The 143,297-nt window shown below is 46.5% G+C and overlaps 4 protein-coding genes and 1 pseudogene across 17 annotated transcripts; 3 read left to right on the top strand and 2 right to left on the bottom strand.

Annotated features, from left to right (window-relative positions):
• Positions 1-11,043: 11,043 nt before the first annotated feature.
• Positions 11,044-11,629, top strand: LOC118660287 (annotated as a pseudogene).
• A 19,971-nt stretch (positions 11,630-31,600) lies between these two features.
• LOC118675777 lies at positions 31,601-53,556 on the top strand. Of its 6 annotated transcripts, XR_004973935.1 has the most exons (5): positions 31,842-31,978; positions 35,801-35,911; positions 44,535-44,611; positions 47,272-47,377; positions 53,203-53,556. XR_004973935.1 is itself a non-coding variant. In XM_036348575.1 (3 exons), the coding sequence occupies exons 1-3, from the start codon at positions 31,609-31,611 to the stop codon at positions 38,827-38,829; spliced, it is 807 nt and encodes a 268-aa protein (XP_036204468.1). In that variant the 5' UTR covers positions 31,601-31,608; the 3' UTR covers positions 38,830-38,857. The 6 variants fall into 6 exon arrangements, 4 of the variants coding, with proteins under 4 accessions (XP_036204468.1, XP_036204472.1, XP_036204476.1 ...); XR_004973934.1 differs by lacking the exon at positions 44,535-44,611; XM_036348575.1 differs by lacking the exons at positions 44,535-44,611; positions 47,272-47,377; positions 53,203-53,556 and adding an exon at positions 38,474-38,857 and having other exon boundaries at positions 31,601-31,978; positions 35,831-35,911.
• On the bottom strand, positions 31,972-38,875 carry ISLR2 (immunoglobulin superfamily containing leucine rich repeat 2). 2 transcript variants are annotated; one of them, XM_036348570.1, is made up of 4 exons: positions 38,749-38,875; positions 36,414-36,503; positions 35,778-35,885; positions 31,972-34,379 (listed from the first exon to the last, which is right to left on the bottom strand). In XM_036348570.1, exons 3-4 carry the CDS (start codon positions 35,782-35,784, stop codon positions 32,128-32,130), a joined length of 2,259 nt encoding a protein of 752 aa, XP_036204463.1. In that variant the 5' UTR covers positions 35,785-35,885; positions 36,414-36,503; positions 38,749-38,875; the 3' UTR covers positions 31,972-32,127. The 2 variants fall into 2 exon arrangements, with proteins under 2 accessions (XP_036204463.1, XP_036204458.1); XM_036348565.1 differs by lacking the exon at positions 38,749-38,875 and having other exon boundaries at positions 36,414-36,631.
• A 12,116-nt stretch (positions 53,557-65,672) lies between the features above and the next one.
• PML (PML nuclear body scaffold) lies at positions 65,673-112,809 on the bottom strand. Of its 8 annotated transcripts, none has more exons than XM_036348529.1 (9): positions 112,579-112,809; positions 110,400-110,866; positions 87,897-88,477; positions 86,344-86,414; positions 80,437-80,574; positions 79,833-80,085; positions 78,754-78,806; positions 69,419-69,569; positions 65,673-68,181 (listed from the first exon to the last, which is right to left on the bottom strand). In XM_036348529.1, the coding sequence occupies exons 1-9, from the start codon at positions 112,711-112,713 to the stop codon at positions 67,403-67,405; spliced, it is 2,628 nt and encodes an 875-aa protein (XP_036204422.1). In that variant the 5' UTR covers positions 112,714-112,809; the 3' UTR covers positions 65,673-67,402. The 8 variants fall into 8 exon arrangements, with proteins under 8 accessions (XP_036204422.1, XP_036204434.1, XP_036204430.1 ...); XM_036348537.1 differs by having other exon boundaries at positions 68,034-68,176; XM_036348541.1 differs by lacking the exon at positions 69,419-69,569 and having other exon boundaries at positions 68,024-68,181.
• A 1,373-nt stretch (positions 112,810-114,182) lies between these two features.
• Positions 114,183-131,331, top strand: STOML1 (stomatin like 1). Its single transcript, XM_036333858.1, is given in 13 exon segments — positions 114,183-114,205; positions 114,806-114,909; positions 114,912-114,938; positions 116,220-116,329; positions 117,336-117,420; positions 117,423-117,491; positions 117,806-117,981; positions 119,377-119,384; positions 129,746-129,840; positions 129,843-129,911; positions 130,352-130,424; positions 130,426-130,549; positions 131,272-131,331. Coding segments are annotated over 13 exon segments (1,023 nt in total).
• The last annotated feature ends 11,966 nt before the right edge of the window (positions 131,332-143,297 follow it).

The following is a 143,297-nucleotide window of genomic DNA, read 5'->3' as shown; positions in this document are numbered from 1 at the left end:
CTTTTTCTATTCTGGGCCAGCTTTAGCTCTGGCTCCAGCTCTGAGGCCTCTGCTGCTGAAAGCAGGTATCTGGTTTGTTTGGGTTCTATTATCGAAACACTGTATCAACTCCAGCTCTGAGATCCAGGCGGGCTGAAAGCAGGTTTCTGGGGTTTTGTTTAGCTTTTATATTTATAAGAATGTTTCAAACTGCAAGTTCAGAGGCCGGCAAGGCAGGCGGGGAACGTTGGAGTCCTCCGTCACTGAAGCAAGCAAGCCTCATGTTCGCTTCAAGCTGCCTGGCTGCCGGCCGCCATCTTGGCTGGCAGTTAATTTGTATATCTTGCTATTAGCCAATGGGAAGGGTAGCGGACGTACACTAATTACCATCTTTCTCTTTTATTAGATAGGATTATATAGGATTATTCACAATCACCCAAAACTAGAAACAACATAAATGTCCATCCAGCTAGTGAGTGAATGGATTTAAAAAAAACCAAAACAATGTTATATCCATACTGTGGAACTTGGCAAAAAAAAAAGAACTGAACTACTGAGACACACAACATGGATGAATCTCAAAAGCATTATACTGAGTGACAGGTAAGGTAATCTACTTTTTAAAAAGATAACCTAAAACAGCCATGCCATGCCCCCTAAATCCACACTAATCTATATATATAAAAGCCTAAGTGACCGCTTTACCATTCCACCATTAGCTATGACACACACTGACCACCAGGGGCAGACGCTCAAGGCACAAGCATGGAAACATGGAACAGACTGATTAATCTCAGCGGGAAGGTGGGAGGGGGAGGGTGGGAAGAGATTAACCAAAGATCTTATATGCATACTAGAGGCCTGGTGCACGGATTTGTGCACCAGTGGGGTCCCTCCACCTGGCCTGCGGGGATCAGGTCGAATCTGTGCACCAGGCCTCCGACATCCCCCGGGGGGTCCCGGATTACAAGAGGGCACAGGCCAGGCTGAGTGACCCCACCGGTGCATGAATCCGTGCACTGGGCCTCTAGTATAAAATAAGTAATTATACCCATACATACATGCTATTACTTTTAAATATATATATATATTTTAATGATTTCAGAGATGAAGGGAGAGGGAGATAGAAACATCAATGATGAGAAAGAATCATCAATTGGCTGCCTCTGCATGTCCCCTACTGGGGATCGAGCCAGAAACCTGGGTATGTGCCCTGACTGGGAATCAAACCGTGACCTCCTGGTTCATGGGTCAACACTCAATCACTGAGCCACACCAGCCAGGCCACATAATTACTTTTAAAATATTATTGCAAAAATATGAAAAATAAGTGTTTATATGAAATTGTATATTATTCTGTACTATTTACTTTCTGTTACATAAATTCCATTATTTAAACTAAACAACATTTAACAGTGGAAATTAGTACTAATGGTAGGACTAATAAAAAAATATCTACACGAATAAAAGAGAAATATGTAAATTGACCATCACCTTACAACACCCACCAGCCAATCAGGAGTGAGCATGCGAATTAGCGGGAAAAGATGGTGGCAGCCACAGAGCCAGCTGGAGCGGGCAGGAGGCTTGGGTTGCCCCTGGCAACAGAGGAAGCCAAGCTTCCCACCTGCCTTCGCTGGCCGCTGAAGGAAGGGCCTGTGGGCAGCGGTCACAGAGCTAGCCTGAGCGCAGGAGGCTTGGGTCACCCGGGCCGGCCCCTGAGGGGAGGGCCTGCAAACAGCCCTCAGCCCCTCATCCAAGCTGGCCATGCCCCCCAGTGAGGACCCCCACCCTGAAGGGGGTGTGGCCAGCCTGAAAACAGCCCTCAGCCCCTCACCCAGGCTGTCCACGCCCCCCCCCAGCAGGGACCCTCATCCCATGGGGGTGTGGCTGGCCTGTAAACTGCCTCAGCCCCTTGCCCAAGCCAGCACCATCCCCAGTGAGGACCCCCACTCCAATGGGGCATGGCCGGCCTGCAAACCACCACAGGCCCCTTGCCCAGGCCAGCTGGTCCCCCAAAGGAACCCCCACCCTGATCCGGGACACCCTTCAGGGAAAACCAGCTGGCCCTCACCCATGCACCAAGTCTCTAGCTATACTAATAAAAGGGTAATATGCTAATTAGACTAGGAGATCTTCCAGGAGACCTTCTGGACATTCTTCTGGACAAAGCCATGGTGGCAGGGCAGAGGTAGAAGTGGTTAGGGGCCAAGAGGGGAGGGCAGTTGTGGGTGATCAGGTTAGCGGGGGGGGGGGCAGTTGTGGGTGAGCAGGCTGGTGGGGGGGGGCGATTGGGGGTGAGCAGGCCGGCCGGGGGACAGTTGGGGGCGAGCAGGCCAGCAGGCAGTGTGGTTAGGGGCAATTAGTCAGGCAGGCAGGTGAGTGGTTAGGAGCCAGCAGTCCTGGAATGCGAGAGGGATATCCCAGATTGGAGAGGGCGCAGGCCGGGCTGAGGGACACCCCCCCCCCCCCGCACGAATTTTGTGCATCGGGCCACTAGTACTATGTATAAGAAAAATATAACAATATTTTAATACTCTTTCTATCCTTCAATATGGCAATTTATTTGAACTTTTTTTTAGCTCTATTGGATATTTAAATCCCATAGATTAATTATTGTATACTCTCAAGATACATAAATGTAAGACTTCTAAAAATGAAAAATATAAACATAATAGTATTCATTGAACAGATATAACCTATATTTAACAAAAAAGATGGCATGTTTCCTTCTGTCCCTTGTTGCATAGAGTATTTTTACTCTTCCAGCTTCCTTTCCCATTAAGACTTCTCCTGACTGCCTGCAGCCTTTATAACATCCTTCTTTTCTTTGCTGGTAAAACTGAGTAGAGACCAATGTAAAATTTAGTTTGACTTTCAGCTCTGCTCTTTTCAGGCCCCCATTACACAGTTCCTAGAGTCAGTTCGATGTGATGGCAGCGCGCTAAATACCTTCTCAGCAAAAGTGTTTGAGCATGAAACACTTTGGTTTTCACTTACTAACATCAGCAGATTTTTAGACTTACGGAAATTAATTTCCACCTCTCCAAAAATGTCCATTCTCTCTATCCAAAGCCTTGTTTCCATAGTCCAGCTGTTTGAAGTCAGATTCTTTGCATCCATAAATTCATCACAGAAGCTCTCCATGTCTAAATGTCCATAAGTTAAAAACATTTCAAAGTGCATCAAAGGTCATCACACATTTAACCTCTTTTCTCAAGAAAAATGACTTTGAAGCACAGAGGTCATCTGAACTTGTGAAATTAAAGTTGGAGTTCAAATAAGTTTCCATTTTAGTAACAAAATTCAGAAAGTCCTTTTAACTTGATTCTCTTTAACTGGGGATAACTTTTTGTTTCCAAAGCAGTCTTATTTCCAATAAATTAGTCATTTTTCCACTGGGTGACTTTTTGCACAGCCCATATACCTAATGGAACTAGTCCGGTGAACAGAGTTTACCTTTTTCTATGGTCTCTTCAAAGATCATTAAAAAGTTTTGGGGAAACATTATAAAATTTTCCATTTTGCAGTAACCCCTTTCTCCCTTCTCATTCCCAATATACTTCCAAATTCAGAAAGTTTTCACACTTTGAAAATATCATTTTACAACAGGCCAATGCATTCACATCTTTTATACAAGACATGTGTAGACTTGTGTCTAATGAGGCTACCTCCTTCCACGCCTATCAGTCAATAAGAAACTCATTAACTGCTTCTGCATGCTTTGAGAAAACGGAAAAGTGACCCAAAATTTCATTAAGAATGTTTCAACAGCACCGGTAAATCTCACCTCTTTTTAATAGTGTTATGTAACAGGTGTGCAGGACAGTTAGCAGATAAGACTTAAAAAATTTTTCTTTGATAAGAAGTTCATAGACTGAATGGAATTTTCAAAAATTTACATTTTCACCATTTGCCAAATATGCAGATAGATGAGCAAAGTCTAGTTTGCATTTGGACAAGATATTAACAATCTTTTGCTTTATATGTTCTTCAATTTTATGGAGATCTTCATAGGAATAAGGACAACAATTTGCAACTCCATCTTTCAAATCAAAATACCTGAGTTGGGGAGAACAGGTTTTCATTGCCATGTTCAACCCTGCTTGATACATTGCAGGATTTATGCCTGCTGGAATAGCGGCCCGGGTTCGTGCTGCACTGTATAGGATTCCACATGTGCTAGCAAAATGCCTCCCATTTCTTTCTCAGCAGAACATTTTACAGTAGTTGCAACCTCTGAATCAGGACACATAACTTTACTTAGTTTCATAAAGCAATCAAAGAAACAATATAATAACAAATGTGTTTGTGTGATATGCCCAGGCTAATTCAGTGGCTGCTATGTTCAACTCATCATTAGTTTCTTTTTGGAGGATAAAAAACTCTGATTGATTTAGAAATACCTGTCTCATTCTGGACCTGTGAGATTTAGCCTCCATATGTGATGAACAAGATCCCTCCCTCCCCAGCGAGGTTGCTGCTCACAGCCCAGCAGGCTCCCAGCCCAGCATGCTCCCCGCCACTGTGAGAACTGAAGCACAGCTCATGGAACAAACTAAGAGTGTGTCACCTCCCCAAACAGAGATGGTTTTCAGGGCGACTTTTCTGACTGATGCACAGCTTATCCTCTGTGTAGATGAAAAGGCAGGAGGTGATGCTATAATCATCACTGCTGCTTCTCAGCCTTACTGAGAGAAGTGGGGGCATGTTTGGTAATGTGAGTGATGGGAGGATTTTGTTAACATAATATCCTCAATTCTCTGTGTTGAGGGGGGCAGGAATATGAGCAGGTTCAGCTCCTGGGGTGTAGCCTGCATTCCCAGATCAGGGAGCAAGTTGGGTGCACAGATAGGATATGACTCTGCTCCATTCAGCCCCCTGGGAGCAGAAGGTGCTCTGTTAGATTGGGACGTACTAAGGAGAGGTCAGCTGGTTGGAAAGATTCCTGGGAAATACAGAGGGCTAGGCCACCTGACCACAGGTTAGCTACAGGTTCGGCCAGTGGGAGGAGAAAAGTGAACCTCTGCCCACACATGAGCACCAGATAGCACCCACCAAGTGGGGGGAAATGTCTCTTACTGTTGGATGATTACATTTTTCTAGCTTGTGGCCATACCAGATAGCCCAGAGAAGGAATAACCATCTAAAAATAATTTTTTAAGTAAAAGGAATAAAGAAAAAAACCTATCAATATTAAAATCAAACCATAAAAGTGCTTAATGATGAATAAGTGTTTGTAAAACTCTCCATGGAAAAACCAGTGATTGAGATGGTCAGTGACTGGGACATTCATGTGTGCTCAAATTGCTTTTGACGAGTCAATTTTTTGCCACAGTGGGATGCTAATTCTGTTGGACAATGTCGTTTTCTATGCCTCCAGGAAGTCATAGACTCCAGGAAGCTGGCAGAAATGTGGGGACAGATATAGGATCCAGAAATAGTCCAGAGCCAGTCAAGAGTGATGAAAAGATAAATGAGCCCAGCCAAGCCGCCAGGGGGTGGGACTCGCCTTAGCAGCAGCTTGGGGAAGGTGAACAGATTTTAATTGACCTGCTTTGTCAAGAGCAGCTGACTAACAGACCTACATCCTCCCTTAGTCACAGGTGGGCCAGGCCACTGCGGAGACATGTGTACACATCCAGCTGCAAGAAGTTGGAGAAGGTGAACATGAAGAAAGCAAGGCAAGGGCTGCCAGAAAACTAAAAAAAACCTGGAAATAATTTTTTCATCTCCAACCAGCTGTTTTAACTTCATGTGAGACCATGTTAACCATGTCAAGTCCATTACTGTTGCCCAGTCACTGACTCCACCAGGAGTGAGGACATTCAGAGATCTGCTTCTACGTGGTGTAGCTCTCTCTGAAAAGTAACATTAAGCTCTGGCTGGGTAGCTCAGTTGGTTAGAGCACCGTCCTGATACACCAAGGTTGCACCAAGGCTGTGTGTTCAATCCCCAGTCAGGGCACATACAAGAAGCAAGCAATGAATGCATACATGAGTGGAACAACACATTGATGTTTCTCTCTCGCTCCGTAAAATCAGTAAACTAATATTTTAAAAAAGAAAAGTTACTTAAAATTTCCCACTCTGTGACTACACATATTTCCAAGGATGAAGGATGTATTTCTAGAATTTCTGGTAGCTACAGCTGTGAGCAGGGAAAACCTCATTTCTAAGGCAGGCTTCCTTCTCTGTTTCCTGAGTTGAGCAACTGTTACTTCATTCATTCATCTACCCATCCATCCATCCATCATCTAACCATCCAGAAAACACATATTCAGTAGCACCTGTGCTTCAATTGAAGTCTAAGCGCTAGGAAAGAGCAGCGAGTCAGGTACCACTTACTCCTCCTGCTGCAGGAGTACACTTTCAGGTTGCTGATGTTATCCAAGTTTTTATTCCCAGCAAACAATGTCTATAACTTATCAAACAAACACAAATCCAGACTCAGGGAGAAACTTCAATTAGAAAGAAAGACTATTGCAATAGGGAGAACACACCCACTTCAGAGATCTGTGAGTGTGTTAATGTCAAATAGAAAATGTTCTTTTGTCCGGCCAGTGTGGCTCAGTGATTGAGCCTTGACCTATGAACCAGGAGGTCACAGTTGGATTTGAGGTCAGTGCACATGCCCAGATTGTGGGGCATGCAGGAGGCAGCTGATCAATGATTTTCATCACTGATGTTTCTCTCTCTCTCCTTCTCCCTTCCTCTCTGATATCAATAAAATTTTTTTTTTTTTTAAGAAAAGGCTCTTTTTCATAGGGTACAGGGAAGGAGAGCAGCAGACATAGGCAGTGTCTTTGGAGGGGAAGCTGAACAAGCAAGCAAAATACCAGTGAGGTCTGATAGGAAGGTGTCGCTATGATCAGCTAGTTCTCAGGAGAGGCTGAGCAGGGGGACGTGTGCCACCTTTTTGTGCTTGCTCAAACTTGGGAGAAAGCTGAGTTCAGGGACCTGTAGGAGAAGGTAACTCCTGATTAAGTGTGGTCAAGGCAAAGCAGAGGGTTAGCCATGGGCAACTGTGGACACTTGTCAGTTGCCAGCCCCTATCTCCCCTCAGGAGCAGGGGGAGTTGAAGAAGCCCTGAGGGGCGATTGGGACTGGCAGCCACTACTCGCACCCACTGACGGCACCCAGAGATTGGGGCGGCACTGGGCGCCTGCATTGGGTGTGAACAGTGGCTCCAGTGCCAGCAGCGGTTGTGAGCGGGACTGGTGTCGGCAGCAGGTGCAAGTGCCAGGCGGGACCGTGGCATGCTGGAGCAAAGAATTTTCAGTAACCACCAGAGGCTTGTCCCAATGACAGTGACCGGCACCCTGCCTTGGTCTGGCCCCTCGCCACCCCCCCCTCCACCATCCTGCCGAGGCCGACGCCCACCATGTTCCGCCTGCGCTCCCTGGTGGTCATCATACATCATAGCGACCGATTATTTGGTTGTTCTGCCATTTGGTCTATTTATATATTAGCCTTTTATTATATAGGATGTATTATATAAGTCTCCTTCCTCCCCACGCCCCCCATTGACCTCTCCCCAGCTTTCCCCAACCCCCAGCACATGCCCTCACCCCCACCCCCAGCTGTGTCCATTGTTTATGCTCATATGCATGCATACAAGTCCTTTGGTTGATCTCTTACCCCCTCACCCCCTGCCTTCCCTCATAGGTTGGACCAGGGGTCCTCAAACTTTTTAAACAGGGGGCCAGTTCACTGTCCCTCAGACCATTGGAGGGCCGGACTATAGTTTAAAAAAAACTATGAACAAATTCCTATGCACACTGCACATATCTTATTTTGAAGTAAAAAAACAAAACGGGAACAAATACAATATTTGTGTTTGCATGTGGCCCGCGGGCCATAGTTTGAGGACCCCTGGGTTGGACAGTCTGTTCGATGCTTCTATGACTCTGGTTCTATTTTTGTTCATCAGTTTATGTTGTTCATTGTATTCCACAAATGAGTGAGTTCATGTGATATTTATCTTTCTCTGACTGGCTTATTTCACTTAGCATAATGCTCTCCAGTTCCATACATGCTGTTGCAAATGGTAAGAATTCCTTCTTTTTCACAGCAGCACGGTATTCCATTGTGTAGATGTACCACAGTTTTCTAATCCACTCATTTGCTGATGGGCACTTAGGCTGTTCCCAAATCTTAGCTACTGTAGATTGCGCCACTATGAACAATGGGGTGCATATATCCTTTCTGATTGGTGTTTCTGATTTCTTGGGATATATTCCTAGAAGTGGGATTACTGGGTCAAATTTTTAATTTTTTGAGGAAACTCCATACTGTTTTTCACAGTGGTTGCATCAGTCTGCTTTGCCACCAGCAGTGCAAGAGGGTTCCTTTTTCTCATCAGCACTTGTCATTTGTTGATTTGTTGATGATAGCCATTCTGACAGGTGTGAGATGATACCTCATTGTTGTTTTGATTTGCATCTCTCAGGTGATTAGTGACTTTAAGCATGTTTTCATATGTCTCTTGGCCTTCTGTATGTCCTCTTTCGAAAAGTGTCTATTTAGGTCCTTTGCCCATTTTTTGATTGGATTGTTTATCTTCCTTTTGTTAAGTTGTATTAGTTCCCTGTAAATTTTGAAGATTAAACCCTTATCAGAGACAACATTGGCAAATAAGTTCTCCCATGCAATGGACTTTCTTGTTGTTTTGTTGATGGTTTCTTTTGCTGTGCAGAAGCTTTTTATTTTGATGTAGTCCCACTTGTTTGTATTCTCCTTAGTTTCCATTGCCCTAGGAGCTGTATTGGTAAAGATATTGCTACGACATCTCCTTTCATTTCTAATTCTATTTGGGTCCTCTCTCTTTTTTCAACTTTGTTTATCTTTTCAAAGGACCAACAGATCTTGGTTTCATTGATTTGTTATATTGGTGTTTTTAAGATTCTATTTTGTTTATTTCCACTCTGATATTTATTATTTCTTTTCCTCTACTCCCTTTGGGCTTTGTTTGTTGTTTTTTTTCCAATTCCTTTAGGTGTAAGATTAGATTGTTTATTTGAGATTTTTTCTTGCTTCTTCAGGTAGGCTTGTCTTACTATGAATTTACCTCCTAAGACTGCTTTGGCTATGTCTCAGAGATTTGGGATAATTGTGTTTTCATTTGTATTTGTCTCCAGGTATCTCTTGATTTTTTCATTAGTCTCTTTGTAAACCCATTAATTGTTTAGTATCATGTTTTTTAGCCTCCATGGGTTAGTGTGCTTTTTAGTTTTCATTATGTAATTGATTTCTAGTTTCATTCCATTGTGTTCAGAGAAGATGCTTGATATAATTTTAGTCTTCTTGTTTTGTGGCCTAACGTGTTGTTTATCCTGAGAAATCCTCCACATAATCTTGAAAAGAATGTGTATTCTGCTTTTGGGGGTTGGAATATCCTAAAAATATCAATTAGATTTATCTGGTCTAGATGGAAGATGGTGGCATAGGTGAATGCAATACTCATCCTTCCACAACCACATCAAAATTATAACTAAACCACAGAATAACCATCATTTGAACCACCTGAAATCTGGTTGAATGGAAGTCCTACAACTAGAGAATTAAAGAAGAAGCTATACTAAGACTGGTAGAAGGGACAGAGGCACAGAACAGGCTGGTCTGACACCCACATGTAGTATTTTTTTAATCGGGAGGGATATCTCAACTGTGGTACTCCCTCTCTCCTCATAAGGAGCAAGGGGTTCCAGGCCCACACCAGACCCCTAAGCCCAGGGTTCCAGTGCTGGGAAAAGAAGTCTACAGATTTTCAATCTGTAAAAACCAGCGGGGATTGTGGCTGAGTGATAAGGAGGTTACTGGAGGCCCAGGCAGTTCTGTTTAAAGGGCTGTTGCAGGGACTTACTCAGATTCATTCCCTCTGAGCTCCAGCATTGGGGCAGCAGCCTGAAAGGATCCAGGGACATAAGGGAGGAACTAAATTGTCTGGCATCAGGGCAAGAACTGGGGGCAGCTTTCTATCAGACAAAAAGTTGACAGAGGTCTTTGTTCCTTTACTGAGACCTCCCTGCCACAGTGCTGACAGGCAGTCACCATATGTGAATCCCCATCAACCTGGCTCACACTGTTCACGCTCACCCTGGTGACTCCCTGAGACCCTACCCCATTCAATCTGCAGCCTAACCCAAGCTGTTTACTTTCAGTCTGTGTCTTTCAATCTGAAGTGGATCTCAGGTAGACAGCATATGAATGAGTCTTGTTTTCTTATCCATTCAGCCACCCTACATCTTTTGATTGGAGCATTTAATCCATTTACATTTAAAGTGATTATTGAGAGAAATGTAGTTATTGTCACTTTATTATTCACTAGAGGCCCGATGCACAATATTTGTGCACAGGTAGGGTTTCTATGCCTGGCCAGTGATCAGGGCCAATCTCTGGGGCAACCAGCAGACTGATGGGCGGGGGGGGGGGGGGGGGGCGGGGAGGAAGCCCACTGGCACCTGCCTTGGCCAGCCTGGTGCCACCCGCTCACTGGCCCCACCCCCTGCCACTGCCACCAGTTGCCTCCCTCTGCAGGGTGACTGGCAGGGCAATCGGGGGTCCCCACCTAGAATCCGCCCTGGCTGGCCTGGGGCCTGCAGGCTGGGGGCAGCTCCTGCATTGAGCGTCTGCCCCCTGGTGGTCAGTGTGTGTCATAGAAACCTGTCGTTTCACCGGTCATTCTGCTGTTCAGCCGATTTGCATATTAGGCTTTTATTATATAGGATATTTATGTTATGTTTCACCCTTCTTCTTACTGCAGTCCCTTGAACATTTCTTGTAACACTGGTTTGGTGGTGAACTCCTTTAGCTTTTTCTTGTCTGGGAAACTCTTAATTTGTCCTTCAGTTCCAAATGATAGCTTCGTTGGGTAAATAATCTTGGTTGTAGGTCCTTGCTTTTCATCACTTTGAATATTTCAAGCCAATCCCTTCAGGCCTGCATAGTTTCTGATGAGAAATCAGTTGACAGTCTAATGGGAGTTCCTTGTAGGTAACTAACTGCCTTTCTCTCACTGCTTTTAAGATTATCTCTTTGGCTTGCTCCCAGCTAAGGCTCCACCATGGCTCCGAAAGGCAGCTCCAAGTAGAAGTCCGAGGATGACCTGACCCTTCAGGATTTCAGTTGCAACTTCTCAGCCAAGTCCTCTGCACTCTTCTTTGGGAACACCTTCATTGTGTCTGCCATCCCCATCTGGTTATACTGGCAGATATGGCATATGGATCTTATTCAGTCTGCTGTTCTGTACAGCGTGATGACACTCATAAGCACTTATTTGGTAGCCTTTGCCTACAAAAATGTGAAATTTGTACTCAAGCACAAAGTAGCACAGAAGAGGGAAGATGCTGTTTCCAAAGAAGTGACTCAAAAACTTTCTGAAGCTGATAATAGAAAGATGTCTCAGAAGGAAAAAAAATCAAAGAATCTTGTGGAAGAAGAATGAAGTTGCTGATTATGAAGCTGCAACATTTTCCATCTTCTATAACAACACTCTATTCCTGGTCTTGGACATTGTTGCATCCTTCTTTATATTGAAGAACTTCAACCCCACAGTGAACTATATTCTGTCCATAAGTGCTTCATCAGGTCTCATCGCCTTCCTGTCTACTGGCTCCAAATAGACCATGTCAGCTTCACCCTTGGCTTTGTATCTATGGGTGGTCTTTGGTATATGGAAAAGTAGCTGGGTGGTCAGGGTGGGAGACACATAAGATGTTTTTATAGTCTGGAGCTTGAGGGTTTGAAAGACCCAACAAAATGTAATTCAATATTTGTTTAATGGCTCTTTTTTTTGACAAACTGTTGAAATTACATGAATTGAAAGGGAAACTCAGAGTACCAAGACATTTATTAAAAAGGCAAATGTGTCTGGCAATGTGCTATAATCACAAGAGGAGAAAATAACTTGTTTCCTTGATCTGTCAGAGATCACAGTAACCTGGACTGAACTGTAAGTATTTGCTATAGTAGCAAGAAGTTAATAGCTGGTTCTGTGTGTTCCAAGTACAATATTACAACTTTTTGGGAACCATAAATATCAGAGTGAATCCTCTTTTCTCCTCTTACCTCTGCCTGGGGGGTGGGATTGAACTGCATGCTTACAAATCTCTGAATTTGTGATTTGAAATAACTCAATTAAAGTTAAAACATGGTTTCTCCAATTTGGGGAAAGGAAACTTAAAAAGAAAAGATTATCTCTTTGTCCTTAACCCTTAGCATTTTAATTATGATGTGTCTTAGTGTAGACCTCTTTGGGTTCATCTCTTTAGAGACTCTGCACTTTCCTGACTTGTGTGTCTATTTCCTTTGCCAGGTTAGGGAAGTTTTCCATCATTATTTTTTCAAATAGGTTTTTTAATCCTTTGCTGTCTCTCTTCTCCTTCTGGTACCACTATATTCTGAATGTTGGTAAGCTTGTTGTCTCAGAGTACCACAGTCTTTTTGCAGCAAGGGTTCAGGAATCTGGAGAAGGGACTGTGACATAAATGGATACTAGACAAGAAATATAAATTTGGAAGGCATTTTTGGGGAGCCAGGAGGAAACCAGCTCTCTGGTGGAGTGGCTTTCTGAATGTCTGGACCCACGGCTTTTTATTCACACATTTTGCCCTTTAGCAAAGCAGATATACATATCAAAGGTAAGGTTTGGTAAACAATAAAGGATTATCATGTTAGGGGAATTGCCCTCAGCTGTTTGGCAGCAGGTAATAATATGCAGATCTTCAGCCCTGCTGAAGATGTCCATCAGCCTTCTGAGGAATTTCTCTCATTTATTATGCTAACTACTGTTCTTAGCCTCCAGCATCAGAGGTCCCTTAAACTATCCTCCTTTAAAAAATTTTTTTTTTTTTGGCGTTCTGATTGGGTGTTTTCAGCTACCTTATATTTGAAATTGCTGTTGAATCATCTGCTTCATGTAATCTCCTGATGATTCCTTCTAGTGTAGGCTTCTTTTAGGTTATTGCATTCTTCATTTCTGACGGTGTTATGTTTTCTATGTCCTTTTTACTGTTTTCTCTCTCTTTGCTAAAGTTCTCACTGAATTGACCTTTTTCCCCCTAAGTTTATCAAGCATCCTTATAACCAGTGTTTTGAACTCTGTATCTGATAGGTTGCTTACCTCCATTTCATTTAGTTATATTTCTGGATTTTTCTCTTGTTCTTTCATTTGATATATGTTTCTTTTTCTTATCATTTTGGCTGCCTCTCTGTGTTTGTTTCTGTGTATTAAGTAGATGTGCTACATTTCCCAGTCTTGGCAAGGTAGCCTTAGGTAGTAGGTGTCCTATAGGGCCCCTAGGTGCAGTCTCCCTGGTCACCTGAGCTGGGTGCTCCAGGAATATCCCTTTTGTGGTTTGTATATGTCCTCCTGTTTTAGTTGAGTCTTAATTGCTCTTTCCATACTAATGTGTTGGGTAGATCCTCAAAGAGGGGATGACCACATGGAGCAGGCACCCACCCCAGCAGGGCTCTGGTGCCTGCCAAGATCAACCTTTGGATATGTTGTTTGTGGAACTAATCAGATGATGCCTTGTTGTGGTCTGAAGAAGGTCACCAGGTGTGTTAGTTCTGGGGCCTATTGGGAAGGGCCCTGGTGCAGGCTGATGTCATCCACTGCCTATGCCCATCGTGGGGCCATCTCTTAGGAGCTACAAAGCCATCTGCAGTTGGTAGCTCCCTGTGCTAGGCCTCGAGGTGCTTGTGAGAGGATACACTGTGACCAGAGACTGGCTGCCACCCACACTGGGCCTAAGGCCTCTTAGCAAGAGGTACAAGGTATGCCAAGGCCAGCCACTGCGTGCCTGGGGCCAGCAGAACTTAAAGAGTTTTTTTGTTTTTGTTCATTCTCACCAAGGATATTTTTTCCATTAATTTTTTTAGAGAAGAGTGGAAGGCAGGTAGGGAGGGGGAGAGAGAGATAAAGATAGATTGATGATAGAAGATAGATAGATAGATAGATAGATAGATAGATAGATAGATAGATAGATAAAAATCAATGTGAGAGAGACACATCTATTTTTTGCCTCCTGCACATGCTCTGCCCAGGGCCAGGGATTGAACCTGCAACCCAGGTACATGTCGTTGACTGGAAATCTAACCTATGACCCTTCGGTGTGCAAGCCAACACTCTAACCACTGAACCACTGGCCAAGGCAAGGAGAGTTTTTAAGAAAGTTTGTGGCATAGGCAATGGCTGGCCTGTGTGTCACAGACACTGAAATAGCCAATGGCAGGGCATGAGTTGGGTGCCTGTGTCTCAGGGAGTCACCAGGATGAGGTGAGTGGTATTCACTAGGTTAATGCAAATTCAGATGTGGCACTGGTCTGCTGGGTGTGTGGGTGGAAGGCTGAACACATGAACAATGATGTTCCACATCCTGAAGCCACACAATTCAGCTTCTCTTCATATGTCTCTTGTGCCTTTAAAGCTGCTTTTCCTTTGCTGGAACTTAGGGTGAGTGTTTGTAAGTCCGCGTGGGCCTTTTAAGAGGATGTCTGACCCACCAGCAGCCCTCTGTCTCACCCAGATAGAATCCCTGCTGAATTTCAAAGCTACCTGTTATGGTGACTCCTCTTCCCAAACTGGAGCCCTGGGCTGGAGAGTCCACTGTGGGGCTGGGAACCCTCTGTCCCCAGAGGGGAGCCTCTGTAGCTGAGACATCCCTCCCAATTCTCAACTGCCACATGTGGGGGAAAACCTTTTCATGTCTCCACTCCTACCAGTCTCAACGTGGCTTCTTTTTTATCCTTAGTTATAGTGTTACAGGATTCCAGGGCAGGAGGAATAGGGAAACTGAGACAGAAAAGTTAAAACAAGACCAAACAGTGTGGGCAATTTGCAGCCAGTTTGTAAATAACAAGCCATTATCTTCCACAACCAAGGACACTTGAGAACAAATGGTTAAAAGCCTCCCTAATGAGAGAATGCAGGAAAGGAGAGGGGAAGGAGAAAGGGAAAAAAGCCTTGGCAAGTTAAAGTTGCTAGGTGCTTCTCATGAATTCTGGAAGGGCCACAGCAAAGTAAAATGGGACCTGGAGAATTATTCAGCAGAGGAATTTTAAGATCTATAGACAGGAGGGTATATAATGCCTCAGACCCCATCACCCAAAGGGCTCTTCAGATTAGCTGAGAGCCCGTCTGTGCTTCATAAGCCAGATATAGAGATTTGCTCACCTTGCTTCTTTAATAAATTTGCTTGCTTTAATTGTTTTAATAAGTTGGCTTAATCACAACACAATCAAGGTCTCTTGTATAAATTCATTTATATGAAAAGACACAATCAAGGTTGTGGACAGCCCTCTCCCTCAAAGTCAGGGGGCTGTCCTATAATAACTTTATGATGTCTGTGAGAGGTGCCTCTAACAATGGGACATCTGTTTCACTAGTCGTCAGGTTCTCAGGTTGACTGTTCTATAATCTAGTTGTAATTTTTCTGTGCTCATGGGAGGAAGTGAGCTCAGTGTTTACTTACTTTGCCATCTGACTGGAACCCATCTCACCATAAACTTGACCTATCTAACAAACCGGCAAGAAATAGGAGGAAACAGAAAAGTATGGTAGATAGGAAACTCAAAATAAGGCGTTAGGAAGAGATCCAAACATAGTATAATATATTGTGAATAAGTTGTTACCAATGGCAACTGAGCTTAAATCCAGTTGTGTGTGATTTACAAGTTTGTTATTTATTGCTCCATGACAAACCACTCCAAAACTTAGTGGTTAAAGACAAAAATAGGAAAAAACTAAGATGGCGGCATAGGTAAACACCGGGAAATTGTCGCCTCACACAACAATTGAAAATTACCGCAAAGGACTGAGCAAATATCATCCAGAACAACAGGAAGGCTGGCTGAGTGTAAATTCTACAACTAGAAGGAAAGAAAAGCACGCTGAGAGCCAGAGGCACTGCGGAGGTGAAGTGCAGAGGTACGGCGGCTCGCGCGCGAGGAAAGGGGGTGGCGCCTGAGGACGCGGCTGTCTTTTTGAATCACAAGCTCCCGATTGCTCTGAACTCCGGTTCCGGGAAGTCTCTGGGGACCCAGGACTCATACGGGGAGAGGCTGGTCTGTCCGGCAGCGGGCGAACTTGAGGGCGGCTTTCCCTCAGAGGTGCTTGCAGCTGTTACCGGGACACTGAGACGTGCAACTCCGGGCGGAGAATCGGCCATAGCTGCTTTCTCCGCCCTTTGACTCCCTGAGACCCCGCCCCACCCAGGCTGCGGCAGAGGCTTTTGCATGTGAATGTACCTAACTGCAGCCGAACCAGGCAGGCCCGGAACTTCCAAGAGAAGGCCCAAGGCCCCGCAGCGGCTTGCATTGCTTCACAGCTGAGCCTCTTCGTGGCTCCTGCTGTGTGGCCTCAGGCAGAGGCTGAATTAGCACCTCCTTAGATCCAGGAGCCACTGTACCCAGTGGTCAGAGGGGGACCACCCAGATTGCAACTCCTCAGATCCATAAGGGACACACTCAGGGAGCAGACTCAGTGAGCGCCAAAGCCCCACTGAAGCAAGTCTTGCCCCAGAAGGGTGTCTTCAGCACAGAAGTTCTCCCACTTTAGACACAGCTGATTCTCACAGCCAATTGGCCTGGAGGTCAATTCCTCCCAGTGATTCTACAACAACCAAGGCACCAAGAGTGCACCAAGAGTGTCCACCCCAGGTAACTGGGGAGGCTGAGCTACTGGGCCCTACAGGACACCTGGCGCACAGGGCCACTCTATCAACACAGGGAAGCTGCCAAAATGCGGAGACAAAGAAACAGGTCACAAATGGCAGAAATGGAGGAAAGCAAACGATTGGATATAGAGTTCAAGGCCACGTTTATAAGGTTTTTCAAGAATTTTATGGAAACCGCCGATAAATTTAATGAATCCCTCAATAAGTATAGTGAGACCATGGAGGACATGAAAAAGGACCAACTAGAAATTAAGCATACACTGACTGAAATAAAGAATAATTTACAGAGATCCAGCAGCAGACAAGAGGATCCCAAGAATCAAGTCAAAGATTTGAAATACAAAGAAACAAAAAATACCCAACCGAAAAAGAAAAAAGAAAAGAGATTCCAAAAATATGAAGATAGTGTAAGGAACCTCTGGGACAACTTCAAGCGTACCAACATCAGAATTATAGGGGTACCAGAAGGAGAGAGAGGGCAAGACATTGAAAACCTTTTTGAAGAAATAATGACAGAAAACTTCCCCTACCTGGTGAAAGAAATGGACTTACAAGTCCAGGAAGCGCAGAGAACCCCAAACAAAAGAAATCCAAGGAGGACCACACCAAGACACATCATAATTAAAATGCCAAGAGCAAAAGATAAAGAGAGAATCTTAAAAGCAGCAAGAGAAAGACAGTCAGTTACCTACAAGGGAGTACCCATACGACTGTCAGCTGATTTCTCAACAGAAACCATGCAGGCCAGAAGAGACTGGCAAGAAATATTCAAAGTAATGAATAGCAAGAACCTGCAACCAAGATTACTTTATCCAGCAAAGCTATCATTCAGAATAGAAGGTCAGAGAAAGAGCTTCATGGATAAGAAAAAGCTAAAGGAGTTCATCACCACCAAACCAGCATTATATGAAATGCTGAAAGGTATTCTTTAAGAAGAGGAAGAAGAAAAAGGAACTCTTACCATTTGCCACAGCATGGATGGAACTGGAGAGCGGATAAATACCACATGATCTCACTCATTTGTGGAATATAATGAACAACATAAGCTGATGAACAAGGACTGATCCAGAGACGGAGAGGCATTGATTGGACTGTCGGGACTTGGAGGGAAGGTAGGGGAGGGTGGGGGTAAGGGGGAAAGATCAACCAAAGGACTTATATGCAAGCATATAGGCCTAATCAATGGACATGGACAAAGGGGGGGTGAGGGCATGAGCAGGGGGGGGGGGGTAGAGGGTAACGTGGGGACAAGGACACATATGTAATATCTTAATCAATAAAAAATATATTAAGAAAAAAAAAAAAAGACAAAAATAATTGGCCCTGGCCAGGTAGCTCAGTTGGTTAGACCTTCATTCTGATACACTAAGGGTGTGGGTTCAATCTCCAGTCAGGGCACATACAAGAATCAACCAATGAATGCATACATAAATGGAACTCTCTCTCCCTTCCTCTCCCAATCATGTGGTTAGCAATCTAGGGAGTTCTGCTGATCTTGCCTGGGATCACTCATGGGGCTGCTGTCAGCTGATGGCTCAACTGGGGCTGGAAAGTCCAGGATGTCCTCAAAACTACATGGCAGTGGGTCATGTTGGCTGGGTCTCCTATATTCTCTTCTATGTGACCTCTTGTCCTGCAGGAGGTTAGATAGGACTTCTTCATAGCATGGTGGTCAGGGGGTTCCAAAAGAATGAAAGAGGAAGCTGCAAAGCCTCTTAAGACCCAATATCAGAAGTCACATGCTCCTTCTGCCACATTTGATTAGTCAAAACAGTCACATTTCTAGCTCATGTCCGCTGGTGTAAGAGGAACTGCAGGCATTATTTGAGATCAGATAAGAATATAGTCAATAACATTCCAATATCTATGCATGGTGTCAGATGGGTACAAGATTTATTGGAATGATCACTTTGAAAGTTATATAATGTCTAATCACTGGGGTGTACACCTGAAACTAATATAACATTGTAATTGAAAAATAAAAAAATGATCTTAAAAAACTGAACTTGCACTGCCTATGATTTAGTTTTCTTTTCTGTAATAAAAGGATGAGAGGAGAATATAGTACTCCTAATTTATCAGATTACTTAGAGAGTTATTGTAATGAATAAATTATATAATTCACACACACAGACACACACAAAGAATATATTGAGCTGGGGATACATTTAGTTTGGGTTTAGTGACAAATGTGTATGTGGTTTTCAGTCACTTCCTTATATAGTCATGTGATTGTACAAATAATGTTTAGGAATACTCCCCTCACCCACTGGGTTGACCCACTTGACACTGTGACTTGAAGAGGCAAGGCCAAACATTGTGTCATACTATGAATTTGTCTTATGGTATTTGGCAATTATGTACATGAATAGTGGAGAAAAAACAAAGTTTGAAATGTATGGAGCCCAAAGCTAGTCTGTGGAACATTCTTCCCATCATCAGATGTACAAAATTGTAAGGAGAGGGTTCAGTTCTCATTGAAGATTGGTCAATGCCAATAGACTCTCCTGAGAGGAACATACCAGATATTATAAAATAGACCTTTCAAATTCTAAGGGAAAATGGTCTCAAATCCAGAACTTTATACTCAGAAAAATTACTGATTAAATGTGTGGACACTTTTTAAAAAAATTATCCTTATTATTGAAAGTATTACAGATGCCCTCTATGTTTCTTTGTTTGCTTTTTTCCCATTGACCCCCTCCACCCTGCACCTCCCCACCCCCAGGCCTTCACCACTCTATTGTGAGTGTCCATGGGCTATGCTTATATGCATCATAAGCTCCCAGTTAATCACTCCCCACCCATCCCAACCTTCCCTCTGAAATTCATCAGGCTGTTCCATGATTCTATGTCTCTGGATCTATTTTGTTCATTAGGTTTCACATATGAGTGAGATCATGTGATGCCCATCTTTCTCTGACTGGCTTACTTTCCTTAGCATAATGCTCTCCAGTTCCATCCATGCTGTTGCAAATGGTAAAAGTTCTTTCTTTTTTACAGCTGTGTAGTATTCCATTGTGTAGATGTACCACAGTTTTTTAATCCACTCATCTGCTGATGGGCACTTGGCTGTTTCCAAATCTTAGCTATTATAAATTGTGCTGCTATGAACATAGGGGTGCATGTATTCTTTCTGACTAGTGTTTCTGGAATATATCTTAGGATATATTCCTAGAAGTGGGACCACTGGGTCAAATGGCAGTTCCATTTTTAACTTTTTGAGGAAACTCCATACTGTTTTCCACAGCGGCTACAGCTGTATGCATTCCCACCAGCAGTGTTCTAAGGTTCCCTTTTCTCCACATCCTCACCAACACTTGTCATTATTGATTTGTTGATGATAGCCAGTCTGATAGTGTGAGGAGATATCTCATTGTCATTTTAATTTGCATCTCTCAGATGATTAGTGACTCTGAGCACTTTTTCATGTCTCTTGGCATTCCGTATGTACACTTTGAAGAAGTGTCTATTTAGGCCCTTTGCCCATTTTTAAATTGGATTGTTTGTCTTCCTTTTGTTAAGTTGTATAAGTTCCTTATATATTTTGGAAATTAAACCCTTATCAGATGTATCATTGGCAAATATGTTTTCCATGCAATAGGCTCTCTTTTCATTTTGTTGATGGTTTCTTTTGCTGTGCAGAAGCTTTTTATTTTGATGTGGTCTCTTTTGTTTATTTTCTCCTTAGTTTCCTTTACCCTAGCAGATGTATCAGTAAACATTTTGCTATGAGAGATGTCTGAGATTTTACTGCCTATGGTTTCTACTCAGATTTCACTACTTACATTTAAATCTTTTATCCATTTTGAGTTTATTCTTGTGTATGGTGTAAGTTGGTGGTCTAGTTGCACTTTCTTGCATGTGCCTGTTCAGTTTTCCCAACACCATTTATTGAAGAGACTATCTTTACTTTGTTGTATGCTCTTGCCTCCTTTGTCAAATATTAATTGATCATAATGGCTTAAATCAATTTCTGGGGTCTCTGTTCTGTTCCATTGATCTATATGCCTGTTCTTGTGCCAGTACTAGGCTGTTTTGATTACAGTGGCTTTGTAGTATAACTTGATATGTGGTATTGTGATTCCTCCAACTTTGTGTTTCTTTCTCAACATTGCTGCAGCTATTTGGGGCCTTTTTTGGTTTCATATAAATTTTTGTAGTGTTTGTTCTAGATCTGTAATATATGTTGTTGGTATTTTAATGGGGATTGCACTGAATCTGTTGATTGCTTTAGGTAGTATGCATATTTTAATGATGTTGATTCTACTAATCCATGAACATGACATATTCTTCCACTCGTTTATATCTTCCTCAATCTCTTTTTTCAACGTCCTTTAGTTTTCCGAGTACAGGTCTTTTACCTCCTTGGATAAGTTTATTCCTAAGCATCTTAATTTTTTTGTTGCAATGGTAAAGGGGATTGTTTTTTTAATTTCTCTTTCTGAGAATTTATTATTGGTGTATAAAAGTGCCAATGATTTCTGGGTGTTGATTTTGTATCCTGCTATGTTGCCATATTGGTTTATTAAATTTAGTAGTGTTTTGGTGGAATCTTTAGGGTTTTCTATGTTCAGTATCATGTCACCTGTGAATAATGACAGTTTTACTTTTTCCTTTCCAATTTGGATGCCTTTTATTTCTTCTTCTTGTCTGATTTCTGTGGCTAGGACTTCCAGTACTATGTTGAATAAGAGTGGGGAAAGTGGACATCCCTGTCTTGTTCTTGTTCTTGTTCCTAGGGAAAATGGTTTTAGTTTTTGCCCATTAAGTATGATGTTGGCTGTAGGTCTGTCACATATGGCCTTTATTATGTTGAGGTATAATCTCTCTATTGTCACTTTGCTGAGAATTTTTATCAAAAAAGGTTGTTGAATTTTGTTAAATGCTCTTTCTGTGTCAATTGATATGATCATGTGATTTTTGTCTTCCAATCTGTTTATATGATGTACCACACTTATTGCTTTGCAAATATTGTATCGGCCTTGCATTCCTGGAATAAATCCCACTTGGTCATGGTGTATGATCTTTTAAATGTGTTGCTGGATCCAATTTGCTAGAATGTTGGTGAGGATTTTAGCATATATGTTCATCAATGATATTGGCCTGTAGTTCTCTTTCTTTGTAGTGTCTTTGTCTGGTTTTGGAATCTGTCTGTGTGGGTCTCAGCTCAGGCTTTTGTGTTCCAGCTGGTCCTTCCTCTTCCCCATTTTACATTCATCTTCCTTTCCACCCTGCCTGTCCTCTTGACTTCAAGCTCCAGCTGCAGATGTAAAGTCAACAGCCTTATAAAGCATGCTTAACCAGTTTCCACCATGTGTAAGAGCAAAGCCCTGTAACAAATCCATAGATGATAGATAGATAGATAGATAGATAGATAGATAGATAGATAGATAGACAGACAGACAGAAATTTTTCCTTCTGGTGGGATGTGCTTCTGATTGAATCTCAACTAATACAGAAATCATCAAAGATACAACTAAACTTTCAGGAGGAAATTATTATAGAGTTGTGTCACAGTTTAATGATAGACTGATTTCCTGGATTTGTGATGTTTATGGTATTTGTAACATTTTAAACATTGCAATTTGTTGTGATTTCTTTTCTCATTCTAAGTAAGTGTGTGCTATCACTTGTAATTTGGACAATTACTGCATTTTAGGCCCTACAAAACCAAGATCCTCTCCTGCTTCTCTAGAGAATATGCTCCATCAAAAAGAGAGGATACCTGACTGGGTGGCTGGGTCACTGTCTTGTAAACCAAAAAAGAGGGGATAAAGCGCCCTGGCCGGTATGCTCAGTGGTTAGATAATTGGCCATTGAACCCAAGCATCTCAGGTTTGATTCCCAGGCAAGGGATCAAACTTCAGTTGCAGGTTCCCTGGTCTCGGTAGGGGCACATTAGGGAGGCAACCAATCATTGTGTCTCTCTCACTTGGATGTTTCTCTCTCTCTGCCCACCTCCTCTCTCCCTGTCACTTCCTCTAAAAATCAATGAAAAACATATCCTCAGGAGAAGATTAAAAAAAAAAAGAATAGGGGATAAAGCAAGAAGCAGAAAGACAGAAATCCAGGAAACAGTAGGTTCAACATGGGACAGGGCAAAGGTAATTTTCAGGATGATGATACATAGAAGTGCCAGGTTGGCAATAATGTATCAGAGCTACTGAATAGCCAGCCAGGTGGGAACAGAAAGATAGAGAACTTCAGGGGAGTATCTCCAAGAAATTGATCAAACATCTCATTTAAAAAAATATATTGAGCACTGGCTGGTGTTGCTCAGTGGTTAGAGAGTCAGCCCCCTGGGTTGCAGGTTTGATCCCTGCCCCAGTCGGGGTGGTGCAGGAGGCAGCCCATTGATGTATTTCTCTCACATCTCTCTCTCTCCTTCTCTCTCCCTCTCTCTCTCTCCCTCCCTCCTTCCCTCCCATTCTCTCTAAAAATAAAAATATATATATATTCTTGTATGAGGATTAACAAATATATCCTATATAATAAAGAGGTAATATGCAAATTAACCCTCACAAGATGGCTGCCTACAACCGGGCCAGCAGGGGGGTTAGTGAGGGACGACCAAATGACTGAACAAGCAGGCTGCATGGGGTGACCAGGCCAGCGGAGGGGCCATCAGGGGTGACCAGGTCGGCAGGGGGAGCAGTTAGGGGCGATCAGGCCGGCACGCAGAGGCAGTGAGGGGTGATCAGGCTGGTGGGGGGGGGCATTAGGGATGACCAGGACATCAGGGGAGGTCAGTTGGGGGTGACCAGGCCTACAGGGGAGGGAGGGCAATTGGAGGGGGACCAGGCCTGCAGGGGAGGGAGGGCAGTTGGGGGCAACTGGGCTGGCAGGGGAGCAGTTAAGTGTCGATCAGGCTGGTGAGGGAGTGGTTAGGGGATGATCAGGCTGGCAGGCAGAAGCACTTAGGGGCAATCAGGCAGGCAGGCGAGCAGTTGGGAGCCAGTGGTCCATGATTGTGAGAGGGATGTCTGACTGCTGGTTTAGGCCCGATTCCTGTGGGATCAGGCCTAAACCGGCAGTCAGACATCCCCTGAAGGGTCCCAGATTGGAGAGGGTGCAGGCTGGGCTGAGGGACACCCTCCCCAGTGCATGAATTTCATGCACCGGGCCTCTAGTTTTATATATATATATATATATATATATACACACACACACACACACACACACACATAATGAGTGGCCGGATTATTATGACCACCTGACATTTGTTAGCAAATTAGCTATAATTTCACACTGAAGTTGCTAGAGGGCCAGCCCATTATAAATAGGGAAGCAGGTTGTTTACCACAACAGTAGAAGTGATTTTTTTCTGAAGATATGGGTAAACAATGCGATTTAACAGCCTTTGAACATGGGATATATTTGAACATGAGTGGCCAGATTATTATGACCACCCCATCAGTACTTCATTGGGCCACCTTTTGCCTTCAATACTGCGGAGATTCTTCTTGGCATTGACTCCACGAGATGTTGAAAGGTGATGTGAGGAATCTGACACCATGCCTGATGAATAGCACTGTCCAGTTCTGTGAGATTTGATGGTTGTGGAACCAGCTGCCTGATGGCTCTTTTAACTTCGTCCAACAAATGCTCAATTGGATTGAGATCTGGTGGTTGTGGGGGCCACCTAAGCAAGGTAAAGTCTTCCTCATGTTCTTGAAACCACTCCTGCACAATACGAGCACCGTGGCATGGCGCATTGTCTTGTTGGAAGAAGCCATCTCCATTGGGATACACCATCAACATGATAGGATGAACTTGACCAGCAACGATACTTAGGTATGTTGTGCTATTCAGACATTGTTCCACACGAATTAAAGGGCCCAAATCATGCCAGGAAAACATGCCCCAAACCATAACACTGCCCCCACCGGCTTGAAGGGTTGTACTCATGCATGTGGGGTGCATGCTTTCATGCTGTTTCCACCAAAATCTCACTCTGCCATCTGCATGATGCAACTGGAAATGTGATTCATCGGACCACATGACTTTTTTCCAATGCTCGACTGTTCAATCCTTGTGTTCCTGTACAAATTGGAGCCATTTTATCTTGGTAACTGCAGACAGCAAATGTGTTCAAACAGGCCTTTGGCTTCCATATCCCATGCGATGCAGTGTATGGCTAATTTGCCTACAAACGTCAGGTGGTCATAATAATCTGGCCACTCATATAATAATATATATTCCACATTCAAAGGCTGTTAAATCGCGTAGTTTACCCATATCTTCAGAAAAAAATCACTTCTACTGTCATGGTAAACAACCTGCTTCCCTATTTATAATGGTCTGGCCCTCAAGCAACTTCAGCGCAAAATTATAGCTAATTTGCCTACAAACATCAGGTGGTCATAATAATCTGGCCACTCAGTATATATATATATATATATATATATATATATATATATATATATTCACTTTTATTCTCCTTATTCCATGTGGACTTAAACTTAATTATTAAGCTTACATTCACATGTCCAAAGCACACACAATTAGCACAATTCAACCAAAGGGTGACACAAAGTCTTTCCAACTAATTTAACCCAACAAAGTTGGTTTTATTTTCTACCCATCATGGGTGTTTGGATGACTTTAAAAAAAAAACTATATCAATTCTCTCTAGTATTACTGGCCATATTTTGAACTAAATGCAAGACATTGTATTATTCTGCCAGAAGCTAATTCCAGCATGTCATAAATGCAAGAAGTCTCATCAAAATGTTGATGGAACCTTGAGGATTACCTGCTGGAAATGACTAAGGGCATTTCCCCACACCTAAAGATTTCCATAGATCAGTGGTCGGCAAACTCATTAGTCAACAGAGCCAAATATCAACAGTACAATGATTGAAATTTCTTTTGAGAGCCAAATTTTTTAAACTTAAACTATATAGGTAGGTACATTGTTATTAACTTAATTAGGGTACTCTTAAACTAGCCTTTGCTAAAAACGACCTCAATCTGATTGAGGTACGTTCGCTGAGGTTGGCCCCTTCCAACTCTCCCATCCACACTCCTCTTGTATACTTGTTTCAGATAGACGAGTGTGGATGGGAGAGTTGGAAGGGGTCGACCTCAGCGAACCGTACCTCAAAACAATGTACCTCCCCCGTGAGGCGTATCCTGCAGCCTGCCTGCACCACGTCTCCTGTCGCCCGATGGACCAACACCCCCCACTTCTTCTAATGCCACTTCTTCAAAATAGACTCGCCCAGGCCGAAAACTGACTTCTGCGCATGGGCCACGAAGTTTCAATCGCACTGTACGTGCATGCCCGCATGTAGTATTTTGTGGAAGAGCCACACTCGAGGGGCCAAAGAGTCGCATGTGGCTAGCCAGCCTCGGTTTGCCGGCCACTGGCATAGATGATTGCTTGCTGCCAGACAGCTGAGGGCATTTTAATCTACATGTTATTGCCTCCTACTGACCAAACACCTGAACAGCCATAGGCAGTTCCCCCAATCTGACAATGGATTCTGTATACTAAACCTTGCCTTTGATATGTATATCTACCTTGCTTTAGGACAATTTGTGTTAATTAAAGCAGTGGTTCTCAACCTTCCTAATGCCTTTAATACAGTCCCTCATGTTGTGGTGACTCCCAATTTCATTGTTACAAATTGAACATAATTAAGCACAGTGACTAATCACAAAAACAATATGTAATTATATATGTGTTTTCTGATGGTCTTAGGCGACCCCTGTGAAAGGGTCGTTCCACCCCCAAAGGAGTCACGACCCACAGGTTGAGAACCGCTGTATTAATAAAAAGCAAGGATTCCAGAGATACAGGAGGACTTGGTTTCTTTAGCTAAGTCTCCTCTGGCTCCCCAAAATGCCTTCCAAAATTATGTTTCGTCTCTAGACTCTAATAATTTTCTGCAGCCCCTTCTCCAGATACCTGAACCCTTCTAGCCGGGATGCTGGACAAGACTCCCAGCATTATTCAATCTTTTTTATATGCCAGTCACAGCAGATCTTTCATTTTCAATATAATGTTATTTCTATTAAGTCCTAATGCAAAATCTTGTCATTGAACATATGTGGTGTGGATGGGTGTGTTGCAAATGCAATCAGTTAATTGGCATAGTACAGCTGAAATGGCTCTGCTTTCTCCATCCCCAATTTTCCCGCAGAATTGCTCTTGTCAAACATCTTTATGCTGGAGATTTACAAGGTAAAGGTACTATTTGTTAGGTCAGACTTGGCAACTTATGGCCTCTACATGAGGCCTAGATCCCTGTGCCTGGACTTGGCTTCTTCAGTGAAGAACACACCTCATTTCTGAAAGGGAAAGGCCCTCCAGTTTCGCTTGCTCAGTGTTCATGCAGCGTGGTTTTTTCTCTGCTGATGGTGCCTCTGGTTGTGCAGACTACAGGTCCCCCTTCCCCTGTGGAGAGCCTCATAACTGAGGCTCTGATGTTAAGTCTAAGGTGAGGCAGTCACCTCCTTTCCTTTACCTGCCGAAATGCATGGCCCTCAGACTGAGGTTACCATCACCACGAGGGAGTAACAGTCCAAACACTTACTCATTCAAGTAATCTTAGAGATGTTAGCTTTAGCTGTGGTTGTTATTCGGAGGTCATGGGTGGAGAGTTGCATTCCAGGCACCAGATTAGGAAGCAGAGGACCCCACACAGCTGCTTCTTCCTCAGTGAAGCAGTATCTCCCTTTGTCCTTTTATATTAATGGGCGTTCTCAAATGATCTTGGATGCTCTTTATTCCTGCTGATCTTTTAGGAGACACTGGAGTGGGAGGCACTCCTTTCATGTCACCTTTCTGCAGGCAGGTTTCCGATATGATTCAAGGCCACTTCCTAGGCAGGGCATCTGGTTTCTACAGCTCAGAGAATGACTGCCCCTGCTAAATTGTTCTGAGTACCAAGGCTGTTGCTGTCTTATTGCATTCTCTATTTTCCAATTACCCCCTCCCCCCACATACACACACATAGTCTTCAACCCATTAGACTCCATTCCCATGTTGCACCCAATCAGTTTTCTGACAAAACACATTGGAGAAAGCTAAGCCAGCACAGCACCTGATGCACTAGATGCTCAAAAAATTTCTGTGAATGGAAAGCTTGGGAGCTCTGGAATGAGGGATGGAGGTGGGGATTACACCTCCAAACCTCTGCAGGTTCTCACAGGGCACATGCTAGTGACAGAGTCAGGCTTAGGGGTTACTTGAGGAAGAGACACACGTTACACTGCTCAACAATTGGCTCCTTGAAGGGAGGGCATGAATAGTGAGCTCCCAACTCTGTGAGTACAACTGCCTAATGGGGATAATGTAGAAAAAGAATGAACCCCAAGTGGGTAAATAGATTAGCAAGTCTTCAGGGTCCCTTTCTGTTACAGAATTTACCAGATGACCGGAAAATACACACACAGGAGTACTTGGAGACACAGGAGAAAAACCATTTATTTCCGGATGTACTAGTACCATGACTCAGGGAAGCCTGTTTCCAAATCCTGAGTAAACCAATATGGAGGAAACTTTCTCTTTATACTCTTTCGCCTCTTTGTTCCCCAAATAAGGATCAGACTTCCGGATCTTTCAAGGACTTTGCAAAAATGCCTGTGTGTTGGGATGGGGGACCTAAAGGCCTGGCCTGGAGCCAGCGCTGATAACCCCCTCTGGGGGTTGTGTATGGTTCATGGTTTATGGCCTCTGTAAAATGTGAGTATTTAGGTAAATAGGTCTTGCAAGACCAGACAATTAAGGAAGGGGCAGCGACTCGACCATAGGCTAACCAGAATGTGCACTGGGGACACTGATTAACTAACAGAGTCGGGTCGGGCTGCTAACCGGCCCGCCCCCCCCCCCCAACCCCCGTCTTATTTTCCTCATCATTTCAACCCTAGGATTTTATGAAATTCTTGAGGGAGGGAAAAAAGGAGAGGCAGAAAGAAAAAGAGACCAAAGAGGAGAGAGGGGAAGGAAATGAAAGAATACAATTTAAAAGGAGACAAGAAGGAAGGCCAGAGGCTGGGGACCATTTTGTGCCAAACGTTGAGACAGAAATGGGAGAGTTCTGAGAGGACTGGTATCTCAATGGGCAGTCAGTGGAGTGTCATGGCACGCTGGTCTTTTACCTCCAGCACCCACCCATTCCTGTCTTATGGGCAAAGCCTTTGGGCCTGACCTTGCTCAGGGAGCATGAGGCCTAGATGAGCAGTGTGTGTCCATCCTTAGGAAGCTTGGCCCAAAACAAAGAAGTGACAGACCCTTCAGCATCTCTGCACATTTCCCTGGGGGGTACTCAGAATCCTAGAGGGGACAGGAAGGATCTCTTCTTCCCTTCCCCCCATTCCCTTGGACAGACGATTGGGTGGGACCAAAACAATAAGCACCTGGGGCTTGTGCCCAAATAAAATCCTGTGGGTGGATTCCTAAACCAATCATATGAACTGGGCCAGTCCCTGTCCCAGCTCAAAGGCAGCATTTTCAGATGGAATAAATCAGTCCTTTCCTAAAAGATTATATTCCTGAGCTGTGTCCCTGACAGGGGGGTAGGCTCCAGAGGCAAGGCTTGGGCTGTGGCTCTCAGAAGGGAATTTTCCCCTAGGAAAGCTTTGCTGGTCTGCACAGGGAACCTGGGCCCAGTCCTAGGGAGTGTCAGTCACCACCTCTGCCAGGACACAAACTTAAATAGCTGCTGGGTGTCTGGACTTGGGCCTGGTCCCCAGCCTGGACTGGTCCTATTAGGAAGACCTAGCACCCACAGAGGGAGTAGGATGGAAGCTTCATTTGCTCCCTTCATTTCTATTCTTTTCCTCTTCCATCTCCGTTCCTGGCCACTCCCTGTCCTACAGGGAGATTTAGCTGAAACACACAGCCAGTCAAACCACAGCACTTTAGGCTGATCTTGATCCAGAGCACAGCACCCACTGTGGACCCCTCTGTCTCTCCTGTGCCCCACCCAAGAAGCCCCCTTTCTGAGTCTATTAAATCAGTGTGCTTTCAACCTGATTCCACCTTAGCCCACCTGGCAGCCTCGCACACCCTTACAGTTGTCTATGAACCATTCACTAAGCAATCCCCTCCCCTCCCCCCACAACAGTCCTGCACAGGCACTAGGCTCCTGGGCTAAAGGTACCAACTTGTTCTGTGGAATCAACTTGCCAGGTTGCCCCTTCTCTGCTCTCTATCATTTGCCTGCTCTGTAGCTAGTTATTTGTGACTTCTTTTGTGCAAGCCACAGAAGTCTTTCCTGTGAATCTCTCCATTGGCTTTTCAGAGACTTTAAGAGGCTAGTGTTGAGACAGAAACTAGGCAGTCCTCTCTCTCTCTCTCTCTCTCTCTCTCTCTCTCTCTCTCTCTCTCTCTCTCTTTCTCTTTCTCTCTCTCTCTCACACACACACACACACACACAGCCACACCCCAAGACAGTGACAGGATCAACCCAAGGAGAATTGTGCAGACACACATCTACTCACACACCCCAGGCAGTGGTTCTCAACCTTCTGGCCCTTTAAATACAGTTCCTCATGTTGTGACCCAACCATAAAATTATTTTCGTTGCTACTTCATAACTGTAATGTTGTTACTGTTATGAATCGTAATGTAAATATCTGATATGCAGGATGGTCTTAGGCGACCCCTGTGAAAGGGTCGTTCTACCGCCAAAGGGGTCGCGACCCACAGGTTGAGAACCGCTGCCCCAGAGTTTCTTCTGTTCAATCTGCAGAGACACCCCCCCACCCCCCCACCCCCGTCCTTGCGAGCCCATCTCACTCACTCCGCCTTCCCCCAGCTCCCCCGTCCCCCACACACTGGAGGCACAGGGAGCAGGCGCCGGCTGTAAACACTGACAAAATCCCGGGACAAACAAACACGCAATTTCACAAAGGATCCCAACGGGAGGGGCCTCCGGGCGCCTTCCTTCTGCGGTTTCCTCGGGCACCCTCCCCCAGGCTTCCTCCCTCAGTCCGCTGACAAAGAGTCACCGAGCCCAGTTCAAATCGATTGTTTTATTGACTGTGTACACACAGACACGCCTCTAGAAAAGGGCGCGCCCCGGGGGTACTCCGCCCTGGGCCGCACTTGTGCTACATTTCGCGGACCCTGATGGTCCTGACGCCCGAAACCCCCACCCCTACCCCGACTCTTTCCTTCAAGAACTAAAAAGGAGCCCAGCCAGAGTCGCCGCAACGCTTCTGCCCTCTCCTCTCCTTCCCTCCCTCCCTCCCTGCCCGCCCGCCCCCTACACTGCACGGTCACACTTTACAGGACACAGACTTCTACGGAGCGCGCTCTTCTAGGACTACGCGCCAGGCAAATACTATAGTCGTGGAGGGGGGGCGGGGCGGGGAGGACCGAGGGTCCTGCTGCGGGTCACCCCAGGCTTTGCGGGAACCGGGGCGGACGCCCTACGAGGGACCAGGCCCGGGAGGCCAGTTACTTCCTATGGGCCCGGAGCTTCTTGAGCTGAGCCTGGGCCCCGAGCAGCAGCGGAAGCGAAGTTGTCCAGTGCACTGATCTCTGGAAAACCCAACTCATCCACAACGAAATTGGCTCGGGACCAAGCCCGTACCCTCGGTGGAAAACAGGCTCGCGGTTCCGAGGCGCTTTAAGTTAGGTGAGAGGGCGCGGGGGTGGGGAGAAACGGTCCCTCGCCCCACAGCGCGCGCGCGCGCGCGCGCGCGCGAACACACACACACACACACACACACACACACACACACACACACACACACACAATTTCCCAGAGGCTGGGAAAAGTGTTAGCACCGGACCGAGTGTCGCTGTCTTTGAAAACAACGAGAATATGAAAATCCGAACGCGAAGCCGAAAGGCGCCCCAGGCACCAGGCTCGGCTCCAGCTGGTCAGAAGCACAGGGGGGCGGGGGAGCAGAAGGGTTTGGTTCCCAGTCGCAAGGGGGCTTTGAAACTAAAAACTAGGGAGTTGTCACCGAACCCTGGCTTCTAGGATATGCACCCCGGAAAGGGCAGGGTAGGGGTGAGGTGGAACCTCAGGGCGCTCCACAGTAGGGACGTCCGTTGGGAGCACCGGGCCAAACCCGGCGCCATAGTGTTAACTTTCAGTTGTTTCCAGCGCCTTCTCCCATTTACTCTGGCTGCACGGCTCACAGTGGGCGGGCTGCGGGGCAGATTTCCGAGAATGTTGCGTAGGAGTGGAGAGGCCTGGATTTCGCCTCACGGTCAGCGATGGTGTCTTATACGAGGAGAGAGGAGCAGAAAACTGTGCTTGCCAGAGGGAATTCAGCCCGCAAGGTCAATGACGATCGTGGGTGCGTGGGGACTGGTGAAATGGTTCCACTCCCCACTAGAAGTCGCCAAGAGTAAGATTGGGGTGGTGGTGGTGGTGAAAGGGCAGAGGAAGTGTGTGTGTGTGTGTGTGGGGGGGGGGGGTAAATCCTGCCAGCCCTAGGCTTCCGCTCCCAGGCACCCAAGGTGGAGGTGAGACTGGGAGGGCAGGGCGGGCAGAAGTTCAGCCCGCCGTCTGCCTGTAGTTGCCGTTAATCTCCTGGGCAATGTTGACCGCCTCGGCACCCAGGGGCAGCCGGTCACTGTACTCGGAGCCCACCTCGAACTCCTCTTGGTTGGCCTTGGACTGGGACTCCACCAGCGAGCAGGCGGCCAGGCTCTCCTCCCTCTGCAAGTCCCCACCCGAGTCCCCCTCCTCCGCCTCTTCGTCAAGGCCCTCCCCGGGAGCCTCCTCTGGCTCCTCACAGCCTGCTTCGCCGCCTGGTGGGTAGCTTTTCTCGGACTCAAGGTAGGAGACACGCGGGTCAAAGTCGGCGGCGATGCGCTTCTCCATGGGGTCGGGAACCTGCGGCCGCAGGATCAGACGATAGGGCTTCCCCGGGTGTTTGGCCAGCAGATGGCAGCAGGCGGCGCCCAGCAAGGGCACAGTGGCCAGCACCAGAAGGAACACGCTTACCACCACGATAACCAGCAGGGAGGGCAACTCCTTCTTGGTAGCGAACACCACTTGCACGTGGCAGGCCTCGCCTGCCTGCGCCAGGCACACGGAGTAGTTGGTGCCAGGCCGCAGGCCGCGGAACCAGTAGGCGTTGACGCCCTCCTCCACCTGAGACCACTGAACTGCTGCACCGCCCCCCGCCGGGCACAGATAGAGCCGGCGCAGGGGTCGCTGCCCAAGCCGCCCAACTCCCGCAGCCCCACCAGGCCTAGGGCCCCAGCGCGCCGCCAGCGGCGTCAGCTGCACCCGAGCCTCGCGCTCCGCCACGTCCAGCGCGATGACACCCAGCTCAAAGACGTGCGGCTTCAGATCGGCGCTCTGGTTGAACGCGTGATTGGACACGTACCGTGAGGGGTCCCCGTGGCCACAGCGCTGCTCCACCACCGGGTCCGCAGAGACCTGGTCTTCCACCTCCTCTCCCTCCCTTGCCTCCTCCTCCGGCCCCGCCTCAGTCTCCCCAGGGATGCTACCCCGGGCTGGGCCTTGGCCTTTGATTTTGCCCTCGGGCTTGGAGGGTAGGACGCTGTTGCCCCGGCCTTTAGCTGTGGACTTGCGCTCAGAGGTTGGGGCCTGCACAGCCGGGTCCCCACTGGCGCTAGGAGCGTGCTTTGGGGGCCCAGCTGCCGACACCACCACGCTTACCGACGTGGAGTTGGCGCCCAGCTCGTTGTGGGCACGGCATGTGTAGATGCCTGCCTCCTTGGCACTCAGGAGGGGCACCAACAGGGAGCCGTTTGTGAGTGCCAGGAAGCGTGGGGTTGCTGGAGGCGCGGGCCAAGCTGGTGCCGGAGACGGAGTTGGAGCCTCCGTCTGCGATGGCCCCTCCCCATCTCCTCCCTCCTCTCCGTCTTCTACCCCGTCCCCGACCCCGTAGTCCTCCCAGCTCGAGACCGGCGGCTCTAAGACTACGGTGCCACCCGGGATCTGAAGTTGCCATTGCAGGCGGGGCGTAGGGTGTCCTTCGGCGACGCAGTGTAGCATGAGAGCCATGCCAGCACGCAAGGGGCTGCCGGACGCCTCGATAGGCTGGTCGGCACTCAGACGCACACTGGGTGGTGCACAGGACAGGACGGGCAATCGGTGCACAGGAACGCCCTGCAGCGCGGTTGGTGTGGCGCACGCAATGGAATCAATCTCAGGTAGCGAGACTCGAGTGCTCTTGGCCCAGACCTGCAGCCACACAAGGCTGCAACCGCAATGGAAAGGGTTGTGATAGAGCTGCAGATGTGACAGTGCGCTTAACGCGTCGAAGGTGCCGGGAGCCAGCGTACGCAGCCGGTTGTTGTTGATGCGCAGGGAGCGCAAGTCGGGCAGAGCACCGAGTGCGTCCCGAGGAAGCGAGCCCAAGCGGTTATGGTTCATTTTGAGCAGCTGCAGCGCGCTCAGGTTACGCAGGTCGCTCCAGGGGAAGCTGGATATAAGGTTGTGGCTCAGGTCGAGGTTCTTGAGCTGGCTCAGCACGGCCAGCGCGCCCGGTTCCACAGTGCGCACCTCATTGTGCGCCAGCCACAGCGACGTGACCTGCGTGACGTTGGCAAAGGCACCGCGCCGAAGCACGGTGATCTTGTTGGCCGACAGACTAAGCGTGGTCACGTTGGCCGGCAATCCTTCAGGCACCTCGTGAAGCTCCTTGTAGGCGCAGTCAGCGAACTGGTGCGAGTATTTGTCCACGCAAGCGCACGGCTCCGGGCACGCTCCCGCCACTCCTAGCAGCGCCCACACTAGCCATACTGCTCCAAAGGGCAGCACTGCGGATCCTGCAGGTGGAAGCGGGGGAAGAGGGGAGAAGGTGACTCCTGAGCCCCAGCTCCTTTCTCCTATCAAGCTCTGCCTCACAGAAGCAGCCTAGAGTAGCTCCCCGCCCCCCAACCTCCTTTATGCCCAGGGGCGTTTCTTGGGCATGGGTGGAGCTCAATAAAAACCTCAGGATTCAATGCTTGCTCCCTCTCGGAGCCCCGACTTCCTTTTCCAGCGGCCTTCTACCTGGCTCTATTTTCTCTGTCTACCCCTAACCCTAGTCCCTCTGCACAGGCTCGGCTGGTCGCCTTGGGCTCTGCACTGAATTTCGAAGCTTTTGTTTAATCCCCTGAAAGGGATACACAGAAAGGGTATTTTTGTCCTTGACCGGTGTCCTCCCTCGTACTCTTTGTCCCATGTACAGCACTTGCACACACGCCCATACAGGCGAACCACAATACAAATACGCTGGGCACTACCATCAAACCACCAACTTCTGCAGGGATTTAGAGGTACACAACACATTTTGTAGACACACAAACAGAGGCACTCAGACATTAACACAATATACACTTGAGACCTCATTGTTCTCTCAGCCCAACCTAGCATTTGTATAGCGTTCTCCACAACGGTGCAAAACGCTTTCCTATTCATTGTAGGAATTAAATAGGACACACGGACACAAGCCCTCATGCAAACCTACCCCCACACAGGGACACAAGGGTGCACCCGCGCTTGTATATAGCCCTCCACTGAGACTGAAATCCCAGTGGATCAGCAATGTGGAGAACTTGTAAGGAAGCCTGCTGGCAGGCCCCTCAGCTGCTGCGACCTAAGCTGCCTGACCTAAGTTGCCTGCTCTGGGTTGCAGCTCCGTCAGGGGAGAACTGGGGGTGCTCAGTCAGCCTTCCATCTGAGGAAGGAGGTCCTGTATGCATGGATCAGGAGCATTGTAGGAACATTACTAACCCTCCTGTGCCCCTACAGCAGAGCCCAGGCAGCTCCAAGGGAGCAGAGGGGTCCCTAGCCTAGCCCATGGGTCCTGGGGACTGCCACACACATTTTTGGTCACACACATTTTCAAAGGCACACAACTTCACCCAGGACACTAGTTAAGTAGGAGAAGGTTCAAGATTCTGCTCCTTTTCTGCAGCTCTAGAATGCCCCAGAGCCCCCTCTCCAATAAAACCTTCTTATCCTCAGCCACATACATGCACTTACACACAGACCCCCATTTCCGCCTAGGGCTCCAGGCAGGTTTGCTGAGACGCCCTATCTTTGGGAACCCTTGCCCCTCACTCCACCTTTCCTCCCAGGGGAAAGCTCCTCCCCCTCTCTCCCTTGTCTCACTGGGTGCAGCAAGTTAGGCCGGGTCTACCCCCACCTGGAGGGAGGTTGTGGGGCAGTCTGAGGCTTACCCGCCATTTGTTGTCTCCCCAAGCACTGCCTGGGGCTTCAACCCCTTCTCCAGACTTGACTTCTCAGAGACGACAGCCCAAGGGCGCTTCCCACATCTGTTGCTGCGACTGTGGGGAAGACGGAAGAGGGACGGGTAAGTTTGGGGTCTCCCCTGGCCCTGCAGCCCCACTTCAGTTTTTCCTTTCGTGTCCGTTCCCTCCACCTCTCCCTGGCTGCAGATTGAAGAGTCCTTCTGCGCGCTCCCGGCTTGGCGGGGACGCGCACAGCCTCTCCCACCTCCAGCATTCTCTACGTTTGTTAACGCCACAGAGGCTCTACCCTGGCAGAGACACTTTTGGCCCCCACACCCACAGCCCTCGGCTGGGCCCTTTCCAGTCCACCGCACCCCATAATCCATGTCCCCCCACACTTACACATCTGCAGACATTACCGCTAGTCCTTATCACATCGCCCCCCCCCACACACACATTAGCACATACCCTCATTCCCTCGTGTTATAATTATCTATCATGTAGTAATCGCATCGATGTGTTGAGCTCTCACTACGGTCACACACATTTTCAAAGGCACACACCTTCACCCAGGACACTCACCATTTCCCCATCTCGCACACACACACATTCATGCGTACTCACCCGAACAGCGGGGCCGCCAGGGCCCGTGAGCTTCGCCGCTAATTGAATCCGAGCCGCTTACACACCCCGCAATACGTGAGACAAACCATCCTGGAGGAATTTGGGGGAAGGCAAGGAGCACAACGAAAGAGGGTCGTGTTTTGCATTTAAACTCTTTTTGCAAATGTAGGTAGGGAGGCAGACAGACCTCGAGTGGGATGGGCCGGGCTTGCGTGTACCCTTCCTTCCCATACCCCACCACCATCCCCACCCCCGCTAGCCGCCTCCTCCCTGAAGCCACATTCAACACGATGCATAATTGATAGTGTTAGCAGAGCATCTCACCCTCCCTACCTTTTTTGCTAGGATCTGGGCGATTCAAGCCTAGGTCTCTCTCCCCCGTCCCCAGCCCCGCCCCTCCACGGCCCCGCCCGTCCAACCCGGCTACTCGAACGCCTGGCCCTGCAGTGCGTACTGGGGAAGCAAAGCCTCCTCCCCACATCCCCCCGCCCACCCCCGCAGTCCACAGCCTACCCTGCCCAGCCTTTCAAGCCGACCGTACGTTTGGTCTTTTGTGGCTACACTAGCGCTGAAACTCACTGCCCAGCCCTCAGACTTGTGCGCGCCGCCAAGAGGGGCCAGACGGGGCGCGTGGGTGTCAGACTCCGCTCCCAGGAAGCTTGCCTGAGCGCATCCAACGCCTCACCCTCAGGTCTTGACAGCTAGAGGCGAAGGGTGCGTGGGGCAGCAGCACCAAAAGGGATGGCTACAAAACGTCTGCTCTTCTTGAGCACAGTGGACTGGGAATACCGATATCTTGATATCTTCTTCACAGCCTCACAAGCAAACACACCGCCAACCCCACCCAGGGTTTCCAGTCTGTACCGCTCTCCACCTTCCAGTGTCTCACACAACAGCCAGCCTCGACATACAATACTCTCTGTTTCCGACTCTCACTCGTTGTCTCTGGCTAAACCCCGACATTTATTTTAGCGCCCAGGAAGCAGAGGGGCGGAGGTAACAGGAATTTGGCTAAAAATTGATTCTTGCCCCCCTGCACTGCCCACTACGACCCTGGAGACAGCGTTGCTGGCCCGAATTAGAAAATGGGTACAGGCTCCCGGACACACACAAAGCTCTCGAACTCCCCAGTCCTTTCGTGGACACTGAGCTTTCGGGTCGTCCTAGGCCCCCAGTCCTCACCCCGGGCTGGGGGGCGGGTGGTCTCTGGCGGTGGGTGTTAGGGCCCTCTGAGAAGCTCAATTTTCAGATTTAAATGTGGGGCATTTTAATGAGCTAGGAGGTGGGGGAGAGAGCCGAGCGGTGAGTGCTGCATCTAAAGAGATCACCGGATCCGGGATCCGAGGATCCTTTGTAAATTAAATATGGACCGACTGGCGCACCCACACTCCGCGTTCCTCCCTTTCTCCACCTCCTACAGCCGCTACAGGAGGCCAAGAGGGCTGGGACCAGCGCTTTCGCTCAGCCCAGACTCAGAGCCAGAACTTCATTCCTCCTACTACTGTAGTCCCCACAGCCGACCCAGAGGGGGGTGTTGAAGGGGTGAGAGCCCCTCGAGCCAGTGGTGGGATGTGGGGAAGGGTCCATAGTTCGGAAGTGCGTCCCTGCGGTTTGGGCCTGGCTGGGTTGGGGAGTGGAGCAGCCGGCGGACCTGGGCAAAGTCTCTTTGTCTGCGGAGTAAGGGGGTCTCCCTAGGAGTGTTGTCTGCGTCTTGGGAGCCCTGAAGAGGCGATTCAAAAATCCTTGGCCCGGGAAGAGGGGTCTGGGGGAGGCAGAGCCCAGCTTCGAAAATGGAGAGTCAGGTCGGGATGGCGAGTTCTGGAGCCTTTCCTGGGTGGGGGCGGGGCGCCTGGCGCGGAGGTAGGGATCCAGGCTCCGCGTGTACACGCCTGGCTTGTGGGCCCCCCCTCCCCCCCCGCAGTTTCCTCCTCTCTCCTAGTTCTTTTTGCGAGGAGGTGGACGCAGAGGCGGGAGAGCAGGGGACATCTTGGAAGGGTTGAGGGACTGTAAGACAGAGGCTGGGGAGTGGAAGTGAGAATGGTTTCGCTTACTCTCCGCAGAGTGTTTCCCTGGACCGCAGGGACTTGCCCCGCCAGCGACCCGGAACCTTCGGGACCCGCGGGCCAAGAAAAAACCTTTCCCTTGCTTTCCTGCCGGGGCTGCAGAAGCCGGGCGAATTCAGCAGGAGGTAGGGCTCCAGGCGCCAGGACCTCGGCTAAGGGCGCAGTGGCCACCCAGAGAGGGCGCGGACTCCCACGGGCTCCTGTGGTTCCCGCCCACTCTCCAGCGAGCGCTTTTGTTCCCTGAGCGTGCCCTCGGGATAGACAACCCTTACCCCAGCCATCGACGACGGAGAGCCCAGTGCCTGACCCGGCAGCCTGAAGCCCGAGTTGCTCCTGGCAAGGTCCGCCAATAACGGGTAGGAGCCACGACTCCGGGTTCAGCCTCCGAGCTCAGCCAGAAGATTGAGCGCTGGTCGTCTAGCGCCACCAGGCGCGCAGTAGCAGTCTAATGACTATAATGTTAATGGTACAGTTACAGAGGGGCTGGAGAATCGGAACTAAGATACCACCCCCACCGCTGCCCACGTCTTTGATCGTTAAAGAAACAGGCCCCTAATCAGGTGGGTGGAAGTAGGTGTGAGAAGAAAGAGATAAGGTTTCAAGGACTCAGCGCGGGGTCCCCAAATGCAGAATCTGTAGAATCCGGGCTGAGGATTTTTGGCGAAGTTGGAGTATGGACCCTAGACAGACCCAGAGCCGACAGCTGAAGCTCCGGGCAGTTTTTTGCAGAACTATCTCTAACTTCGACGTTGCGGACCCTGACGGTCCCAAGGGTGGCGTGGGTCGAAATCCAGTAGATCCGGGCATGGGCTTCTCTGGCTCACTTCAATTAAGGTGTCTGACCGAGTCCTGGTTCGCGCCCGCCCCCTGCTGGACACTGATTGCCGGGTGCCGAGGACGGGACGGGGGAGGTGGAGGCGGAGGTGAGGGGGTTGGGGGGATGGGGGGGATGGGGAGCCGGGCCAGAAGGGCTTCCGCTGAAATCCCCGCGCCAAGGCCTACGCGGCCCCCCGCGGGGCAATGCTCCGAAGTGGGGGACTCTTAACTAAGGCACCAAAGCTTTGTTTCTCATGTCCATCCAGCAAAAGTTCGTCCCAGGAATCTGCAGCCTCCTTACCTGACTAACAGCACAGCCTCCGCTGTGCACCCTACTATTTCCAGGGCCCAGACACAATATAGGCACCATCTGAACATCCGTGAACGCATAGTCCCTGGCACAAATCAATGCACTTAGTCCTCCTGGGACAGAACCTTCCTGTGCCTTCCCCAGCCTCCCCCTGGCGTGAGCTCTTTCTCTCTGAGCCCTGTTTGAAGCCCTAGAAGACTGTCCCTAAGTCTCATGACTTTGTCAGGGACTATAAATTGTCTGAGATCTGAAAAATAAAGTCTTTGGGCTCTAAGAGAGGAAAAGAAACCTGCAGTTGGAAGTAATGGATATTTGATTAAGGCTCAGCTGCAACCATTGCACGCAGAATTGTACATGCCTTGCATTTAATGCAGCATATGGGTGGTTTAATGGATGTGTCTAAAAGAGCCAGGAGGGCATCAAATATGCCCAGCATGGCAGCCTGCTCAGAAGACCCTCCCCATAGCTGCCCTATAACCAGAATCTCCACTCAGTGCTTCCCACCTTTCAGCTTCTGTAGTCCTGTCCCCTGGCCCCGCCCCCCCCCCCCATACAAATTCACAGTGTTCCCTTTCAAAAGCTGCTTTCTTTTTCTAACTTCCAGTGGAAAGCCCACTCCTTTGGGAAGCCAGCCTCTGTTTATAACCTCCCTCCTACCTTCCATTTCATCTTTCCCTTATATACACTTTACATACTGATTAGGAGGAAAAGTTCTATCATCAGACTTCACCATATACTAGCTGCGTGACCTTGACCAAGTTACTTAACCTCTCTGTGCCTTAGGAAAAAAAGGGTGTACATAAGAATAACAATGTTATTGGGTTGCTATGGAGAATAAATGAATCCATGCATGCAAAGCTCCTAGTACCTAGCACTCAGAGAGTGCTCAGAAATGAGCTATTATTTTTTTCCTTTTCCTTTTTTTAAATATATTTTTATTGATTTCAGAGAGGAAGGGAGGGAGATATATAAATATTAATGAGGAGAGAGAATCATTGATCAGGTGCCTGCTGCACACTCCACACTGGAGATTGAGCCCCTAAACCGGGCAAGTGCCCTGACCAGGAATAGAACCATGACCTCCTGGTTTATAGGTCGATGCTCAACCGGCTGGGCTGAGCTATTATTTTTTCAACAATAGTTATAATTTGCCATCATTATTGCCTTGCAGAGTTGAGTCCAGATAGGATGAGATGTTCTGCTGCAGATGCCTCCACATGCTTCTGTCCTGACTCCCCCACAGGGGAAGGACCTTGGCCCTGCCCTCAAATGTCTCTCTTCACTCCCCAACCCTCTCCCCCCACCATGGTATAGATAGCAATCAGAAATTACTATTAAGATTTATAAAGGTTTCTAGTCTGAGATACTTCAAACTAGATTCTGATGCTGTGGCTGTCTCCAGTGCCCCTATATGTGAAGGGAAGCTTGGTGGAAGGTTTTTAATTAAAACCACAATCTGTTTAAGTATTTATTGGGTTCTGTGATTTTAATTATTTTCTAGGGGGGGGAAATCCACATCTGCATATGGGAAGACTGTTGATTCAGAGGAAAGTAACAACCTGTGGCAGTTTGCTGGAGGCAACTGGGAAGAATTTCCTGAATTGTTCAAATGAAGCTTGACATTATTAATAATCTGGATCCAGTCTATGACCTTCCTCCTAGTGCTTTCAAGAAATTAGCTTAACATGCTGGCAAGGCCCATTATTGCCATCACAATTAACGACAGCTCTTCTAGTGGCATCTCCTGTAGGTGTAATTATCTCACTGAGATGAGGAACTCCTGCCTGGAAAGGCAGCACTCCTGCCTGTGAGGGGCAACAGGCTTAGCTGTTCTTCCCAGTGCAGGCGCCCACTGGCTCTCTCTCCAGAGGCGAGTCCCCTCCATAGAAGGGTGAAGGGAAGGGAGGGCAGGGAATCATTTCAGATGCTTTGTCTGCAGCAAACAAAATTCCCATCTTAAACAGCGAGAAGCAGGGCTGGTAGACTGAATGATATCAGCAGGCTCAGATTCTCTGTGTCTCTCCTCTGCCACCCTTAACAGGGTTTGCAACCTGAGACTGTGTTCTTTGGTGCCATTGGAGGGCTCAGCGGCAGCTGGGTCACATGCTTATTGGTTACAGACTGGTGGATAGAGAGACTGGATTCGTTCCAGAAGCCATAGCCTCTTCTTAGGTCGTATCAACACATTGACTTAGGTCTCCCCATCTCTGAGCCAGTCACTGGTAAAAGGGATGAATTTATTGGTTAAGAGTAATGATCATCTAGTCCTGAAATGGATGTTGAGTAGTCAATTTTAATAGTCACTATAAGTAAGAAATCCCCTTTAAAAAGAAGTGTTGGGAAATTGCATGATTAGAGTAATCTAATATTGTGTCAAAATGAATTTAAATGAGACTGGCCATAATTATAATGAACCATATTAGACACCTCCTTATCTGGAGATAGACCAGTCTATGTCCACAATGTGTGAACAGGATCAGTGCTCAAGGCATGAGCAGAAGCAGGGCTCAGTGCATAACCAGGGTTGGGGTTCAGTGTGTGAGCAGGATCAGAGGGCTCTCTTGGATAGACATACATACAAACAAACTAGAGGATTCTCTGCTTTCACAGAATTCTTGAAAGGGTAAAAATGTGTTCTTGGAAATGCCCATGCTGGGATCCAAAGCTATATTCAGAGCAATAAAAGCTTCAGTCTTCAGTTGAGTATTTATGAACAGGAGACATTTATGAACTCAAAGATGTTCGTTCCTACCTGACTTCACATCCTGAAGATGTTACCTGGTCCAAGCACTTTACTGTCCAGATGGAAAACAGAAGGGAGAATTTCTCCCTGGTCTATAGCAAGTGGGGAGGCAGCACAAGGCTGCCGGCTCCACAGACTCACTGTGTGGTCTTCGGCAGCTCCTAAGAATGGGTTGGATGTGCTCTGAGGGCCTTTCCCTTTCAGTGCTGTTCCCTGACACCCTGGTCCTTGGGCGCTTCGGCTTTAGGAGAAGCCAATTTGAGGACGAGTTGGGGCTTCTGGAGGCCTCCACCTGGGCTTCCCGCAGGAAGATGTCTTTATCCCCTGGCAGTTTCCTTGTTTTCCATTCCATCATACTTCATCTGCCTCATCTAGTGAGGTCATCGCACACCTGGGCCCAGGAGCTAACCCTCCCCCTAAAACTATGGGCTGGGTTGGGTGGGGGTCCTCCTGCTACAAAACAGTTCCTGCAGGCCCTTCATATAGCAGGATTCGGCAGGGGGGGTAGAAGGGGGACATCATCAGAGATAAAATCTGATTACTGAATAGGTATATGGGCCCAGGAAGGAAGGTCAAGTCTGCCAGGAGCTCCCAATGCAGAAGGAAGATAGACTTTCTGCTCTGCCACCTCAATTCTCTGTTGCCTGGTGCCATCAGGGGACACAATAAACACAGATTCTGAGACTCATCCAAGGCAACGGACAAGTTCAGGAGTTCTCTGCCTGTCGTGTCCCAGGATGCTCTGTGGGGAAATCACACCTCAAAGTTTGTCCTGATTTAGGCAAGGTAGTGATTTCAATGAACTCACAGCAATCAGACACTGACCAGGGAGTGCCCTGGGGAGGGAAACTTCCAGGCATTTCCCTCTCTGTGCCTGTAGGCAATGAGCTCCAGTAGCCCAAGGGCAGGCCTGGAAAGGAAGTTGCAGGTGTGAGTTGTCAGAAGCAAAGCACACAGAAGCCAAGGGATGGGCATGCAGAAATGGGTCAGCTACGTCATTCATTGCACAAGTAGTGATTGAGCCTCCCCATGTTGCCAGGCATGGGTGCAGCTATGAACCAGGCAGACGGCAACTCTGCTCTAAGAGACATTACAGGCTCCTGCACCTCTCAGCATGTTCAGGCCTCCTTTGTGTGAACCTTGGGGATTCTGGAAGGCTAGCATCCCCAGGACAGGCTCCATCTGCTTCAGTAGGTGACCTACCTGGAAAGACATCCTGCACCGACTGTAGTGAATAGGGAGCTGTCCAGAGTCACAGAGCATCAGAGCTTGGAGCCTGGAGGTTCTCTACCCCTACTCCTTCACTTTATTGGAGAAACTGAAGCCAAGATGGAGGTCACAAGTAGGTAGGACTGTGAAATGTCCCCAGTGCGCAGCTTCTCTGGTCCAAGACAGGCCAATCTTGGTGGCCATCACTGACCTTGGTTTAAAGGCCCTTGAGACTCTCCAATGAGGCCTCTCTGATGTTTTTTTTCTGGATGGGACAGGTGGTCCACTTCAGGTCTGTATTATCCCCCTGTACTCCCTGAGAGACTAAAGTTGTGCCTCAATTGCAGCAGCTCTAGTAATAGCATGTTGGCCCCCAGCCAGGCCCCACAGAGAGAACCGCCAGCCAAGCAGCTGGTTGGGGTAGAAATCTAGAGGAAGGAGAACACTTCCTGAGGTGGCATGTTGCAGAGGTGCCTCTAATGCGACACCCAGGCAAGGTCAGTGCTAATGGCCAGGTCTTGGGAACAACCGGGTACAATTCAGTGTAAGGGAGTCTGGAGCAGGAGATCAGAGGTCAGGGGGTTGTATTTGCGTTTCCACTGACTTTCTGTGAGACTCTGGAAAGGTGTCTCTTTTCCGGACCTGTTTCACCTCCTGTGCTCTGGGGCTAAATGTCCCTCCCCACCCACCTAGGGCAGTAGTTTGGATTTGTCATATTTTCACTCCTTAGATCTGTTCTTACCCATTCCAAAATGCAGAAGGCTCTCTTCATGCAGTGACCACCCAGGAGGGACAGCCCCCAGGCATAGCTCTCTGCAACCTATCTGAAGGGCCCCAAATAGGTTTTACTGGGAAAGCCAGTGTGGAGGGGCCAGGGAGGGTGAGCCCATGCAGCGCCTGTGAGTGCTTCAGCCTCCTCTCCCGGAGCCCTTATCTCCAGACCCAGCTGGAAACTTGATGTATTTATTTGCTTCTGCCAGGACCTCCTCTGTCTAACCCACATCTCTGCCTCTGCCAGCACTGAAAGAAAGTGACCTTCCTGCAGATGCTGTGTCTGGTGAGCCAGGTGGGGGATGAAGGAGGGCATGCTGTAAATCCTTCCAGCCTGCAGGGTGATCCCATCAGGGTAGAGGAGACAGTCCAGCAGGCTTAGAGAGATGGGAACAGAGGTACCAGGAGAAGTAGTTGGGAACAGAGTCACTGGGATCCTAAATGAACCAGAACCAAGAGAAAGAGGAGAGGGAGAGAAGGGAAGAAAGAAGAGGGAGAGGCGGGGAGTGGAGGGAGCGGTGGGGTGGGAGTGAAGGTGAAAGAGAGGGGGGGGGGGAAGGAGAAGGGGGAGGGTCAGCACAATGCCTTCTCTCTAAGGTGTTGGATGTAAAGTTATGTTTCACTGACCATTGCCAGTTCACAAAGTTTAGTGCTTTATGTGTTTTTTCATTTAATCCTCACAATTTTCTTTTTTAAATTAAATTTTTATTGTTGAAAGTATTACATATGTCCCCTTTCCCCACACTGACCCCTTCTAGCCCGCCCCCACTGCCTGCCTCAGACCTTCATCACCTTATTGTCTGTGTCCATGGATTATGCATATATGCATTCAAGTTCTTTGATCTCTTCCTACCCACCTACCCTCCCCCACCTTCCCTCTGAGGTTCCACAGTCTGCTCTATGCTTCTATGTCTCTGGACCTATTTTGTTCATCAGTTCATTTTGTTGATGAAATTCTACATATGAGTGCGAGCATGTGATACTTGTCTTTCTCTGACTGACTTATTTCACTTAGCACAATACTCTTCAGGTTCCTGCATGCTGTCTCAAAGGCTAAGAGAGACTTCTTTTTTACTGCTGCATAGTATTCCATGGTGTAAATGTACCACAGCTTTTTAATCTACTTGTCTTCTGATGGGCACATACGCTGTTTCCAGGTCTTAGATCCTCACAATTTTCAAAGTATGTATTATCATCCCCAGTTTTGCATATAAGACCACAGAGGCTAAACAGTTTATCCAAGGTCACACAACAGAGCTGGCATTGGAGCTACCACATGGCACCCTTCCCCGCTCCCAAGCAGACGTGAAAAAGGGCACCACTTGGACACTTTTCCCTTGGTTGGTCAGGTATACTGTAGGGTCGTGGTCCACACTGGTGTCAGCCAAGTCTTTATGGCTGTAGACCTCCAGGAGAGAGTCAGCCCTTTGGTAAATTCTGCCCGCAGACACTCTGCACTCAGTCTGGGCAACAAACACAGTTTTAGACAATCAGACAAGTGACACTGAATTTCACAGTAACTCCTATCACACTTGTTTAGCTGGCTAGCTTTGCGGAAAATCTGTGGTTAGCTTTTGCAATCTGCTTGGCTATCAAGTTTGGGGTATTTATATTTATAAACTGACTTCAGCATAGGTCAGTCTTCAAAGAATTCCTCTGGGCTGAGTTGAAGGAAGTTCCTTGAGCCAAGAATGAAGGAATTTCCCCCCTCGTTTGTTAGCAAATGCATTTTGTAAGGGAGGGCAGAGACTTCCAAATTTTCTGTGTTTTTTTGTTTGTTTGTTTGTTTGTTTGTTTGTTTTTCGGCAGGGAGTCAGTTAAAATTCTAAGCCCTTCTCTCAATAGAGTCACCACAGGCGTCTCTTGACTCAAGTCCAAAGAGTCTGGAGCTCACACCTGAATTCGGACACAAAAGTAAATGATGGTGCTGTCCTCCTCCCTCCCTCCCCCAGCCTCATGTTCCACCACCTGCCACCCACCTCAGTCTAGGACAGTGATGGCGAACCTATGACACGCGTGTCAGAGGTGACATGCGAACTTATTTTTTTGGTTGATTTTTCTTTGTTAAATGGCATTTAGATATATAAAATAAATATCAAAAATATGTCTTTGTTTTACTATGGTTGCAAATATCAAAAAAAATTCTATATGTGACACGGCACCAGAGTTAAGTTAGGGTTTTTCAAAATGCTGATACGCTGAGCTCAAAAGGTTCGCCATCACTGGTCTAGGACCAAGGCCACTCCAGGGAAGCGTGTCCTCAGAGAACTTCGCCCATGTTCCCTCCCACCTCCCTGCAGCCTGCCTCCCCCCTCCTCCCCTTCTATGAACTGAGCCAAATGGAGGGGTTGGTCCCAGCAGACACTTCTGACTTGCATCGTGACTGGGGATATGGCCTTCCCCGAAATCATGCATTCTCAACAGGAGCAATGTTATGCCACAGAGAATAAAAACTGATTCAGGGGGCCACTAACAATCTTAGATATTCCAGTGGTTTCTGACCCTCCGAAGGACCAGAGTATATAAGCAGATATACAGTACATCTGTGTAAGGAAGAAGTCAAATGTTCTTTATTTGCAGGTGACATGATCTTGCATATAAAAAATCCTAAAAGAATCTGTAGTATATAGTATATTTATGGTATTAAAATTATTTTCTATACTTTATTTTTATTTTTTAAAATCTTGATCTTGATTGCTGAGAGTGCCCCCTCCCCCCCATTACCCCCCTCCTCTCAGTTCCTGCCCCGCCCCAGGCCTTCACCACCCTATTGTCTGTGTCCATAGGTAATGCATAGATGCATATAAGATCTTTGGTTAATCTCTTCCCACACCCACCTCACCCCTTCCCTCTGAGATTCATCAGTCTGTTCCATGTTTCCATGCTTCTGATTCTATTTTATTCATCAGTTTATTTTTTTCATTTGGTATTAAAATTTCATTGCAGGGAGTCATGACTAGGGAAAAAATGTCAAAAGAAGTCTACTTATGGGAGCAAAAATGGAGAAAAAGATTTGAGAAGCACTAGTCTAAAAGAAAAAAATAGAATTAAGGTAAGTTTAAGTGCTGGTATTGGCAGGATGGGGTGTGAGCTTTCTGGGGTCTGGATTTTGCATCTTATGAGACCAGCAGACCAGAGGGCACAGGAAGGAGAGAGCAGAAAACTGACTCCCCCAACACACAGCGATGCACCCGGCAGTGTGGGCCCCAGATGGCTCGTCTAGACACAGGCTCCCTGGGGGGCAAAGCCCAACTCTGGCACATACAAGCTTAATGACCTTGAGCAAGGTGCATAACCTTCCACCCTATGTTCATCTGTAACGTGAGGATGAGAATGTAAGCGCACAGGGTTTGGGGGAAACTAAATGAGGTCACCTGTGCTAAATGAGAAAACACCTCGTGTCAGGCACATAATTATCTTTCAGTTGTGTTATCTGGGAGCATTAGTCACCTGGTTTTTCTAGAGGCTCTCACTGGATGTTTGCCCCCCCCCCCCCCCCCCCCCCCGCAGTGAGTCAGGCAGAACCCCTGCTGGGTGCTTCTAGAAGAGGCTGCTGGACCGGGCACTGCCCTTGGGGTGGCATATTAGGGGGTCTTCCTCAGAAGCTCCTGCCCATCTGTCTACAGCTGCTAAAGTGACAAATACCTGTGGCCCTAAAAGTGACCCTAACTCCATTCCTAATTAAGTTCCTAACTTCATTCCTAACCTTAATCATCCAATAATGACCCTAAATTTATTATAGCCCCAAATCCTAACTTTAGGCCTCACTCCAACTCCTAACCCACCTCATCCTTACCCCAATTCTAACCTGGGCCTTCACCTTTGCTCCAATTCTCATCCATAATCCTCATTCTTTTTGTGGTGGGGGGGAAGAACCTTTGGAAAGACCCCCTGCGTACCCCCCCCCCCAATCTTCCCAGGCCCAGGCCTCATTTCTGCCTGCCCCTAGCCCTCTTCTGAGCCCGCAGACTCCCCTCCTTCTTACTCCCCACCCCTCCAAACCATAATCCTCATTCTAATTTCAATGGTAACCCAGGGTTTTCCAAAATTAAGTCACTCACTCCTAGTCACAAGTTTTACTATACCTTTGGTTCCTTCTGATTTTGTAGCTACTTAATATTTGTCCTTAAATTAGACCTTCAAAGAATCTCACTGTAGAGTCATTCTGAGCAAGTATATTCCAGAAATGATTAACATGTTAAAAATGTTTCTCCAAGCACCATCCACCTAATGGCCTCCTGTGCCACCGGAAGTAGGAGTGGCACTGTAAAGCCCATGCGCCACTACTTCCCACCCAGGAGAGCAGCGGCCTCCACACCAGGCCCGGTGGGGCTGCTGCGCCCTCTGCTGGCGGAGTTTGGGAAAAGCTCTAGCTCAGTTCTGATAGATCCTCCCTTCCCCCAACTGGTGGGCAGAGTATGACGTAACCTGCAGCCTGGAAATACCTGAGTGATTAACTATGTACCTTATATGGACTATACATTGGACCACCAATCCACACCTGCCAAATACCTTAAGCCCTTGTCCTATATGGACCATACAGTAAGCCACCAATCAGTGTACGCGAGGTACACTAAGCACCCACCCCTTCCCATTCCGCCCCTTAAAAGGCGTGCTCACCCTGCACGTGCTGCTGTTCTCCCCTTGCAAGACAGCCCGGCAGGTCCTTCTCCTCTAATAAAGCCTGTAGTCCTGGTTTTCGGCCTCTGTCTGATTTTTCATTTTTGGTGTCGAAACCTGGGAGAGGTGAACGGGAGCGTGGACGATCCTTGAACCTAGGCCCGAACTTCTGATTCCTGCTCTGGCTCTGCTCGGTGGTATGGTTCTGAGTTGATTGGCCCGCTCCGGACACCTCTTGAACCCTGCCGCACCAGGACACATGGGGATCTCGTCGCTTCCCTTCCACCGGTAGGCTTCAGGGACTTTCCCAACACTCTCTCTCTTTTTTTCTCTCGCTCCCTGTGACCTGGAGGGGCATTAGGGTCTACAGAGTTTCCTGTCTACTCGGCTACACGTTCTACGTTCTACGAAAGCCCAGGTACCTGGCCTTTCTCTTCTATTCCATAGGAAAGGTCTCGGGGTGATGACCTTGGAACCTTTTCTCGTCTCTCTCTCTCGCTACAGGTTGGCTGAGGGAACAGGAGGACGCTCCTTGTTCCTTCCCCAACTTCCGATCACCCTTCCCTCCAGTCATGGGGACCTCTCAGTTCAAACCCCCTCGAAACACACCCTTAGGGTGTCTCCTCGCCAATCTCTCGACCCTTGGCCTTTCTGGCTAAGTCAAACCAAAGAAGCTTGTTTTTTTCTGTAACACTGCCTGGCCACAATATAAACTCGACAATGGCTCTCAGTGGCCTGAAAACGGGACTTTCGATTCCAGTATCCTCCGAGACCTAGATAATTTTGCCACCGGACAGGGAAAGCTTTCGAAATCCCTACGAACAGGCTTCCTTTTCCCTCCACTCCCACCCCTCACTTTACTCCTCATGTTCCACTCATCAGATCCTCCTCGAAAAGTCCTCTTTGCCTCTCAAACTGGTCCTCAGCTCCTTTCCTCTGTCTTCTGACTCTTTGGACCCAGCTGATCATTCATCTCCACCTCTCCTGCTCCCGCCGCCCCTCTTACAACCCTGCCGTAGAACCCAAACCCCACGCTCTACCCTCTGAGAATTCTAACCGCTCTGCCCCCATGACCGCCAGCAATCAAATTCACAGGTGGCTGGCCAGTTCCCTTTGCTCGAGGTTGCAGGGGAGAGGGTATTATCCAGGTAGCCATTCCCTTCTCACTCTCTGATCTTTCTCAAATCAAAAAACATCTCGGCTCTTTCTCTTCAGACCCTCTTAACCAGAAGCCGCCTTTCCCCCAGTCCCTGAGAGCCCAAATCCTGAGAATGTGACCTCCAAAACAGCCTTTCTAACACTCATTCTCAGGCCACCCAAAGACTGCCTTCCTCAACAGCCTCTTCTATTCCCGCATCCATTCTACCCCCGAGGGAGGCAGCAGGAACTGAGGGCATAGTCTGAGTCCATGCCCCACTCTCTGTGTCCAGCCTCACAGATTGAGAGGCATCTCAGGTCTTTTTCCACTGACCTGACCACCTTTACTTCCCCGACATATGCCACAAACTTCCACAAACCCCTCAAAGAGACCTTGTTAACCTGACCTTTAAGGTCTTTAATAATAGAGATGAGGAGACCCAAATCCAAAAACAAAGGTGAGATCAGGCCAAGGCTGAGGCCCAGTAGGAGGCCTTCCAGCTCCCAGCCACCGCTTTCAAACCCCAAATGAAGTGCCGGTCCTCCGACTGTGGGTAAGTCAGGGGCTAAGCCTCCTCCGGGCCCATGCTTCAAATGCAGCAAGGAGACACTGGGCCAGGTCCTGCTCAAACCCAAGACCCCTGCCTGGACCCTGCCCAAGGTGTGGAAGGGAAGGCCACTGGAAATCAGACTGTAGTCTGGCCCTCCGGTCCAGGCCTCAGCCAGTCCAGCATGGCTGCCCTCTGGATCCGGTTTGGAGCTCCCAGACCTCCTGGGACTGGCCACTGAAGAAGCTGCCCAGGCCCCAACAGGGCCCCACAGACTTACATCACCAGGACAGAGCCTCAGGTAACAACTGTGTTGGCAGGTAAGCCGATCTCCTTTTAATGGACACTGGGGCCACTTATTCTGCTCTCTCCAAATTCGCTGGGACCCTTGTCCACTCCTCAGTCTCTATTATGGGGGTTGATGGATTAGTCTCACAGCCATTAGCCACCTCACCTCTACACTGCATCTTACTAAATTCCCCCATTCGCTCTTTTCTCATTCTACCTCGGTGCTCAGCCAGGGCTACCACGCATCCCCTCATAAAGCCCAGTTGTCCCAAACCACAGTCACCTACCCAAGTTTTATTCTCTCACCCCACAAGGCCAAGCCATTCCTGGGACTGTAAATGCCTCATCTCCTTATCTCCTCTGTGACTGTCCCCTTCTCTGAACAAGAAATGTTCTCCTTTCTCAGGCTCACTGGGTACTCTCGCCTCTGGGTTCACAACTGTAGTCTTCTTGCAAAGCTCCTCTATGACAGGACATGGTGAAGGGACCCCCTCACTGAGCCTTCAGATCCCAAGGCCAACATTATCACCCCTTTAATGCTCTGAAAATTGCTCTGACCTCAGCACCTACTCACCCTGTCCCCCTCCCCAACTCTACCCTTCCCAAAGAATAACTTCCTTGACTGCACAGGCTTACTTAACAGTCTGGCAACTATCAGAAACTGAGATCATTATCTCTAGGAAAAATGCGGCAGTTTTGAAATCCACGCGGCTAGAGGCCTGGGAGCAGGCTGCGGGGCCTACTCCGTCCTCCCCCTGCCTTTTCTCCAGCCTCATCTTCCACTGCTCCTTCCCTTCCCTTTCTCTATTTCCTGGGATAACAGCCCATTCTAACATTCCCTCCCACTTTCACTGCAATACCTACCTCTCTCAGGCTCACCAAATGCCTCCCACCATCCAGGACCTGATGACCCATCATTCCTTACAGGCTAAATTCTACTATTCCCTGCAGTACATCCTGGAGGACTGGTCCTGGTAGCGACCATGATCTGCTTCCCCAGAAGACTTACACTCATGGATAGTAGATCTTACCTGGCAAGGGACCCTCCAATTTTTTACTCCAGAAGAAGCTCAGGTTTTCGAATTCCTTTTATATGTCTCGTCTCCTCACCATAATCCTCCTACAGGCAGCTAACAATGAATGCACCAATGAAGGTTTTTGGTCTTTTCAGGTGAAACGGACTTGGGATGATGAGGGAGTCATCAATTCTACTATAATTGTCTTTATCAAAATCTATATTAATCCCTGACCTATCCCTCCCCCACTAAAGGACATTCTCTCTCGCCCTGCAGACCCCGGACCTACTCCTTTGCCCACCCTCATCAACACAACTTTCCATCTACTCTCTAACATCAATCCCTCCTTCTCTACATTCTGCTGGATTTGTCTGTCACTGGCTCGAACCCTCATCATAGCCACTCCAATCCCAACCTATTGGACCACTAACTTAACTCTTACCTATACCAGACCTCAACGCATCCTATACAACATCTCTCTCTTCAATACGGAAAACACTACCTGTTTAACAAATACCTCTCAAACCACTACCTCAACTACTCCTACACCTTACTACTGTGCAAAATCTATAAATTTACCCCCTCCCTTAGCCTGCCCTCCACTGGGTATTTTTCTTCTCTGTGGGACTACAGCCTACACTTGTGTTCCCCAGGACCTGTCACACTCGCTCTGCCTTTATGTCTTCCTAACCCCCAATCTTTCTATCAGAACAGAGGGAGAACTCGAATCCTCGCTTGGTCTTCTCAGGTCTCGCCACAAAAGGGCAGCCCTTGTTCCCCTCTTAGTGGTACGGGAGTCCTCACTGCAGTAGGGACAGGCGTAGGAGGCATTTTCTCCTCTGTTCATTTCTACCACAAATTGCTGAATTTTCAGAGGATATTTTGGTGTCGAAACCCGGGAGAGGTGAACGGGAGCATGGACGATTCATCATTAGCAATTCCCTTGAATCTCTTCAAAGGCAGGTAGACTCCTTAGCAGCAGTAGCCCTACAGAACCGGTGTGCTTTAGATCTCTTGACAGCAGAAAAAGCGGGTACCTGTGTCTTTCTTGGGGAAGAATGCTGCTACTTTGTAAATGAATCAGGAATTGTCAAAGATCACATTAAATCCCTCTGGGACAGGATTGACCAAAGACGCCGTAACCAGCTAGAAGGGGGGTATGCCATCTTTGGCTCACTTACTCCATGGCTCTTCCCACTATTACGCCCACTGGTATTTATTCTTTTAATTTTGCTCTTTGGCCCCTGTCTCATGTGCTGTTTCACTAGTTTTTTGCAGAACAGAATGTAGGCGTACACCAACCAGAAGGTGGGAGAGATCTATCTGACCTTGAATTCAGAACCTAGAGACACCTATGTCACCGGAATCTTTGAGACCCCGGGTAGATGCCCCTGACGACGCCCCCTTTCAGCAGGAAGTAGCTACAGAAGACGGACCCTTGCCCCCTGAGCTTCTGCGGACTCTCAATTTTTTTACTATTACCAAAAGCCTGGAATGATAGATCCTCCCTTCCCCCAACTGGTGGGCAGAGTATGACGTAACCTGCAGCCCGGAAATACCTGAGTGATTAACTATGTACCTTATATGGACTATACATTGGACCACCAATCCACACCTGCCAAATACCCTAAGCCATTGTCCTATATGGACCATACAGTAAGCCACCAATCAGTGTGCGCCGAGTACACTAAGCCCCCCACCCCTTCCCATTCTGCCCCTCAAAAGGCGTGCTCACCCCTGCACATGCTGCTGTCCTCCCCTTCCTTGCAAGACAGCCCGGCAGGTCCTTCTCCTCTAATAAAGCCTGTAGTCCTGATTTTCGGCCTCTGATTTTTCAAGTTCCACTCCCTTCTGAGTGGGGTCCACAGTGTACTCTCTCTGATTTGGTGTTACTAGTTGTGGGGTCCCCTTAATTGTGAGTTAAGAAAGGTGAGAGAGAGGAGATCATGGCACCATATTGGCAGACCTTTCTTTCACCTTCTCCCAGGGCCAGACTGGTGTGGATGCAAGGAGCCACATGCTAACCTGACAGGCTCAGGGAAGGCCTGCATAGCAGTCTTGCAGACTCAAAGACCTAAAGTAACCACAAAGTATGGTCTGAAATTAAACTTTAACTAAAAGCAGTTATGATGGGTAGTTACATCCTAGGCTGGTATCTACACTGACAAGGTCAACCTTTACCTTAACTGAGCCTGTCTTTTTGCATCTATAATAGCACACCCTTGAAATGTCTGGGTAACTTGTAACTTCCCTTTTTCCGGACCCCTTGGGGCACAACCTAATGTGCTGGGAACCAGGACAGATACCACAAATTCCTTCATTGTTATTATGTTAATTGTTCCTGCACCCATCTAAGTATGTGTCCATCATTTTACTTTTTATCCATTCCCAGGGGTCCCCCCACCCCCAGCCTTTGCTTTCTCCTGCCTCTCTAGTCTATCACCAATGGATTTCATGTAATCCACCTACGTCCCTCCTTTGATTGCAATGTATAAATACAAATGTAACCTGCCATTCTCCGGAGCATTATCTCAATTCGTTGAGGTTCTGCTTCCCGGCATATGTCGACAGTTTGGCTCAAATAAACTCACAGAGATTATTTACAGGTTTCAATGGTTTTTACGTTAACACCGGAAATAAAACTAAAGCAAGGAACATACACCCAGAATTACCAGCTGAGGTCCAACTGAGGAGGAGACTTATATCAAGGAAGGACAGAAAACACTTGGAGACTGGAAGGAAGGGTAAGGTTGTAAGAGGAGCTGACCCACTTCCAGGGGTGGCAGCCCGAGAGTGAGGAGGAAGCTCTTGGCTATAGGAGGGTCTGTTCCTTCAGAAGATAGAGGCCTAGAACCCAGGCTCAGAACCAGAGCGGAGACAGGTCGCCAGTGAAACATCCAGTGCAAAAGGCAGCAGAGCTGCTGGCTGCCAGAGTCTGGAGCTGGCCGGCTGGAGCTGGTGGGAGAGAAAGCCTGTTTCGTTTTCTTTTCTTTTTTTCTTTTTTTAAACCCAGAGCACAGGAGTTTTTATTTGCAGCTCACCTGAGGCTTTGATGCAGGGAGGGCAGTGTGGACGAAGTGCCTAAGGAGAGGCTGGGGTGGGAAGTATTGCAGGGAGACGTGGAAAAGCAGCAGCCAGAAATGCATGTGGTCAAACCTAAACGGCCATTTTTCCTGAGAGGAGCTAGCTGCTCCCAGTAGCCAGCAGGGCAGGAAAAGAAAAAACCCACTCTACAATCTACAGCCTGCCCCACCTTCAGGAGCCCTGCTGACCACACCTTGCATTTTTACCTTTTCAGAGAAAACAAAAGCAGAGGCCAAGCCTATGGGTTGAATAGTCTCAGGGAGCACCTGTGATTAGATTGGGGGAGGGGTTGTACACCCCACTATTCCAGAATCCTGACTGGTACTTTTCCCTCACAGGAGAGCTGATAGAAACTCCAGGTTTCCAGCTGACCCCACTGACTGCATACGAGGATCTTCACCCAGCCCAGGGCAAACTAATATTTTGGGCAACTTGCAGAGGAGCTCTGGAACAGGAATACACACACACTACATTCCCTGAAATCTGAACAGTACCTCCCCATCACAGGAGACCCAGATATCTAGACTCCCAATTCCACCTAAAGACCTTTCAGAAACAGGCTTTTGAGTGATTAAGATTGACAGCTGGCCAGCAGGCAAAGGCGAGCAGAGGTGGATCCCAGAGAACCTGGAGAAGTTTGCTGACCGCTCAGCCCTGGACCCCATGCTGCTAACAAAGCTGCTTTACAGGGGAGCTTGGCCTCTTCTACATGCAGCCAAGTCCTGTGGAGAAAGACACAAACTGAAGATCGCTGAAAGCCAAATGATGACAGTTTCTGACAGTGGTTAGCACCCACGTACCTCACAGGAAGCCCAGAATTGGCAGACAGAGCAGTCAGCCAGTCATCAGAGGAGCAGGATCCAAAGGAAGGTCCCATGGGGCACTAAACTCTGCTGAAAGGAATGCCACTTCAGTTTCTTCTTCATTTTTTCTTTTTCTTCCCCTTTTCTCTTTTCTTTCTCTTTTTTACTTTTTAAAAAATGTATCTTTTTTACTTATCTTCTTTATTGACTTGTTATTATTCTAGACTCTATTGTTCTGTTCATATATGTAACTTTCCTCTTCCCTTTTCCTACTCAAAATGTTTTCTTTCTTTTCTTTTCCACCTGGTTTCTCATCTTTTTTCCTTTTCTTATGTTGGGTTTATTTGCTTTCTCCTCTATTTTCCTTTCCTTTTTTCTTCTTTTCTTTTCTTCCTCCTTTACTTTAAACTGTTTTCCTCTCCTTATTCCCCTAACCCAGTATTCTTATTTTATTTCAGCTCTGCACCTACATATTCCTTTTTCTCCCCTCCTCCCTTTTTTGTTGGTTTTGTTTTCTCTTATTTGTTCTTTTTTTCTTTTCTTCTGTCTTTTCTGCTCTGCTTTTTCTTTCCTAATTCTCTCTTCTCTGGTGGTTGTTTTCGTTGGTGCTGTAGGGATCTTGTGCATATTTTTGTTTTGTGTTTTGCTATTGTATTTTGTTCTGTTTAGTCAGCACCTCCACAATAGCTTGTGGTCACTTCCGGGGTGAGCCACATAGTCCACCAGACTGAGAGATTTCATACATGAACAGGACAATAACATTCAAGACCCAACTACAACAGGAGGACTCAAATAACTCAAGCAAGGGGCTTTCCTAGAGCACCCAGCTCAGATCTAAGAGACTACACCACTAGGTCCCACAAAACCCCTACTACATAAGAGCAACCCACAAAGTCTGGGAGGCATAGCAGTTTGATTTAATACATAAAAACAAATACAAAAGGATAGCAAAAATGGGGAGACTAAGAAACAACCCACAAATGAAAAAGGATGAATTGCTAGAAAAGGAACTAAATGAAATGGGGGCAAGCAATTTGTCAGACAAAGAATTCAAAATAATGGTAGTAAAGGTGCTCAAAAAACTCAGTGAAACTTAATGAGCATTATAAGGGACTAATATAATGAGAGCTACACCAACATGAAAAGAGAGTTGAAAAAATAAATAAGAAGTTCTCAATTGGAAATGAGAACTGACATAGCTGAAATAAAGAACACCCTGGAAGGATTCAACAGTAGACTAGAAGAAGCTGAGGACTGATTCAGCGAATTAGAAGACAAGATAGAAAAAACACCCATTCAGAGCAGCAAATGTGAAAAAAAAATTAAATAGCAGGAGGAGAGTCTAAGGGAGCTTTGGGACAACATGAAATGTAATAACATTCACATCATACAGGCGGCAGAAGGAGAAGAATCTGATAAAGGAATAGAGAACTTGTTTGAAGAAATAATGGCAGAAAATTTCCCTGGTGAAGGAAAAGGCACTCAAGTTTAGGAAACACAGAGAGTCCCAATCAAGATGAACCCAAGACCCACACCTAGACACATAATAATTAAATTGTCAAACATTAAAGATAAAGAAAGAATCTGAAAGGCTGCAAGAGAGAGACAGAAAGTTACCTACAAGGAAGTTCCCATTAGACTGTCAGCTGATTTATCAATAGAAATACTTCAGGCCAGAAGGAAGTGGCATGAAGTATATAAAGTAATGAAAACCACTGAACCCAAGACTACTCTATCCAGCAAGGCTAACATTCAAAATTGAAGGTGAAATAAAAAGCTTCACAGACAAAAAAACACAAAAATACACCCCCCCAAACACACACACCAAAACACCAAGCACTGCAAGAAATGCTAAAAGGACTGTTGAAAGAAGAAGAAATAGAAAGAGAAGAACAGAGGCATAAAGACAAAGAATGGCAACAAATAAGTACCTATCAATAATATCCTTAAATGTAAATGGCTTAAATGTGCCAATCTAAAGATATAGGGTAGCTGAATTAATAAGAAAACATGACCCATATATATGCTGTCTACAAGAGACACACCTCAGAACAACACACTCACACAGAATGATAGTGAAAGTGCGGCAAAAAATTTTCCAGACAAATGGAAATGAAAAAAAAAAGTTGGGGTGGCAGTACTCATATCTGACAAAATAGACTTCAAAGTGAAGGCCAAAACAGGAGACAATGGAGGTCACTTCATAATGCTAAAGGGATTGATACAACCAAAGGATATAACTCTGGTAAACATATATGCACCCAATACAGGAGCATCCAGATATAGAATAAAAAAAAACTTATGCAGGATTTTAAGGGAGAGATCGACAGTAATACAGTCACAATAAGGGACTTTCACACCTCACTGACATCACTGGAGAGATCTTCTAGACAAAAAAATCAGCAAGGAAACAGTGACTTTAAACAACAAAATAGATTAGATGGAATTAGTTGATAGCTATAGATATACATTCTTCTCAAGTCCACATGGGACATTTTCAAAGATAGATAACATGTTAGGATACAAACTAACTCTCTACAAGTTCAAGAAGATTGAAATCGTATCAAGTATCTTCTCAGATCACAGTGGAATGAAATTAGCAATCAACCACAGTAAAAACACTCAAAAACATTTAAACACATGGAGGATAAATAGCATGTTATTAAACAATGAATGGGTTACCAAAGAGATCAAGGAAGAAATAAAAAAACTTCCTGGAAACAAAGGAAAATGAACACACAACAATGCCAAATCTATGGGACACAGTGAAAGCAGTCCCGAGAGCGAAGTTCATAGTATTACAGGCCTACCTCTAGAAATGAGAAAAAGCTGAAATAAACAATCTAATCCTACAACTTAACCAGAACAACAAGAAAAAGCCCAGAGTAAATAGAAGGAATGACATAATAAAGACCAGAGCAGAAATAAATAACATAGAGACTAAAAAGAAAACACAAAGACCAATAAAACCAAGAGATGTTTCTTTGAAAAGATAAACAAGATTAATGAGAGGAGAAACCAAGATGGCGGCATAGGTTAATGCCGGAGATTGCTGCCTCAAACAACCACTTCAGAGATATAACTAAAGGACAGAACGGACATCATCCAGAACCACAGGAAGGCTGGCTGAGTGGAAATTCTACAACTAGGAGAAAAGAGAATATCATACCCAGACTCAGAGGAGGAGCAGTGCTGAAGTGAAATACTCAGGTGTGGAGTGCGCGCACGGAGCGGGCTGGCGGCGAGGGCGCGGTTGATGTTTTCAATCGGGAGGGAGTTTCAGACTCTGAGCTCCAGATCCGGGTGAATCTCTGGGGACCCAGACTCAAACGGGAGAAGCGGGACTGTCTGGCTTCGGTTGTAACTCGAAGGCAGCTTTCTCTCCGAGGTTTGCAGCGGTTGCTGGGACTCTGAGAGGCAGAGCCCCTAGGGACGGAACTGAGAGCAGCCATAACTCCTTGCTCCGCCCGCCTTGTAGATCCCCAGGGACCCGCCCCGCCCAAGCCCTGCGCAGAGCCATTTGCCAGATAGCCTCAGGCAAACGCTAGATTAGCACCGCCCTAGAGATCCAGCACAGAAGCTCTCCCACTGCAGACACAGCTGACTCTCATAGCCAGTTAGCCTGGAGGTCAAATCACCCCTGGTATTGCCGACAATCAAGGCTTAACTACAACAAGACTGCACACAAAGACCACTAGGGGGTGCACCAAGAAAAGATACAAAAATGCAGAGACAAAGAAACGACACAAATGTCAGAAATGGAAGATATAGAGCTCAAAACCACATTTTTAAGGTCTCTCAAGAACTGTCTAGAAGCTGCCGATAAACTTAGTAAGGCCCTCGAAAAGACTGGTGAGACCGCCGATAAATGAAGTGAGATCCTCAAGAAATCTAATGAGACCCTCGATGTGATAAAGAACCAACTAGAAATTAAGCATACACTGACTGAAATAAAGAATATTATACAGACACCCAACAGCAGACCAGAGGAGTGCAAGAATCCAGTCAAAGATTTGAAATGCGAAGAAGCAAAAAACACCCAACTGGAAAAGCAAAATGAAAAAAGAATCTGAAAATATGAAGATAGTGTAAGGAGCCTCTGGGACAGCTTCAAACGTACCAACATCAGAATTATAGGGGTGCCAGAAGATGAGAGAGAGCAAGATATTGAAAACCTATTTCAAGAAATAATGACAGAAAACTTCCCCCACCTGGTGAAAGAAATAGACTTACAAGTCCAGGAAGCGCAGAGAACCCCAAACAAAAGGAATCCAAAGAGGACCACACCAAGACACATCATAATTAAAATGCCAAGAGCAAAAGACAAAGAGAGAATCCTAAAAGCAGCAAGAGAAAGAAACCCAGTTACCTACAAGGGAATACCCATATGACTGTCAGCTGATTTCTCAACAGAAACTTTGCAGGCCAGGAGGGAGTGGCAAGAAATATTCAAAGTGATGAATACCAAGAACCTACAACCAAGATTACTTTATCCAGCAAAGCTATCATTCAGAACTGAAGGTCAGATAAAGAGCTTCACAGATAAGGAAAAGCTAAAGGAGTTCATCACCACCAAACCAGTATTATATGAAATGCTGAAAGGTATCCTTTAAGAAGAGGAAGAAGAAGAAAAAGGTAAAGATACAAATTATGAACAACAAATATGCATCTATCAACAAGTGAATCTAAGAATCAAGTGAATAAATAATCTGGTGATCATAATAGAATCAGGGGCATAGAAAGGGAATGGACTGACTATTCTTGGGGGGGAAAGGAGTGTGGGAGATGAGGGAAGAGACTGGACAAAAATCATGCACCTATGGATGAGGACAGGGGGTGGGGAGTGAGGGCGGAGAGTGGGGTGGGAACTGGGAGGAGGGGATTTATGGGGGGAAAAAGAGGAACAAATGTAATAATCTGAACAATAAAGATTTAATTAAAAAAAAAAGATTAATGAACCTTTAGACAGACTCATGAAGAAACAGAGAGGACTCAAATAAACAAAATGAGAAATGAAAGAGGTGACATAACAACTTACCCCACAGAAATATAAAGGATCATAAAAAATATACTGTGAACAACTATATTCCAACAGACTTGACAACCTGGACAAAACAGACATATTCCTAGAAAAATACAATCAACCAGGAAGAATAAGAAAGCCTAAATAGGCTGATAACTACTGAAGAAATTGAAGCATTAATCAAAAAACTCCCAGTAAAAAAAAAAAGCCCTGGTTTGGATGCCTTCACAGGGGAATTTTACCAAACATTCAAAGAAGACTTAACACCTATCCTCCTCAAACTATTCAAAAAAAAAAAAATTCAAGAGGAAAGAACATTTTCAAGCTCTTTTTACAAGGCTAGCATTAGCCTAATTCCAAATAAGACACTACAAAGAAAGAGAGTTACAGGCCAATATCCCTGATGAACATAGATGCTAAAATCCTCAACAAAATTCTAGCAAATTAGATCCAGAAACACATTAAAAAGATCATATACCATGACCAAATGGGATTTATTCTGGGGATGCAAGGCTGGTACAATATTTCCAAAGCAATAACTGTAATACATCATATAAACAGATTGGAAGACAAAAATCACACGGTCATGTCAATTGATACAGAAAAAATATTCAGCAAAATCCAACACCCTTTTTTTGATAAAAACTCTCAGCAGAGTGGCAATAGAGGGATCATACCTCAACAAAAAAAGGCCATATATGACAAACCTACAGCCAACATCATACTCAATGGGCAAAAACTAAAACCATTTTCCCTAAGAACAGGCACAAGACAGGACGTCCACTTTCACCACTCTTACTCAACATAGCACTGGAAGTCCTAGCCATAATGATCAGACAAGAAGAAGAAATAAAAGGCATCCAAATTGGAAAGGAAGAAGTAAAACTGTCATTATTCGCAGATGACATGATATACATAGAAAACCCTAAAGACTCCACCAAAAAACGACTGGATTTAATAAATGAATAAGGCAACATAGCAGGATACTAAATTAACACCCAGAAATAGATGGCATTTTTATACACCAATAACTAACTCTCAAAAAGAGAAACTAAATAAAACCCCCCAAAAAACCCCAAACAAAACCCCTTCACCATTGCAACAAAAAAAATTAAGATGCTTAGGAATAAACTTAACCAAGGAGGTAAAAGACCTGTACTTGGAAAACTACAGGACATTGACAAAAGAGATAGAGGAAGATATAAACAAGTGGAAGACTATACCATGTTCATGGATTAGAAGAATAAACATCATTAAAACGTCCATACTATTCAAAGCAATCTATAGATTCATTGCTATCCCTACTAAAATACTACTAAAGGCATATTTCATGGATCTAGGATAAACTCCAAAAATTTATATGGAACCAAAAAAGATCCAAATAGCTGCAGCAATCTTGATAAAAAAAGAGACAGTTGGAGGAATCACAATACCAGATATCAAGTTATATACTACAAAACCACTGTACTCAAAACAACCTAGTACTGGCACAAGAACAGACATATAGATCAATGAAATTGTACAGAGAACCAAGAAATTGACCCAAGCCATTATGCTCAATTAATATTTGAAAAGGGAGGCAAGAGCATACAATGGAGTAAAGATAGTCTCTTCAATAAATGATATTGGGAAAATTGAACAGGTACATACAAAAAAAAGAAAGAAACTAGACCACTAACTTACACCATACAAAAGAATAAAGTAAAAATGGATAAAAGACTTAAATCTAAGTTGTGAAACCATAAAAATCTTAGAAGAAACCATAAGGTGCAATATCACAGACATCTGCCCAGCTAGTGTGGCTCAGTGCTTGAGCACTGATCTGTGAACCAGGAGTTCAATACGTGGTCAGGGCACATGCCCGGTTGCAGGCTCAATCCCCAGGAGGTGTGCAGGAGGCAGCCAATCAATGATTATCTCTCATCATTGATGTTTCTATCTCTCTTTCTCTCTCCCTTCCTTTCTGAAATCAATGAAAATATATTTTTAGAAAAATCTCAGACACCTCTCATAACAATATGTTTACCAATACATCTCCTAAGGCAAAGGAAACCAGAGAAGAAATAAATGGACTACGTCAAAATAAAAAGCTTCTGTACAGCAAAAGAAACCATCAACAAAAGAAAAAGAGAGCCCACTGTATGAAAACATATTTGCCAATGATACATCTGATAAGGGGTTAATTTTCAAAATATATAAGGAACTCATATAACTTAACAAAAGGAAGACAAACAATCCAATTTAAGAATGGGCAAAGGACCTAAATAGACACTTCTCCAAAGTGGACATACAAAAGGACAAGAGACATATGAAAAATGCTCAGAGTTACTGAACATGTGAGGGATGCAAATTAAAATGACAATGAGGTATCACTTCACACCTATCAGAATGGTTATCATCAACAATCAACAAGGATGTGGAGAAAAGGGAACGCTTGTGCACTGCTGGTAGGAATGCAGACTGGTGCAGCCACTGTCAAAACAGTATGGAGTTTCCTCAAAAAATTAAAAATGGAACTCCCATTTGACCCAGTGATCCCATTTCTGGGAATATATCCTAAGAAACCAGAAACACCAATCGGAAAGAATATATGCACCTCTATGTTCATAGTAGCACAATTTACAATAGCTAAGATTTGTTAATAGCCCAAGTGCCCATTAGTAGATGAGTGGATAAAAAAGCTGTGGTACATTTACACTATGGAATCTTATGCAGCTATAAAAAAAGAAGTATCTCTTACCCTTTGAGACAGCATGGAGGGACCTGGAGAGTATCATGCTAAGTGAAATAAGCCAGTCAGAGATACAAGTATCACATGATCTCACTCATATGTGGATTCTAATGAACAAAATAAACTGATGAACAAAATAGATCCAGAGATATAGAACAATGGAACAGGCTGACGAGTTTCAGAGGTAAGGGAGTGGGTGGGGAGATATTAACCAGGGAAGTTATGATACACAGACAATAGTGCGGGAGAGGTATGTGTGGGGTGAAGAGGGTCAACGGGGAAAAAGGTGGGGACATCTATAATACTTTCAACAATAATGATAAATTTTAAAAAAAAGAAAGGCGAGAAAGGATCCTCTTGTTCTAGGTGTAGGCGCTGGGGCACTTGGGGTGGGATAGAGACAAGTCTGAAGTCAGAGGAGGCAGGAGCAGGGCAGGGGCTGGATCTGCTGGGAGGTTTAGGGTGCAGGATAACCTCTGAGGTATGGAGTATTGTCAGGGTTGGGACTAGGAGTCAGAGTGAGGCTAGGGTAGGAATAAGAATGGAAGTGAGGCCCTGACCGGTTTGGCTCAGTGGATGGAGCGTCGGCCTGCGGATTCAAAGGTCCCAGGTTTGATTCTGGTCAAGGGCATGTACCTTGGTTGCGGGCACATCCCCAGTAGGGAGTGTGCAGGATGTGTCTCTTTCATTGATGTTTCTAACTCTCTATCCCTCTCTGTAAAAAAATCAGTAAGATATATGAAAAAAAAAAGAATGGGAGTGAGGCAGGCCAGTGCTGGATGAGGGGAGGGGTAGGGCGGGAGCACAACAGGGCCCGGCATCAGGTAGCAGCTAGGTGTTATGCAGGTAAGAGTGTAAGGCTGGAGTTAAGGCAAATTTTTAAGTGACCTTTCTTGGATGTGAGTGAGCCCTTGGGTCTCAGGAGGAGGCACTGGAGCAGTGCTGAGCTGTCACAGGATATCTGCTTTCAGCTCCAGGTCTATGTGGCTGAATTCTCCCATCTGGGTGTACTGGGAACACAGAGACAGCTACTGTTTAGCCACTTCAAGGTGGACTCCCCTGCTCACCTTCATAGCTCCCTCAGACCCAGGTTCTGACAGACAACTCTGTCCCAGATCTTGTTCTTCATCCCTCTGGAGACAAGCCCATGTACTTTTTCTTGCTGAGCTCTAATATCTGTTTCTTTTTCTAACTTATACAGTAATAACACTGTCATCTAAGTTGTCTGTAAAATAAGATCTTACATTTGGTGATTCTTCACATATTAAAGAGCTGTTTTCACAAACATTTTCTCACTGATTCACAAACATCCTATTAGGTGAAAATGACCTCTACCCCATTTTACAGAGTCAGCGCCTGACGTACCAGACCAGTCATAGGCTACTAGGATTGAAACTCAGTGTGCTAACCTCTAGCCCAGCAGACTCACGGCTAGCTGACATGGGTAGACCAGACATAGAATTCAAATATGAAGCACGGGTGCATGTTTGTGCTTGCTCTTGGAGACTAAAAACTTCAGGACTGGAATCTGGGTACCTGGGACAGGGAGATGGGGTTAAGGGTGGTGACAGTGACCAAATCTCATTACTTGGCTGCTCACCCAGGCCAGGGGAGAGCTACTACCTACATTGCCTGCGCCACGGTAATCCCTGCAGGTACTAATCTGACACCCAAGACAGCAACGCATTGGTCACACATTGCTAATATCCTGGGCCTCCCCTACCTGCCAAGGGTTTTACCACCTATGGCTCTGACACAGACAGGGGACAAGATTACCCAGCAGAGGGCTGAGGTGAGGTTCCAACAGACCTTGGTGTCTGGCTCCTGACTTCCTCTAGGAGTAATCCTTGAAGCTGTCACTTCATTCCCCCCACATGGCTCTCCCCTTTGGGGATAATCCTGGGCAGGTCCATGCTCATTTCCTCACTTGGAATAGGGGGTTCACATCTGTGAGGCCCTTAGCAGTGAGCAACATGGGGCCTTCTGCTCTGCTAAGTCCTGAAAGGTCCCTACAAAGAAGAGTTCCCTGAGGCTTGGAAGCACCCCCTTCACCAGGCAGGATGCTGCTCAGTGACTTCAGGGTGGGCAGCATGAGGCTTTGAAGATTCAAGTCTTTATTAAAGGCTGTGAAAGTGGAGAGGGCAGATCAGACTTTATTATAAAAGCTGTGATGAAATGCATCTGAAGGTAGCAGGCATTGTGGGGCTGGGCTTGCACTAGGATAGTTGAGCACTGCTCAGTCCAGGCCTAGGCTGCCTTGTGGCTGCCAAGACGATGGCATCACAGCCCACCCAGGGCCCCAGGCCCCTCCTCCCCTCTTCCCATCAGTCTGTTTCTGCCAAGCTTCAGAGGCAGCACCTACTTTAAATTGGAACCCTATTTTAAATGCATCAGAGTTCACTGGTAGAACCAGTGCTCTCGCTGTTGTAGCAAGTTTCTATGTAATCCCTTAATGGGTTTTCAGGGCACCCACAAGACAGGGGCTGAGGTGTGCGCACACAGACTCCACCTTTGTGAAAGCTGAGCCCATAGAAGCTGGGGTCTGGGCTGCATCCCAGTAGCAAAAATCGAGGAACAGGGATGGGAAGGGGAGGGGACACTGGTTCTGCCAGTCAGAAGGGATGGCTCTGACCTGCTAGTGTCTGCTGCTGACCTCTGCTGTGCCCGCAGGCCGGGAACCTTAGCTTAGGCTTGGGGGCTAGGGTTCAAAAATGAAGCCATCTGCTGCCTAGTGGCATGCTGCCCATTCTTAAAATCCCAGAATGGAAGGGTTGAATGGGACTCAGACCATCCAGACCAACCAGGCATTTTACGGGTGGGGACAAGGGGACTCAGGAAGAGGCCTTATCCTAGGTTGGGACTTTCTCTGCTGCTCCATACTGCTTCTCCTTCGAAGTGCAGTCTAACACAGCAATGGTCCTGGAACTCAGCCGGCATCAGCATCACCTGGACAGCCTGCTAAACTAAACAGCTTGCTGGGTGCCACCCCAGAGTCCAGTCCCATTCCAGAGGTCTGGGGCAGAGGCGATCAGGGGAAAGCAGGTGTGGGCCTCTGAACTACACAGAGAGCAGCGCCGGGTCAGAGGACATTCCTTGGCAAGGCTGAGGCGGGCAGTGCAGACATGGCCAAGGGCCATGCTGAGAGGGGTCAGTAGCCTGAGGACCAAAGGGCAAAGCCTGGACTAAGGGGAATGTTTCTGTGGCCAAGAGGAAGGAAGCAAGTGTGGAGGGAAGTGGGGACAGGCATGGCACATCAGCTTCTGTCTCTGCAGATATGCGGGAAGTGGACAGAGGGCTGGCCTTCAGGCAGGCTGAGGCTGGGAGAACCCAAGCTCATGAGGGGCAGTTTAGTTTGAAAGGCACTTTGAGTACCTGTGGGGCCACTGGTGTTGCAGGTGGTGTCCATGGGAGCTGTTGGCAGGTCCCCTGGGCAGTGGCTGGGAGTCAGGGAGGAGCTGCAGGAACAGAAAGTGGCAAGCTGGGTGGGTGGGGCAAGCTGGAGGCCACTTAGCCGAGGCCCTGCTTTCTTCACCCAGGACCTCCTTGGTTCTGGCTCCTGCAAGGGAGGGGCCAACGGCCTGGTGAGTTAACTCACTGGTGCATCAGGGATCTGGTAGCTCCAGGGGGTGGCTGCTTGGCCTTGGAACCTTCTCTGTGGGATTTTTAGAGAAGGGGAGTTTGGTCCCAGAGAACAAGACCTAATTCTGGACCAAATGTCAGCTGAGTATTAGGGACCAGGTTCTGGGGATGCTGTGATGGGCAGGGCCTGGCTGAGGGACAACATCCCTCTCTGTCCCCAGAGATTCCAAGCCAGTCATTCCCTCATCTCAGCTGTGCTGGGGAGCCCTTTGGGCCAAGCTGTGGCTAGCAAGAGGGGTAGAGATGCCTTCTCCCACTGCCAAGGCTGGCCCCTCCAACAGGCTTTTGAAGTAGGTACTCATAGCTTGAAAGTTGAGAGCAGGCCGTGCAGGGGGCGATGAGGTGGCCTGTAGATACCGGCTGTACTTCTTCAAGCCCCCCTGTGGGTCTTGACAGTGTGCAGTCAACAGCTCCGTGAAGCTCACGTTGTGGAGGGCCAGGAGGCGGGCCTCAGCCCGGGGCAGGACGGCTGCCTGCACCAGGGGCTGCAGGGATCCGAAGCACTGCAGGCTGCTGAAGGAGTATGTGTGCTGGGCCAGCTGGGGTCCCGGGGAGACTTCAAGGAGGCGGCACAGGTCACGCATGGTCAGCACAGCCGCCAGGGCACTGTGTTCACTCATGTTTCTTGCCAGGTAGGTCTTGGCCAAACTCTTGAGTTTGAAGCTGCTGGCCTGGGGCACTCGCTCCTGGATGAGGGGCAGAGTGGCCAGGAAGCCGGAGATGGCCTCCTGGAACTCGCAAAGCTTGTTCATGTCTTCCAGGGCCCGGAAGAAATTGGGGAGGCTGGGCCCCCACAGCTTATAGCAGGCCAGGATGGGACGGCACATGGAGCTCAGGAAGCAGAGGAAGTGCTGTAGCCCCACCTCCAGGGAGACCGCCTTGGAGTGGATGCTTAAGGCCTCTGGCTGGATGAGCACTCGGAATTTGCTCTCCTGGTTCACGGCTGCCAGCTGCCTAATCTTCTGGGCTGGGCAGGAGAGAAGGGCAGGATGAGGTCCTAGGGACATGGGAGGCACTGGGAGGGATTGGGGGAACTCCAGGGCTGCTGACCCACTATCCAGAGACCCCACCTTGGGGTCTGCTGTCAGGAACCAAGCATTAGCCTTCAAACATTTGCAACTATGCCCCAAGCTCTGAAGATTCAAGTCTTCTCTAATGGTCATTAGAGAGCCCACTTTCATTGTCAATCTTGAGGTCAGATTGAGGCAGGCAGAGGCTGGGAGAACCCCTGGGGGAACCCAAGGGGAAGCTGCTGACTGCACACTGCAGATATGAGGGAAGTGGACAGAGAGCAGCCTTCAGGCAGGCAGAGGCTGGGAGGAGGTCTGCTGCCCTCAAATGCCTTGCTCACTGGCTGGAAGTCCATTCCCCGCTCCCCTGCCACCTGCCTCCAAGTTCACCAAACCCTTTAGATCCAGGCCCCTCCTGTCTCTCTTCTGTCAGCTTCACCCCACTACCCTTGAGACCTTTCACAGTTTCTACCTAGCCCTCCACTTCCTACCCTTGCCTCCAGTCCCACCAATCACTTAGCTAAGGCTCCCAGCCAGTTGGAGCTCTGAGATATACAACACACCGGCCCAATCTACTGCACTCAGAGTGTGGCCCAGAGCCTCTTGTGAGGGCTGTGAGTGACTTCCCTGTCCTGCGGGAACACCTGCTGCTTCTGGCTGGCTGGGCTAGCCCCAGGCCGAGACTGTGCCATAAGGCAGGGCCTCAGCAAATACTACAGGAGTTGAGGGGCTTCTGGGAGAGGTCATATCTCTCTGTGACTTCAGCTCTGTTGGCCTCCCTCTGCAGCCCACTGTGGAATGGGTCTTATACCTAGAAATGTGCAATCACAGCCCAATGCCTGGCTTGCATTGCTGGTCTCATAGCAGTGATTTTCTACAAACATTGGGTTCTGTTTAGAGGTGTCTTCCCAAGGCTCTCCAAGGAAGAGAAGCACTCCTCAGAGGTGAGCTCCTGGAGGCGCTTGCCTCACACTTTCAGGCACTGGTCAAGGCAGCTGTCCTCATTCAAACAACGGAGCGGGCACTGGGAGTCCCAGGGGAGATGCAGTGCGCACTCGCTCTCCCCTCTCTGGCTGTGGTCACTGGCCAGAGCTCAGGGCTCTCCTGGACCCTGCAGATGGCTCTGCTTGTACTTATCTTGGGGACTTAGAGACTAAGTTAGAAAGGGGTGGGAATGGTCATTAGAGAACCCACTTTCATTGTCAATCTTGAGGTCAAAGAAAACCAGGGGCCTGACTTCTGATTGGAGGTCTGTGAGGCTCTCATCCAGGACCCTGAGGGAGTTGGTGCCCTCCAGCTGAAGGTCACTGGACTCGCTGCTGCTGTCATCCAGCTCTCGGAAGGACTGCAATACAGAAAAACCGACAGGTCAGGGGTCCGGAGGGTGAGAGGGAGCACATTGGTCATGGGAGCATGTGCTGGTAAGCAGGTGTGTATAGTCACACGTGTGCGAACATGAGCAAGTTGGCACGGCCTGGGCATCTGCATGCACATGACCAAGGGCATGTTATTGTGGAAGGGAAGGTGTGTGTCTAAGTGAGAACGCAGTGCACTTGTGCAGGCTGTGTTTTAGCCAGTGCACATGCACTAATGAGGAGGGATAAGAGGATGAGATCATGTGGGCAAGTGTGTGTACCTCTGGGTATGCATGGAGAGATGTGAATTTGTGAACCTATATTAACACAAGTGTGTGTGGGGGTGTGGAGGCTTGGGAGCGGGGCCAGTATTGTGTGGGTACAGCTCAAGGTGCCTGCTTCTCAGTTGATCTCTGAGCAGACTCAGAAGAAACACAAACTGGGGACAGGAGGAAAGAGTCTTATCTTGAACCCCAGATGTCTCTCTGGAAGGGGCCAGGAGCCTGGCTTTTCTTGTTCCAAAAGCCGTTTGAGGTATCAGTGTCCTATGCAAAGGGGAGGAGGAGGACTGCTTAGCTCAGGGGTCCTCAAACTACGGCCCGCGGGCCACATGCAAATACAAATATTGTATTTGTTCCCGTTTTGTTTTTTTACTTCAAAATAAGATATGTGCAGTGTGCATAGGAATTTGTTCATAGTTTTTTTTTAAACTATAGTCTGGCCCTCCAGCCGTCTGAGGGACAGTGAACTGGCCCCCTGTTTAAAAAGTTCGAAGATCCCTGGCTTAGCTTCTAGGACACACACCTAGGTAGACACACAGAGCCCAGCACTGAGAGCAGTGGAGGGATAAAGCTCAGAGCCTAGAGGCTGCCAGACAGCAACCAGGAGCTGGCGGCTTAGGGAAGCCTGAGGCTCGTCTGGGGTGAGCACAGGTTGGGAGGGGCAAGAAAAATTTGGAAGGTCTCTGGTGAAGGGGAAGGCCTCCAGCTTCCAAGGGGCTGGGGCTACAGAGGGAGAAGTGTTCTCTCATGATGTAGAGTTAATTGCTCGTTATCTGCACAGCTGCCAAACCCAGATGTTGTCTTTGGTGGCCTGCTCAGAACCTCCTGTGAATGCCACCTATGGACATCAGCCAGAGACTCGGAGGGAAGGGCATGGCAAGCGTCCAGGGCTGGCTGCGGGAACTGCTGGGACACAGGTCAGAGCTGGCCTTGGTCTTTCCTTCTATGGACTGCCTCTGGCTGGTTGATGGAGTTGGCTTCACTTGCGACTATCTGAGGCCTATATGAACCCTGCCTCTGACTAATGTCCATGGAAGATAATTAGCACATTCTCCTAGGCCAGTGGTTTTCAATCTTGACTGCACATTAGAATCACCTGGGCATCTTTTTAAAATCCTGATTTCTGGGCCTCATCCTCCGGAAATTCTGTTTCTTTGTTACTATTGTTGTGGCCTCACACCATAACAAAGAAACACAATTTCCAGAGGATGAGGCCCAGAAATCAGGATTTTAAAAAGATTCCCAGGTGATTCTAATGTGCAGCCAAGGTTGAGAACCACTGTCCTAGGCGCTTCTACTCTCCAGGTGAAACATTTAATGAATAAAAATTCAACCAAAAGCTAAGTCATTGTTAACCACAGCTAACATGTGCTGGATATTCCTAGGAGTGGCTAATTTTTACTTTTGTTTGCATTTCATAGCTCTACCCCACGCTCATCACCAACTTCCTCCCAGTCAGTGATAGAAATATTCAATAGAAATCCATCCAGAGCTGGTTTTACTTAGAGAAGCCTGAGTCCCTGGACTTTAGACAGAAGGTCCTAATAAGAGAATTTGTCAAATGCCTTGCATATTGGTATCTTGAATCTGCCACATGTCCAAGGCTAATCTATATATATAAAACCCTAATATGCAAATAGACCGAACAGTGGAACAACCGAACAACCGGTCACTATGATGAGCGCTGACCACCGGTGGGTGCGTGTGGAACATGGCGGGTGTCGGCAGCAGGCGGCAGAGCATGGAACATGGGGGCATTGGCCACAGTGGGATGGTGGAGCAGGTTAAGTGGGGGCACCGGACCAAGGCGGGGCACTAGTCACTATCATGGGGGCGAGCCTCTGGTGGTTACTGAAAATTCTTTGTTCCTGTGTGTCACGGTCCCACCCAGTGCTTGTACCTGCTGCTGGCGCCAGCCCCGCTCACACCTGCTGCTGGTGCCAGAGCCTCCACTCACACCCACTACCAGTGCCCAGCACTGGCCCTGATTGTTTGGCACTGTCAGCGGGTGCAAGCAGTGCCTTCCGGCCCCCATCACCCCTCAGGGCTTCTCCACCTCCCTCTGCTCCTGAGGGGTGACTGGAGCCGGCAGCCACCTCTCACACCTGCTGCCGCCCATGGTCCTGCTCGCACCCACAGCCAGCACCAGCCCCACTCCTACCCTCTGCTGGAGCCGGCCCCAGTCACTCCACACCATCAGCAGGTGTGAGTGGGGCCAGTGCCATCAGCACATGGGAATGGTGGTGGCGGGAGCAAAGCTGCCAGCAGACAGGGGACCAGGGGCTGTAGCAGGAGGGGCTGGGTGGGGGCATGGAGTGGGGGCCGAGAACCATCCCTGTGCCTCGCAGCCCACAGTTCCTTTTAAGGTTCACGAATTCGTGCAGTGGGCCCCTAGTTTTACACAACTGGTTCTGACTCTTGTCTCATGTCCTGGCCTCCTCCCTCCCTTGTAAGGAGTCTTCTACAGAATCTTCCTTGAAGTTGATAGCTGGCGGAGAGCTGAACTCCCCTTGCTATGTCCTCACCTTGGCCTCAGCTCTCTTACTAATATCTGAAGATCCATTCCCTTGGCTGAATCCTCTCTGCCACCCACTGACATGATACACTAGGCTTTCTCTTCTGCCTTCTTTTGGCTCCAAACATGCAGTGGCCCTGAGGGCTTCCACCTGCCTCCTTCCTTCTGTGGTGTCTCTTCAGGCCTTAGAGCCAGAATATTTCTTGAGGATATTTCTTCCAGCTAAGCCTCCTGGAGAGCAGCACACTGCATCTTTGGGCCTGCTCCCCCATCTTTATAGGAGGGTCACTTATGATGGCCATCAGAACCTCATTTTTAGAGCCTGCCATTGTCCTGGGTCACTTTCTTTTACAGTCATGGGAATGTCCTGTCTGAATTTACAGAAGACCCTGCAGGCTTCCCTAATGAAAGGGCACCGGCTCCCTTCTGCTGAGCTTGTCAATGGAGGAAAGCTGGATCTCCCAGCCCCAACTCCTCCTGCTCCCATGTGCCTCTTGCCCTTGGGGACTTCCATAAAGTATGGCTTTTCTGTGGGGCTGGTCTCATGGGAACACCTTCCACTGAACTCCAGCCATCTGTAAACTCAATTCCCCCACCCTGGGAAGTACCGGCACATTTAAAAAAGACTTTTTAAAGGGCAATTGGCATATAGAGGCCCAGACACAAAACACCTTTCTACCCCTGCTCACTAAGGAACACCCTCATGTCCCACCCCACACACCTCAACCTATTCCACAATCAGCATAATTGAGTGGGTGGGGGAGCAGAGAGGGACAGTGCGTGAAAACAGAACCCAAGAAGCCAGGAAAGGGCCTTTCCTTGGTAAAAGCTGAGGTTTCTTGGCTGGGAAAGGAATGGGGCAGAAATGAAGTGGGGACAGGTGAGAGTGCCTATGTGAGGACTAGAAAGTGAGTGGTGGGGAAAACACTTTGAGGACCTAGGGAGTGGGAGATGATGACAGCTGAGAGAAGAGGAGGAATTTAAAAAGTGCTGCTATGTGTTATGAGTTGGATCCCTTTGAAAGATGCAAAGAAATACAGGAATTTATTTTTTTATTATACTTGGCTAATGGACTGTTTCCTTGGTCCAGTTCTCTTCTCCCCTTCTGGGTAGTATCCCAGGAGATATGTGTCACCTCCATTCAAGACTGATACACACACATCTTAGCAGCACTTCTCTGACAACTGAATCCCCCAGCTCCTTCAGGGTTCTCTCCTTGGCTCTGCGTTAGCAGCTTAACAGACTCTTGATGCCCAGGCTCCATCCCAGATCAATTCAATTAGGTTCTCTGTGGATGGGACCTAGGAATCTGTCATTGGTAAAACCCCAAGTGATCAAGTGTCAGGCAGGGTTGAGAAGGATTGTCCATGTTTGGTCATCAGCCAGATAGGAGCTAAACCCTTTGAGATTCAGCATCTAGTAACCAGAAGATATCTGCCTAGTACCTGACATTATTGCTTATCAAGAGTCCCCAGCTCCCAAGGGACTTTCTCAGCAGTCAAGCTTAAGCAACAGTAGGGATCAGTTTGGCAAGACATGCACTGCTAGTTTTTGCAGATACAAAACCCCAGATCTTTCTTGAAAAGTCTGGAAGGCCCCAGAGATGCTTCACCTGTATCTGTGAATGGGCCCACCTCGTTAGCTCACCTGTGGCCCCCATGCCCACTGTTCCAACCCCTCTGCCGGCTGCTGCTGTCCCTCGGGGGACACGGCTCACATCTTCCCAGAGGAGCACCTATTTTTCTGATACACACTCACCAGCATCACTGTCCCTCCCCTGGATCAGCTGCTCCCCACAGGCCTCCCTTCCACTGCCACTTCTGACACAGCCCCTCCTCCTCCATAGGCCCCCTACCGCTTCCACTTAGTCTTCCTGATGCCAGGCCCTGGGGCCAATCATCTGTCACAAGGGTAGTGAGAACACCCATTTTTTTTTCTGCTTTGGGTCCTAACACAGGGCCCATGGCAGAGGCACTGCTGACCCCAGATGTCCACCACCAAGCCTGCGTCTCGCCCCTCCACCCAACTACTGCCTCATCGGAAGGGGCAAGGCCACTTTCAGAGCAGTCTCCCATTCGCTCAGTCTCTCCCCGAGCCAGCAGGCCTGCACCAGAGCCTCCAGACAGGTCTACATTGCAGCAACTGACACACCTACAGCCCAAGGAAAGGGGGGCGGTGCTTACATGCCCTGTTACCCTGGGAAGGTGTGGCACATTAGCAGGTCTGTATTCCACAACTGCCACTGGAAGGTGAGAAAGGCCATGGAGAGGAAAGGGCATGGGAATGCAGGAGTCCAGGGCACCCAGGGAATGTCACCCTGCTCCCTCTCTCCAAGCTGCTTCAAATACTCCAGGACAGCGGTTCTCAACCTGTGGGTCGCGACCCTTTGGGGGTCAAACGACCCTTTCACAGGGGTCGCCTAAGTCCATCAGAAAACACATATATAATTACATATTGTTTTTGTGATTAATCACTATGCTTTAATCATGTTCAATTTGTAACAATGAAATTGGGGGTCACCACAACATGAGGAACTGTATTAAAGGGTCACAGCATTAGGAAGGTTGAAAACCACTGCTCTAGGAGCACCAGGGGTCTGGAAGGGGCATGGAAGGTGGGTAAGAAATGCACCAGGAGGACCTCATTTGTTTTCTTTTAAAATTTCTTCAAAAGGTTTGGGACTTCTGTAATGGTTAATTTTAAAACTGTGTCTGATGAATACCTACACAAAAGCCATTGGTCCTCCGGCTCTCTCCATGCCTCCAGAGCTAGTCTCCGAGGTGAGCAGCTAATTCTTCATCACCTGCAATGCCCTCAGGCACCACCTGGCTCCTTGCCCACAGCTGAAGATTAGCCTGATACCCCACCACCCAAACAGCTGGAATCAGTTCCTCTGTTTGACTCTCAGGAAGTCTGGGGAGACCTGTGGCATCTAGTCCTTTTCTCTATCATCTCTTCCCAGGCTTCTACTTCCACCCAGACTCAATTTTGTTTTAATCTTATCAAGATTATGGGATGGAAAAAAGTGCCCAGATTTCAGAACATGGAAAGACAAGACTCAAAATGGATTGGCTGTGAGGAATAGAAAGGGTGTGTGGTATGTGTGTGTGTGTGTCGGGGGGGTGGGGGGTGGGGGGTCCTGGGCAGCTCCGAGGTCTCAGCTTGTGTAACTGGGCAGATGGCGTAATTCACCAAGCAGAGCAAGAGATGAGTTTGAGGTCTCTCTGGGACATCTGAGTACAGCTGTAGGAGAATCTCTGGCTGTGCTGGTCTCAACAGCCTCTGGCTATAAGTGAAGACACAGGCCTGGCTCAGATTATAGGAATGTATAGAGACCAAAAGGGAAGAAGGCCCAAAACCAAAGCCGGAACATTTAAAGGAACAGAGACCTTGAAGGAGAGGAGCAGCAGCCAGGCTGCAGGAGGGAGCGGAGGGGGCCCTCCCGAACCAAGGGGAGCAGCCTCTCAGGAGGCTCCAATGCTGGTCAAGATTAACAACTAGAGGTGGCCACTGGACTTGGGGGCAGGGTCCACTGGCACAATGAGGGAGAACAGGGAAATGCGGTGAGCAAGGGACACCCAGGGAGGTAAGGAAAGAGGTTCTGAGATGGGAAGACTTCCTTCAGCATGTTTAGTTATGGCTCTTAAGGAAGTGGAAGTATTTGAAGATGGAGATGAGGACTGGCAGATGGGGTAGGCTCCCAAGGAGGCAGGGGTGCTGGGGCCAGGACAGAGGAGTCCCAGACAGGTGGATGTCCCTCCACCCTAATGGGACAGGGGGAGGAATGTGATGGGATCAGGTCAATCTGTGGTTGGATACTGGAGAGCAAGATGTCAACGGCTCCCTTGCCATCTGAAGGTTCCTGTTGTTTTCCTAGGGCAGAGGGTGTGGTCACCTGCCGAGAGTGATGCTGGGGATGAGGGCCCAGATCTCAGGCTGTGGAGGTTCAGTGAGCTGAGGTGGAGGGTTGGAGAGTGCCTTCAACTGACTATCCTTTGTGGTTTTCTTCCCGTTGATTTTCTCCAACAGAATTTGGCTCTGGGTAGCAGTGCAGAGGCAACCTACTGAATCTCACCAGGGCTGTTTGTGAAAGGCAGGCCTAACTGGAGGCCAGGAGGAGCTGGGTGGGAGGGAGTGGAGGTACTGGAAGTTACCGATGGGAAGCTCAAGGGACAGAGGCTATGGTCAATCTTGAGTGGGCCAGTTTAGAGATGGACAGTTCAGTGATGGTGAGGTTCCAGGGGTGGCCTTGCAGTGAAGACCCCTGAGAGGTCAAGGAGCAGAGAGGCTGGGGTAGAGGATGCTGTAGTCCCCCAAGAGGAAGGGAGAGGAACCTTAGAAGGCAGGTGCCAGAGTCTTCCGAATGTGGGGAAAACGGGAAGACATCGGATATGAGCTAGGGAAGTGGGGTTCACCTTAAGACCTGGAACCTCAAAGGCACAGGCAGTCTGATCAGATGGTGGGACGGAAACAGCCCAGGAGACACAGGGCCTTGACCCCACCTCCTACCTCTGATGTGGTGGAAAGAGGAACAGAGTAACCCCACAGGAAACCACGTTTCAGGGCAGGGAAGTGACAAAAGCTAAGTCCAGTAGGGAATCTGTTGGTCACGGAGGAAGGGTTTGCAAGGGTGATCTTTCAACAAACATTTATTGAGCAGCCACATCTGCCAGGTCCTAGGATTGACACAGTCCCTGCCCTCATGGTCTTAGATACTGACAGAAGCCCAGTGGAAAGGCCTGGGGTAGGGGGAAGGGACAGTGGGAGGTACAAAGGCCGAAAGAAGCTTTCTTTTCTTGAGCAGAAGCCCAGACATGTGAGGAGTGGTGGCCTGAATCTGTCATGCCCTCTCAACTAACAAGGACTAAAGTCTCCTTGCCCAGAGTCTATGCAACCATTCCTTCCTCGGTTCACTCTTTGACCAAGACGTATGCATGCCTACTGCTTGTAGGGCCTTTAGGTGTGTGGGCTAGGCTGGGCAGAGGGATGGAGGAGGGGGCAGAGCAGGGCGTGGGTGTTGGCCACAAGGTTATAAGAGATTGGTGGGCAGCAGTTGTAGAGGGAGGCAACTGGGGCTCTCAGAGGCTTGTCTGAGGGGGACCTGGGCTGGTGGGGGGCCTCTCTGAGGAGAGGAGTGATGGGGCTGCATTTGGGGGGACTTCCTGGATTTGGGGATTCTCTACAGGGGTCCTGTCAGAATCTTGGGGAGAGATTCCTGCCCCAAGAGTCTGGGGTGATTGGCCTCCTGCCCTGCCTCCTCTGAAAGAGGCATCAATCTGGGGAGCAACAGAGGGAGGAAGAGCAAAGAAGCTGTTGAGCCACTGAGCTAAATGGGAGGACCCCCGGAGGGAGTGGCCAAGAGACCGCCCTGCCCGTTGCACCAGTCGGGGTTGGTTGATGGCTGGCTTTTGGAGGCAAGCAAGACACTCCTGGAGGTTGGCAGGATGGTTGGGAGGCTCTGTATTGGCAAGGGTAGTGGCTTGGACCATCGGGGAAGGACAAGTCCATCGGGGGGCACAATACGGTTTGAGTGGCAAGTGGATGTGACGAAGGCGGATGGCTCTTTGTATCCTGCGAGACAGGTGGCTGATCCCACGGTGGATGGCAGCATGCTCCTGGTGCCCGGCAGGCTGGCTGGGAGATGTGGCATCGGGGATGACTTGCGTGGTGGGATTGTGGGGAGGCCAAGCCAGGAAGCGGCATGTACCTCGGGGCAGACGGGAGGCCCGGCAGGTGTGGGATGCTCTTAGTGCTCTCAGCAGGGGGCGGGTTGGCCGGGAGTATGTCGCAGCGGTCTCCATGGGCTCCAAGCACTTTCCAATACAGAACCTCAGATTGAGGGCTGGAAGGGACTCAGGGGCCACCCAGTCCAACCTTTCACTCTGTTCAGATCCTCTTTTCCCCTAGACAGGGGACTGCCCATTAACAAACCTCAGGGACAGAAGGGTCACAACCCATAAGCCACTGTCCCCTTACTGGATGGCTTTAAAGAAGTTCTTTCTTACCTGGAGTGAAATTTGCTTGTGTGAGCCCTACGTGGTGCTGCCCTGTGCCCTTACAATCCCTCAAATTGGCCCTCAGTTGTGCCCACCCTCCTTGTTGAGGAGGGGACAGAAATACGTAAGGAAGCTCCCAACAAAGGCAATGCCTAGTCCAGAAAAGAGACAGCTCTGGAAGGAAGCACTCTATCAGCAGTTAAGAAGAGAATATATGGTTACTGAAGGCCCCTCATCTGGAGGGAGGGCTGGAGTGGTCCAGGCCCACAGGCCTTTGAAGATTATCCTCAGGACAGCTCAGGTCTGAGAGTCACCTGCTGTGGTTGTGTCCCCTGGAATGGGGGGAGGCAGGAATCCCGAGCCAAACTTCTGGGCCACTCACCGAGTTTTCAGCATCTGAGTCCTCGGAGCTGCTGATCACCACAACGCGCTCCTCTGAAACAAGGCAGAGGAGGCAGCGTCAGGCCCTGCTGGGAACGCCCGCTCCTACCCACCCCACCCGCTCTCCCGTGGGGACCTTCGTTGGCCAGTGGACTGGGTGGGTGATGTGTGGCCTGCAAGAGGGGATGCCAACATTCACCGTGTGTGCCTATGGGATCTGTTTATTCACAGTGGCTTTCCACGACTGCCTGCTGGGCCCTGTCTGTGAATACCTGGTTCAGCTGCTGACCCTGAGAGCAGCATTTGCTCCCTGTGGAGGCCTGACAAGCACCACCTGGGTTAGAACCTTTTGTAATCCTAAAGAAGCTCATTGGTGTATTCCAATTCTCACACCTGTGAGAATGTTCAGTTAAAAAATAGCCTATATCTAGTTAAAACCTTTTGATTTACCAATAGCATTTGTGAGCAAGGAATATCAGTTAGAGCTGGGTGTGTGGGCAGGGTCAGGGCCTGGGCTGGGACCTAGAATGAGAACAAGGCTGGACTGTCTTGAACATTCCAGAATTCTAAGGGTTGACCTCTAGTCTTGCCAAAGGACTTCCTATTTGGCAGTGTCCCTGAAAGATATCTAGGACAAATGAGGGCCTTCAGGCGGTAGCCTTTGCAGAAAAATTTGGGACCAGATGGGTCCATGGCCTTTACTCAAGTCCTCTCTGGGAATGTGCTAGACACCCACCAAACAAACATTTCATGGGGAGACCCAGGCTGTGTAGAGGCACGGTGCTAGGTTCTGCATGAGTGTGTTGGGGGAAGGAGCTACGGAACTGTGAACTTCAGCTCCTGGTGCTCCCCACACTGGAATCCCAGCGAAGCACATGGTGAAATAAACCACATGCACTCTCACCCCCCAGGCAAACTGTGGGCTCTCCTTGTCCCGTCTGGTAGCAGCTGAGGGCAGGACACAGGGAATGCTGTTGGCTTTGGGCTCCCTGGGTGGGTCAGGATGCAGAAGAGGGGCCCCACCCAGCCCCTGGAAAACAGCATGCAGGCCTCAGCCTCTGCTGTCCCTGACCTCCCTACCTGCCTCCCCACAGTCGCCAGTCTCATGGTTGGTGAGTTCCTCATTTCCTGCGGTGTGGCTCTCAGGGCTCTGGGACCCCTCCACGGGCAGTGGTGAGACTGCCTTGGAGGTGCTGGGCCTGGGCTGCTCGGGGGAGCTCAGAGACAACCTGGCCTCCTTCTCTTCCTCGGACTCCATCTTGATAACCTTCCTGCGGCACTCGGTCTGGCAGGACTTCCTCCTCTTCTGTGGCGTGGCTGTGTTGGAGACCTCCTGTGCAGTGGGAAGTCACAGTGCCGGGTCAGGAGCCTCCAGGGGCCCTAAGGTGGTGGGCAGAGACCTAGACCTGGGTGGCTGGGGCCTGTGGCCTTCCCCTCTGCCTCTCCACACAGAAAGTCCTCCCAGGTTGCCATGCACACTGGCCCTGCCTACTAACCACCGGCCTCTGCCTGCCCTGGGAGTGGCTCATATGCTTAGTGTAGAGGGAACTTCCTGACAGGGCAGCGGAGGGAAAGGAAGGGCATAGAGCAGGTGCTAAGGTCTGGGTTCTCACTCAACTCCACGTCTTACTTCTTGCTGGGATCTGGGCTCTCAGGAGGGGAGGCAGGACTGCAGAAAACTTACCTCTCTACAGGAGGGGTCTTTGATGGAGTAGGCGTACATCGGCACAGGGTGTGTCCCAGGCACTGACTGTACCACAGCCACAGGTTGAGCCTCAGCCAGCCCCAGGGCCTGCACCTGAGCTATCTGTGCCCCTGCTGGCTGCAAAGTCAGAAAAGGAGAATCAGAAATGACTATGCAGCAGGATAAGGGCTGGGAACCTAGGCCTAGGGTCAGCCCAATTCCCAAGGCCTCACCCAGCCATAGGTACAGGCTGTTCAGTCCAAAGCCTAGAAGCCTTAGGGACCAGGAGTCTTCCCCACACCCTCCATGTCTGCACCCCATGACCCTGAGGTGCTGGCATACAGGAATCACTGCCCAACAACTCCTCCAGGCTTGCTCGACATCTAGCCTACACAGCTCCAGGGACAAAATGCTCACTGCTGCAGGAGCCAGTTCCTCTACAGCAGCCAAGTTGTAATAGGAAGGACACCCTTCTATTGAGCTGAAACTGGCCTCCCTGTGGCCTTCACTCTGCCCGAGGGGCTTTAACTCTGCCTGTGTCAGAATAGCCACTAACGCATCTTGGACAAATCACTTAAAACTCCTGGGGCCGCAGGCCCTCTCTGTAAATGGGAATAATCATGCTCTCTACCCCCCAGGCAGGGTGGATGAAGTACATTACTAAGTAAAATGCTAGAAAGAGCACCTGGCACTCAGTACCTGATGGTGATGACTGTTTTTATTACCGCCCTGTGCCAGGCTCAGTGCAGGTGCTTCATGTACCCATCCCAAATGAAGTAGAGGCAGCTCCTCAGAAAGTCTGACAGAATTTTCATGATTCAACAAATTTACTCCCATGTATGTATCCAAAGGAACAGGAAACAGATGTTTCAACAAAAACTTGCATATGAATGTTCACAGAAACACTATTCACAATAACCCAAAATGTCTGCCAATAAAATGTGGCGCACCCATACAGCGGAGTGTTATTCAGCCATAAAAAGGAATAACATTCTGATACACACACATGAATGAACCTTGAACACATTATGCTGAGTGAAAAGAAGCCAGCCACAGAAGGATATATATTGTTTATTTCCATTTATGTGAAATATCCAGAATAGCTAAATGTATACATGTAGAAAGCAATGTGGTTGTTGCCAGGAGGTGGGGGTGGGCACAATGGGGAGTGACTGCTTCATGGCTTCAGGGTTTCCTTTTTAGGCAATGGAAATATTCTGGAACTAGATAGTTGGGATGGTTGTACAAGATTGTGAGTGTAGCCCTGGCTGGTGGCTCCATGGTTAGAGCATCAGCCCACGTACCAAAGGGTTGCGGGTTCAATTCCCAGTCGGGCGCATGTACCTGGGTTGCAGGTCAATCCCTGACCCTGGTCGAGGAGGCAACCAATTGATGTGTCTCTCTCATGTTGATGTGTTGTTGTTTTTTTTCTCTCCCTCCCTCCCTCACTCTCTTCCACTCTCTCTAAAAATCAATAGAAAAATATCCTCAGGTGAGGATTAACAAAAAAAGATTGTGACTGTACTAAATGTAACTGAATTTTATACTTTAAAATGGTTAAAATAGTTTTCTAGGGGGCCAATGGGGGAAAAAACGGGACATATGTAATATTTTCAATAATAAAGATTAAAAAAATGAAATAGTTTCCTTACGTGAATTTTACCACAATAAAAATATAGTTTTAAAACAAGAGGTAAGTACAACCCTATGATTATCACAAATCTACAGAGAAGGAAACTGAAGCACAAGAGAGGAAATTATTTCCTACGGTCACAGACCTAATAGGGTTTGAACAGTGCTGTGAAATGAAAGTTCCCTTCCAGTGCCCGCGCAACTTGCTTTTCTTCAGTCTCTGCCTCCTTTACATCCCCCTGCCACCCTTCCCTACTGTGTGAAGCTGAACGGCTTGTAAAAATGAGTGAGTGATGTGGGAAGTGCTCCTTTGAAAGGAGAGGCCCACACTCCTGACCACTGGTGCTTCAAATTCTATGTGATGATCATCAGTCAGGAGCACGCAGTCTGTCCACAGGGTGAAAGCAAGGCATTCCATCGCAGCAGAGGGGCCCTTCATCAAGTAGAGCTGCATTGGAAAAGCCAGGTGACCGACTGTGAGATTACAAGGCCCGGGATACTTTCCTAGTTGGGACAAGCTTTGCCCCTCCTGTGTGGGGAAAGATGTGGCCAAGGCCTACTCTCAGAGGACACCAGCGATGATCTGGGCAAACCCAGGCTGGAGTAGACAGGGAAGGCCCAGTACAAGGGGGCCACGTGCTGGGTACCAGACCGGAGCCAGGCAGTGCTCTTTTTGGTATCATCAGTGCTCTGATGTGGGCTGTGGGCTCCTCCGCTGTCTGCTATAATGATTGACTTCCTTCTTCCCCTATTCCTGGGTTTCTTTTTTTTTTTCTTCTTTTTACAGAGAAGAAGGGAGAGAGATAGAGAGCCAGAGCCAGAAACATCGATGAGAGAGAAACATCGATCAGCTGCCTCCGGCACATCTCCTACTGGGGATGTGCCCGCAACCCAGGTACATGCCCTTGACCGGAATCAAACCTGGGACCTTTCAGTCCTTTCAGTCCGCAAGCCAACGCTCTATCCACTGAGCCAAACCGGTTACGGCAATCCTGGGTTTCTTTTGCACAACATATTTACAAAAAGGGAGGAGAGTTGTCTTGGGATCAGAGAATGAAGCCTGTGTGGGGGAAGGGCAGAGAATGGACAATCTCTGACTCCAGGGAAGTGCACGGTCTATAGTGAGTGCTCTACGCCAGTGTTTTTCAAACTATATTTACTGTGACCCATTAGTAGATCATGAAAGCAATCGAGTGGGTCATGACCCGCATTTTTTATATTACATAGAACAGGAAATATAGTAATCCCATGTATAAGTGTCATTTGTTTTGCAAAACTTCTGTTTTAACTAAAGGTATGTGTGTATGTCTACTCTACAGAGTGTAGGTTAGATGTAAAAATATATTTTTTACAATGGGTGAGGGCCAAAAAGTTTAAACCATCTATTATATATTTTTTTTAAAAAAAAGTAGCCCTGGCCAGTGTGACTCCGCTGGTTGAGCATCGTCCTATGCACTGAAAGAAGGCTGGTTCAATTCCCAGTCAGGGAACTTGTCTGGGTTGCAGGCTCCATCCCTGGGCACATGCTTGGGTTGTGGGGTGCATGCAGGAGGCAACTGATCGATGTTTCTCTCTCCCATAGATGTTTTCTCTCTCCCTCTCCCTCTCCCTCCCTCTTTCTCTAAAATATCAAGGGGGACATTAAAAATAAGTATGGGTGAGAAAGTGGAAAAATTGGAACCCCAATTTTTGGTAGAAATGTAGAATGAATGGTACAGCCACTATGGAAAATTGCAGGGCAGTTCCTCAACAAATTAAAAATAAAATTACCATATAATCCACTAATCCACTTATAGGTAAATTTTATGTTACGTGTATTTTGTCACCATTAAAAAACTTTCTTTTTTAAGTTGAAAAGATCCTGCTCTACCTTTCATGTCTAGCTCTACAGGCTGCTGGTCAGTAAAAGACCTTTCCCTATGGGCCGTGAACTCCTCAAAGGCAGGGTTTGTTCCCCTTTGCCTCCATTCTACCCTCCCTGACACCCACCCCCAATATTAACGAAGCAGGGGACACATGAGGCTCAGTAAGAAAAAAATATGATGACTGATTTATAATTGTTTCATAGCTTTAAAATTTTTTATTTTTTTCATTAAAGTATTGTAACATCATTGCAAAAAAAGTCTATGAGAAACAAAAGAGGGGATGCCCAAGCTACCCCACGCCCCCAGAAGTCCTAGTTAAACCTGTGGGCATGTTTTGTCATCTCTGCCTAGGCATACCGTTGCAATAAAAGTTAACCAACAGTTTCAGGGGGGATGAATGTTGGCACCAGAGGCCCAGACAGGGATGTGGATCTAGGAGCTGCCTTCCTCCTGGATGACGGACCTGACTCTCCTGGAACAAACCAGACCTGCCTGCCTCATTGGAGCTGCCTCACTCGTCTTTTGCACTCACAGTGTTACTCCCTTCCTTTCTCCCAGCTCCACCTGCCTACCTACCCCCTCCTCTAGCCTATTACTTAAAGACCACAAGAGGCTCTGCAAAAAAGAGCATTCTTTTCATGCTCCAAGTTCAAACTACTTAGTAGTGGGTAGTGAGAAGTCACCTCAAGATAAAGACACGGCAAAATGTCTAGACCTTACACGGACAGTATGGGCTTTCTTGCTGTTCATCAACTAGCAACTGGCACCTGGAAGACAGCTGAGATCTGTGGGCCCAGGGCACTTTCCACTATTATTCATATGCTTTCTTTGGGGACATTATCCTAGCACTGTATGTAATACAAAACAACCTAAATATACATCAACAGAGAACTGGCTGAATAAAGCGTGCTATAGTCAGTGGTCCACCATGCAAGTGCAAAAAGGCACCAGGAAGGAATATTTGATGGGGTGAAAAAGCCTGGGGCACAATGCTATGTATACATGGTACTATGCTACCTGTGTGCAAAAAGAGAATGGAAAAAGCAAATATCTATAATTGTTTTTACTTATAATTACATAAAGAAATTCTGGAAGGAAATGTAATGTTAAAAAAAGATAGGTATGTGAGCATAAGAACTGACAGATGGGGGGAAAAGATGGGAGTGAGACATTTCTCTCTCTGTTTTTATTTCTGACCATATGATTATATTTCCTATCCAACAATTAAAATGTCTTTTTTTTTTCCTTTGGTCACTTTTGGAGCTATGTACAGTATATAGGGATGTGATACCCAAGGCAGGAGTTGGCTTCTAGTCCCGCCCCAGGCCTCCGGTTAAGTCAAACCCTCTCTCTGGATATTAGCTTCATCTTCTGTAAAAGGGGGGTTTAGACTCTATGCTCTCTCTTAGCTGTAAAATACTCATATCTAAAAGTCCTGCCTCCTCCAGGAAGCCTTTCCTGATTGCCTTAGCCTTCACCATTCTCCCTCTCCTATGGGCCATGCTATAGTAAAGCAAATCCAGGCAGGCTTGCCACCCTGACCACCCACACCAGAAGACCTGCTTTTCATGGATGTCTGATCAGTTCTGGACAGGCAGGCACATGCAAACCTGGATAAGCAGGATGGGGAGGAGACCAGATACCTGGTTCGGGAAGGGACCGAGGAAACTGATCCTGGTGGAGAGTGCCATGCATGCAAGCACCCAAGAGGGCAAGTCAGAGGGGTGCCATTGCATTTTTACCCAGGGAAACACTCTAAGTCAGAGCAGTCCAGAGATGGGAGTGACAGCCTTCAAAAATGAGTGAGCTTCCTGTCCTTAAGGGTGTGTGCATGAAAGCTGAACGGTGACAGGTCAGGGGCACTGCAAAGGGAACGCAAACATTAGAGGAGGGATCGTTAGCTTCCAACTCTTGAGAAACTATGGTTCTTGAATATATGCTGACCCTGAAATCATACCAATCGACCCCAGGCTGCTGGATGGCCTCATTCTCCATTTCTTTCCAAGAACCATGTTTGGGGGAAGAAGAGGGAAAGGTCCACCTGCTGAAAAGACTCAAATATCCAGGATGGGGTGCAGGGAAGGGAGAGGTCATCAGGAGTGCCCATCAGTGATCACCTCCTTTGTTTTCTGTCCTCTCCTAAGGCTTAACTGCTCCTGAACCCATCAAGAGCTCATGTCCCATCAAGAGCTACTGTGGCATTTAGGAACCCAGAGAAAGCCACCAATCCTCTCTCCTACTGAAAACTCCAGCCCAGCCACTTGCTGTTCATTTTCCAGGTATCCTCCTTACTCTATCACCTGCAGATACAGGGACAAAACTCGGTTTCCTTTCTGACATAGGGGAACCCTCAACCTGCCTGACCTTCTGGACTGTACCGCCTCCCTGCCAGACCTCAAACCCATCTCACCAGATCAACGTCAGAAGGCTCCCTGGGAGTGCTGGTCGCCTCTGGGCTGGCTCTCCTGGGTAGAGCTGCATCTGCAGAATACAGAGAAGGTCATAGCAGGCTAGGGACACTCCTGGTGAGAGGGCTCCTGGCCTGGGAGAGTAAAAGAGGGAAGGGGGGAATGTGCCTATTGCTTTTCTTGGATACCCATTCTCCAGGGCCTCTCACAACACTGGCGCACTCCATGGAGGGGCTAAGAGTTGGAAGGAAAGCTCCCTGACTGCAGTGGGCATGAACCCAGCCAGAAGGGAGAAAGGGGTGGCATTAGCATCAGTGAGCACTTGCCTTTGGCCCCAAACAAGTACACCTCTCTCCATCTCTAAGCCAACACCAAAGCAATATGTGAACGATGCTAAAGGTGCTACTGCTTGCTGTCTTCTCCATGACACTCTTCTGACCTGAAGCCTGGGTTTTATTAAATCTAATCTAAATCTCTCATGCTTTGGATTAAAATATGTAACTCCTTTCTTTGTCACTGCCCAGTTACAACCCCCAAGGCAAGCTGTCTAAACGTCTGTGGGGTCATTTCCTGTATACGGGGTAACATTCACTGCATTGACGGAGAAGGCACAAGTCCGTGCCCACTCTAGACTTTACTTTTATGAGCCCATATCCATCAGCTCCAATGGCAGGAAGGAGTGAGCCCTTTCTCACTGACACCTGCCTTGGGGCCTTCAGATTCTTAGCTGCCTTCCCCTTTTTCATACCAGCTGTCCAGAGCTCAGATTCCACCCCAGAGATTTGCTCAAAAAGCCATTAAAGCCTCCTCACCCTGGAGGCCCTCTCGCTCATCCCACCCCTTGAAAGCTTCTTGAAAGTCCCCTGCCATATCCAGCTCTTTAGAGCTGCTATAAGGCCTGAATTTGGACTGCAGAGCCAAGCTCTGTCTCTTTCTCCAGCTATGTGATATGCCCCCATTTTGTCTCCCAGTTGGATTGGACAACTTGAGGTGAGGAACTGGTCTGCTCTTTTCCACCTCCCAAGTACCCAATATCAGGCAGGGCCCACAAAGTGGCAGCTGGTCCAGATGGCAGGCCATTCTGGTGGCAAATAATCTCCACTGAGCCATAGTGTTCTTTGGGGTAAGCACCCAGTCACCCCAGGGGGTTTTCCCAGTCCACATCTGCGTGACCTCATATCCCAATTGACTTCTCTGTTGCTGAACACAGGCGGCTTAAGAGAATCTCCTGGAGTGGTCGGTCCCTCTGGGGCTAAAATGATATTGGGTCTAGTTCTCAGCACTGTAGTTTCTTAACTTCCCCAAGGGTCACAAGATCACAGCTAATTCACAGGGTCTTGTACATTAGTAAAACATGACCCCTCTGAGCGGCTGCAGCCCCAAGTCAGGGGCTCCTTTCCACCTTATCCTGTGTCCTGGAACCTACGATGTGGTCAAACCCAAGAGACAATAAAAAAGCCCGTTTCCCTTTCTGTCACAGGAAATGATCTTTCCTGCCCCGCCTTCCTCAGGGGCAGCAAGGCACAAGCCCTAAATGGTAAACAGGCCAGCTTACCTGTCCCCTTGGTGATGCAAGAGACGAGGTCCTGCAGGCGCTCCTTGAATTCTTCGAAGCCATCAGTGCGCACAGCGGCGTGCAGTCTCTGGGGCTCCTCTTGGCGCAGGCGGCGGAGCGCCTCTCGAAGGAAGCCATGCATGTCCAGCACCTCCTGGTCCGAGGCATAGCGCTTCATCCTCTGCACGAGCACGCTGCCCGTGCGGATGCGCTGCAGCACAGCGTCCAGTTGGCCCAACTGGCCCGCGATCTTCCTGTACTCGCTCTGATACCGCGCGTTCACTGCCTCCAGCAGCTCGTTTTCCTGCGCCAGCACATGGGCTACCAGCTGGCGTACACGTGCGCGGATAAGCTCCTCCAGGTTGGCGCGCACGCTTCCCAGCTGGCTAACAGCTGACCGCATCTGCGCCTGCGCCATGCCGAAGGCGCTGTCCTGCTCCTGCAATGCCTGCGTCATGGTGTCCAGCTCCTCCTGCCGCTGTTGGATCTCTGCGGTGATGTCGCACTTGAGGTCACTGTGACCGCTGTCCAGGAGCGCACAAGAGCAGCACAGCGGCTTGGAGCAGCCTCGGCAGTAGATGCTGCGGACATAAAAGGCAGGCCTGATTTAGGGCTCTCCTGCTCCCCCCCCCCCTTTTTTTATTCATTCCTCTTAAAAATATGACAAATTTTGAATCATGGTATGTTTCCAGGTTTGTGCTTTCCCCAATTCAGTGTTTGTTGTTATGGTGGTAGTATCCAAACTACCAATAAAACATTAGAATATGGAAGTTACTAAAGTAACAGTGGCTAGTAGTCTCCATCCACGAAACAATGCAAAGACATTTTTAAAACATCAATCATCTCTTCCCACCACTTCTGAATTTCCTTTCCCCACATCTGAGGTAACCAGGTAACCATCCTGGGTACATCCTTTCACACCTCTCTCCATTCAAACAAACCACTTTACACAAATATCCAGACTATGCAGCTGCTTGCAGGATTCTAAGGACTAGATACATTTCATCCCACTTCATCCTTGCTAGATCTAGCCAGTTAGGGGAAAATGATTGTTATCCTCATTTCACAGATGAAGAAAATTAGACATTCAGAGGTTTAAAAGTTAGCTCAAATAAATACAGCAGTTTTGGGGGGTTGATACTTGTGCTCTAAAAAATGAGATCATGCATAACTTCCTCCTCTAATATAACTTTCATTCAGGATATTGTTCTGGGTTTTTTAAGTATAGAGCTAATGTATTTTCTTTAATAGCTCATTATATTCCAGATGGACTACAACTGATTCAGTCATTCTCCTGTTAACAGACATAACAATGACTTCCTGTTTATGCATTTTTTTCTTTTCCTCTTTCTTTTTCTTTTTGGCTAATATGGACAATACTTTATGTAGCCTCCATTAGGATGGAGATGACCAAAAAAAAGTATTGCTAGATCAAAGAATGTGTATATTTTTATTTTTTTAATAGATTTCAGCTAGCAGATAATTATATAGCATTTACCATATGTCAGACACAATCATAAATGATAAAATATTAACTCCTTTAATCCTCCCAAAATCCTATGGGGCAGAAACTATTATACCCATTTTAAGGATGTGGAAGCTGAACAAGAGGTAAAAAAACAACTTGTCCAAGGTCACACAATTAGTAAGTGGTAAGATGCAAACTGTGGTAGGCAGAATAATGGCCCCCATCCGTGTACCAATTCCCAGAACCTGTGAATATGGTAGCTTACATGGCTAAAGGGCTTTGCAAGTGTGATTACATTTAGAATCATAAGATGGGGAGATCATCCTGGATTATCAGGATGGTCCCAATGTGATCACAAAGGCCTGATAAAGGAAAGGGAAGAGGCAAGAGAGTGAAAGAAGGGAGAAGTGATCATAGAAGCAGAGGTCAAAGTGAGACTATCCTGCTGGCTTTGAAGATATAAGGGGGTGGGTCATGAATCAAGGAATGCAGGCAGCCTCTAGAACAGGGGTGGGGAACCTTTTTCTGCCAAGAGCCATTTGGATATTTATAACATCATTCTTGGGCCATACAAAATTATCAGCTTAAAAATTAGCCTGCTACAGGTGGTCAAACATTAAACTCACCCCTAATGCCTTGGCAGGGCCAGACCAAATGATTTCGAGGGCCTCATACAGTCCACGGACCAGACGTTCCCCACCCCTGCTTTAGAAGGAAGACAACTCTGCTGACATCTTGATTTCATCTCAATGAGACCCAATTCAGACTTCTAATCTCCAGATCTACACAATAATAAACTTGTATTGTTTTAAGCCCATAAGTTTGTGGTAATTTGTTACAGCAGCAATAGCAAATATAAAAACACAAGCAGTCTGGCTCAGAGTCCATGCTCTTAACCATTGCAACACTGCTTCATATATTACCAGGAAAAATATTGTTATTTACTTTCCCAGAAATATTGTTACTCTAACCGGCAATGATAATACATTAGCCCACCTAAGGCCAGGAGAAAGGCTCTTAGCCGGGGCCATTTTGGCCTCAATTACTGAGACTAACTTGTCCTAGAACTGACAACAGAAAGCCTGATAGTCTGCCTGACTCCAATCAGGCACTGGTCCTCAGTGTTGCTGGCTCTCAACCTTCCAAAGTCACCCAAGAAGGTAAAGTGTCAGGGCTTGATCCTCTTGGTTGTAGTTCCTTGCTATTTATCACTTTGAATATTTCTTGCCACTCCCTTCTGGCCTGCAAAGTTTCTGTTGAGAACTCAGCTGACAGTCATATGGGCGCTCCCCTGCAGGTAACTAACTGCTTTTCTCTTGATGCTTTTAAGATTATCTCTTTGTCTTTAACCCTTGGCATTTTAATTATGATGTCTCTTGGTGTGGGCCTCCTTGGATTCCTCTTGTTTGGCGTTCTCTGCACTTCCTGGACTTGTAAGTCTATTTCTTTCACCAGGTAGGAGAATTTTTCTGTCATTATTTTTTCAAATGGGTTTTCAATATCTTTCTCCCTTTCTTCTTCCTCTGGCACCCCCCTAAAGCAAATTGTGGGTACACTTGAAGTTGTTCCAGAAGCTACTTACACCATCTTATATTTTTGGATTCTTTTTGCTCTTCTGATTGGGATTTTTTGCTCCCTCATATTCCAAATCGTTGATTTGATTCTCAGAATCCTCTACTCTATTATTGAATCCCTGTAAATTATTCTTTATTTCAGTTACTGTATTAATTTCTGACTGGCCCTTTTCCATGTCTTTGACATTCTCACTAAGATCCTTGAAAGTCTCATGAAGATCCTTATAACCATGGTTTTGAACGCTGTATCCAGTAGTTTGTTTGCTTCCATTTCTTTCATTTTTGATATGTTTCTTTGTCTCTGCATTTTGGCTGTTTCCCTGTGTTTGTTTTTATGTACTAGGTAGAGCTGCTATGTCTCCTGGGATTGGCAGAATGTAGTATGTGTCCTGTAGGGCCTAGTGCAGGGGTGGGCAAACTTTTTGACTCGAGGGCCACAATGGGTTCTTAAACTGGACCGGAGGGCCGGAACAAAAGCATGGATGGAGTGTTTGTGTGAACTAATATAAATTCAAAGTAAACATCATTACATAAAAGGGTACGGTCTTTTTTTGTTTTTAGTTTTATTCATTTCAAACGGGCCGGATCCGTCCCGTGGGCTGTAATTTGCCCACGGCTGGCCTAGTGGCTCAGCCTCCCCAATCACCTGAGTTGGGCACTCTAGGTGCACCCCTGTGTGGGCTGTGTGCATAGTCTTGTAGTTGAACCTTGATTGCTGTTGGTGTAACTGGGAGGAGTTGACTTCTAAGCCAATTGGCTGTGAGGACTAGCTGCAACAATAGTGGGAGAGCTGCTGTGCAGAAAACACCCCTATGGAGCAGGACTTGCTTCAGTGGGGCTTTGGTGCTCACTGAATCTGCTTCTTGTGTGTGTCGCTTGTGGATGTGTAGAGTTGTAATCTGCTATGATCTGAGGCTGTATACTGGGTGCACTGGCTTTAGGACCTCCAGGGAGGTGCAAAGTCAGCCACTGCTTGGGCCACCTGGCAGGAGCTATAGGAAGATCTGCAGACGGCTGTTATTTGCTACTTGGATTGGGCTTGGAGGCCCAGATGTGAAGCAAGGCAGGCTGATGCTAGTGTCAGGTCTTGGGCCTTTTATTGACAGGTTTGGGGCATGCTGTCACCAGCTGCAGCTTGTCTGAGAGATTTTAGCAAAAGTTTACAAATGAGATTTTGAAACTTAACCAACTGATTCTAAATTTCACATGATGGAATAAATGGATCATACAGGTAAGAAATTTCTGAAAAATCAGTGTAAGGAAGGGGAATTTTCTCTGCTAGATAACACATTATAGAACTTTCATTATTAAAAGTGTGGAACTAGTTCTATAACACATTCTAGAACTTTCATTATTAAATTCAAGAGAAAGATCAGCAGAACAGACCAGATAGCCCTGAAATAGGCTTTGACATCTACAAGAATAGTTTATACAATGCAGAAAGCATGCCAAACTAATGGCTATTAAAGGGGTTTTCAACAATTGGAATCAGGGGGAAATGGCTGGTATGGTGGGGGGGGGGGTGTGGATCAAGTTAGAGCTTTGCTTTATACACACTCCATGATACATTAATTCTGATGACTCACAGAATTAAATGTGAAGATGCTTCCATAGATATACTATAGTTGACTATTCTCATAATAGTAAAGACCTTATAACCACAAAAGAAATGGAAGAAGTCATACAATCAACAGATGCAACTATCTAAGAACTCAAAACTGTATATTTTTTGGAAAGATATTCACGGCATCCTATAGTAAGAAAAGCAAGTTAAGGGACATAAGAGTTATTTATTTTGTTTTAGATGATTACAGAGATAGCAGTAAGGAAAAGAAAAGGTGTATATTGATAAGAGTTACCTCTTTATCTTTTCACCTATTTAGATTTTCCAAAAGTCTCCAAAATTAATTTCAGGCAAAGGAATTTGGATTTTAAATAGGAGTCAATGGGGAACCCTTGAAGAATATCCACTCTAGGAATTACCACAAAGCTTTCTCCTCTTCCCTGAGATGTACTGTTTCACTTACCCCTTTATGACTGTACAGTGAATTGACTACATTGTTAATATTTTACATGAAACCCCAACATGTTTCCTGTCTTCCCATCCTAAAGCTGCCTCTGACTGTCATGCCAGAGGCCACCTGAAAGCATAAAGGGTTTGAGTTCTGGTGGAGGATAGACTCCTGAATTTGAGCTCTTTCAATTCCTAGCTAAGAGGCCTTGAGTATATTACTGTCTCTGAGTCTTAAGGTGCCCATCCATAAAATGAGGATAAAGAAGCCTCTCTCGCCCTAACCGGTTTGGCTCAGTGGATAGAGTGTCGGCCTGCAAACTGAAAGGTCCCAGGTTCGATTCCGGTCAAGGGCATGTACCTTGGTTGCAGGCACATCCCCAGTAGGGGTGTGCAGGAGGCAGCTGATCGATGTTTCTCTCTCATTAATGTTTCTAGCTCTCTATCCCTCTCCCTTCCTCTCTGTAAAAAATCAATAACATATATTTGGGAAAAAAAAAAAGATGCCTCTCTCATAGACTTGTTGCAAGGACAAAGATAGGCTGGTGTATGTGAGGTGACCAGCATGGTGCCAGGTACACATGGGTCATTCTGGAGCCATTAAAAAGGAGGGGGCATTAACTACACATATACACATGGGTAGCCCCACTGTTGGTGGGTGAACCTCTCAACCTCAGACAGTAAGGAAACGTCACCACTAAGTGGGGGCCCAGTATGGACAAGCCACCCCAGTCCAGCCGCACCTCCTGCTGGGACCAGAGCAGGAGGATACTTCTGTTATTCTAGGAAATAGGGTATCTCAGAAACGCAGGAAGCAAAAGCCCTACAAAAATAGGATTAATGGAGGACAGCCAGCCCAGAGTAGGACTTCAGGTCAGGGCCTGGCTTTGTCTGAACAGCAACTGAAAAACTCCCCACTTCACCACTTCTATGTGCCCCCTCACAAGAGTGGACTGGGAGCTTTCACTTTGGAGAAGTAGCAAAAGGAGCAGCCTCCTTTGGAAACTCAAATAATTAGCTAGAGGGCAGTTAAAGGGACCCATCAGTCATTTACACCGTTGTATGGAATGCATTTAATCAGACTGGTTTCCTGCCCTGGTGACACCGTGGAGGAAATAAGACTCCTGAAGCCAGGAGAGGAGGTAGGTAATTATAGAGCCTGGGATACCTGTAGAGAGTGAAAGCATTATTCCTATGGCCCTCCCTCTTCCAACTATTCATTGGTTGAGAAGAAGGTGACTGAGATGGGAGAATCTGGGGGCTCTGAGAGGAAGATACTAAAGATACTAGTTAAGATACTAGTTAAGAGAAGCAGCAAGGAAAGGTGAATGGAAGAAACCTCATCTGTTTCACACTGTTGTCTTATGCTGGCTCCACATGTATGAATGAGGACAAGAACATTTGTGCTTTTTCTTCCCTACTCTTTCTATGTGGGTCCCTGCTCCCAAGACATAGGGCTAGTATATCCATGGCATACAATGTTCTGTTAGGCCATAACTCATTCAGTAGGTAGCAGATGCACTGCTGTGTGGTACCCCTGCCCCTCCTGCCCTCTTTATGGCAGTGAGTGGCACTATCTACGACTCAAAGGTCACTCAAGCCAGAGACCAAGGGGAATTCCAGATTCCTCCCTGTCCTCTGTTGCTTCAGCAAGTACTCATCATTGCCTGTTGATTCCATCTTCATTTACTGAGTACCAACTACTAGTATGTGCAGGTGTGGGGATAGGATATAAAGGTCACTAAGGCAGAATCCTGGTTCTAAATGAGTTCCCATTGCTACTGCCTTTGTTCTTGCCCCAATAGGGCTTATCTCCTTTGGCACTGTTCCCTAACAGGCCACACTGCCTCTGGTCTCTCTAATCAACCCTTCCCAGTGCCACCAAGACGATATTTCTAAAATGTGATTATTGTCATATGCTGAGGAGACGGCAACGATGCACCTCAGAAGTACAGCTGGAAGAGTATCAAGTGCAAGACATTTTTAAAGCATCATATAAGTTTTATGTTCATAAAGGAGATTCACTTTTGGGAACAGTTAGGTCACTTGGGGAAATTTATTGAGTTTTATAATAATGCGCTACAATTATATTAGTGAACATTAATGCAACATGAATTTACATGCCAGTAAATGTTACAAGACAGTAAGACAAAGTTTATCACATAGATAAGTACAGTGATTATCAAGCTATTTAAACTTGATCTAATTTCAGGAAATGAAATGGCAAGAAATAGAAATAGCTAAAACAATCACTTAATTAAAACCACAAGTAAGAAAAATGGTACTTAATAATTAAGGTAACAATAATTTCATAAAATATGAGTTAAGTAACATGGTATAAACAGGCAGTTCTTCTCTTTAGTCATGCCAATCTCGAAATACCCCACCAACTCTAACAGCTTTGGCAGGATAAATCCAAATTATAAAATATGCCAAAGCAGGAATTTGTTAGAAAATTAAATGACTAAAGTTAATAATTAAATGTTAATAGAATCTGGTGACATAGAAACAGGTAGTGAATTTTATGTGACACAAACAATTTTGATATTGTCAAGTACCTTATAAAAATGTGTGTACAATGATTTTATGTAGCTTTGAATGTATACTGTGGTTTTGCTCTTCATTACTCATTCAAGAGTCATTAAGTAAGTTCCTCCAAATTATAGTAATACTGTTCAGATTAGTAATCTGAGAAAAACTTAAAATAATAAATTAAAAATTGTAATACTAATGGTCATAGAGCAAAAAGAGGAAAATAAGGAGGAAGAGAGAGGAGATGTAAGAAAACTTCACTGAAACAAACAGAATTATTAGATTGAAGGAGCATGCCAGATTCTAGAATAATTTGATACAAAATGCTCAACACCAAGACAGCTTGGTTAAATTAATAAACTTCAAGAATGAAAAAGATCTCTAGGCATTAAGACTGAAAAAGCAAATATATTGGTCCTCATGAACAGGTGATGTTGGAAGAAAATGCAGCCAAGTCTACAAAGTTCTAAAAGAAAAAGTGTGATGCAGGGATAGTATTAGACTCGGGCAAGATGCCATTCAAGTCTAAGAGCCACCAACAGACATCCTCAACACCAAGAGACTAGGAATTCAGAACACAGACGTCCTTCTGGGAAGAAAAACTGCTGATTGACAACATGCATCCAACCAAGAGCTGAATCAAAATAAAAAAACCCATGAAAAGTGATGTCAAAGTAAAAGCACCAGTGCTGTCCATTGGAACAATTGTGACATGGAACCAAGGCTGGGTACATGGCAGGGGCCACCCCAACCGTTCCCAGCAGGGGCTCAGTCACTACTGTCTGAAATGGAAGCATTTCATTAAAAGCACTTAATGTCTCAATAATTGTTTTACTTAATCTTTTTAAAAAATATGTATTTTATTGATTTTTTACAGAGAGGAAGGGAGAGGGATAGAGAGTTAGAAATATCGATGAGAGAGAAACAGCGATCGGCTGCCTCCTGCACATCTCCTACTGGGTATGTGCCCGCAACCAAGGTACATGCCCTTGACCGGAATCAAACCTGGGACCCTTGAGTCTGCAGGCTGACGCTCTATCCATTGAGCCAAACCGGTCAGGGCTGTTTTACTTAATCTTAAAGAGATCTTTTAGGAAAATATTTTAGGATGAAGAAATATTCTTTGAAGCTTAGCAGGTCCAATTTTACTTCAGTTCCTTTTCCTTTCATTAATGTAAAGGAAAATTAAATTTTAATACTGTTTGAATAGCGTGCTTCCTCTTAATAATCTAATTCTAAGGGAAATACACTCTAAGTTCTAAGCAAGTGACTTATAGAATCCCTTTTGGCAACTCCGCCCTGTTATTAGCTGATGAGTGCCTGAATGCAGAGGCCAGCAGCAGCAGGAAAGGAGCACCGTGTGCACAGGGGATCCGGCATCCTGTGCGGCCCCGCCATGGGAAAGCCCTCCTGTTCGGGTTAGCGCCCATGAATGCTCTCACCTCTTGCCTCATTTATACAAGGATAACAGTTCTCTCTTCCTCAAAAATCTTATGTGATACAAACAATTTACATGCCAGTAAATGTTACTGGCAGGAGAATGTGGGACTTAAGGTAATAGCACAGGAAAAATATCTCAAAAGATAGGACAGTGCTCTATTGTGTTAAGAAGAGGTTGAATCCAACCAGACAGTCCATGCTCTGACCAGGTTGGAAAAGGGAAGCTTCCTATTGGAAAGGGGCTGCCCAGGCACCGAAGGGTCGGGGAGCTTCATTTGAGGCCGGCAGCAGACCTGTTCTGCCCTTTAGTTTCTGCTCCACTGCATTCCACACACCTGGAATCTTTCCTCGTCTTTGCTTTCACTTGCGGTGGTTGCTGGACATTTGACACATGAAGGACACTCCTCTTTCTTTTTGTACCATGCGGAACTGGACTTCACCTTTAGGGAGCCCCACACTCCCCATTCTCAGCCCGTGAGGGAAAAGATTCTTATTCTCTGACACTGGATTTGAGGCTGAGGTTGTGTAACCTTTGGAGCTGCTGCAATCATTTGGCAGCACAGAAGGATGGAGCTGAGCTGGAGGAAATCCATGTCACAAGAAAAAAAAACAAAGAAAATAGGTCCTGGTGACACAATTTCAATATCTAATAAGATTAGGCCAGAGGCCAGCTCTACACCTAGTCACTTTCTTAAGTCATTCACTCATTTTTTGCTTAAGCCACTAACTAAATTATGCCACTAATTTATACATTTGTTTTAGTTGAAACTAATACACACAAACCTTTAAGGTCAAGGTACAGCTCAAATGTCAACTCTTTCAACCTCCCAATTAAATATAACTTTCCCCTCCTTAAAACTGCCTCTGCACTTTATCTGACCGTGTCTTCCAATATGTACACACAGAGCACAGGGCTATGTGTACCCACAACTACTGTAGACAGAAACCCTCCATAGATCTAGACTTCCAAGACAGGGATTCTTATTCTCCCAGCAACAGTTATCACAGTGTCGGGCATGAAATAAAAGTTCAATAAAAGATTGTTCAATGGCTGGCTGGACAGATGGATGGATGTGGTTCCAGGTAGTTTAATCTTATGAGTTAGAAATCAATGACAAAAGCCTGTTACTTTCCAGTCTTACTGTTAAAAAAATTCTTGTAAAATGTCTATGGCCTCCATCCCTGAGCAGCAAAGCTTACTCTTTACAGATGGAGAAAGCAGAGATCTTGGCTTGGGTTACTTTAAAATATATTTTTTTATTGATTTTTTACAGAGAGGAAGGGAGAGGCTAGAAAGTTAGAAACACCAATGAGAGAAACATGGATTAGCTGCCTCCTGCACACCCCCTACTGGGGATGTGCCCGAAACCAAGATACATGCCCTTGACCGGAATCGAACCTGGGACCTTTCAGTCTGCAGGTCGACGTTCTATCCACTGAGCCAAACCAGTCAGGGCAGGTTACTTTAAATTTTTGCTTCTTTCTCCAAAACATAAAAGGGCACATGGGGGGTGGGGGGAGGGAGAATCCCTTTTACTCACATATTATTCAACTAAATCTACCTTCGATCTCCCCTACCTCCACCCAATGAAAGGAAAAGCAGCTGTTCCTGGCTCTGAAACCAAGTCTCCTGGGTGAATTCACAGAAAAACTTGAAAGTGGGTCATTTGACAGTGTCCTAACTCCCGGAAGCAGCCTTTTATCTGCCCATGGATGCTCTTTTTAGGCCTGCATTTAATCCCAGGGAGATCACCAAACACCAATAAGATGCAAATTTACTGATAACTTCACAGAGGGTACCAGGAGAGCACCAGGCAGGGAAGGGATGAGAAGCCAGCCAGACACCTAGAATGCAGAAGGCAAGGGTGCTCCTTAGAGTTTGCACCCTTGGCTCCTGGCTCCCCCCACCCCCCAGCCCTGACCCTAAGCAGACCCATCAGGATCTGTCTTTTCCATTTTCTCTTTAGCCAGCAGACCTCCCGTTCCTTGCCACAAGCTTTGCCACTGCATGATATATATCCACCTCTGCCCTGGCCTGTCCAGCATGCCTCTCCCCAACCTGCTGCCAATGATTCCAACTTCCGGTCTTGGGGACTTTTTTCTCAGTTTATGATCTCATCACACCTCCCAAACTTTATTAATTAGTCTTTTGCTTTCTCCACTCAACTGTAATTAAAGCTCTTTCTGGCTACAAGCCTGATGGCCCCGGATTAATTACCCCACCCAATCTGGTCAAACTTTGAGATATGACACTCAGACATGGTCTCAGCTCCACCTGCAGCCTAGACCCACATTACTCTTGGGTGGGAAGAGTACTCAGCATCCCTATCACACATGATGGAAAGGGTGGAAGTCACCTTGACCTCTAGGTCAGACAGGCCCTGGCCTTCTCCCCACCCCTGCATCTCTTAACTCTTGCAGATCTCACTCCCACCTGCACCGTGACCTCCGTCTCCTAATGGGGCTCACTGTTCCTTGGTTCAGATTCTTTGCTACAGTTTCTGTTGGGCACACAAATCCAACAGCATGGTGGTAAACCTCCTCAAATTATTTATGGAATGAAGTGAAATATAAATAAGTATGCAGCTAAAGAAGCAAATACTGCTCACCCTGTTCCCAAACTCACCCGTTTCAATCACAGTAGCACAGTACAGAGAGGACTTGATCTTTCCACTCTCTGCACTCACACCCATCAGTGGATTTCCAACACAGTCCCATAGGGTGACATGTACACTTTGTTTTATAAGTCATTCACTGGTAAAACAAGAGTAAATTGCATGAGAAAGGAGCAAGCTGAGAACATTCTATGTCCTGGAAATTATAGGATAGAGCCCTGATTCCTCCAAGCTCATCTTGTCTGACCTCAACCCCTGCTTTAAATGCACACTTTTTCCCCCCTTATCTAAAGAATTCTTTTTATTTGTGTATCTATATTATAAGCACTGTGTGTTTTACTAATACTCTGCATCCTCCTCCTATTAAATTTGAGTCTCAAACAAGTCTCATGAAAGACTTTTCTTTTCCTGCACCAACTCATAACATGGTTTATCTTTGGATAAAGAGCATTGTACAAAAAGGAGGTAACAATAAATGTTAATTAGAGTCTTATGAAGGTCTAAATTCAGCAACCTCTTATTTGCTGTTTCTTTTCTTTTTTTAAAAAATTGAATTTATTGGGGTAACATTGGTTTACAAAACCATACAGGTTTCAAGTGTACAACTCAACAAAACATCATCTGCACATTGTTTTGTGCACACCTTTACCTGCAGTTCCTGAAAGGCAGCAGTCTCCGTGCTACCTTGGCCTGCTCCTCCCACCTCCATGCCCTTTCTCCTTCCTTATATGTCAGGCTGTTGGCACCCTCTTGGGGCTGCCTTCCCCAGCAGATTTAGGCTGGACAGGTGGCCTTTTCTGAGATCACTTGCCTTTGTGCCTACCTTCCTCTTTCTTCTGCCCTTAAACTGACTGAGCACACACCAGACAGGGATACTGGCAAGGGAGACTGTAAACTCAAGGGCAGTATAATAAAGGGAATTATCAAAGCACAGAATGACTGACAATGGTTAGTGGGTTTCCTCATAGCACCCTGCAGCCCAGAACGTTAAGAGCAGACCTGGTTCCTTCACCAGACTGTGACCTCACGGAGGGCCAGGGCTGTATCTATTCATATTTATACCCTACTAGTGGCCCGGTGCATGAAATTCGTGTGTGTGTGTGTGTGTGGGGGGGGGGGGTTCCCTCTGCCCAGCCTGCACCCTCTCCAATTGGGGACCCCTTGGGAGATGTCTGACTGCCGCTTTAGGCCCGATCCCTGTGGGCCTAAACCAGCAGTTGGACATCCCTCTCGCAATCTGGGACCCCTGGCTCCTAACTGCTCACCTGCCTGCCTGCCTGATCACCCCTAACCCCTCTGCCTGCCTGCCTGATCGTCCCTAACCTCTCTGCCTGCCTGCCTGGTCACCCCAAACTGCCTCTGCCTGCCTGCCTGATAGCTCCTAACTGCCCTCCCCTGCCAGCCTGATCTCACCCCCAGCTGCCCTCCCTTGTAGGCCTGATCTTGCCCCCAAATGCCCTCCCTGCTGGCCTGATCACCCCTAACTGCCTCTGCCTCCACCACCATGGCTTTGTCTGGAAGGAAGTCAAAGGTCCGGAAGGTGGCTGGTCAACCCAGTCTAATTAGCATATTACCCTATTATTAGTATAGATCGATTATACAGGATAGGATTGCTTAAATGAGGGGGGGGGGGAGCCTTTTTCAGCAGGAGGAGATGCTCTTGTCAGACAAAAACACATAATCCCTATATCTGGACTGATAGCCAGCCATATGCACTATACTGCCAAACTGGTCATTAAAAAATTGAACCGCTTTCTTACACCTTACACCAAACAGCTGTTGCCCTTAAAACCCCTCCTCAGCTCCCACTTTAGGTTCTGCCTTTGCAGTTCACCCAGATTAGGTTCTGATTGGTCGATTTCTATGCCAGTCAGTGTCAAAAGCTCCGCCTCCTAGGCAGCCTCTGGCTCCTTGCAGTTCACCCAGGTTTGTTCTGATTGGCTGGTTTCTATGCCAGTCAGCGTCTCCAGGCCTATCTCTGGGCCTGATCAGAGAGTCAGGGCTGATCAGTAGCAGCCCCAGGCTGCTGGCAAGCAGGCTGAACTGCTGACCTCTCGAAGAGAAAGAGAAGCTCAGCTGCTAATCAGCCCCGCCTCTCTTTCTCTTTGAGAGGTCAGCAATTCATCCTGCTCGCCAGTCCATGCCCACCAGAGCCTGCTGCATGCGCAGCCTGGCATTCGGTCGAGCCTTCGGTCGTTTTGAATGTTACAGACCCTGGTTCTTTATATCCTATCTAATAAAAGAGAAACATGGCAATTAGCGTACGTCCGCTACCCTTCCCATTGGCTAATCAGCGAGATATGCAAATTAACTGCCAGCCAAGATGGCGGCCGGCAGCCAGGCAGCTTGAAGCTAACATGAGACTTGCTTGCTTCAGTAACGGAGGAATCCAACGTTCCCTGCCTGCCTTGCCGGCCTCTGAGCTTGCAGTTTGAAACATTGTAACAAATATAGAAGCAAAACAAAACCCCAGAAACCTGCTTTCAGCCCCCCGGGATCTCAGAGCTGGAGTTGATACAGTGTTTCGATTATGGAACCCAAACAAACCAGATACCTGCTTTCAGCAGCAGAGGCCTCAGAGCTGGAGCCAGAGCTAAAGCTGGCCCAGAATAAAAAAAAAAGAAAAAAAGGAGAAGTTGGGAGCTTCAGTCACCCCCAGCCTGAAAAGAGCCCTCAGCCCCTCACCCAGATTGGCCAGGCACCCCAGTGGGGACCCCCACCCTAAAGGGTGTGTGACCAGCTGCAAACAGCCATCATCCCCTCACCCAGGCTGGCCAGGCACCCCAGTGGGGACCCCCACCCTGATCCAGGACACCCTTCAGGGCAAACCAGCCGGCCCCCACCTGTGCGCCAGGCCTCTATCCTATATAGTAAAAGGGTAATATGCCTCCCAGCACCGGGATCAGTGGAGCCGAGAGGCCTCTCAGCACCGGGATCAGCATGACAGGGGGCAGCGCCCAAACCGCCTAATCGCCCTGCGGCTCTGTGTGTGACGGGGGGCGGGGCCACAACCTCTCTATCCGCCCTGCTCTGTTCGTGACAGGGGAAGGCGCCCCAACCCCCTGATCAGCCCTGCTCTGTGCCTGATAGGGGGGAGCTCCCCGACCCCCTGATCGCCCTGCGGCTCTGTGTGTGACAGGGTGCGGCGCCCCAACCCCCTCATCGGCCCTGCTCTGTGTGTGACATGGTGCAGCGCCCCAACCAACCCCCCCCCCCCTCCATGGGCCCTGCTCTGTGTGTGACGGGGTAGAGCCATAACCTCCCCATCGGCCCTGCCCTGAGTGTGACAGTGGCGGTGCCCCAACCCTGATAGGCCCTGCTGTGTGTGTGACAGGGGGGTCCCCCAACTCCCCTATCGGCCCTACTCTGTGAGTGACAGGGGGGAGCTCCTCAACCCCCTGATCGGCCCTGCTCTGTGCGTGACAAGGGGAGCTCCCCAACCCTCTGATGGGCCCTGCTGTGTGCGTGACAGGGTACAGAGCCCCAACCCCCCTGATGGGCCCTGCTTTGTGCGTGACAGGGGGTGGCACCGCAACCTCCCCATGGACCCTGCCTTGAGTGTGACAGGGGGCGGTGCCCCAACCCCCCAATCGGCCCTACCCTGAGCGTGACTGAGGGTGGCATCTCAATCTCCCAATCCGCCCTGCTCCGTGCATGACAGGGGCTGGTGCCCCAACTCCCCAATTGGCCCTGCTCTGAGCCCGACCAGGGGCTGCACCTAGGGATTGGGCCTGCCCTGTGCCACCCAGGAGCAGGCCTAAGCCAGCAGGTCGTTATCTCCCAAGGGGTCCCAGACTGCGAGAGGGCACAGGCCGGGCTGACGGACCCCCCCTCCTCCCTGAGTGCACAAATTTTTGTGCACCGGGCCTCTAGTATATAGATAATTGACAAAGCTGTAAGATATTTAAAATGTACATGATAATGAGTTTATATGTGTATAGATTGTGAAAGTAATCCTGCCATCTAGTTAATTTATACATCCATCACCCCACATACGTATCTTTTTTTTATTTTTTGGTGAGAATATTTAATTTCTACTCTCTTAGTGAATTTCAATTATATGCTACAGTGTTATCAACTATAGATGGTTTTGCAAACATGTGTTGAGAAGGCTCTTGTAAAAATATGTCCTTGTCTAGCCCCTTTGTCTTCTATTTTATTTTTTCTACCAGAGGTCCAGTGTACGAAATTTGTGCACTCAGGGGTGGGGGGTCCCTCAGCCTGGCCTGTGGTCTATCATAGTATGGGAACCCTTGGGGGATGTTCAATTGACGGCAGGAAGCAGGCCTAAGCCATCAGTCGGACATCCTTAGTGATGCCGGGAGGCAGAAGAGGCTCCTGCCACAGCTGCTGCACTTGCCAGCCATGAGCCCGGCTTCTGGCTGAGCAGCACTCCCCCTATGGGAGCACACTGACCACCAGGGGGCAGCTCCTGCGTTGAGCGTCTTCTCCCTGGTGGTCAGTGCACGTCATAGTGACCGGTCGTTCCACCATTCAGCCAATTTGCACGTTAGCCTTTTATTACATAGGATTACATAGCAGAGGGCCTGCCACACAGTAGGAAGGTGGGCTGAAAGAATGGATTCCACAGACATGGTGACCAAATGCCAACAGCCCCACTTTAAGACCAACTCTGGTACTGCTCTTTAACATGTACCCTAATCAGCTCAGTGTCTAAGGGTAGAGTGATTTATTCCTGGAGAAAGTTGTGGGTTATTTCTAGGACCTAGGTTTTGTGCAGAAAAAGCAAGTTTAGTTTTTTCAGTAACCACTGGTAAATTGTGAAACTGTGTGAACTATGTATGATTTTTAGCAATAGGGTCAAATTTTTTAGCCATCTGCCATGCTCACAGGTCCAGAATCCTGTCCTCTTGCTGGCTGAACCAGCCTTGTCTATTGTACCTGGGGAGAAATCCACCCCTGACCCCCCACACTAGAAGTGGGGCCACTTGGATGCTACCACACTCCTCACTGTAGGAGTGGGAGGTGGAAACTGTGGTTTATACAACTGCTGCCAGCATCAGTTATTAAAACTATACAATCTAGATATCAACATTTACAGGTGAGCAGACCACAAAGAACCACAGGACCTATAAAGAGAATCAGCAGCCAAAATGAGCAAACTGATTCTCAGCTCACACTTAAAAAAGGGTAATACAGAAACACATAAAACATCTAAAAATTGCTTCTCTTTTTTTTTAATCCTCCCCTGAGGATATTTTTCCATTGATTTTTAGAGAGAGTGAAAGGTAGGGAAGGAGGGAGAAAGAGAGAGAAACATTAATGTGAGAGAAACACATCAGTTGGTTGCCTCTCACCCACGCCCAATGGGGACAGGGATCAAACCTGCACCCAGGTACGAACGAGCCCTTGACCAGGAATCAAACCTGAGTTTGGTCTGTAGGCCGACAGTCTAACCCAGCCGTGGGCAAACTACGGCCCGCAGGCCGGATCCGGCCCGTTTGAAATGAGTAAAACTAAAAACAAAAAAAGACCGTACCCTTTTATGTAATGATGTTTACTTTGAATTTATATTAGTTCACACAAACACTCCATCCATGCTTTTGTTCCAGCCCTCCGGTCCAGTTTAAGAACCCATTGTGGCTCTCGAGTCAAAAAGTTTGCCCACCCCTGGCCTAACCACTGACCCACACTGGCCAGGGCCTAGGTTTATTTTTTAGGGAGATTAAAGAATATACTGCATAGAACAGGCTGATAAGAAAAGCATACTGAGAACATGAACCATTTTTAGCAATTAAAAAATCCACATGATTGCTAAGAAAAACAAAACTTATCATAGGTAGTAAATAGTAGAAAGGGGTCTCCTAAAAAAATAGTTGGTAAATTATAAAATTGATTCAAGGAACTCTGCGAATCTGTAAGAAAAAAAGCGAAGTAAAAGAACTAATGAAAAAAGGATAAAAGATGTAAGAAATGGATTTGGAGTTCCAATATCCATATAGCAATAGTTGAAAAAGAAAAAAATAAGCAAATGAAGGGAAATCAATATATAAAAAAGCAGAAGACAACATCTCTGAAATGAAGACTTGACTTTTCAGATGAACACTATCATAGAGGAGCATTGGGGGGAAAAGACCTATATCTAATACAGCCTGATCAATCATTGCAAGAAAAAAGAAAATAATTATATGAAATCCTTAGGAAACTAAAACTGATTAACCACAAAGAAAAAATATCAGACAATAACTGAATTTCTCATCTGCAACATTGGAAGCCAGAAATTTATAAAGCAATGTTTATATATTCTAAGATGAAGAAACTGTGATGGTGACCCCAGAGTTTTACACCTAACAAAACTTTCCTTTATGTGACAGCAAAAGAACATGCAAGTTAAGACACTTAAGGCCTCAGAAAGTAAATTTTTTGAAAAACAAACAAAAAATTACTCAAAATAGTTCAGGCAAATGGGAAATTAATCACATTAAATAATTCAATAAAGGGGAAGATATGCTGTAGAAAAAATTGTGAGCAATGAGAGAAATTAAAATCTAAAATATAGATAACAAGTAAGTTATAATGTGATTAAGACACTTAATAACTGTTAAGAAAAGATGATTAGACAAGAAGAGGCATAAAAATTTGGCAATAATATAGATAGAACTAAAATTTCATGTTATTTTAACTAAATCTGGGTATAGGGGAAAAAAATGGAGAAAAAGACTCAGAAAAATATGCTAAATTTTTTATCTTTTTTTAAAAAATATATTTTATTGATTTTTTACAGAGAGGAAGGGAGAGAGATAGAGAGCTAGAAACATCGATGAGAGAGAAACATCGATCAGCTGCCTCCCGCACATCTCCCACTGGGGATGTGCCCGAAACCCAGGTACATGCCCTTGACCAGAATCGAACCCGGGACCCCTCAGTCCGCAGGCCGATGCTCTATCCACTGAGCCAAACCGGTTTCGGCTAAAGCTTTTATCTTATCTGGAAGAATAGTGGCACTCTACTCTTGATAAATGTATATACATACACACAAATATGTTGTAATATGCTTGCTAAAAATTTAAACAAGAGTAACAAGAATATATATAACATAAATATATGCATATTTTATATAGAGAGATAGATAGATAGATATGTGTGTACTCTAAAGAATACACATTTTTAAAAAAATCCTAGGAATATACTAGTTCAAAAAATATGCTAGGCCCCAAAGAAAACCTCAATATAGTCTAAGATATAGAACTCTTACATATTAAGTGATCAGACTATAGAAATTAACATCAAATATAGAAAGCAAACATTACAAGCTACTTGAAAAGAAAACATTAATAAGGAATATATGACCAAAAGCTAGTACTTTGAAAAGATCACTGAAATAACCACAAATATATATTAAAAATAAGAAAGAAGATATAGTTACAGGTATAAAGGAGATTTTTAAATTATGAAAGCTAAAAACTAACTCAGGATGAACTGGAAAATGTTCCAGAAAATCTGTCAAGATCCAAAGTAGATCAATACCATGGAAAAATAATCTACTCTTCAAAAAAGGCACCAGTCTCAGATAGTTTTTCAAGAAACTTCTATAAGCCTCAATTGCTTACATCCTTTAAATTGTAGAGCAGAGAAAGGATATAAATAGTAAGATTTTAACATTTATTGCAAATATGTGCAAGGCACTATGCTAAGTAATTTATATATATTATTAGAGACCCGATGCACGACATTCATGCAAGGAGCTTGGCCCTCACAGCCCGGCTGCCTCAGCTGGCCCTTGCAGCCCCGACATCATCCGGTCCAGACAGTCATTCTGCTGTTCAGTCTAATTAGCATATTAGCTCTTTATTATATAGGATTATGTTCATAAGAGGAAAGCTTACAAATTCATTGAAAGAGATTTATATTCATTGAAGGAAAACTTAAAAAAGAAATCACACATATTCATAAAAATTGATCACATCTATAAATATAGATAATAGCCTAAATAAAATATTATAAATGGAAACTAGTTATGAATTAAAATAATAACAGTATATTATGACCAAATAGAGATTTCCTCCTGGGAATTAAAAAATGGCTCAACATAAAGAAACCTATTAATATAATTCATAATACTAAAAGGTGAAGGGCAACCTTAATAGAGTCCAAAAGAACACTCATTCCTGAATGTTTAACAAATATTTTTATTTGTTAAAAATAAAACAAAATTCTTAGTAAACAAGAAATGGAAAAGCAACTTTCTCAATGTGATTTTCATTTTTTATTTTTTTAATGTACTTTTATTGATTTCAGAGAGGAAGGGAGAGAGACATAGACGCATCAATGATGAGAGATTATCATTGATCAGTTGCCTCCTGCACACCCCCCACTGGGGATTAAGCCCAAAACCTGAGCATGTGTCTTTGACCAGAATCGAAGCCAGGACCTTCCAGTCCACAGTCCAATGCTCTATCCACTGCGCCAAACCAGCTAGGGCTCTCAATGTGATTTTTAAAAGCTACCTAAGAAAGTCAATAATAAGCACGATACTAAACAAGAAAACATAAGAAAACTTTTCATGAAGATAGGAACAAGATAAAGTTGCTTTTTCTAAATACTATTATTCAATACTGTTCTGGCCAGTGAAACAAAGCCACAAAGTAATGTGTGTAAATACTGAAAGAAAAAGTTTTTATTATTTTCAGATGATATGATTGTTACCTAGAAAAATTAAAAGAAACTGAAAAACTTACAGAATAAGAGTTCGATATAATTGGCTAGATATAATTAATATACAGAAGCTGAGAGGATTAGTGAATGCTAATGATAACCAATTAGAAATAATTAACATTCTAGTCTCAATATCATTAAATATTCAAAATTTAACTATAATTTTAAAAAGTTCAAGACATATATGAATAAACTATAAAACCCAAAAGATATAACTAGAGATGAGGGCAATTCACCCCATTTTTACTGCAATTTCAATCAAAATCCCAATGAATATGTAAGTTGTAAAACTGCATAAGAAAGAGCAAAAGAAAAGCAAGTTATTTTTGAAGAATGGGAACTTGCCCTATCAAACACAAAGCCACAGAGTTCCATATAGCATATGGATTAGCATAGAAATAGTGAGATCACTGGCACAGAACAGAGATTTACAAACATACTCATGACTACATGGGCATTTAGTACATGATTATTTAGGGCATTTCAAATCGGGGCAAGAGTGGATTATTAAAATCTTTCAATGAAAATTGAGAAAAACTGGCTTCTCATTTGGAGAGAAAAAAAGTGAAGGTTTCTACCTTATATATACCACACACAAAAATAAATACCATTTGAATTAAAATTTTAATTATAAAAATAAAGTCATACAAATATTAAAATAGAATATAAGAAAATATTTTTAACATTGATATGGGGGAAAAAAAATCCTTCCTAGGATGGCCAAAGCTAGAAAATATACAGCAGGGCTGGGGAATGTCCAGCCAGTGGGCTGTATGAGGCCCGTGAAACCATTTGGTCTGGCCCTGCCAAGGCATTAGGGGTGAGCTCATTAAATGTTTGACCAACTGTAGCAGGCTAATGTTTAAGTTGATAATTTTGTATGGCCCTCGAATGATGTTATAAATATCCAAATGGCCCTTGGCAGAAAAATGTTCCCCATCCTTGCTATAAAGGGAGATTGATGGATTGGACTACATAAAACTAAAAACTTAAACACCAATACCTTATGCTGTGTGAAGTATTGTGTTTGCACTACAACAGCCTCCTACAATTAAAGAGATTAATTCCTCCAAGGGGAAAAAAAGGCAAAGGACCCAAATAGGCAACTCACAAATGAAGAAAAAATGGTAAATAAACATATGAAAAGCGCTGAACCTCAACCTTAAAACTAAGCAAAGAAATCCAAATTCAAATGATAATATCACTGTTGAGGAATTGGGAGCGGGAGGTGGGGGGACAGGGGTTGGGAAGAGAGGCAGTGGGAAGTGCAGGTGGTAAGCCTCCTAGTGAGCCACAGCCAGCTCAGCAGGAATGCAGTTCTCAGAGGGTCCCCTATTCTTCACTTTAAAATTACATCCCCAAGAACAAGCACACAATACACAAGAACTTTATTGGGGGAGGGTGTCCCAAAGTTCACACAGGTATGCTACTTTTTTGGCCAAAAGGGGTATAAATAAGACCTCAAAAGACTATATAACTTCTATCTGTGTATATATTCACAAAGAAACTCTGGAAACATTCAAACTAGTGACAATGATTACCTGGATGGGAGGAGGATGAAGTGGTGGGAATTAGGCAGATTATAAAGAGAAACAGAGACTTAGCACTCTCTACATCAGTTTTGTTTGTAATTTTTGAACCATATAAACAGTATTATTTATTTTTAAAAATAATTGAAATCTTATGCTGTTTAATGAAAATAATGATAACTGGAATTGATTTTTTCCATACATACATTCCCAGATAGCGCGGTGGTTAGGTTTTGACTTTTCAGACAGAAACTGCCTGCATCTCACTCATCTTAGAGACCCCATGGCAGCGCTTCTGGAAAATTTCACTTTCTAAAAGGCAGTTTGGTAGCATGTATCAAAATGTAAAATGTAAAATTTTCATGCCCCTTAACCCAGCAATGGCATTTCTAAAAATTTATTCTAGAGGAATTACGAATAGGGTGAGAAGATGATTCTGCAGTATTATTTACTATAGGAGGAAACTATTACGATCCACTAGCGTGGCATAGCATATTGGTAAATTATGATCATCGCTACTGATGCTACTTGTTTGTGGACCACACCTGGAGTTACAAGAAGCTCCTTGTCCCACATTCTCAGCTTTGTGACTCCAAATCCCTGCTCCCCATTCATCAGCTACCTGGCTCTTGGATGCGCCACCCACCCACCGGCTCACCTAGTCAGTGTAGGGTTGCGGTGGTTGGAGTTGGCGCAGAAGATGTTGTTGGACTTGCGCGTGGCGTCCAGAAACTGGCACACCGCCTGGCCGCGGAGCTCCGCCAGGGGCCGGGCCTCGTGCTTGAGGAACCACTGATGCGCCTCGAAGCAGCTGGCACAGAGGAGTTGCTCGCACTCGAAACACCAGAAGTCTGCCGGCTCTTTGCAGCGGGTGCAAACGGCCTGCGCATCCACAATCTGCTGGTACACTGACAGGCGCCGCTGCAGACTCTCAAAGAAGATGTTATCGAGGATGGGTCCATCAGCGCCAGGAGGAAGGGACGCCTGGCAGATAGGGCACTGCATGTCCGGGGCCTGCAGGCATCCTGAACACAGTGTGTGCAGGCAAAGCAGCAGCTTAGGGCACTTGGCTTCTGCCTGACAGCCCTGGCAGCGCAGGAACTGGAACTCCTCCTCCGTAGTTTGCTGGGGGACCAGAGGAGAGGGATGAGACCTTAAGTCCCAGGAGTCACCACCCACCACCATCATAGGTCACCTGCCCCCATGGCTGGAGGCTGGAATGGGACTTCATATTTCATTCCAGGCAGTTACCGGATGATGAAAACCCAGGCTTACCAGTATTTCAACTTCCCATTTACTCAGGCCTTCCCACTCTAACTCCACAATATATTGAGCATCTACTTCCCATCAGACACAGTACCAGGTCCTGAGATACAAGGATAAATAGGATACCTCTATCCCTACTATCACTGAACTCAGTTTAGAAGAGATACATTAAGTATCAACCTTCTATAAAGTTTGATGGTTCCTCATAAAGGTAAACTACCTTTTTGAGGAACTACCATATGATTTGGCAATTCCACTCCTAGATTTATATCCAAAAGAACTGAAACCACTGACCCACACAGATACATATCTACCCACATTCTCAGGAGCACACTGTTCCCAACAGCCAAAGGTGGGAGCAACCCAAGTGTCCATTAAAGGGTAAACAAAATGGAGTACATACAACGAAATATTCTTCAGCCTTCCCATTTAAGGAAGGACATCATGCTAAGTGCACTAAGCCAGACATGGGACAAACGTACGATTCCACTTATATGAAATATCTAGAGCAGGCAAATTCTCGGAGACAAAGTAGATTAGAGATTACCAGGGGCTGGAGGAAGGGGAGAATAAAGAGCTATTGGTTAAAGGGTACAGAGTTTGTTTGGGTGATGAAAAAGTTCTGGAAATAGGTCTTGAGGGTTACACAACATTGTGAATGTACTTAATGCTACTAAATAGTATACTTAGAAAAGGCTAAAATGGCAAATCTTGTGTATATTTTACCACGATTTTTAAAAATGCAAAAAAAAAGTACTTAATACAGTGCATAGCACATGGTAAATGCTCATAGAGTTAACTAGTGATATTAAGCAATATTATTCCTAGTTGTACTTATGCAAATAATACAAATTACTACAACTGGTGTTATTTGTGCTTTTAAAAGGGCCTGGAAGAACATAGAGCAAGTGATCTAAGAAGCTCCTTTTGGGGGTGGGAGGCTGGGGGTTTGTTCAGGAGAAGACTAAGGGAAAACTTCCAGGTAGAAAACCTGCCTTGGGAAAGGGGGTTGGGCTGGCAAGGTGTTCCAGGAGAAGTATCTAGAAAACTTCCTGGAGAAGAAACCACAGGAGCTGCGAGGCGAGGCCTTAACTGATTCACCTCTCCCATTGGGAACTGGTACTTAGGTTTTGTTTTCCCCAATGTGAGAGCTTTCCGCCATCGCCCCCACCCACGGCCGCCACACACACACACACACACACACACACACACACACACACACACACACACACTCCACCACCCGCAAGAGGCATGCTCCAGGCGCAGGCAATTGGGCTATTACTCTGGGGCCTCCTCAGAGCGGGGGCAAAGAGGCATATCGCCAGCGCGGGTAGGAGAGTCCGGTCCGAGGTGCCGCTGTTCATTCAGTAGAGAATAGCAGCCAGAGAGGCTCCCTTAACTCCTCCTGGTGATCTTTTTTCATCTCTCCTCTCCTCTACTCCTTACTCGAGCCAAGAGGGTCTGTCTTTTCCTTCTGTGTACTTGACCACGTTCTCTCTCCCTTCTCACCTCTCCCCCTATCACAGCAAATTCACAAAGCCTAAACCCCATCTCCCCAAACCCAGTAGTACCTCTGTGGGGCTGTGGTCCGGGCTGGGCTGCTGGCTTTCGGAGGGAGACTCCGGGGGAGGCATGGTGGACATGTCGGGCAGTGCGGAGTCCTGTTGGGTCCCCGAAGATCTGGCGGGCGCAGGCTCCGGCTGCATGGAACCCAGTGCAGTTTCGATTCTCAGTTTTGATCTTGGGGGCGGGAGAAGCTTGAAGAGACTCACGCGCGAGAGCACTGAATTTCCGGAGCTATCCGAAAGGGGAGGAGCCGGTTCTGGGCGAGTCACTGGAAAGGAAGTGAAACAGTAACTGGGGGCGGTTCTAGAAGCGGAGAGGCCAAACTGTGGGTTTGGAAGACACGCCCATGGCGGGTTAGAGGGAGAGGGAGGACAGTAGAGCACAGCTGGCCTGGGGTAACAGCAAAGTGTCTGAGCTGACACGACGGGGGGCAGCCCCGCCCTGGGCTTTGGGCCATTCATCAGCCGACGTGGCACAGCTTTGTGCCAGCCCCCAGCTGGGAGCCTGGGGCATAGAGATGAGTGATGTGGCCCTTGCTTTGGAAGAATCCCAGATCTAGTGGAAGGACAGGCTCCAAAAAGATTTTCACACAGCATTGAGACTAGCTGGAAAGGAGGTTCCTCAGCTGGGACTTGGAACAGTGGGAATTTACCAGGGACTCAAATATTGGGAAGACACTTTAAATAGAGAGAACAGTGCGTGCAAAGGCATGAAGGTTTGAAACAGGATTTAAGAGGGGACCCATGAGCAATGTCAGCCCAGGAAGGACTGGGGCAAGATCATAGATAAGGAGATGGGTCAGTTTTGTGAACTGTAGAGTCAGTTTGGTACCTAGAAACAATGTGATTCACTGTGCATGGTAGGAAAGTCACTCTGACAACCTAGGGGCAGGTGGCCTGATCTAGGATAGTGGCTGTGGGATGCAAGGGGGACTTGAGTCAGAGACACTGGGAGGGCACTGAGTGCAGATGAGGAGAACAGGATGATGCCTTGGCTCACAGTTGGAAAGGCTGGTAAATTTTAGGCAGTGGGGGATGGGGGAAGCTGGTGACAGGGTATGAAGAGTGAGGAGACAGAGCAAGCTAGCTTTTGGCCAGCAGAGAAGTGTGCCAGACCCCCAGTTGGTGAGGGGAGAAAGTACAGCTCCAGGTAGCCTCCCTGAGCCAGTACCCTTGGCTCTAAACTTCAAACCATCCCAACCACTGTGTACCCATTCTATGCTGTTCCAGCTTGGAACAGACTAGGAGGGGTGGTGACAGGGCTTTGCTCTTGTAAAGGCTTATAGTCTGAAGGCATGTATGGAAGGGAAGGGGGAGAGGCTTCAGGAGCCTGCCCTACCTTCCAACCCCATCAGTGCCCCTAGGGTTTTAGAATCAGGCCATCAAACTAGGAAAAACCGAAGATGGTGAGCAGCTATCCGCAGAAGGGACCTGGAACTGGGCTATTGCTGAGGGGCTGAGGGGCATAAGGAGGCAACTAGCATGTGGCTGTGACAAGGAAAATTTTATTAATCTCTGTTCATTTTGGAAGACAGCTTGCCTCAATGCCCTATTAGAAGTTAATGCTTCTCAGAATAAACTCCCCATTTGCATTTGGGTTTTCTCAAACCATGAAGAGACAAGTTACCTCTGGGTAACTGGATCAAGAGATATGCTCTTTCTGGACCTAAGGACTGAGAATCTCACTTCTAGATGCTTTGGAGGGTCTGCCCCATCATAACTGTGTGCTAACTCCTCCTTCCTGAGGTCCGCACATGAAATTTTTCTGTTCTTGTGCCAAAGTTCAGGTTCTCCCGCTCCACTTTAACCACAGTGAGCTAGTCAACAAATAAGTACTGAGATCCACTCTGTGCCAGATCCTGCTTGTTGGGCTGTGGGTACACAAAGTGGAGTAATTTGCTAATTATGCCCTGGAGAAATGTTAATTCCAGATAAGCCTCCACTCCCTTCCCGGCATACACACCCCAGTATTTGAGTTTGGAGAGGGAATGGTACAATTTCCTTGATTCTGAATAAGATTCGGCTCCTGAAAAATCCATTTCAAAGCCAACGTCCCTCCTGATCCTTTTCCAAAGCCGAGGGGTAGCAAGCACGAGGAGGCAAGGACCACCTTTCCTCCCAGCCCCGCGTCCGCAGTTCGGTCCTCCTAGCGCAGGTGGCGATGTGCGACTCCCGAGAAGCCGGGAGGGGCGGGGCGGAGGCCGGCAGATCACTTCCGGCACTGGCTGTTTAGAACCCTGCTCCTCAGGTGTTGGTACCCGGCGCTGCCCTTGGGGGACGTGGACTGTTTCCCGCAGTCGGACTTCGGCTTCCTGGGCTCCCAGAGGGCCGCTTGTTCCGGGAGCGGGGCGGCGTGGGGCCGGGGGCTGATTAGTGGCCGTCCAGCGCAGAGGGACCCGGGGGACCCGGCCGGTATCCCCAGGCCCGAGCTCTGTGCCTGTCAGAAGTCGGCTGGTCTGGCGTAGTCGCTCCCAAAGAGGAGGGAGCGAGGGGAAACCCTACGTGGAGAGGGGTCTGTACCGGACGCTGGGATGCTGGCGCCGATCCACCCTTCTGGGGCTTAGGGGCTGCAGCTTTCAGTTCTCATCTTCCAAGGAGCCTCCCTCCGTCCGCCCCATACACCTCACTCCTCCTTGGCTCAGCCCGTTAGGCCTCGGCTGAGGTTTCAAGTTCCCATTTTGACGAGAAAGAAACCAAGGTCTAGGCATAGAAGATCATCTGCTCGCCAAGGGCACTTGGCTGCCAAGAAGTGGCAGAATCCCCTCTGCCCCCTCGCACCTCTAGATTCCCTGAGCTTGAGCACCTCTCTGTTTCCTGGTGGAGGGACACAGGCCAAAAAAGGCCCTCAGCTGCCTGTGTGTCAACTCTGGCCCTGTCTTGCTCCAAAGCCTTGAATCCCACATTTCAGATCTCACATTCCTCAGCCTGACAACCAAACACTGAAGGATTTGGTCCCTCCCTAACCTTCCTGTAATGACAGCTGCCCCATCCAAGGGTTCCTTTTCTGCAGGGGCCATGAGGTGAGCCTCATTTCCTAGTTCCTCTCTCCCCACCTCCCATCTGAAGCTCTTCAACTAAAGCATGTATTTGACGGCCCTTAGGGGGTAAAGAATTGTGAGCTAGGAAAGAACATCTTAGTCCTCATCTATGGCTCTTATTGATTGGTGAGCCGTTAATGCCTTATCTCTTTAGGCAAAAGGACTCCTTGAAAGCACACCTTTGGGGCTTATGATAGAGGAGGGATGGGTTATGCCAGCAGCATTCAGTTCAACCCAAACTGTGTTTTCAGATTGCCATCCACTCCTGGCTCTGTACCAAGTTAATATAAATTAGACAAGAAGATTGATTCCTGCTCAGCCCAATAAGGAGGGTATCACATGGTTTTGCTTCTCCGATCCAATGATCGTTGTCCAGCAGAGAAAGCCTTGTGAAGGCTGGACTTGGGAGAGATTAGTTTTGATGTGTGGGAAGAGGGAACAATCCTTAATTAGGACCTACCCAAAGATATGGGAGTATTAGGCAAGGAGGCAGACAGAGCTCTGAGAAGGAAGGGAGGTGGGCAAAAGGTACACTTGACCATGTTCACTGTGCCTGCAGCTGTCCGGCCAGCCAATTGGTGTTCCTTGACTGCCTTTGTGCTCTTGCCTCAGATGTATCCCACACCTGGTCTTCCTGCCTCTGCCACAGTCTCATCAGTTTCCTGGGGTTTTTGCTGCTGCTGGTCACCTTCCCCGTTTCTAGCTGGTTTGCCTGGAGAGCCCCAGGGTGGTTGGGTCATACTGAGCATTGATGGATGAACTTTTTGCCCTCTGTCTCCTTCCCTTAAGTATATTATCGCTTCTGTGAAATGGGCTGGGCCAGGACACATCTTTCAGTTGAGGAAACTGAGGCTCATATTTGTCCAAAGTCGTACAGGAACCAAACTCCCAAGTCCTGGTTCTGGACAATAGTGTTAAGGTGCATACTGACATCTTTGCCAAACCTTCCTGCCTTTGGATTAGGCTAAATTGGAACTGGAAAACACTAAAATTGGCCCCAGAGATAACAAGTGAAAGGAATTTAGGCCTTGTTTCCACAGGGGGTATCTGCAGATGGGAAAGGGATGAACTATAGTTGAGGATCACACCTGAAAGCCACAGTGAAGTGGAAGCCAAGCAGGCCTGGCTCTTTGTGCAGCCCTAGGCCATGGTCAACTTTTCTAGAAAGACTTTGAGTTTGGTGTAGTCTGGAAGGAAGCCCTTAGAAAGTCCTAAAACTGCCATTGAAACAAATACTGTGACCTTGGGCAAGTCACTTTGCCTCTCTGGGCCTTCATTTCTCAGTGTGGATATATTTACTTCTTTGAGGACTCCAGCACCTGAAGTTGGCAAAGCCCTTTGCTTAGGGTTGCTGGTGGAGCAGCCCAGAATTTGATCCTAACTAATTCAAGGACAGACAGTTTTCTGGTTTGAGTCACATCTGGCTTCAGACCACAGAAAAGAAAAGTTTCTCTGAGGATCAAGTTAATACAGTGTGGTAGTGGAGAGCATGGCTTCTGGAGTCATTCAGAGCTGCATTCAGATCTTGCCTATTTCAGTTGGGGACTGTGATTTTTGAGCAAGTCACTTAACCCCTCAGAGCCTTGGTTTTCTCATGTAAACACAGTTTAACGATACCTGACATTGCCCAGGGCAAGGGGGAGAGAGATGAGGGAGGGCCCTGGGCAGACATCAATGCCAATCTGGGCTTACCACACTCAGCCCTTCCTTTGCCATTGTGAGCAGATTGTGCCCACCTATGATCAGATGATCGTGTTTCTATTGGGCTGGATCCGTACCCCTCAAGAGCCTGGCATGGTTTTCCTCCTGCCTTCATTGACTTCTTTCAGAGGGTGGATCTGAGGACATGAGCTTTCAATGTCCCTCCCTGCAAGGTGAGGGGCTTCTTGGCTCTCCTGGACAGAGAGAATGGGGGCTGTGGAGAGTGTATCCTGGGTGCCAGTAACTTGGCCTATGAGGAGCCATCAGAGGTAGGAGGAGGGGATAGGGAGGAGAGCAGAAAATCGAGGCTAGAGGCTGGGAGCCCATTCTTGCTCCAAATACCTAACCCCATATACTTGAGGACACCATTTTGTCCATGAGGCTCTAGTGACCAGGTAGGTGGATCAAGCTGGGTGGTCTCAGTGGGCCTGATCTCCCTGCAGCTTCAGCCCCTTAAAAGTCTCCTCTTTCATACCCCCTGCCCCCAATCTAAGAATGGGGCGTGCTGTCTGTGGGGGCCAATGTCCAGTTTAGGGCTCCAGTATTGTCAGTGATGACTGTGAAGGACCTGAACACAGCCATAGCCCAGAGTGCCATGACCAAGGCCCTGCTCAAGAGGCCTCTGCAGGCAATCCAGATGGAAAAGCTCAAGATCAGCAACCAGCTCTTGGTAGGCAGCACTTCACAGGGCAGAATTCAGTGGCTGGCACCTGGGCCTCCCTTTGCCCATGGGACACTGAGCAAAGCAGCAGATCCCTTTAGGCATCAGTCTACCCTATGCATGAAGAGTGTGACAACCTTTGAAGAGCCAGTGGTATGGGTGGGACTATGAGTATGTATGTAGCACTTCATTATCTATTTGCCTATTAATGGACACTTAAGTTACTTCCATACTATAGCTATTGTAAATAATGCTGCGATGAACATAGATATGTATATAACAGTTTGAATTAGTGTGTTGGATTTCTTCAGACACCCAGAACTGGGATTGCTGGGTTATAGAGTAGTTCTATTTTTAGTTTTTTGAGGAATCTCCATACTGTTTTACATAGTGGCTATGTTATATAGGACAAGGGTCTCAAGGTCTGGGTGTTCTTACTAAATGCCGTTCTTGCTAAGTGTTAAAATGTAGCACAATATTTTGCAGAAGCAGCTGTACACAGAATGTGCTTGACAAGAACCCTACCATATTAAGTGTAGCCTACTGCAAACAAGAAATCAACATTTAATTAACCAAATCTATCTATAAAAAGGCTAAGTGGCCGACTGTCCAACTGACCAACCGACCGGCCGGTACATATGACACACACTGGCAATTTAGAAATAAATGTTGACTCGCGCATGCGCGATACATATAAAGCTCTCGCTGGCGCCAATTGCATGCGTATGTTTCCATCTGTCATTGTCGATTGTGAATTTGGCTGTTTTTGTTGAAATGATTTGTAATGGATCTATTATTGAAGCTACCTTGGGGACTAGTAAATCTATAGATACTATTAAAAACATATCTAAATACGTGATTCTTTGTCCCAAAAATGAGCATGTTCATAAATTAAATGAAGAAATTTTGGATACACTTGATGGAGATTTTCACACCTATTTGAGTGATGATTCCATCGATTCAATTGATGATGCCGAAAAGGAAAATTTCCCCAGTGAATTTCTTAATAGTATTACTCCTTGAGGAATGCCATGTCATAAATTAAAATTGAAAGTAGGTGCAATCATAATGTTATTGAGAAATATTAATAATAAATGCAGTCTTTGTAATGGTACTAGATTTATTATCAAAAGATTGCAACCTAACATAATCAAAGCTGAAGTATTAACAGGATCTGCGGAAAGAGAGGTTGTTCTGATTCCAAGGATTTGTCCCTGTCTGACACTGGCCTCCCATTTAAATTAATTCAAAGATAGTTTCCCATGATGCCAACATTTGCAATGAATTAATAAATCACAAGGACAAACTCTAGACATAGTATGAGTATTCCTACCGGACACATTTTCAGACATGGTCAGCTATATGCTGCTTTCTCTCTAGTTCAAAGAGCGTGTGACATTTAAGTTAAAGCTGTACTAGTAAATACTTCATCACAAGGGAAATTAGTCAAGCACTCTGAAAGTGTTTTTACTCTTTTTAAAATTTTATTTTATTAAATCTTTATTGTTCAGATTATTACATTTGTTCCTCTTCCCCCCCCCCCATAGCTCCCTTCCACCCAGTTCCCACCCCACCCTCTGCCCTTACCCCCCCACTCTCCTCATCCATAGGTGCACAATTTTTGTCCAGTCTCTTCCCGCATCTCCCACAGCCCTTTCCCCCCAAGAATAGTCAGTCCATTCCCCTTTCTATGTCCCTGATTCTATTATAATCACCAGTTCATCCTGTTCATCAGATTATTTATTCACTTGATTCTTAGATTCACTTGTTGATAGATGCATATTTGTTGTTCATAATTTGTATCTTTACCTTTTTCTTCCTCTTCCTCTTCTTAAAGAATATCCTTCAGTATTTCCTATAACCCTGGTTTGGTGGTGATGAACTCCTTTAGCTTTTCCTTATCTGTGAAGCTCTTTATCTGACCTTCCGTTCTGAATGATAGCTTTGCTGGATAAAGTAATCTTGGTTGTAGGTTCTTGGCATTCATCACTTTGAATATTTCTTGCCACTCTCTTCTGGCCTGCAAAGTTTCTGTTGAGAAATCAGCTGACAGTCGTGTGGGTATTCCCTTGTAGGTAACTGAGTCTCTTTCTCTTGATGCTTTTAAGATTCTCTCTTTGTCTTTTGCTCTTGGCATTTTAATTATGATGTGTCTTGGTGTGGTCCTCTTTGGATTCCTTTTGTTTGGGGTTCTCTGCGCTTCCTGGACTTGTAAGTCTATTTCTTTCACCAGGTGGGGGAAGTTTTCTGTCATTATTTCTTGAAATAGGTTTTCAATATCTTGCTCTCTCTCATCTTCTGGCACCCCTATAATTCTGATGTTGGTACGTTTGAAGCTGTCCCAGAGGCTCCTTACACTATCTTTGTATTTTCAGATTCTTTTTTCGTTTTGCTTTTCTGGTTGGGTGTTTTTTGCTTCTTCGCATTTCAAATCTTTGCCTTGATTCTTGAGCTCCTCTGGTCTGCTGTTGGGAGTCTGTATAATATTCATTATTTCAGTCTGTGTATGCTTAATTTCTAGTTGGTTCTTTATCATAACATCGAGGGTCTCATTAGATTTCTTGTAGATCTCAATAACTTTATCGGCAGCTTCTAGACAGTTCTTGAGAGACCTTAAAAGTGTGGTTCTGAACTCAATATCCTCCATTGACAGTTTTGTCCTGTTTCTTTGTCTCCGCATTTTTTATGCTTTCTTGGTGCACCCCCTAGTGGTCTTTGTGCGCAGTCTTGTTGTAGTTAAGCCTTGATTGTTGTAGTTAATACTAGGGGGATTTGACCTCCAGGCCAACTGGCTGTGAGAATCAGCTGTGTCTGCAGTGGGAAAACTTCTGTCCTCTAGGGAGGTGCTAACCTAGCATTTGCCTGAGGCTATCTGGCAAATGGCTCTGCACAGGGCTTGGGCGGGGCGGAGCGGATGGGATCAACAGACCGGGTGGAGGGAGCAGTTATGGCTGCTCTCAGTCCCGTCCCCAGAGGCTCTGCCTCTCAGAGTCCCAGCAACCACTGCAAACCTCGGAGAGAAAGCTGCCCTCGCGTTCTGACCAATGCCAGACAGTCCCGCTTCTCCCGTTTGAGTCTGGGTCCCTAGAGACTCGCCCAGAACTGGAGCTCAGAATCTGAGACTCCCTCCCGATTGAAACAGACAACCGTGCCCTCAGCTACCAGCCCACTCCGCGCGTACCTCCGCACCTTTGTATTTTCTGCACTGCGCCTCCTCTGAGTCTCGTATGCTGTTCTCTTTCCTTCTAGTTGAAGAATTTCCCCTCAGCCAGTCTTCCTGTGGTTCTGGGCGATGTCCGTTCCGTCTTTTAGTTGTATTTTTGAAGTGGTTGTTCGAAGCAGCTAACTCCAGTGTTTACCTATGCCGCCATCTTGGTTTCTCCTGAAAGTGTTTTTACTCTTAATGTTGTATACAGGGAGATATTAGAATAAGTTTAATCAATTTACCAGTCATTGTTTTTATCACTGTTGTTTTTGTTTTAATATAATTTTTTGTTTTTATATCATGCCTTTGTTCTTATATCATGTTGTTATTGTTTATTTATTGATCAGTTTATACATTATTTTCATATACTAGTACATTTTACTAATTTTCTTTCATCTCTGACACTTCTATTATAGACAAAGGGTAAATAGTGATATTATAATATTTCTTCTAATTAATTTTCTTTCAATGTGCACGAATCCATGTACCAGGCCACTAGAAGTATATATAATCAATGGCTAAACCTCTCATCGGGGAGATAGAGCTTTGGATGTGAATCTCCTGTCTCCTTTACTTGCTGTAAGTAAATAAAACTAAGGATAATCAATGCCCCCCAAGTGGTGAACTCCTTGAGTTAGGTAACAGGGGCACCAATCTGCATACCCAGCAACAGTGCACAGGGTTCCCTTTTCTGGACATCCTCATCAACTTGTTTGTTGATTTATTGATAATAGCCATTTTGACAGGTGATATCTTATTGTGGTTTTAATTTGAATTTCTTTATTAGTGACTTTGACCATCGTTTCATATATTTGTGTCTTCTTTGGAGAAATTATCTATTCAGGTCCTCTGCCCATTTTTTAATTGAATTGTTTTGTGTGTGTGTGTGTGTGTGTGTGTGTGTGTGTGTGTGTGTTTGGTGTCAAGTTGTATGTATGAGTTTCTTATGTATTTTGGGTATTAACCCCTTATTGTATGTATCACTGGCAAATATCTTCTCCCATTCAATAGGTTATCTTTTTGTTTTGTTCTAAGTATGTGAAACATGCCTTTGGTATTTTGATAAGAATTGCATTGAATCTCTAGATTATTTGGGGTAGTATAGACATTTTAACCATGTTAATTCTTCCTATCCATGATCACAGTATATGCTTCCATTTATTTATATCTTATTCAGTTTCTTTTTTCAATGTCATAGCACTCCAAGTACAGGTCTTTTACCTTCCTTGGTTAAATTTATTCCTAGGTATTTTATTCTTTCTGATGCAATTGTAAATGAGATTTTCTTTTTTAAATATATTTTTATTGATTTTCAGAGAGGAAGAGAGAGATAGGAACATCAATGGTGAGAGAGAATCACATAGGCTGCCTCCTGCATGCCCCCCACTGGAGATTGAGCCCACAACTCAGGCATGTGTCCTTGGCTGGAATCGAACCCGGGACCCTTCAGTCCACAGGCCAACGCTCTCTCCACTAAGCTAAACCAGTTAGGGCTAGGATTTTCTTAATTTCTCTTTTTGATAGTTTATTATTGGTGTATTAAAATGTAACCAATGCCTGAATATCAGTTTTGTATCCTGCAACTTTACTGAATTCACTTATTCTAATAGGTTATTTTTGGACGGGAGGAGGGGGAATCTTATATAGGTTCCCTATATAGTACCATTGTTATGGTAGGCAGCCATCAATCAGAGCCTGGCTGGCCACTTCAGAGAGACGGGCTAGGCCAGGGCTGTGTAAAGGACACTGCCATGGAAATCCAAGGGTGCCCTGCAGACTCCAGCCGATAGGGAGGTGGACTGAGAGCTATAGCATCTCTAGGCTTCCTGGTGGTGGATCCTGAAGCACTCTCCCCACTACATAGACAGGGAGCACCAAGAATCTCCCCCATTGGCTATGATGGCTCTGGGGGAGGTTCTTACTGAAAATTACCAAGCTGCCAAAAAGCTAGAAAGATGAATGAACAGGGCCCCAGTGCTGAAAGCTAGCAAGATAATTGGATAGAAAAAAGCCCTCCCCTCCCTATCCCTGTAAGAACTCTGGGCTTGAGCAGAAAGAGATGGTCTTTGAGACTGGAGTCCACCACTCTCCCAGGTTCTAGCACCTGGATAAAATCTCTTTCCTTTTGCACCAAGTTTGGCCTGTCTCACAAGTTTGGCTTTTGGGTGGAACCTGTGTTTTTTATTACATCTTATCATCTGCAAATAATGACAGTTTTACTTCTTCCTTTCCAATTTGGATGCCCTTCCTTCCTCCCTCCCTCCCTCCCTCCCTCCCTCCCTCCCTCCCTCCCTCCCTCCCTCCCTCCTTCCTTCCTTCCTTCCTTCCTTCCTTCCTTCCTTCCTTCCTTCCTTCTTGTCTGATTGTTGTGTTGACTTCCAATACCATATATATGTATGTATATAGATAGATAGATAAATAGATAGATATCCCTAATATGCAAATTGACCAAACGGCAGAACAACCGAACAACTGCACAACCGGTTGTTATGACGTGTGCTGACCACCAGGGGGCATGCATGGAACATGGCGGGTATTGGCAGCAGGCGGCAGAGCGCGGAACATGGCGGGTGTCAACCGCAGTGGAATGGTGGAGCAGGTGAGTGGGGACGCCAGACCAAGGCGGGGTGCGGGTCACTGTCATTAGGGTGAGCCTCTAGTGGTTACTGAAAATTCTTTGCTCCCACGTGCCACGGTCCCACCTGGCACTCACACCTGCAGATGGCACAGGCCCCGCTCATACCCACTGCCAGCACCAGCGCTGCCACTTGCACCTGCTGCCAGCACCTGGTGCTGGCTCCGATCGCTCAGCGCTGTCAGTGGCGGTGGCAGGAGCAGGGCTGCTGGCAGACAGGGGACCAGGGGGCCACAGCGGGAGGAACCAGGTGGGGGCATGGAGGTGGGCTGAGACCCACCCTGTGCCCGCCGCAGCCTCGCAGCCCACAGTTTCTTTCAAGGTGCACAAATTCATGTATTGGGCCCTTAGTCCTATATAATAAAAGGCTAATATGCAAATCGACCAAACGGCGGAATGACCAGTCACTATGACGTGCACTGGCCACCAGAGGGCAGATACTCAACACAGAAGCTGCCCCCAGGTGGTCAGTGCACTCCCACAGGGGGAGCACCACTCAGCCAGAAGCCAGGCTCACAGCTGGTGAGCGCAGCGGCAGTGGTGGGAGCCTCTCCTGCCTCTGTGACGGCACTGAGGAGCCCTCGCGGGATGTCCAACTGCTGGCTTAGGCCCACTTGCCCCACAGAGGTCTCAGACTGCAAGAGGGTGCAGGCTGGGCTGAGGGAACCCCTTCCTCCCCAGTACACAAATATCATGCACTGGGCCTCTAGTATTGAATAAAAGTGGTGATAGTCTTATTAGAGAATGCTTTTAGCTTTTCCCTAAAGAGTATGATGTTAGCTGTGAGTTTGTTAGATATGGCCTTTATTATACTGAGATGTTTCCTCGATTCCCATTTTGCTGAGGTCTTTTATCATAAATGGATGTTGTCATGTACTTTTTCTACATCTATTAATATGATCAGATGATTTTTATCCTTCATTTTATTTATGTGGTGTATCATGTTAATTGATTTGCAGATATTGAACCAGTTTTGGTTCCCAGGAATAAATCCCACTTGATCATGGTATACAATCTTTTTAATATATTGCTGAATTTGATTTGTTAATATTTTATTAAGGATTTTCTATTTCTATTTTCATCAGGGTATTGGTCTATAACTTTTTTGTTCTGTCTTTGGCTTTGGTATTAGGGTAATGCTGGCCTCATAAAATGAGTTTCGGAACCTTCTTTTGGCATAGTTTGAGAAGGAGAGGTGTTAATTCTTCTTTGAATGTTTGGTAAAATTCACCTATGAAGCCATCCAGTCCTGGACTTTTGTTTGTTAGGAGTTTTTTATTTTATTTTATTTTATTTATTTTTATTACTGATTTGATTTTGTTAGTAGTTATTGATCTGTTCACAATATCTGTTTCTTGTTGATTTAGCCTTGGGAGATTGTATGTTTCTAGGAATTTATACATTTCCTCTAAGTTGTCCAATTTGTTGGCATGTAGTTGTTCATAATTTTCTTATAATCATTTGTATTTCTGTGATGTCAGTTGTTACTTCTCTTTTATTTCTGACTTTATTTATTGGGTTCTCTTGCCTTTTCTCTTGATGAGCCTGGTTAAAGTTTTATCAACTTTATTTAACTTTTTCTAGTTTTTTTAGGTGGAAGGTTAGATTGTTTATTTGAGATTTTTCTTGTTTCTCAAGGTAGGCCTGTATTGCTATGAATGTTCCTCTTAGAACTTCATTGGCTTTGTCCCATAGATTTTTGGAGTGTTGTGTTTTTAATTTTATTTGTCTCCAGATATATTTTTATTTCTTTCTTGATCTCATTGTTAATCCATTTATTGTATAATAACATGTTATTTAGCCTCCATGTGTTTGTGTATATTTCAGTTTTCTTCTAATTGATTTCTAGTTTCATACCATTGTGTTTAGAGAAGATGCTTGCTATGACTTAAATCTTATTAAATTTATTGAGAGTTGTTTTGTGGCCCAGCACGTGGTCTATCCTTAAAAATGTTCCATGTACATTTGAAAAGCATGTATATTCTGCTTCTTTGGGGTGAAATATTCTTAAAATACCTATTAAGTCCATTTGGTCTGATGTATCATATAAAGCTATTATTTTCTTGTTGGTTTTCTGTCTGGAAGATCAATCCATTGATGTCAATGGGGTATTAAAGTCCCTTATGATGACTGTATTACTGTAGACCTCTCTCTCTTTATGTCTGCCAATATTTGCTTTAGATATTTAGGGGTTCCCACATTGGGTGTGTAAATGTTTGCAAGGGTTATATCTTCTTATTGGATTGACCCCTTTATCATTATGAAATGTCTCTTTTTGTCTTTGTTGTTTTAAAGTCTATCTAGTCTATATATCTCTAATATATCAATCCCAGCTTTTTGTTGTTGTTTCTTTGGTATGAAATATCTTTTTTCATCCCTTTCAGTCTGTGTGTGTCTTTGTATCTGAAGTGGGTCTCTTGTAGGCAGCATATGCATGGGTCTTGTTTTCTTATCTATTCAGCCACCCTATGTCTTTTGATTAGATCATTTAATCAATTACATTTAAAGTGATTATTGATAGGTATATAGTTATTGCCATTTTATTATTCATATATTTTATCTTTTTTCTTCTTCTTCTTAAATGCAGGAAGCCACCACTTGCCAATACTCTCTGTGCACCAAGGAATGCAGAAGACCAATGGACCTTGGGCATTATCAGGGCTGATGCTAAGCACTAAATGTTGAGATAGTGGTGGCTCAAGGCAATTCCCTAACCTGATAATCTTTTTACTTTTTACCAAACTTTACCTTTGATATGCCTGTATGCATTGTTAAAGGGCAAATGTGTATTCAAGTAAATAAATAGCGGACCAGGCCAGGTTTCGGTGTGCCTCTTCAAGAAATAGGTCTCCACCTGGCCCCCAATGCCTTCTAAATTCATATTTCTTGTAAAGTATTTTCATTTGTGCGTTGGCCCCTCCTTCAGATCCTGAACCCCGCCGTGAAGGTTGTGGCACTGAAAGAATTCCCTTTAACCTTTCTTCAAATAATACTGGTTTGGTGGTGATGAATTCCTTTGGCTTTTTCTTGTCTTAGAAACACTTTCTCTCTCCTTTGATTCTAAATGATAGTCCTGCTGGGTAGAATAATCTTGGTTGTAGGTACTTGCTTTTAATCACTTCGAATATTTTGTGCTAATCCCTCCTGGCCCGCAAAGTTTTTGTTGAGAAATCAGCTGATTATCTTCTGGGAGCTCCCTTTTAGGAGCTTTTCTTTTGGTGCTTTTAAGATTCTCTTTTTGTCTTTTACCTTCGGCATTTTAATGTGATGTGTCTTGGTGTGGGCCTCTTTGGGTTCATCTTGTTTGGGACTGTGCCCTTCCTGGATTTGTATGCCTATTTCCTTTGCCAGGTCAGGAAACTTTAATCATTATTTCTTCAAATAGGTTTTCAATTTCTTACTCTTTCTCTTTTCCTTCGGGAACCCCTATAATGCAAATATTTTATGCTTGTTGTTGTCCCAGAGGTTTCTTAAACTATCCTCTTTAAAAAAAATTTTTTTTCTTTTTGCTGTGCAGAAAACTGAGAGAGGCAGTCTGGGGGGAGTCAGTCTTACACCAAGATGTTAGAATCATTTAGGGCCCATTTCTAAGACACAGTTGGCTGCTGGTAAAGTGGGATCAGTGCCTCTGGTTAAAATGAAATCTCAGGAAAGCCTGCACACCCCCCTAAGCCCTGGTTCAGGTATACATTTCTCATTCTCACTCTCTTTTTCGCCTACACTTCATCTGGAAGGATTGAACATTCCTCACCTCTTGCTTGCTAGACTCTCCTTAGCTGCTCCAGGCCAGCTGTTTTACCCCTCAGTGCCTTGGCCCAGCCTCCCACCCTCACCTGTCACTTTCTGCAGCAGGCCTTGCCTCCTAAGCCTTAGGAGAAAAAAATCTAGGACAAGAACTCTTTCGTCTTCCTCCAGCATCACCCTTCAAAATCATTGACATCTGTGCTTTTTTGTTTTTTAATCTTCACCCAAGGATGTTTCCATTGATTTTAGAGAGAAGAGAGAAACATCAGTTGGTTGCTTCCCACCTGGGTATGTGCCCTGATCGGGAATTGAACCCATGATCTTTCATTGTACAGAATGATTCCCCAACCAACTGAGCCACACCAGCCAGGGCTGTGCTATTTTTCCTGCCATGTTGGAAGCATCTGCTTCCTCTGTCTGAGGTTCATCCTCGCACCAAAAATGCTCTGGCCCAGAACCTGGCTCACTTTATCCATTCATCCTCTCTTCTTCTTGCCTTTCTGCCTCTCTCTCCTTTCCTTCCTTTCCTCCCGTTCTTAGTCTTGGCTTCCCATAGGCTCCTAAGACAGTCATCACAGTGAACTCCCACTTGCTAATGCAGAGGGCACTTTTCAGTCCTTCCTCTGCTTCACCCGGTGTCAGACTTTGACTCTGTGCACCCATCCTTCTTTTACTCTAGATCAGTCATCTGCTTCCCTGGGCTTCCATTACTCTGCACCCCAGCTTCCTTTTTTCTTCCTGGTCACCCTTGTTACTCCTGCCCTTCAGTTTCCAGGTTTCTGTCAATGTTTTTTTTTTTCCTATGACCTCCTGGGAAAGGCTCATTTACCTGGGGCCCTTGCTACCTCTGGACACTAATTATTTACACCACCCTGTGCTAGTCCTACTCTCTCCTGCACCCTGGACCCATTTATCCAACTGCCTATTGGGCAGCTGGCTGTGCCATACACATTAAAGCTTAATGTATTAAAAAAAAGTTATCATCCCTCCCCTACCTACTCCCAATTCTGCGTCGCCTGCTGTGTGCCCTTCTAGACGAATACCCACACCTATGATCCACACCAGAGACCTTGCTGCGACCTTTGTGATAAGGTCCAGGATCTGAAGGAGGGGTGACACAAATGAAAATGCTATACAATAAAACATGAATTTAGAAAGCATTGGGGGCAGGTGGACCCTCTTTCTTGAAGAGACACACCGAGACTGGGTCCCGTCTGCTTTTTATTCAGTTTTAGATACACATCTTGCCCTCAGTAAAGCACGGCAAACAAGTAGCAGACAGACAGTCTCAAAGATCAGTAAAGAACAGTAAGGTCCAGTAAACATTTACTTGGAGGCTATCAGGTCAGGAGATTGCTTCGAGCCACCGCAATCTCAACACGAACAATCGGTGCCTAGCGTCAGCCCTGCTAACTCTCAAGGTCCATCGGCCTCCTGCGTTCCTTTGTGCACGCTCATGACAGTATTGGCAAACCGTGGCTTCCCACAAACCTGACTCCTCCTCACTGCTTTCTCTGTAATCACACATCTGGGCAGCTGACTAGCCCAGTAGTTCTCTTTCTCTAGTATCTTGCTGTAGCTTCACATAGTTTACAGAATTGTGCTCCTTCTTGGATATATCTTGGCTCCACAGCCACCTGTCTGCCTGATACCAGATCCACATCATTTCTGTTGGCAGTTTGAAACCACATCCTACTTTGGTCTCTGTGCCTTCACCCTCAGCCCCCTCCAACCCAGTGTCCACATGGCAGCCAAGAGAATCTTTCCAAAAAGCAAGCCTGCTCTGTCAACGCCCTGCTAAGCGCCTCTCTGGGGCTCCTTGTGCCTCAGAATAAATCCAGGTGAGCAGGAGCAGCTACCTCTGATCCCCTCAGCTGTCTCCAGCCTCCCGGCCCACACTTGAGTGTTTAACTAAAGGGAACTCGCAATTCCAGAATGTTCCAGCCTCTCCTGTCCGAGCTTGTGCACATTCTGCCCTTCACCTGTATAACTCACTGCCCCATGTCCTCCCTGGTCCTCTCCTGGCTGCTTACTGCCAGTAGCACACAGCTGGATTGTATTGTCCTGTGCCCATGTTCCCAAGCAGAAACTTGTCAAGGGGGTGCCTCGTGAGCCTGCCCAAAGAAGGTGCTCCAGGACGGTGTGCTGAATGAGTTCCATTTATCCCCACACTGTCTCCAACTGGAGAGCAACAACGTGACCAGGGCCCGGGGGCTTGAGGTGGACCACGTGGAGCTGGCAGTGGAGGCTGTGCTACGGCCACCACAGGACAGTCCGGCTGGGCCCAGCTGGCTCTCCATTTCCTGGGGAGGGGCGTTTACTCACTGGCAAGAGGTACCCTGCCCCCGGGGCCAGGTGAGGAGCCTCCTGCAAAGGGTGGGGGGCTCAGCAGGGCACTCAGCTTGGTGTCCAGCACAGGCTGAGCTTTGCTACTTGCTCCCTTAAGCAAGCACCTTTATGCAGTCCATTCTCTGCCTGTCTTTTCAGGCCGCTCCGATTCTGGAGCTGACTAGAACTAAGGCAGTGGGAAGAGCCTAGGTGTCTCTAAGTGCGTGGAGGCCATGGTAGAAAAGAGATTTACATTCAGACTGGAATAGCTTAGAAATAGGGTTTGGGAGTTAAGGATGAAAACTTAAGAGTGACTTCTTAGCTGAGTAGTGAGTTGAACACAGACCTGAAGTGGGTGTAAGAGGGAACTATTACAAAGGTATGAAGGCCACAGTGATCCTGACCTTGGCAGCAAATTGACCTCCCCTCTCTGCCACTTCCCCAGCCTTGTGGACTACCCCCACCAGACATCTTGGAGATGGTGAGCAGAGTTGAGTTGCCTGCCCCTCACGTTGGTGCTAGGCCCAGCTTGAAGAAGCCTGGCCGAGGGACTGCTGACTACTCTGCAGCCCCACCTGGTCAGCCAAGTTCGGGCCTGCTACCAGTTCAGTGTGGTCCTTCCCAGTGACACCCAGAGCATCTACTCCCTGGACCTAACTATACGTGCAACTGCCCTCCCTGCCCCCTCCTTGCCACCAAGATTGCTTGTAGCCCCTGCCCTCCACCCTGGGTCCATTTTTATCTTTTGTTAAAAGTGTATTTTTATTGATTTCTGAGAGGAAGAGAGAGGGAGAAATAGAAACATCAATGATGAGAGAGAATCATTGATCCACTGCCTCCTTCACACCCCACTCTGGGGATTGAGTCCACAATCCAGGCATGTCCCCTGACCAGGAATCGAACGTGAACTCCTGGTAGACACTCATCCCCTGAGCCCTGCTGGCTGGGCCCCAGGCCTGTTTTAGATGACCCCTGCTCCTGTCAGCAGTTTAGAGTGAACCCACAGCAATCAGGGGCTCAGGCACCATTTGCAGACGAAGATTATCCAGACCTCTGTCTCCCTCCCCTGTGCTCATCAGCAGGACAACTCACATAGCCAAGCTTCCTGTACCAAGAGCCCTGCACATGCTGTAGGCCTACTGTGTGCCAGGCTTTGTGCTGAGCACTTTTTGCTCATTAGCTCACCTACTTCTCACTGTGTGCCTATCATTTAGGTTGTATTATCATTCCCATTCCCCAGTTTGGAAACTGAGGCTCTGAGCAATTACATAGCCAATAGGATTTGAACCCAGGGTAATAGAACCTGAATGCTTAATCACTGCTTTCTACTCCACCCAGTGGGACATGCTAATCTTTTCCCCATTGCATGTCTATCCCCCTACTCAAGCTGAAGGGCAACCTAGCAATGGCCATGAAACTGGAGGCTGTTCTTAGGGCCCTGAAGTAGCAGCCTTGGCTGATCATCCACAGCCCAGCCTAAGCCTGGCACCAAGCCAGAGGGGCATCTTGGAGGAAGAGGCATTGGCGCTACACCTCAGATTACTGAGGCCCTGAGAAGGTTCAGGCCCAGTCAGTTGCCAATGAATGGAGGCTGGGAGACACTGGCGGCAGGGCGAGGCTGAGTCAGGGCCCTTCTGACCTACAGTGGCTCTCTGGACAAGCCTTTGCTCATCACAATCCCCTGCTGAGTAACCACCCTGAGATCGGTACACAGCACCATGACAGGAGAGCCAGGCCTGCTCTGCGGTGCTGGCTGGCTGATTGGAGAGGCAGGGCCCACAGAAACAGCCTGGCAGCAGCTGATTTGGTCCCAGTATGAGGGAGCAAAGCATGTGGCTCAGGCTCCCAGCTCCAGAGTGTGTGTGTATGTGTGTTTGGGCAGGGTGGGGGGGATCAGAGAGGTTGGGGGATGGAGGAGGAGGAGGCCACCAAGGAGAGGTCACTGCTGGAGGGATCTGGGGATCAGGCAGGTCCCAACTTCCAGATTACAATTCTGATCCAGGCCAGTGGGGTGAGGTGAGAAAGAGTGGGTCCTGCTTCTCTGGCCAGGGCATGAGACCTCTTGACTCTGACTCTCTGACTTGTCCAACAGCTCTGTCTTGCATGCCTGATGGGCCAGGCTGGGGCCTAGGGCAGCATGAAGGGGAGCCCTACCCTTCCTGTGGTTCTTAGCAGAGGTTCGAAAACTCAAACAAATGTGTTTGCCATGTACAAACAGTGGGGTTTGGGGATGGATGGTCCCCAATGTCCCTAGTGTCTGCAGCCAGGGACCAGAGCCCTGAAGGCTGACACAAGCCCTCATGATGCTCTAAATCACCCACAGATCTCCTTTCTGCTAAGGGATCTCAAAGCCCTGGGGCAGGAGTGGGCACTCTGTTCCTCTTGAGAGTCAGGAGGTGTGCCAGGGAGAGGGGGTATGCGTGTGTCAGAGCTGGTCCCGAAACAGGGTGGAGTCACCACATTCAGGAGAGGTTTCAGGGCTGCTCTCAGCTTCCCCTCCTGTTACACTTGGGTGGCCTGGCTTTCTGCTTCAGTGTTCCAGACCCAAACGGGGACCCTTTGACTTCTCCATTCCTCATAAATGAATCTAAAAAAAAAAAAAAAAAAAAAAAAAAAAGAAAAAGAAGAAGAAAGAAAGAAAAAGAAAAGAAAGAATGGAAGATAGAGAAATGACTCTCACTTCCTGAAGAGGCTTGTGAGGAAACCCCCACAGAACTCTGAGCCCTCCCCTTGAGGAACAGCCTGTGGCACCAGGCCTCCCTCAGGACCCTCTCCAGCTTCCTTGGCATCAGGCTTTGTCCCTCCTCTTGTATGTCCTCCCGGCACAGACTGCACACCCACCGGGGTCAGGTCGCAGCTCCAGAGCCCCTCCCCCGAGGGCCAGAGCCTCAGCCTGCTGGCCCTGCCCTGCCCTAGAGCCTTACCACTCATCCCAGCCAGCCACACTCTCACCTCTCTGAGGCCTAATGGGGCATTGTCCTCCTCCCTCTCACTTGGGCTTCCCCTTCACTTTGGGGTGCTCATTATGCCCCTTCCCCATGGTCTGAGTCAGTTCCTTGCAAAAGTGCCTGCCCTCCTGGTGGAACCATGAGCTTCATGTGTGAGAGATCTGCCTCTGTTCTCTCCATGGCTACAGGTGACTCACCAAGTGTTACAAGGGGCAGCCCAGGCACTTTCCTGTGAACACTAAAGGAAACAGAAACTCCTCAGGCTCTGGGCGGGGGAGGACCAACATAACGTTTAGGGGAAACTGAAAGTTGCAGTTGCCTGTGTGGTGAGGAGCAAGTCCTCTGCCAGCCAGTATCCCCCATCTTGGAACTGTTTGCTACTCTGGTGAGGCCAGCAGTCCGGTTCAGAGTCCCTGACTTTCAGAGGACTGAGCAGATCTTGCAGTCCCCATGGGAGAGTGAGGGGTTCCTAACAGTCAGGGTATGGGAGGGAGGAGGTGTCAATCAGAGAAGGGTTCTTGAAGAGGTGTTGCCTGAGACTTGCTGCTACGTGGGTGAGGAGAGGAGAAGTGGGGGAAAACATTGGGCAGAAGGGAAAGCCTCTGTGAGGGCATGGACAGGAGAAGCAACTGGGCATCTCCGATTTGGGGACTAGAACCTGAAGTATGAGTGGGAATAAAAACAATAACTGTTACTGTGTGCCAAGACTGTCCCTCTGATGGACCAGACACTGCCTATATATTACAATAGTTATGCTGTGTTTACATGTTAATATATAATACATTATTTTGATGTTACTTTTTAAATATTTAAATTTTGAATAGCTAGTACAGTCACATGGATCAAAATGTTTAAAACAGGGGTCCTCAAACTACGGCCCATGGGCCACATGCGGCCCGCTGAAAACATTTATCCGGCCCGCCGGGTGTTTTTGCCACCGCTGCCTATTGCTTAGCAGCTGACTTGTCCCGGCCCGCAGTGCGCATGTGTGGAATGTGTGCTGCACTCTCCAACTCCCCTCCTTCTCTCTGTCTCTCGACTCCTCCTCTCAGTCCCGGGTGTGATCGGATGAGTCAGGAGCTTGCCTGTGCAGAGCCTGCTCCTGCCTAAGGACCGAGGTAAGAACAAGTTAGGGTTTATTTTTTTTTTTGAAGTTAGGAGGTCTATTTTTTTTTTTTTATTTTGCAGTTAGTAGGGCCTTTTTTTTTTGAAGTTAGGAGAGCCTTTTTTTTGAAGTTTTGTTTTTTTACTTCAAAATAAGATATGTGCAGTGTGCATAGGAATTTGTTCATAGTTTTTTTTTTTTTTAACTATGGTCCGGCCCTCCAACGGTCTGAACTGGCCCCCTGTTTAAAAACTTTGAGGACCCCTGGTTTAAAAGATTAAAAAGGCATACCATGAAATTGTCCTTCATACTCCTGACTCCATCCATGTTTCCTACATCTTCCTCCTAACAGGCACTCTTGTATTAGTTTCTTGGTTATTCTTCCAGAAGTTTTTTTTTTTAAATGTATATATAAGAAAATCCAAATATGTATCCTCTGTGTTTTTTTTTTTTACACAAGTTGCAACATAACAAACACATGTTGCTTTGTTCACATTAAACCTTGAGGTTTATCCCATATTAGAACATAGATGGTCCCCATTCGGTTTTGTAGTTATATATGATTTCATTGTATAGATGTATCACTATTTAACCTATCTTGCATTTAGATTATGTTTTGAGTTTTGCTATTTCAAACAATGTTGCAGTAATAACTTTTAAATAAGCCACTTAAACTGTGTTTATCAGTAGCATAAAATCCTAGGAGGGAAATTGCTAGGTCAAAGCATTTTTAATTTAACTAGAGGCCTGTTGCACGAAGAGATTCATGCAATAGGCCTTCCCTTCCCTTGGCTGCCGGCACGGGTTTTCTTCCAGCACCCGGGACCCAGGCCTTCGCTCTGGCCGGAGCCTTCAGTCCTCGCCCCAGTGGCCGGAGCCTTCAGTCTCCTTCAGTCTTCGCTCCTCTCCACTTTGCGCCTATGTATGCAAATTAACCACCATCTTTGTTGGGTTAATTTGCATACTCTCCTGATTGGCCGGTGAGCATAGTGGAAGTATGGTCAATTTACATGTTTGTCTATTATTAGGTAGGATTATTAGGTAAGATAAATGCCCAAACACCCTCTTTGGAGTTTATTTAAATTTAAACTCTCCTCATCAGTGATTGAGAGTATGTTTTTCTCATAGCCATGCCAACATAGTGTGTTATTTGATGGACATATGGTTTCATTTGAGTAAATACTTAAGAGGAGAATTTCTGGGTCAAGAAAGTGCCAAACTAATTCCACAGTGGTGGTGCCAACCTTGAGCCTCATTCCTATGTGCTTATTGGGCACATGTCTTGTGAAGTGTCCAGATATTTTTTCCACTTAAAAGTTGGATTATTTTATTGGTATAGTATGAGTACTAGTTTTAAGAGTTCTTAGTATACTCTCTGACTACAAGTCTTTTAGCAGATGTGTATATTTGGAATATTTTCTCTCAGCTTGCCTTTGTTCTTGATGCTTTAACTTGACAAACAGCAGTTTTTAATTTTGATGAAGTTCAATCTATAATATTTTGATGGTTAGAAGTTTTATGTCTTGTCTTGGAAGTCTTTGCTCATTCTACGGTCTTGAAGATTTTCTCCTATGTTTTCTTCTAAAAGTTTATAGATTCAGCTATTAGGTAATTTTGAGTTACTTTTTGTGTATGGTATGAGATAAAAGATAGAGGTCCCCCCCCCCCCCATGTAGATCTCCAATTATCCAGCACTTTTTTGTTGAAAAGATATCTTTTCCTCATTGAATTACCTTGCAACCTTTCAATTATTCTTTCTCTTATTTTGAGTGAAGTTGGACATTTTGTAATATGTTTAAGAGTCATTATGTTTCCTTTTCTATGAACTGTCGTTTCATTGACTTCAACCATTCTTCTAGCATTGGTTGGTTCTATTTTTGTTTTTATATCTGGGAGCTCTTTAAATACACAGAAGATGAGCTGTTTTTGATGTGAGTTGTAAGGTTCTGCCTTAAAACCCAATTTGTTGTTTGTATTTAGACTTTGCTTATGATATTATCCCATGAAAATTAAAAAATGTATTTGAGTTAATAAATACTTTTTTTTTATGGCTCTTAGATCTTGAATAAAGTAAAAAACCATTTTGAGATCCATAAAGGAATTCCAAGTATTCTTATAATTTTATTTTTTACAAATAAATTTTTGACCCATTTGGAATTTAAATGAGAGAGAGAGAGAGAGAGAGGGACTGGAGAAAGAAGGAAGGGAATAAGGATGGGCTAAACATACACCCACCCTCATACACAGCCTAGCACAGTGATGGCGAACCTATGACACGCGTCAGAGGTGACACACAAACTAATTTTTTTGGTTGATTTTTCTTTGTTAAATGGCATTTAAATATATAAAATAAATATCAAAAATATAAGTCTTTGTTTTACTATGGTTGCAAATATCAAAAAATTTCTATATGTGACACGGCACCAGAGTTAAGTTAGGGTTTTTCAAAATGCTGACACGCCGAGCTCAAAAGGTTCGCCATCACTGCCCTAGCACATAGAGTGGGGCAGGGTGGGTGGTTCTGGGAAGGTAATTAACTGTAACAGTCAAGGGAAAGAAGTGCTGACAATAAAATTTTAGTCACTGGGTCACTCACATAGGCCTCCCTGTTAACCCCTCAGTGAGGCCTCTAAATCAAAAACCATGAACTGAGAGTGATAAGGAGGTGGGACTTCTGGGAAATTAGTTTGTGTATTAGAGGCTGGGAGAACATTTCTGTCTCTTTCTGGTGAATGATTCTAGATTCCCATCCTAAGCCAAGTGGAGTCCAGCTGACCAGCCAGGACAGTGAGTTTTTAAGTGAGGCCAGTGCTTCAATGTTGGCAAGAAGCTGGGATGAGCCTGCAAAGCCAAGGCTGGGTGGGGGTAGTTCTGGAGAACCTCAGGGTCCCAAGCTGGAAGGGAGCAAATGATTGACCCACCTATCTCATTTCACAGGTGGGAAGACTCAGGCCTGCAGGTCCAGAGACAACCTTCCCAGAGGTTCTCAAGATCCGGGGGCTTCCTGCTGCTCTGCCAAGCCTGACTCCACTGTACGGGGTGGGATTAGGGCAGACAGTCGCCATTCCTGTTGCTCTAGAGTCTCTGCCACTCAGCCAGGAGAGAGAGAGGAAAGTGAGAGGAAGCAAAGAGACAGGGAGGAGGCAGAAGATAAAAGGGCCTTGCCCATCACAGTCTTCTGCTGGGAGCTAGCTCCCTGGACTAAGACTCCAACTTGCATTCATTGACCTTCCAGAGCCTGGCAGTGTCTGCCATATAATAGACATCAGCAACTGGTTATTAAAATTAACTTGTTAAATACAAGGGAGTATAAGGTTTGTTGAGGAAGATGAGGTAGAGAGAGAGAGACAGGGAAAGAGAGGTGGGGATAGGAAGAGACAGAAGGAGACTGGAGGGTGAACATGGAGAGACAAAACAACAGAGAGACAGGGACAGAGAGAGGGAGCAGGAGCCAAACCGCTGTGTCTGCCTCAGTGGTGCACACAACCCTGTTGGTCACCCTGGAGGGGCTGGAGTCACTAGAGGAGGGTCTCTGGGGCACCTCAGCTTCCTGGTCTGAATCTTGTCTCCCTGAAGGGGGACCTACAGAGGCCTGGTTGTGAGCTCATGGCACCATCTTGTGGCAATTTTGGGGATAGCTAGTTTTCTCATTCCGGATGTAGCTTTCAAGGATCTGGGAGGATGGCTAGGGGCAGTGGAGAGAAAGGGGAGAGAGGAAAGAAGCCTGAGGCCCAGGCCTTGGAAATGTTACCTTGCCTGACCATTCCTATATACATTCACACACACACACACACACACACACACACACCTATGTGTGCCCAGGCCCAGGCTGAACTTGGTGGTGACGCAGGGTTAGGGAAAGCATTGGGGAGGAGGATGGTGGGAGGGTTTAGCTAGAAGATGTTGGGGAAGTTTGACTAGTGTGACCCAGAAACTTCAGCTCATGGAGTTAAGTCTGTAAAATGGGGCTAATTATATCAAAGGACATTTTAAGACTTTCCTAGGATGATGCTATTACTTTTGGAGGTTCCTCCCCAAATCAATTATTAAAACACACAGACTTGCTACATTAAATGTAACATATTACTGTAAAATGATATGACGTGATGTTTTTGGTAAGCTTGCCTTGGAAATTATTTGGCTAAAAGTAACTCATTTACAGCACAATTATCTGTAAGTTCTCAGCACCCCAGCATTCACTTGCATTTTTAAGTACTTGCAGAATTTTAAAAAACTCCAATCTAAAAATTATTTCCAAACATAATGAAATTTTTATGAAAACTAATTTAATAATTAAAGAAGTTGACACAGAATTAGTGGTATAAATTAACAACTGATGACATTTTGTAGATATCTGATCAAACATTAATTAGCTTGGGTTATTCTGAAGTATTTGTATTTTGGAGCCAGAATTTTTTCAATTTTAAACATTTACGTAAATCCCTGAGAAGCTCTAGGGCTCTGGGCAGTGTGTCCCTTTGGATTATCTTATCTGGAAAATAAGTGGCTCTGATAATACCTACCCAGAGTAGAGCTATGAAGAATAAAAGTAGGATAATATATGAAAGCACTTAGCACAGCGCCCAGTAAACTCCAAGCATCTAATAAAAATTTAGTAGGTGTTCTATCTGAACACACACATACTCACATATTCATTCATTTATTCATTCAAAAATTGTACTGGGCTAGACAAGGCAATGCTCTAGGTGCTGGGGTCGTAGTGAACAAATCAACCAAGACTCCCATCCTTGAAGAATTTACATTCTAGTTGGGAGTTACTGGTATACTTAAACAATAAGCATTAAAATAAGAAAATTGTGCAGTGTGTTAGAAGGCCATTAATACGTTGGGAGAGAGCCTGGCATGTTCTAGAACAGCAAAGAGGCCAATGTGGCTGGAGTGGAGAGGGGGGAGAGTGGGAGGAGATGATGGTAGTATGTGAGATGGGGCCAGTTCATGTAGGGCCCTGTAAGCCATTGATGGGACGCCACTGGAGAGTTCTAGCAGAGGAATGGGAGAGTCTGAATACACAAATGGCCAATGGCCAGACCATGTATAAAAGTAAAACTCTGACCCCAAACTGCAGCAACTTGCCCAGGAAACAAGCCTCTCATACAATAACCAGCCCAGGAAGCTGCCTGTTGGAGTCAGATAGCTATCTCTGGTGACAATCCAGAAAGCTAAACTGTGACTTTTGTAACAATCATTCCCAACTGGTCAGGATTTGATTCAGAACTGACAGTTTCCCTAACCTTTGTCCCTGTTTCCAACTTAGAATCAGCCAGAAAAAGCCAAACATGCCCCCGAACCAATCACAAAGCTTGCCCTGTTTCTAATGAGCCCAGCGACAGCTTCTCCAGGTCACCAGCCTTCTTTTTTCCACTGAAAAGCTTTCCCACTTCTCTGCCTCCTCGAAGTCTCTGCCAACATAAAGTGACAAGGCTGCCTCCCTTGCTGGAGCCAGCTCTGAATAAATAGCCTTTGCTTTTCTCATTTGGCTGGTCTTTATTTCCACAGATGACAAGAACTGCCTAAAAGCTGCTCTATTGAGAATAGACTGTATGTAAAAGCACGGAGACCCATTAAGAGCCATTGCAATGATTCAGATAAGAGGTGAGAGTGACAGATCAGGGTGGTACCAGGGCAAGTGATTAGAAGGGGTTGGATTCTAGTTACACATATTTTAACTTTTCTATTTTTATTATAGATTCACAGGCAGTTGCAAATAAATGCACAGAGAAGTCCCGTGTACCCCTCCCCAGCCATGTTCCTTCAACATCTCATATAACCACAACACGGTATCAAAACAAAGACACTGACATTGGCACACTCCACAGAGTTTATTCAGATTTCAACAGTCATGTGTGCACTCGTGTGAGTGTGTGTGCACTCGTGTGAGTGTGTGTGTGAGTGTGTGTGTGTGTGAGTGTGAGTGTGTGTGTTTGTGTGTGTGTGTGAGTGTGTGTGTGTGTGTGTCCCTACGGAAGCCTGTCACATGGGCAGCCTGGAGTAACCAGCAAAACAATCAAGAGGCTGTGTACCATCACCGTGAGATTCCTCCTGTCACCCCTTTATAGCCACACCTTCCCCTCCTGTTCCTAACCCCTGACAACCACTCATCTGTACTCTTCTTCCGTAAATGAAATAATGCAGGATGTATCCTTTTAAGGCTGGCTTTTCCATTCAGCATAATTCCCTGGAAAGTAGTCCAAGCTGTGGCTCATACCCATAGTTCATTCCTTTTAATTGCTGAGTAGTGTTCTATGGTATGGATGGACCACAGTTTGTTTAACCATTCACTCTTGGAAGATATCTGGGTAGTTTTCAGGCTTGGGCTATTACAAATAAAGTTAGTGTGAACATTTGTATACATGTTTCTCCATGAAAATAAGTCTTTTTAAAATATATAACAGCTTTATTGAGATATAATTCACACACCATAAAATGTACCCATTTAAAATGTATAGTTCAAAGATTTGAAGTATATTCACAGAGTTGTGCAACTATCATCACAATCAGTTTTAGGACATTTCATTAACCCTCCCCCTACCCCCCCCCCAAAAAAAGCCCCTATCTATTAGTAATTACTCCTTATATCCTTCCAATGACACTCCTCCTATTCCTACTCACTATTTCACTTTTTTTCTCTATAGTTTTCCCTATTCATATAAATGGAATCATACAATATGCAGTCCTCTGTGACTGGCTTTTCTCATTTAGCATAATGTTTTCAAGGTTCATCCATGTTGTAGTTATATTAATATTTCATTCTTCTAATTGCTAAATAAAATTCTATTATATGCATATATCACATTTTGTTTATCCATTCATCAGTTGATGATTATTTGTGTGTTTTTTTCTACTTTTTTGGCTATTGTAAGTAATACTGTTATCAACATTTATGTATTAGTTTTTGTGTTTATATATATTTTCAATTCTCTTAAATATATATCTAGGGGAATTCTCGGTCATATGGTAACTATGTTTAACCTTTGAGAAACTGTCAAGCAGTTTTCAAATGCAGCAGCAACATTTTACATTTTTACCAGCAATGTATGAGGATTTCAATTTCTCTGCATCCTTACCAACATTTGTTAGTGCCTTTTTTATTATAGTAATACTGAATTGTGAGTGTCAAGTGCTATCTGATTATGGTTTTGATTGGTGAAGGGGTTCAGAACATGCCTCTCCAAGTTGGGCTATTTGGCACATGAATTATTTTGAACTGAAGGCAAGCAAGGCCCTGCAGGCTCAGAAGAAACTTATCTCTCCCTTAAGGAATTTAAAATGGGGGCCTTGCCCATAATAAGAGTTATCACCAGAAATACTTTTTAATGATCTATCTATAACGCATGGAAAACATCTAATTATTGAATGTCTGCTCTTCTTATTGTCCTGCATATGCCTTCCTTCCCTCTGAAGCCTCGGGCTCCTGACCTCACTCCTTAGCTCAGGAAGTCATATATACCTCATTTACCCTCGGTCTTGAACCTCTCGTGTACATTCTGGATACTACTCCCTTATCAGACATGTAATTTGCAAATATTTTCCTCATTTTGTGGGTTGTCTTTTGACTTTCTTTTTTTTTAATTCTCACCCGAGGATATTTTTTCCATTGATTTCTAGAGAGAGTGGAAAGGAGGAAAGAGGAAGGGAAAGAGAGATAGAAACATCGATTGGCTGCCCCTGACACACATCCCTACCTGGGCTGGGGAACCTGTAACTAAGGGACATGCCCTTGACCAGGAATTGAACTCATGACCCTTTGGTCTGCAGGTGGATGCTCTAACCACTGAGTTTAACAAGCCAAGGGCTTCACTTCCTTGATAGTATTTTCTTTTTTCTTTTTTAAAGAATTCTTTATTGTTGAAAGTTTTACATATGTCTCCTTTTTCTCCCATTGAACTCTCCCTGAACACTTTTATCCCCCACCACATGCCCCCACACCCTATTGTCTGTGTCCATTGGTCATACTCATATACATGAATACAGTCCTTTGGTTGATCTCTTACCCCCACCCCCACCACCCTTCCCTGTCTTCCCTTTGAGGATTGACAGTCTGTCAATGCTTCTGTGTTCCTGGATCTATTTTTGTTCATCAGTTTATATTGTTCATTATATTCCACAAATGAATGAGATCATATCATATTTATCTTTCTTCAACTGGCTTATTTTTCTTAGGATAATGCTCTCCAGGTCCATCCATGCTGCTGCAAATGGTAAGAATTCCTTCTTTTTTACAGCAGCATAGTATTCCATTGTGTAGATGTACCACAGTTTTTTAATCCATTCACCTGCTGATGGGCACTTAGGCTGTTTTCAAATCTTAGCAATTGTAAATTGTACTGCCATGAACATAGAGGGGCATATATTCTTTCTGATTGGTGTTTCTGATTTCTTGGGATATATTCCTAGAAGTGGGATTACTTGGTCAAATGGGAGTTCCATTTTTAATTTTTTGAGGAACCTCCATACTGTTTTCCACAGTGGCTGCATCAGTCTGCATTTCCACCAGCAGTGAAGGAGGGTTCCTTTTTCTCCACATCCTCTCCAGCACTTGTCGTTTATTGATTTGTTGATGATAGCCATTCTGACAGGTGTGAGATGGTATCTCATTGTCATTTTGATTTGCATTTCTCAGATGATTAGTGACTTTGAGCATGTTTTCATATGTCTCTTGGCCTTCTGTATGTCCTCTTTTGAAAGTGTCTATTTAGGTCCTTTGACCATTTTTTGAATGGATTGTTTATCTTCCTTTTGTTAAGTTTTATGAATTCCCTATACATTTTGGAGATTAAACCCTTATCAGATTAACATTGGCAAATATGTTCTCCCATGCAGGGCTTTTTTGTTGTTTTGTTGATGGTTTCTTTTGCTGTGCAGAAGCTTTTTATTTTGATGTAGTCCCATTTATTTTCTCCTTAGTTCCCATTGTCCTAGGACAGTGATGGTGAACCTTTTGAGCTCAGCGTGTCAGCATTTTGAAAAACCCTAACTTAACTCTGGTGCTGTGTCACATATAGAAATTTTTTGATATTTGCAACCATAGTAAAACAAAGATTTATATTTTTGATATTTATTTTATATATTTAAATGCCATTTAACAAAGAAAAATCAACCCCCAAAAATTAGTTCACGTGTCACCTCTGACACGCGTGTCATAGGTTCGCCATCACTGTCCTAGGAGCTGTATCGGTAAAGATATTGTTACAACATATGTCTGATATTTTGCCGCCTATGGATCCTTCTAAGATTTTTATGGTTTCCCATCTTTTGTTTAAGTCTTTTATCCATTTTGAGTTTATTTTTGTGTATGGTGTAAGTTGGTAATTTAGTTTCATTTTTTGCATGTATCTGTCC

This window comes from Myotis myotis, unplaced genomic scaffold (assembly GCF_014108235.1).
Source record: "Myotis myotis isolate mMyoMyo1 unplaced genomic scaffold, mMyoMyo1.p scaffold_m19_p_1, whole genome shotgun sequence".
Lineage (NCBI taxonomy): Eukaryota > Metazoa > Chordata > Mammalia > Chiroptera > Vespertilionidae > Myotis > Myotis myotis.
This window is presented reverse-complemented; position numbering and strand designations above follow the sequence as displayed.

Coding starts and splice junctions, on each gene's coding strand:
- LOC118675777 (XM_036348575.1), top strand. CDS start 31,609: ATGCACCCCGGAAAGGGCAGGGTAGGGGTGAGGTGGAACCTCAGGGCG. Junction 31,979..35,830: donor CCCACTAGAAGTCGCCAAGA/GTAAGATTGGGG, acceptor CCCCTTCTCCAG/ACTTGACTTCTCAGAGACGA. Junction 35,912..38,473: donor GGAAGACGGAAGAGGGACGG/GTAAGTTTGGGG, acceptor TACTCTCCGCAG/AGTGTTTCCCTGGACCGCAG.
- PML (XM_036348529.1), bottom strand. CDS start 112,713: ATGCAGCCGGAGCCTGCGCCCGCCAGATCTTCGGGGACCCAACAGGAC. Junction 86,415..87,896: donor TTGCATCACCAAGGGGACAG/GTAAGCTGGCCT, acceptor TGTATTCTGCAG/ATGCAGCTCTACCCAGGAGA. Junction 69,570..78,753: donor ACTCAGATGCTGAAAACTCG/GTGAGTGGCCCA, acceptor TCTGTATTGCAG/TCCTTCCGAGAGCTGGATGA.